Source organism: Doryrhamphus excisus, linkage group LG22 (assembly GCF_037039965.1).
Source record: "Doryrhamphus excisus strain RoL-2023G ecotype Guam linkage group LG22, RoL_Dexc_Guam_v1.1, whole genome shotgun sequence".
NCBI lineage: Eukaryota > Metazoa > Chordata > Actinopteri > Syngnathiformes > Syngnathidae > Doryrhamphus > Doryrhamphus excisus.
In genome coordinates, this window is record NC_136378.1 from 10,039,969 (window position 1) to 10,181,346 (window position 141,378).

General features: G+C 40.6%; 12 protein-coding genes and 2 long non-coding RNA genes across 26 annotated transcripts in view; 7 read left to right on the top strand and 7 right to left on the bottom strand.

The window, feature by feature from the left end:
* Positions 1-23,930: 23,930 nt before the first annotated feature.
* Positions 23,931-34,615, top strand: sncb (synuclein, beta). Its single transcript, XM_058062912.2, has 6 exons — positions 23,931-24,078; positions 24,873-25,006; positions 29,173-29,202; positions 29,366-29,451; positions 31,778-31,864; positions 34,467-34,615. The coding sequence occupies exons 2-6, from the start codon at positions 24,886-24,888 to the stop codon at positions 34,494-34,496; spliced, it is 354 nt and encodes a 117-aa protein (XP_057918895.1). The 5' UTR covers positions 23,931-24,078; positions 24,873-24,885; the 3' UTR covers positions 34,497-34,615.
* Positions 34,616-35,486: 871 nt separating this feature from the next.
* Positions 35,487-37,500, top strand: adirf (adipogenesis regulatory factor). The gene is made up of 3 exons (XM_078788190.1): positions 35,487-35,643; positions 35,724-35,786; positions 37,190-37,500. The coding sequence occupies exons 1-3, from the start codon at positions 35,565-35,567 to the stop codon at positions 37,291-37,293; spliced, it is 246 nt and encodes an 81-aa protein (XP_078644316.1). The 5' UTR covers positions 35,487-35,564; the 3' UTR covers positions 37,294-37,500.
* A 146-nt stretch (positions 37,501-37,646) lies between these two features.
* On the top strand, positions 37,647-44,538 carry gprin1 (G protein regulated inducer of neurite outgrowth 1). Of its 3 annotated transcripts, XM_058062903.2 has the most exons (3): positions 37,647-38,527; positions 39,637-41,082; positions 43,200-44,538. In XM_058062903.2, the coding sequence occupies exons 2-3, from the start codon at positions 39,667-39,669 to the stop codon at positions 43,254-43,256; spliced, it is 1,473 nt and encodes a 490-aa protein (XP_057918886.2). In that variant the 5' UTR covers positions 37,647-38,527; positions 39,637-39,666; the 3' UTR covers positions 43,257-44,538. The 3 variants fall into 3 exon arrangements, with proteins under 3 accessions (XP_057918886.2, XP_057918884.2, XP_057918885.2); XM_058062901.2 differs by having other exon boundaries at positions 39,637-44,538; XM_058062902.2 differs by having other exon boundaries at positions 39,660-44,538.
* A 153-nt stretch (positions 44,539-44,691) lies between these two features.
* cdhr2 (cadherin related family member 2) lies at positions 44,692-57,790 on the bottom strand. 4 transcript variants are annotated; one of them, XM_058062898.2, is made up of 32 exons: positions 57,626-57,790; positions 56,306-56,386; positions 54,728-54,784; positions 54,585-54,644; positions 54,378-54,517; positions 54,231-54,281; positions 54,067-54,156; positions 53,412-53,501; positions 53,173-53,295; positions 52,929-53,075; positions 52,750-52,825; positions 52,566-52,675; positions 52,211-52,432; positions 51,976-52,125; positions 51,653-51,817; positions 51,512-51,573; positions 51,194-51,437; positions 50,844-51,083; positions 50,690-50,759; positions 50,035-50,616; positions 49,883-49,954; positions 48,996-49,045; positions 48,774-48,925; positions 48,590-48,686; positions 48,430-48,518; positions 46,986-47,057; positions 46,703-46,838; positions 46,382-46,503; positions 46,180-46,293; positions 46,016-46,099; positions 45,161-45,224; positions 44,692-45,081 (listed from the first exon to the last, which is right to left on the bottom strand). In XM_058062898.2, exons 3-32 carry the CDS (start codon positions 54,780-54,782, stop codon positions 44,932-44,934), a joined length of 3,879 nt encoding a protein of 1,292 aa, XP_057918881.2. In that variant the 5' UTR covers positions 54,783-54,784; positions 56,306-56,386; positions 57,626-57,790; the 3' UTR covers positions 44,692-44,931. The 4 variants fall into 4 exon arrangements, with proteins under 4 accessions (XP_057918881.2, XP_078644315.1, XP_057918878.2 ...); XM_078788189.1 differs by lacking the exon at positions 57,626-57,790 and having other exon boundaries at positions 44,692-45,078; positions 56,306-56,536; XM_058062895.2 differs by lacking the exon at positions 57,626-57,790 and having other exon boundaries at positions 56,306-56,536.
* A 1,412-nt stretch (positions 57,791-59,202) lies between these two features.
* rnf44 (ring finger protein 44) lies at positions 59,203-69,569 on the top strand. 3 transcript variants are annotated; one of them, XM_058062906.2, is made up of 12 exons: positions 59,203-59,310; positions 59,385-59,514; positions 63,891-64,083; positions 64,174-64,396; positions 64,520-64,687; positions 65,210-65,383; positions 65,487-65,648; positions 65,769-65,884; positions 66,016-66,103; positions 66,548-66,669; positions 68,075-68,174; positions 68,248-69,569. In XM_058062906.2, the coding sequence occupies exons 3-12, from the start codon at positions 63,977-63,979 to the stop codon at positions 68,308-68,310; spliced, it is 1,323 nt and encodes a 440-aa protein (XP_057918889.2). In that variant the 5' UTR covers positions 59,203-59,310; positions 59,385-59,514; positions 63,891-63,976; the 3' UTR covers positions 68,311-69,569. The 3 variants fall into 3 exon arrangements, with proteins under 3 accessions (XP_057918889.2, XP_057918888.2, XP_057918890.2); XM_058062905.2 differs by lacking the exons at positions 59,203-59,310; positions 59,385-59,514 and adding an exon at positions 60,676-61,067; XM_058062907.2 differs by lacking the exons at positions 59,203-59,310; positions 59,385-59,514 and adding an exon at positions 60,677-61,067 and having other exon boundaries at positions 64,520-64,639.
* Positions 69,570-71,432: 1,863 nt separating this feature from the next.
* Positions 71,433-75,946, bottom strand: faf2 (Fas associated factor family member 2). The gene is made up of 11 exons (XM_058062904.2): positions 75,782-75,946; positions 74,957-75,025; positions 74,728-74,862; positions 74,544-74,620; positions 74,339-74,477; positions 73,890-73,975; positions 73,683-73,774; positions 73,245-73,422; positions 72,925-73,096; positions 72,701-72,844; positions 71,433-72,405 (listed from the first exon to the last, which is right to left on the bottom strand). Exons 1-11 carry the CDS (start codon positions 75,842-75,844, stop codon positions 72,223-72,225), a joined length of 1,338 nt encoding a protein of 445 aa, XP_057918887.1. The 5' UTR covers positions 75,845-75,946; the 3' UTR covers positions 71,433-72,222.
* Positions 75,947-76,152: 206 nt separating this feature from the next.
* On the bottom strand, positions 76,153-77,482 carry pin4 (protein (peptidylprolyl cis/trans isomerase) NIMA-interacting, 4 (parvulin)). Its single transcript, XM_058062911.2, has 4 exons — positions 77,328-77,482; positions 77,073-77,140; positions 76,870-76,989; positions 76,153-76,539 (listed from the first exon to the last, which is right to left on the bottom strand). The coding sequence occupies exons 1-4, from the start codon at positions 77,365-77,367 to the stop codon at positions 76,381-76,383; spliced, it is 387 nt and encodes a 128-aa protein (XP_057918894.2). The 5' UTR covers positions 77,368-77,482; the 3' UTR covers positions 76,153-76,380.
* Positions 77,483-77,789: 307 nt separating this feature from the next.
* Positions 77,790-78,941, top strand: nek12 (NIMA-related kinase 12). Its single transcript, XM_058063948.2, has one exon. The coding sequence runs from the start codon at positions 77,868-77,870 to the stop codon at positions 78,939-78,941; it is 1,074 nt and encodes a 357-aa protein (XP_057919931.2). The 5' UTR covers positions 77,790-77,867.
* A 6,442-nt stretch (positions 78,942-85,383) lies between these two features.
* On the top strand, positions 85,384-86,976 carry LOC144894651 (uncharacterized). Its single transcript, XR_013625307.1, has 3 exons — positions 85,384-85,548; positions 85,624-85,755; positions 86,878-86,976. It is a non-coding gene; the product is annotated as an uncharacterized LOC144894651 (long non-coding RNA).
* A 2,910-nt stretch (positions 86,977-89,886) lies between these two features.
* Positions 89,887-96,363, top strand: LOC131110144 (D(1) dopamine receptor-like). Its single transcript, XM_058062910.2, has 2 exons — positions 89,887-90,239; positions 91,481-96,363. Exon 2 carries the CDS (start codon positions 91,781-91,783, stop codon positions 92,888-92,890), a length of 1,110 nt encoding a protein of 369 aa, XP_057918893.2. The 5' UTR covers positions 89,887-90,239; positions 91,481-91,780; the 3' UTR covers positions 92,891-96,363.
* An 8,715-nt stretch (positions 96,364-105,078) lies between these two features.
* LOC131110663 (uncharacterized) lies at positions 105,079-106,809 on the bottom strand. Of its 2 annotated transcripts, none has more exons than XR_013625279.1 (3): positions 106,556-106,809; positions 105,664-105,749; positions 105,079-105,406 (listed from the first exon to the last, which is right to left on the bottom strand). It is a non-coding gene; the product is annotated as an uncharacterized LOC131110663 (long non-coding RNA). The 2 variants fall into 2 exon arrangements; XR_013625278.1 differs by having other exon boundaries at positions 106,542-106,809.
* Positions 106,810-106,931: 122 nt separating this feature from the next.
* LOC131110398 (sialic acid-binding Ig-like lectin 16) lies at positions 106,932-111,897 on the bottom strand. Of its 2 annotated transcripts, none has more exons than XM_058063479.2 (10): positions 111,822-111,897; positions 110,898-110,946; positions 110,448-110,795; positions 110,160-110,375; positions 109,550-109,828; positions 109,194-109,445; positions 108,936-109,014; positions 107,739-107,769; positions 107,254-107,534; positions 106,932-107,180 (listed from the first exon to the last, which is right to left on the bottom strand). In XM_058063479.2, exons 1-10 carry the CDS (start codon positions 111,843-111,845, stop codon positions 107,123-107,125), a joined length of 1,617 nt encoding a protein of 538 aa, XP_057919462.2. In that variant the 5' UTR covers positions 111,846-111,897; the 3' UTR covers positions 106,932-107,122. The 2 variants fall into 2 exon arrangements, with proteins under 2 accessions (XP_057919462.2, XP_057919463.2); XM_058063480.2 differs by lacking the exon at positions 111,822-111,897 and adding an exon at positions 111,016-111,176.
* A 373-nt stretch (positions 111,898-112,270) lies between these two features.
* Positions 112,271-120,689, bottom strand: LOC131110557 (cytoplasmic polyadenylation element-binding protein 4-like). Of its 4 annotated transcripts, none has more exons than XM_058063777.2 (12): positions 120,544-120,689; positions 118,621-119,734; positions 118,441-118,539; positions 117,796-117,886; positions 117,269-117,319; positions 117,067-117,090; positions 116,719-116,895; positions 116,284-116,373; positions 116,094-116,212; positions 115,576-115,690; positions 115,327-115,508; positions 112,271-115,197 (listed from the first exon to the last, which is right to left on the bottom strand). In XM_058063777.2, the coding sequence occupies exons 2-12, from the start codon at positions 119,677-119,679 to the stop codon at positions 114,970-114,972; spliced, it is 2,235 nt and encodes a 744-aa protein (XP_057919760.2). In that variant the 5' UTR covers positions 119,680-119,734; positions 120,544-120,689; the 3' UTR covers positions 112,271-114,969. The 4 variants fall into 4 exon arrangements, with proteins under 4 accessions (XP_057919760.2, XP_057919758.2, XP_057919759.2 ...); XM_058063775.2 differs by having other exon boundaries at positions 117,796-117,889; XM_058063776.2 differs by lacking the exon at positions 120,544-120,689 and adding an exon at positions 120,040-120,488 and having other exon boundaries at positions 117,796-117,889.
* Positions 120,690-124,946: 4,257 nt separating this feature from the next.
* stc2a (stanniocalcin 2a) overlaps positions 124,947-141,378 on the bottom strand; it is a 28,600-nt gene continuing 12,168 nt past the window's right edge. Inside the window, exons 5-10 of the mRNA XM_078788207.1 lie at positions 132,210-132,326; positions 131,529-131,645; positions 128,309-128,799; positions 126,972-127,114; positions 126,331-126,542; positions 124,947-126,189 (exon numbers count right to left, since the gene is read on the bottom strand). Of these exons, the coding sequence (XP_078644333.1) occupies positions 125,841-126,189; positions 126,331-126,542; positions 126,972-127,114; positions 128,309-128,447 (843 nt within the window). The 5' untranslated portion in view covers positions 128,448-128,799; positions 131,529-131,645; positions 132,210-132,326 and the 3' untranslated portion in view covers positions 124,947-125,840. The remainder of the gene's footprint in view (positions 126,190-126,330; positions 126,543-126,971; positions 127,115-128,308; positions 128,800-131,528; positions 131,646-132,209; positions 132,327-141,378) is intronic.

Consider the following 141,378-nt stretch of genomic DNA (forward strand, 5'->3'; position numbering starts at 1 on the left):
GGGTGTGGAAGTGGTACAGTTTTTGTGCTTCTTACTTTGTCCTTCTTCCCCACTCGTTTGAAGTACTCTATTGAAGTATCTGTAGTTGACTATGGACTATTATTTGGAAATTATTACAACTATTATTGAAAAACAATTTATATGTAGTATTCTGGCTGCTGGGCGTCAGTAATATTACAAGTTAAAAGATTATATTATTGATCATCTTCACGTCGCATATAGTTAACCATGGCATGTTTGATGACATATTTTCCTCCCATTGGGTGTGGAAGTGGTACAGTTTTTGTGCTTCTTACTTTGTCCTTCTTCCCCACTTGTTTGAAGTACTCTATTGAAGTATTTGTAGTTGACTATGGACTATTATTTGGAAATTATTACAACTATTATTGAAAAACAATTTATATGTAGTATTCTGGCTGCTGGGCGTCAGTAATATTACAAGTTAAAAGATTATATTATCGATTATCTTCACATCGCATATAGTTAACCATGGCATTTTTGACGACATAGTTTTCCTCCCATTGTGTGTGGAAGTGGTACAGTTTTTGTGCTTCTTACTTTGTCCTTCTTCCCCACTCGTTTGAAGTACTCTATTGAAGTATTTGTAGTTGACTATGGACTATTATTTGGAAATTATTACAACTATTATTGAAAAACAATTTATATGTAGTATTCTGGCTGCTGGGCGTCAGTAATATTACAAGTTAAAAGATTATATTATCGATTATCTTCACATCGCATATAGTTAACCATGGCATTTTTGACGACATAGTTTTCCTCCCATTGTGTGTGGAAGTGGTATAGTTTTTGTGCTTCTTACTTCGTCCTTCTTCCCCACTCCATTTTAAATATTTTTTTGAAGGGGACCTATTATACCTTTTCCACTTTTCTGACCTATAAGTGTAGTTAGTCTTTTGAAGAACGCTAAAAACGCTAGATGACAACGTTTGATTCCATGGTGGGTGTGTCCAAGGGGGGCGGTCGGGTCGCAATATGGTTGTTGGTGTTATTGTAGCCCAGCATGGCTGGTGAACAACCAGCCAAAAAAAATAGGTCATCTGCTCCTCTGGTGGCCAAACAGCTCGTTAGTGGGCCACCCCGAGACAAAAATCGGGGAGTTAATGTTAAAAGCAGATGACAGGTGATCCCTTTTTAGCGGGTCCTCCAGAATTCTGACATCTTTGTCCTCAAATGTGTCTTCATTTTGACATACAATTGAACTACTGACTCGGGGCCCGAAGGAACTGCCCTCCTATATGTTGAGCCGTACGTCGGTGTAGAGGTCGTTTCGTTTATTGCTCTCCTCGCTACACTGTAACTTCACTGTATAAGCAACATTGATGAGGTTCTTGGAATTTTGACCTTGGCGTGAACCAGCCTTGGTGTTGTTGTTTGGAGAAAATCCGCACCATATTCCATATTCCTGTTCTATCCTCAGGCTCGGGTGTAGCGGCCCTTTTCTGCAAGTCTTGTGTACAAAAGGTGAAACATCTTCAACACCGAGAGTCCAGTTGCCTCAATGCAACCTTTGCGGATTGCTCTTTTATAACAGCTAATTTGTTTTGTGCAAGTGTACTTAATGCTGTGATTCATTCATGTTTGTTTACACAACTCAAGGGATACTTGGTATACACATTCACTGGTAATAACACACACACACACACAGCAGTGACTGTGATTTACCACACAGGTCTCCACACACGCCCCACTAATTTAACACACTCACACTGAGAGGCTGTTGCAGAAACAAATTGTCCTGTAAACATAGCGAGAGGACAGCAAGGGCAGTCAGGCATGCGTCGCATTCTCTCATTGCAAGGTGGGAAAAGTATTAGCATTAGATATGACATATTCCCAGTAGGAATATGTGGTGTTGTGGGGAATGAAAAGTTCATTTTTTTTTTTTTTTTGTGACAGGTAGCAGGAGTACTCTGACAGGTGGCACAGTGACGATGGAGCGTCGCTGACAAATTTTGTTCAGGCGAAGACGTATCATGTCAAAATCGTCAGGACTTGACACTTCACTGTCATTTAGCGACCGTGTGGGAGTGAAGACCAGTCGGGCACACTGCAGTCCAAGGTGTGAGCTCTGATTGGTTGCCACATGCACTAAAAAGCATAAATTAATAACCAACCGCCATTGACGACATTATTCCAGACATCAAGCGCAGTTCCTGGCGGGGGAAAACAAATGCGTTTCATGCTGATGCACAGTCATGGCAGCTCTGACGTTATTTTTAAAAATGATCAGCTCTTCCCTTGTAAATGGCATGAGCTCCTGGCACCTCCAGAATAGGAGACATCTTATCTAGCACTCGCCTCTTATCATCCAGCCTCAGTGGAAACTATTGCTAGGCGGTAGGTTGTCATATGACACACAGCGCTGTGACAAGCCGCAGCGTGGCACAGTTTGCCACACCACTGGCGGCTTCTAAGTGATAATACATAACACAACAGTACTGCGGGCTCTTAGATAGTGGCCGAGGGGAAATATGAACCCTCTGGTGATGCGTATCTGCCTTATTAAACAGCTGACCTTGACCATTGGGGAAAACTGGATTAGCACGATTTTTTCCAACAAAAAGGCGGCGGTATGTTATTCTGTGGAAATGAAGAGCCTCTTCCTTTTTTATGCTCTTTTTTTTTTTTCTCACTCGCTCTCTCTCTTGTTTTTACTGGCAGTGTTCATTGTCCTATTAAACAATAGGAAGGGCTGATGCAACAGTCTGTGGCCAAGTGTCTCCTGAGCACAATGTAAACACACACAGCACCCAAACAAACACTCAGCTTCCTCACGCATGACGTGTCAATAATAACATGAATAAAGCCTTTACTACTTATACAATTTCATGCAAGATGAAAAATCGCTTTTGTGTGAGCAGTTTTAACACCTTTCTGATAAAAAAAAATGAGTTTTAAGCGAACACAGGCTGTAACCTTGACTGTGACCTTTTTTTTTTTTCTTTAAATCCATTTTGAACAGCAGTAATTGTGGAATGAGAACTAATAGTCTCAAAGGATGAAGGCCAGTTCTTGACTAAATGAATCGAAAAGGTATTTACATCGCTGAATTGACTGCAGGACATTGAATTGACCTTACATTAAAGGGTCACTTCACTCATTTCTCTTCTCCCACGTGAAGCATTAGCGCCCGCTCGTCTCCCCTTTTTCCTTCCTCAGACTGTCTCTCTCTCTCTTGCTTCTTGTTCCTGTGCATGAGTCTTTCACCGTCAGACGTCATCTCAAAGACCAGATCACTATGGCAACAATTAGTCACATCATCATCGCCCACACTTGCATTTGATGGCTGTTTTTACTTGGGAAGGTTTGTCTAGAAGCCCCGTACCTCGCTGGCACGCAGCCAAAGCTGCCGCCATGACGAAGGAGCAATGTTGCCATCTGTTGGAGTTGTGCGTCTGCGGCTGCACAACCACAATGAAAAGCATCCAGTGTTGCTGCGATGACGAATGATGGCCGACCATGCGTCATTTAAGACCTTCACACCGCAGCCGCATGCACATACGTACATCCCTGTGCAAAAAAAGATAAACTTATTTCCCTTCAAAAAGTGGCAAACATACAGACTTTGACAGCCTGTCAAATATAATTTTGGCTCATTGTCATTTTGTGTATCTCCTTATGAAAAGACTTCTCATGCTTTAAAAGCCCGTCTTATGTGAGAGATAATCTATCGGCAGAGGTTTGGGCTCATTGTTACCATTATAACCCCGGCTCTCGCTCTGCTCCCTGGAGGCAATAATTACATTTCTTCCACATCTTTTTTTTTCACTTCCTATCGTTAAGTGATGAAATATTTTATAGTCAGTAATAATGTTCCTTGCGCTGGGCAGATCATTGCTCTTTTGACTTATTCTGCTGGCTTTAATCTTTGCCAGGGAAAGAGTGCTGTGTTTACCTACATTATCGGGAGTATTCCATGGACGCTGCTTCGGAAGATTTTACTCAACACGATGATGATGATGATTTTCCAAGTGAATTAGTCCAGACTCAAAGTTAATAAACACTTTTTTTCGTATGATACCTGCTAATATAGATATAGCTTGAAATATTACACATCCATGTTGCTGAATTGGGCGGCATGGCGGACTAGTGGTTAGCATGCAGACCTCACAGCTAGGAGACCAGGGTTCAATTCCACCCTCGGCCATCTCTGTGTGGAGTTTGCATGTTCTCCCCGTGCATGCGTGGGTTTTCTCCGGGTACTTCGGTTTCCTCCCACATTCCAAAATTGCCGACTCCAAATTGTCCATACTAGGTATGAATGTGAGTGTGAATGGTTGTTTGTCTATATGTGCCCGCCTCTCGCCTGAAGACAGCTGGGATAGGCTCCAGCACCCCCTGTGACCCTTGTGAGGAAAAGCGGTAGAAAATGAATGAATGTTACTGAATTTGATCTTAAATAATATAAGGATCTAAAGATGGCCATTTGACTAAGGATGACTTAACAATAACAATAACTAAATGAGGTCATATCTTTTGTACACATTTCATACTCTCTTAGTATTATTTCTATGAGCCATGTCAAATTAATTGTGATTAATTAATTAGTCTTAGTTAATATGTTGATTTTTAATTGCATTTTTTTTTAAATTTCTGTAAGAACGCCCCGATGGCGCATATTTTCAAAGTATTTGAAGATTTGTGAATAAGTAAAATTCACCCCGTGTGGTCGAAACTAAAAGTCGCAGGCAGCACTTGAGACAAATACAGCGGAATGTATAGCAAACGGCGAGATTGCACATGGCATACAAAGAAATAATTCTCTGCAGTGGCAAACAGGAACATTCGACATTTATACCTTGAAAGGAAGGTATGATGATTACTGTCTTGGTGCATCTGAACATAAAGATAAGCTTTTATATTGTCACTAAGCACGTTGGGACTATTGTGGAATTTCCATTACAGTTCTGAAAAAGGGCTGAATTGAGTCTTTATAATAATTGCAGTTTTCACAACTCTTTATATGCACTGCAGTCGCTTGACACCATCTGTGCACTTGCTTCAAATCAATAAGCTGTGACTATGTGCCCAGCGCTAAGATAAACTACTGCACAGTCATACTATTGTAGTCCTAAGGATGGATTTATTTTTTGCATTTACACATTTATCCAGATAAACACTTTGATACATTTTCCAGTGAGTAATTATTTACTTATTTTTCCTCTCATTTCCAGGAGCTTTCAATGCATGTAGTATAAACCTCCTGTATAGATTAGGGGTGTGAATCTCAGCACTGAGATCCATTCGATACACATCTCGATGCACTGCCAGTGATACCATACTTTAACGATACATGGAATTTTCTCGTGATACGATACGGCGCACCCTCCCTCTTCACGATACGATGCAATAATTATTTAGTTCAAATCAATGCAATCCGATATGATATGGTGCAATTTCTTGCGATATGATGCAATTCACCATGATGCAAATAAGCAAAGGGGAAAAAATGGGGGTGGTAGACTTGTCCGTGTTGTGGTGTCCCCTTCTTATGGGGGTCTGCATGTTTGTAGTGCGAGGTTAACGCGGCATTCTTTGCAAATGACGGATAATTTGTCGAGCTTTCTGCTGTTCTTTGAGAATGAATGTTGAATGTTGCGGGGTCGGGGGGGGGGGGGGGGGTGTTAAATATAGAAACTTCCTCACTGCTGCTTATGTGTGAACGTCCATGCTGTTTTATTAGTAGTTGTATGTGCCTCACGGCTTCTGTCCGTATTCAATACAAAACGCGAAATAATGATGGTGCATTCACTGCACCTGGGGAACAGCATACGGGGTGAAGTTGAACATTAATAAAACGGCGCTTGCATCGGATTTTACGGATACCGACAAACGCATTGCGATGAATCTCGATTTCACCCGTCAATTGCATCCATACACGCTGAATGAGTCCATGCACTCGCATCGCTCATCGATGTATCAATTAATATCGATTAATATCGATTATTTTCCACATGCATGTTTATTACTCTTTTAATGTATGTGCTCCTTAATGTACACATGCATTCCATAGCTTTTTACAGCTTCCTCAGCTACAGTATGTTTGGGTTGATAACGTAGCGAGCAGCGTGCCGTAGGGTAAACACCCCGTTTAAACACCCTGTTTAAAAAATGCCTTAGATTTCCATATTTGAATCTATACAAATGAATGTGTGTACTTCCTTTACTTGTATTATTTATTCATTGAGAACATGCATGCATATAAGTACACACATGTATGCATGCATTGCTTTTTTTCATCTTTGGAGGACTCGGATCCAGAACCCTAAGCCATAAAGAGGACCTTAAACTTGCACTCTATTTGACCTTCCCCATATAGAAGATAGGAAACATTTTCTTCCTACCAACTGATAAAAATTGTTTACGACTTGTCTTTCAATTACTGCTCTATTTTCCATGCGCGGTAAAAAGGCCACCCCCCTTCCCCCTTCAATCACATTTATGGCAGTTACCACTGCAGAGATGTGTTGATGTTGAGCACTAAATGAATACAGACCCCCCCCCCCCCGGTACAAACCTGGAATTTGTTTATCAGAAAGAGGTATATGCAAATTAGCACTCAATAATACTCTCTCGGTACTGCCCATTTTTTGATGTATTTGACTAATTGTTCAAGGCACACAGAATATTGTGTTCTAGGGCAAAAGAAAGGTTAGACTCGCATCTTTCATTAGAAAAAAAGAACATAGGTAAGTTTCAACAAAATATCAATTCTCAACAAGAAAAGGAGAAAAGCAGCTATTTGTGAAAAGATACATTTCAAGCACTCATTTTGACAAATGGTTGTTTTAAAGGGGAATTTTCCAGACCTATAAATGTAGTTAGAAAGTAGTATGCTTAATGTTAAACAATGCCAATGTTTCATATAATGAGGTTTGCACATTTGGAAGTGAGCCCTGAAAGAAGTTTGGGATGGCTCAAAACGCTTGGTTTCAAAAGGCGTGGTCAAACTGTCCCTTTGTGATGTCACAAAAGGGCAGACTTATTCATATATAAACTCCCTGCCCTCCCCAAAGCTCTGCTTCCCTCACCTTCCCCCAAGCGCTGCTCTGCTGTTTATTTTCTAGCGTTGCTTCGAAAGGGAACGCCACATTTGTTTACAATTCCTAAAGACGCCATGAGCCACGATGCATCTGGACTAGCCGACAAAATTGCTGAACTCCTACGCTTTTCCAATGTTACTTGCTTGTGTGGAAGAGTCAGAAGGTCCAAACAGGAAGTAACAGTTTATCAGTGTCCTAACTGTTTTTATCAGTTATTATTATCAACTCATATACCATTTATCAACTTCTATAAAATTAGCGTCACAAACCGGAACTCTTTCAATGCAGAGTGGCGTGGAGTGTGCCTGGAGGCGGGCCTTGGGTGGAATACATTAAAACAGAAAATTTTCGCTGGAACCAAGAAATCCAAAGAAATACAGCTGAATAGGTGCAGATTCTGGAAGAACTAGAACGCTTTCTGTGGGAGTTATTGTGTGTAGCTGCTCTATAGGAGTCAACAAATCAATACAAAGGGCTGGAAAATGAGCATAAAGGCAAATGTATTTACACCATGAACTATTATCATTTTGCAAGCCTAACCAACCAGGACGAAGTGGGGGGTAAGTCACTGCTGATGGGGATGTCATACAACTTCATGTAAAAAAAATCCAAACTATCCCTTTAATATGGCATATCCCTTTATCTTCAGTGACTCAACACACCAGCCACCATTCACTTTAACAGAACTGAACCTTTTCCCGAACATTTCAATGTGGTACGAGACGTCCTCAAGACCACATTGATCCTCCCATCCACATTAACCAGTTAATTAATTAATCATTAATTAGTGCAGGAGATGCTGTGCATTATGATGAAGCCTGTTTAAAATATCCATGTTCCTCACTCAGAGGTCAGCTGTCAAGCCTACGGAACATGTAAACTATTGGAATGAGTCCGAAGTATCGATAAGAACACGGCATGAGTTTTTGGAAGGGAGGAGACAAGGAAGTAGTCAGCCATTGAATTGAGCTGCTCCGGGGGTGGGGGGGCAGCACCTGTGGATCCCCATTGACTTTCATGTATGTGCCAGGAAGGTCACAAGCAAGGCGTTTAGAGCAATCTCCACAAGTTGTTGGACTGGGCCTTGATAATCTCCAAGGTTTTTAATGGATCTCAGATGTGTTTACCAAGTGAGTGCACCTTACAAAGTCATTTGGCAATTGTTTTAACCTCTAACGCAATAATAGAACTGGAATTGGCTTTTTGATCAATGACATCAGTGGTTAGGTTGATATATTCAATAAGCACGACAACCTTGAGCCTCATAGGATCACCGTGTGTGTGTTGATGTGTGTAAATGTACCTACAGTATGTGAATTACACAGAGACCTGGGTGGTCTCTATATATTTCATTCTCAGACTCTATGCAGCGCAACGCCACAGTCTTTAAAGTTCTGTTAACCCTTGTATTATGTTACGGGTCAATTTGACCCGTTTCAGTTTTTGTGTTGACCAAAGTACTGGTTATCCTTTCTGTTTCTTCATGAAATTTTGTGACTTGTCCTCATCTGGGGTCATTAACACAAAAACTGAAACGGGTCAAATTGACCCGTAACATAGTAATACAAGGTTAACTAGCATGATTTTAACCTTGCTAGTTAACCTTGTATTATGTTACGGGTCAATTTGACCCGTTTCAGTTTTTGTGTTTCAGTTTTTCATGATTTTAACCTTGCTAGTTAACCTTGTATTATGTTACGGGTCAATTTGACCCGTTTCAGTTTTTGTGTTAATGACCTTAGATTAACACAAAAACTGAAACGGGTCTAATTGTGTTAATGACCCTAGATTAACACAAAAACTGAAACGGGTCAAATTGACCCGTAACATAATACAAGGTTAACTAGCATGATTTTAACCTTGCTAGTTAACCTTGTATTATGTTACGGGTCAATTAGACCCGTTTCAGTTTTTGTGTTTACCTCATGCTAGTTAACCTTGTATTATGTTACGGGTCAATTTGACCCATTTCAGTTTTTGTGTTAATGACCTTAGATTAACACAAAAACTGAAACGGGTCTAATTGTGTTAATGACCCTAGATTAACACAAAAACTGAAACGGGTCTAATTGACCCGTAACATAATACAAGGTTAACCAGCATGATTTTAACCTTGCTAGTTAACCTTGTATTATGTTACGGGTCAATTAGACCCGTTTCAGTTTTTGTGTTAACCTCATGCTAGTTAACCTTGTATTATGTTACGAGTCAATTTGACCCGTTTCAGTTTTTGTGTTAATGACCCTAGATGAGGAAAAGTCACAAAATTTCATGAAGAAAAAGAAAGGATAACCAGTACTTTGGTCAACACAAAGACTGAAACGGGTCAAATTGACCCGTAACATAATACAAGGGTTAAGTGCATATACAAAAAACACATACGGGATGGGTAATACTGTTATTTAGTTGATTAATTATTCATTAAAAATACATGGAATTACTGGTAACAGTTAATTAAGTAGTACTAGTAGATAGACTGCTGTCCATCATGGACAACCCCACCCATCCACTCCATCGGACAATAGATGGGCAGCGGAGCTAATTCTCTAGCAGACTCCTGCAGTTCCGTTCACACAGTGAACGCTTCACGACTTCATTCACTCCACATGCCATCCAGCGCTACGATACCGATACGATAAAAGATAATTGCATAAAGTGTACATTTACTTCGATTGACCTTTGTAAATATTGTTTTATATTCTTTGTATTTATCTGTTTTTGTCTAATATATTTTATTCATATTGCATAGCACTTTATTTAAGAGTGTGTCTTTTTTTTTTCTTCAGTCGAGCTACTGTAAGCAAGCGATTTCCCCGGTGGATCAATAAAGTCTAAGTCCAAGTATTAAAGCATTTCAGTGAAAATGAAGCTCACTTCTTGGCAGAGGCACTCTTGACTGAATCTCAACCAACGAGTAATTGAGACGCAAATAAAAATATCTACGTTTGATACATGGCTCACTCCTACTTCAAACCCTCCTGCTTGCTTGACATTAACGTTCTCCTCCGATGCCAAATCAAGGTCTGCAATAAAAGTCACTTTTAAAGAATTCCCCCCGTTCTCGCTCACACACGTTAATTAAACACATTGTAAATTATAAAACATTCATATTCAATATTCATTGATGAAAATGTGGAATCGGAGTCACGGTGTAGAACACTTGTGTCTCATGGCAACTGTGGTGCGTTCAATGAAACAAAGTGCGAAATCTCAACGCTTAACAAAAACATTGAAGCATAAAGATATGAACATGTTTTTTCAACAGTGGTAATGTATACTTTGCATTTGAAATTTAATGTGAATTAATGACAAGCCGCAGCCCAAATTGCAGAAAATGTTTAACTTAAATATCTTATATTAAATGAGAAGACTTTGCCGTTTGAATTTGAGGTTGTACAAAATAACACGGTGTTCCAGCACATTTCAGGGACGGTACATTTTTATATTTATTTGAACAAAAAGTGTCTGTAAAGCTTTTCTATACCGCTCCCACTAACGTTTGGTCTCTACTTGCTAGCTCAGCAGACAGATAACAGGTTCTCAATTAAGGCTCCAGCTGAGTTCCATTTCACAGCCTTTACTTTGAAGCACTATAAAACTGAACATGCAGAAGTAAAGCGTGCCAATAATGTCTTACAAAATCATTTCCCTTTAACATTCAATATAAACATAATACATTAAAAAAAGTGGTAGCTTGATGCTAATTTACACTGGAAATCTCATATACGCACTAATGATTAGCATGACAACATGGCAACTAATTAGACAATTAAATGTACATTCCAATTAAATGAATGATGATCCATAGCAGGCACAATAGTATTGGATTTTAAATAACATCTCATGAAACTGTAGAACTGTTTTTCAAACTTACAGTATATAACTATATAATATAATATGCTAATTGGCGACTCCAAATTGTCCATAGGTATGAATGTGAGTGTGAATGGTTGTTTGTCTATATGTGCCCTGTCATTGGCTGGCGACCTAGCATGTTTTTGGAATGTGGGAGGAAACCCACACATGCACGGGGAGAACATGCAAACCCCACACAGAGATGGCCGAGGGTGGAATTGAACTCAGGTCTCCCAGCTGTGAGGCCTGCGCGCTAACCACTCAACCGCCGTGCAACAATATTAACTAAAATGTTCCTTTTATGAAGAGGGAATCCTACATCAGGGAAATTCACTTATCACTGATAAATGAGGGATTACTGTACACCAGGGGTCTCAAACACGCGGTCCGTGGGCCAAATGTGGCCCGCAGGACACTAGTTTGAGACCCCCGCCTTGATATGAAAGTTTAATGTTAGTTTGATATGGATGCTGTATGGTATCATGTACCCAGAAAAAAATTATCACGTTTGATTAATGTTCATGTTAAAGGTTAAATAACTGTTAATAGTTATCCTCCCTATCCGTGTGGAAGTGGTAAGTTTTTCATATGGATGCTGTATGGTATCATGTACCCAGAAAAAATTATCACGTTTGATTAATGTTCATGTTAAAGGTTAAATAACTGTTAATAGTTATCCTCCCTATCCGTGTGGAAGTGGTAAGTTTTTGGCTATTTAAGTTTAAAGGAAATAACTTGAAGGCTACCGTTTAGGTCGCTAGCTCTCTATTTTGCGAGTTAGCATGTGTCTCAAGACCCTGCAGTTGCGCAATATGTTGTAAATAAAGAGTATAAATGGGACTATAGTCGTGTTTTGTCATGTCTACAGGGCTCTAATAATGCTTTGTTCATTTTAATCTGAAAAAAATAATTTGTCTACCCACCAACTATATGTAGTTTCTTAAGTTTTTATTATTTGCCGTTTTATTATTATTATATTTACTTATTACTGATTGATTGATTTTCTTTATTCTTGATTTGTTTATTTATTTATCATCTTATTTTGTGTAGAAAAATAAGATATTTGAGAACAGTGGAATATTTTATCGGAGCTTTTCTTGTAGAAAATCGGAACCATAGCAAAGTTTATTAATTTTTCCGTTTTTTGTTGTTTTTTTTGGAAAACCTGATGCGACCCAGTCTCACCCAGACCCTAGCTCCAGTGGCCCCCAGGTAAATTGAGTTTGAGACCCCTGCTGTACATGTGATTTTATGTTTGATACATCATTAGATAAGATGACTCAGTGTTGTTGTGGCTGATGTGTTTGGTCCATGAGATGGATGAAGGCTTACAGTTGGTTGTTATAGTCAAGATTAAAAAAAGTACTTCAGTAGCGTACACGGTGAGGAGCAGGGCGTACTGTACTGTTTTGTCATGTGTAAGAATTTTCAGTGAGGCCTGGCACAGGCAGCAGTGACTTTAGAGGAGGAAAGGGACCCTGGTCTCTCTGAGGGCTCTAATGTTTCCCCCGGTCTACTCTAAGGCATTAATGGTTGAATGGATGGAATTGGACATGCCTGAAGACTTAACCAGCCTCTAGATTTGCTGCCAGCAAATCTCAACAGCCAGCATCTTAAGCTCAAATAAGCGCTGCGGTCACTGCCCCTTCAATAATTTGAATAACTCCCAAGTGTAAAGTCTCTCTTTTGTTTGTAGAGTGATTTTTATTGCATAGCTTTGCAGCTGGCCAAGACCCAGGTAAAGTAGAGGAGACGAGAAAGAGAGAGAGATGACTCAGTATGAGCCCGCCATTGATACAACTCACATTTGTAAAATGCCATTTTACTACAAAGCTTATTGGAGCATCGGAGCAGTAATAGTTACTGATGTTTATGGCTGACGCTGACTCCAGAGAGCAGGGGCGGAGGAATGAGCACAACAGTTTCATGCGTCTTTGAACAAGTGTTATGACTTGTTATACCGTACTGTAGCTCCCATGCAGCAGTGGAAGACTAGATGACTTTTTACACCAAATTTGTCTCTTTTCTATCTTAATTTCTCTGCAACAATATCCATTTTCCTGGCCTCTTCGTCACTTCCATGTAGAAATGTTGCAAGCTGGAGTCCCTAAAGTTTCTCACACACACACATTCACAGGCGCACAATGAGAACATGATGAGGGGACCTGGCATAGAGATGCCTCAAAGGCCTCGCCACAAAAGCCTGTAGAAATTGAGAAGATAAAAGCACAAACTCATTAGCTTACCAGGTTTCCAATCACATCTTTTTTTTTTCATTCACTGGCTGTCTCAGTCTGCAGGGCTCTTATGTGATGGGAGAATTTTTGTGCAACTTCAAAGGATACTTTTTTTTTTTTTTCCATCAGAGCTGGGAGCTGATATATTTGATCAGAACGTAGGTGACAAGTCTTCTCTGGTCTGTGATGAACATGGCACCTCCATCACCTATACATGAAACCACATCCTCATGTTCCGTTTTGGTATAGCACAAAAAATGCAGCATTGTTATGTATGGACACTTTTTTTTTTTTTCTCACGTGACAAACTTCCTGTCCACACATTTTTTCTTCAAGAGTGTGAATCCATTTGCACCCATCCAATATAATAGAGCTAAAAGCCAGCGAATTTCCCAAAAGGCACACAATTCAGGGCAGAAACAATAATTGACTTTGTGTCCAGAGCACAGAGTGGCAAATGGAGATGCAGATGAATCAAGCGGCTTCATCTCATTTGAGGTTCCACTTAGTACATAACAGAATGGGTCGGTGTATCTATAATAATTAGGTACATCTACACTTCACCGCAATGCAAGATGCCAGTATTTTATAATGTAATGCCTCTATAGGGGACCTATTGTGCCTTTTTCTACTTTTATGACCTATAAATGTACTTAGAATGTTGTATTCTCGTGTTAAACTATGCCAATGTTTCATATAACAAGGTTTGTGTATTTGGAAGTGAGCCCTGAAACAAACGCTCGGTTTCAGAGAGTTTTTTCTAACACTGGCTCACTGTGATGTCACAGTTTCTGTACATTCCTACAGGCTGTAGGTTTGATGTTCATCAAAGATTTATTTTGTTAACACTCATAGATATGCCAAATTGTTACCAACCACTGTTGGAAGCTGGTAGTAGTAGTCGTAGTAGTAAAATGTTCCTCCAGTACTTGTGTGGGTTTACTCCTGGTACTCCGGTTTCCTCCCACAGAAAACAAAACATGCATTCGAATCTAGGTTAACTCAGTGCTTGTCAATTATTTTCTATTACACCGCCCCAGGAAGAAGTAAATATAAAATAACTATGCATAGTTTCATGTATAAAATTGTACACCTCAGCATAACAATGTATTGTTATTATCATGAAAGAAAGCAGAAAAAAATATAAATCAACTTACTGCCAATAATAACTTTATTAAGATGTTTTTTCTTAGTAACAGAAGAGATTTAAAGTGCGTCATTTTGCATGAAATGTAAAAAAAAAAAAAAAAATTTTAAAACCTGTAAATCCTTTTTTGGACCGAGTAATTCTGCTCATGATATCCGCTTCTTTTTTTTTTTTTTTTTTTTTTTTTTTTTGATGATGTCCGCTTCTAATATATCCAACATCATCACTCACACACACAAAAAACGATTTATCTAATTCATTCATTCATTTTCTACCTCTTAGGTTGCGGGGGTGCTGGAGCCTATCCCAGCTGTCTTGGGGCGAGAGGGCGGGGTACACCCTGGACTGATCGCCAGCCAGCCAATCACAGGGCACATATAGACAAACAACCATTCACACTCACATTCATACCTATGGACAATTTGGAGTCGCTAATTAACCTAGCATGTTTTTGGAATGTGGGAGGAAACCGGAGAAACCCACGCATGCATGGGGACTTGAACTCGGGTCTCCTAGCTGTGAGGCCTGCGCGCTAACCACTCACCCATCTAATTCAACAATCCCAATACCACCTTAGTAAAAACAAGCCTTTGTATCGGATGAAATGAGATTCTGCAGGTGTTTTCCGATGTTTATAAACGACTGCAGTTTTTAAGACTCAAACTATTTTACGTGTTTGACTCCCACAAGAAATTCACAAGTCGCTGCTGATTGTGATGCAAATTAAACACAATTTCAACTTCCCACATGCACATTTTCTCCCCTGCTTGTTGGCATTCTGTGAAACCAATTGTTTATCTCTTCTATTGCTGTTTTTTTTTTTTTTTTTTTTTTCTCAATGCGTGGATTCACTGTTTTGAGTGACTGGATTCTGGACATACATACAGTACATACATACATGCCAGTCAGTGTGCCCCACATTGAATCACCCCCCCTGGGTACGCCATATGGGTGATGTTGGAAGATATATTGCTGTCATTTAGATTGAGTCTTTTGGATAGGGGGGAAAAATGTGCTGCCTGGTGCAATAATGATAAAGGGAAGATATGAGCCTATTATCCCATTAAGGATCAGGATGTGCAGCCTTCATTTCCACACACCTTGTCCTCCTGCACCATTTCCTCCCCTTGTTGAAGAGGCGCTCCTCTGCGATGCTGTACTACCATCTGGTGGGGAAGCCATGGGCAGACTCGCTTATGGCAAATGTTCAATTTCCCATCTCTCTCTCTCTCTTTCTCTCTCTCCCTGACTCTCCCCAGACTGATTTATCTGTCTGTCACTGATGACATTGTATAACTGCTGGGTTTAAATTAGCAACAGCCTGATAAAACACCATAAATGAATCAAATCTCCTTGGGCTTAAAGTCTTTTAATTAGTTGACCAAATATATTGGAGTGCAGCAGCAGTTACAAAAGCTCCATTAATATGCCTGCAAGTTGACAGATACCTGAGACGGCTCCTATTTATGATCTTTTTTGGACTGTGCTTAAGTCCGCGGCAGCTGTTTGACTCCTCCGAAAGACAGTACAACACATTATGTAATGCAATTAGGCTTCAGTATTAATAGCAAGCAATTGTGGCGGCAAGCAGCCAGATGGGATGTCTTTATGTAACTGCCAAAAATTGACAAATCAAAGGAACATGCTCAACCTTTTCCTTGCAAGGAGCGCATTCCCAGACACACAAAATAACATAACTTATGGTTGTGTTTGTGTTTGTGCCTTGAGACAGCTTAACAAATTGCTGTGACATAATTGTAATGTTTGCTTCCCGTATGTCACGTTGTTAATCTGTATAGCTTGGCTTCCATTGGGCTGCCCCGTGTGGAAGTCAGTCATTGGGGAAAGTGCTCTCACACGCAGATTCATTGAATTACGTGTGCATGCATAAAGAAGATGGAGAATAGCTTTAAGCGCTGTGTGTGTACTATTTGCATAATTCTCTTCATCGGGGTTCATCCTTTATTATGCCCAAAGGATATTTCCATCTACACACTATAGACAAGCGCATGATATAACAGATATGGTGGATTACTAAAACAAATATGTTAACAACATATGTCACATAAATTAAACTGCCATTATCAAAAAGCGTGGGAGTGTTAAAAGACACTGCTGCATCCCTAAGGAGAAATGTATGTGCGTGAAGCGCAATTGTTGATATAGTCTCTCAATGACTTGATTGTTTTGGATGTGGCAGTCTGCTCATGTCAACCTACACACACACACGCACACACACACACACACAAACACACACACACAGCTGAGGACCCTTGCTGTGATGACAGCCGCATCCTCTTCATGTGCAATTTCACCTCCTCTAAGGCTGTGAAGGAGTATCATATACAAGTAAATACTTCAATCTGTGGCACAGGTAGTGTACATCCAATGTCTATAGCAGGGGTCTCAAACACGCGGCCCGTGGGCTAAATGTGGCCCGCAGGACACTAGTTCGAGGCCCCCGCCTTGATATGAAAGTTTAATGTTAGTGCGGCCCGCGCAAGTTTGATATGGATGCTGTATGGTATCATGTACCCAGAAGAAATTATTACGTTTGATTAATGTTCATGTTAAAGGTTAAATAACTGTTAATAGTTATCCTCCCTATCCGTGTGGAAGTGGTAAGTTTTTGATATGGATGCTGTATGGTATCATGTACCCAGAAGAAATTATTACATTTGATTAATGTTCATGTTAAAGGTTAAATAACTGTTAATAGTTATCCTCCCTATCCGTGTGGAAGTGGTAAGTTTTTGATATGGATGCTGTATGGTATCATGTACCCAGAAGAAATTATTACATTTGATTAATGTTCATGTTAAAGGTTAAATAACTGTTAATAGTTATCCTCCCTATCCGTGTGGAAGTGGTAAGTTTTTGATATGGATGCTGTATGGTATCATGTACCCAGAAAAAATTATTACATTTGATTAATGTTCATGTTTAAGGTTAAATAACTGTTAATAGTTATCCTCCTTATCCGTGTGGAAGTGGTAATTTTTTGGCTATTTAAGTTTAAAGGAAATACCTTGAAGGCTACTGTTTAGGTGGCTAGCTCTCTAGTTTGCGAGTTAGCATGTGTCTCAAGACCCTGCAGTTGCGCAATATGTTGTAAATAAAAAGAGTATAAATGTGACTATAGTCGTGTTTTGTCATGTCTACAGGGCTCTAATAATGCTTTGTTCATTTGAATCGGAAAAAATAATTTGTCTACCCACCAACTATATGTGGTTTCGTAAGTTTTTATTATTTGCCGTTTTATTGTTATTATTATAATTATTTATTTATTACTGATTGATTGATTTTCTTTATTCTTGATTTGTTTATTTATTTTTCATCTTATTTTGTGTAGAGAAATAAAAAGTAAGATATTTGAAAACAGTGGAATGTTTTATCAGAGCTTTTATTGTAGAAAATTGGAACAAAAGTAACATTTTTTTAATTTTTTTGTTTTTAATAAATGCGTTTTTTGGGTTTTTTTGGAAAACCTGATGCGGCCCAGTCTCACCCAGACCCGAGCTCCATTGGCCCCCAAGTAAATTGACTTTGAGACCCCTGGTCTATAGTAGTATGTAGCATTGGTTAGTGAGTGAGGTGAATGGTAATGGCCTTTTGACAGAAGATACAGTCTCTGCTGCCATCTATAGGAAGTGAATCTTCATGAGGAAGATGCTCATGAAGAGCATATTTTCTGTATAAGATCCAAGCTATAAATGTAGTAAATATTCCTCCAATAAAAGAAGCTGGATCTCCACACCATCCAGTTCGTATGCACACGTCATCAACGTCAGCAGTCCAATCTGCTGTAAATCAAAGCGGCAGCCCGGCCTGAGCCCCATGTCAAGGTTTTATAACTCAGATAGATTGGGATTATATAATGACGGCAGTGACTGCCTGACTCCACTCAATGAGTCTGTAAAAGGGAAGCATCCCGCGGGAACACAGGTCATAAAAGCACCATGGCAGATAAAGGCCAATTCACTGGAGGTGGCAAGAAAAGGGCCGCCCACTGAGGCTGGGAAATCAGACTGTGCTAGCAAATTGAAGTGCACTCAGAACATTTTATTTCCATGCCGCATTCCTAGTTACGGCCAAACTCTCAGATGGGACACGCCTGAAAACCAAGATGGTTGCCTTCAGAAAAAACCTGTTTGTGTCAAAAACTGTTTTTGTTGGTGAAATATTTTTTTTTCTAAATTGCTTCCATATTGCTGGGTTTCAAGCATGTGACAAAGGGGCAGATTGGGGGGGCAAGCATAAGCACAAACATACAGTATGTGCAATATTGTGGAGATTAATGTGAATAATGGTGCATGTCATTGGAATTATTTACTCCAATTATGTGAATTTAGAGGAGTGGTTCCCAAAATTATTACAGTCACGTACCCCTTCAGAGATTTGACCTAAAGCTATCTTTGACATAAGCACTGATATATAGATAAGTTGTCATCCTACATATCTTTTATTCCACTTTGATGGTGGAATATTTCCCTTTGAGTCCATTTAATTTGAATTGTATCTGTCATCTGTCAAAAGTTATGTTTAACATTGATATCAGTTATAAGAAGACAAGTTTGTCTTACTTTACTTTTGTAAATATCACCTACTTTGGGGTTGTGGTTGCTGTTATTTACAAGTATCCTTGAACGCAGCGCCAAGTTGTGTCCCACTAATATAAATAAAATCTTCAAGATGAAAAACTCTTACTGCACAAAGTAATCTTTCAAACTGACTTATTTGCACACAGAGCACGGAACAACTTGCCGAGTTGTCTCCTTCCTGTTGTGGTCTCTTTGCACTGCGAGGCATTCAGGCGCTAATTGTTTTTCATTTTTATTCAGGCACCCATAAAATAGGCCAGTGAAAGCTTATCATCAGCATCAAATGGGAAGATTTTTCACTCAATGAAAGTGACAGTATTAGTAAACACTGAGCGTTTTTTTGGGTGTTTCCTGATTTTTTTTCCCCTATTATGATGGATTACCTTAGTTTCCCCAAAATACATAAAGTATTTAAATTGTTTCCATATGCAAAAACGGCAAATGTATGCTGCATTTTTACTCTGATTTTTCTTGACTGGTAGTTACAAATACTTTCCGTCTTTTTTTGAGTGCCTTGCCAAAAAACATTGATATTAACAGAAGTGGCTGTAGGCAACCACCTCATGTACTTTTTTTTTATTTAGCATCCACCAGCTTTAAATATCTCTGCATACACCTTAAAATGTTGAATGGGCTAACTCCCTTTTATATACTGCTAAACTGTATATTTTTGCATCGTTTTTGTGGAGTCATTCCCTTAGTGTGTGATTTTGATTTACTTTACAGTTCTCCCCAGTTTTGAGTGACCATATTTGGTTCACACTTGACCCGAGAATCAAATGACACTCAACTCAAGTGCCTTGTAATTTCAATACATCTAAACCTTTGCATGTTTCCGTGACTTTCTAATAAAAAACAGGATAGGTCAGACAGGACATGAATAAAACGTCCTGGAAAAACAGCAGGCGATCACCCTAGTCTAGGTATTCAATCAGCCAGAGTGGCGGTTCATAAATATATAGTATACTAGACCAAGCAGTGGCCATAATGGTTTTTTTTTTCAATTATAGTTTAACAGTGGGCAGCAAGGCATGTGCTTACCTGCCATACATCCAGCTGTTTCTGGGTCTGTGTGGGTTTATTTTGGTACTCTGGTTTTCTCACACGTGTACTTCAGGTCAATTGGAAACTCTCATACTGTAGTCCACTGGTTTGAATGTTTGAATGCGTGTGCATGGCTGTTTCTATGCATCGCTTGCCTGAAGTCAGTCAGGATAGGCTGATGTGATTGACGTGAAATTTATATATACTGTGTTATATACTGTGTTGGTGCAAAAATAAGCATAAAAAGATTGTCTTGTATTGTTATATTGGGTTGAGAGGTGCAGTCTGGGGTGTACCCCGTCTCTTCCCCGGAGTCAGCTGGGATAGGCTCCAGCATATGAACCACACAACCCTAATGAGGATAGGAAATAGCATTGAAAATGTATTGATAGGTTTAGTCATGCGAATCTATCAACTATCATTGTGTTTGTGATTCTACTGAAAGAACCAACACAATGAAAGATTGTTGGACCTTGAGTAAAGGCGATCTATTGTATTTCACAATCTGGCAATTTCTCCAGAGATAGAACACAATCGTGGGTATGATGAAATGACACACATAAATCAGTTACGTAAACGTGGCTTACCACCGCTTTCATGGTAAAGAGAGGGCGTTCAAACCGTGAAATTCAGATCCCTTTTTGCCTGGAGCATACCATTCCCTTGCCGTAGTTGTCTATTCCTAGAGAACTTGAACTCTCGGGGCAGTAATGTGCTCGTTAACACTTAAAACAACTGTATAACAACGTATGTGCGGTGAGCTGTGGAGCATATTATCTGTCAAAGTTCATTTCTATAGAGCAGATAAAATTCCATTTTCCTGCTGTTTGATTTCACATGTAGCACATTTCCGGATGGGTGCCATTTTCATCAAAAGTGTTGTGCAAGTTAATGTAGTGTACCGAAGGGATCTTTGTTAAATGGACCAGAAAATCTGAAGGTGGCCTCAACGACCGGACCCTTATTAGGAGCAAACGGCAATCTCTTGTGATTCAAAGACAGCAAACATGCTGAGAAAAGCTCTTAGAAGGCATACTTCATTAAATAGACTTTTATCGAGTAGAGACAATCAGGATCGAGTGTGATGTTGCATGAAACTTCTCAAAGCTGCAGAAACTTGCCAACAAACCCAGAGACGAGTTCAGCGCAGAACTGCTGCTACTTCACATCAAAAGGAGCCCGTTGAGGTGGCTCGGGCATTTAGTCTGGAGGCCTCTTGAACGCCTCCCTAGCGAGGTGTTGATGACTTATTAAATAAGTAAGTCATCTTTTTCTGAAATGGTGCATTCATGTGCATCACCTAACTCCTCGGATACAAGTTGCCGCTGCATTCAGGGACAAATGGCTGTAAATCACAGCAAACACACCTACACGTGATATTTACAAAACCAACCACCTGCTGCTCATACAACAATAAGGCGATGTTACAAAATGTTCAACCATTGAATTATCTTCAATATATCAAGTTCATGAAAATAATAAAGTTTGTTTTTTTAAGTGTGCAGGAGCAGGGGGAATATGGCTTCAAGTCAAACGTCTGAAAATGACTGTAATAAGTTTGGGCACCACTGATTTATGCTATTGTGGCGCCCCCTATCGGTTGTGCTTTGAAGTACAATACGCTTGCATACTGTACATGTAATAGCCTACAGTATTTTTTTCACTAAATGCACCAAAGCAGGGGTGTTCAAAGTGTGAGGGCCATTTGTTAAAATGAAATTAATACATTGTTAATGAGATATACAGTGTTGTTATATATTGCATAGTTTGCTTGGTCACCTATCACACTAAAATAATATGTATTTTATGCACCAAATGTATCAAAATGCCCCCCTGCCTCCTTCATATTTCCGGTAGGTGACTTTTTGTGGGAGAAATTTCAAGTCAGTCTGGCTTTTTACTATTTTACTATTGTACATATTTTACTTTGTGTAAACTGAATCTTGTGATCGTCATAATTTCACTTTTTAAATTGAACTACTGAAATAAATTATTTTTTTTAATACAATGGGGTCATTTGAAAGGCTGCCATTATTACAAATAACCGCAAGGGGGCAGACTCTGCTCAAAGTTGCTGCAGACATGCAAATGAATATGAATTACTTTCGTAACCTGAAAAGCCAAATGAGTTAACTCCATGTAAATGATGGAGTTAAAATACATCGATGACTCACAGTGTCTTTCTTATTTGCCCCACATTGAAGCCATTTTAGTGGTACTATTGATCGTGAATGTATATCAGCACCATGGATAGAGACACGAGTGTAGCACCAAGGACAGCGCAGGGGGAGGTGTTGGTGAATAATGTACGTGCAGAATGAATAAATACGGCCTCATATTCGTTATGTCTTACATTTTACATGTAGTCTACACAAAATGGGGGCCCTGTCATGTTTTTTTTTTTGCATCATGAGAAGTGAGGACAGTTCAAGGAGAGCTAGCTTGCTAGCTAGCTAGCTGGGATTTCCTACCACTGGAGGGGAAAATGACGTCAGAGAGAAGCATGCCTGGTGGGGCTGTGATCAAATATCGAGTATCTGCTTACCACAGACTTAGAAGGCTTGAGTGGATTTTAGTCCTTAAAAGCCTCCCAAGTGTTCCTGAAGGTCACACACAGGCTGTGACACCACTGAGCTCCCGTCATATATTGTTTTCAACAAAACATACACTTTGATGTCAAATAATTTTAATCATTGCTGCTTTTGTTTTACATATATGAATGATCATAGGGCAAATGTAGCATTTATGCTAATTATACAAACTAACCCCGCCCCCTCAGTTCATACAGGAAATGGACTCCCCATAGAAGTCAATGCAGATGCTGCAAACTGGAGCAAAATTATTCATTATATTGTTTATTAAATTTAAACATAATAATGATAATACAAGTGCAGTAAATATATTCATACTTGCTCACACACCTTCACATAAAAAGCAGAATAGTGTAGGTATAAACATAAGTAGAACCGGAATGGGACCTTCCATACACAACATTCACGGTGATTTATTGTGATTTATGGTGATTTATTATTTACTATGAATAAGAATGTGATTCATTAGCATACATCGTGATCTTAGCAGGTTTCAAGACATTATTCTGGCAGTACCAGCTGACATGTGGTGATCAATATAGTGGAGGAGGCTGGTGATGGGGGTGGGAGGACGGGGGAAGGAGGAGGAGGAGAAGGGGAGGGGTGGGCGATACTGCAAATTATGATATCGATATTGATACCAATACGGACCCTGTGAAATTTGGGGTAAAAAACAAAAACAAATTTGCCCTAAATTTGTAATACATGGTAAAATGTACACAACTGTTTCTTTAAAGTGTTCAAATGTTTACATGCGTAAACATGTTTACATTGTCCTGAGGTCATTGAATGCACCAGATTTTGCAGCGAGGCAAAACAAGCCAATACAGGATGTCCTTTTGTTATTACGCAAGCTTTTTTTTTTTTTGCATTTACATTTACATTGTCCTGAGGTCATTGAATGCACCAGACTTTGCAGAAAGGCAAAACAAGCCAATACAGGATGTCCTTTTGTTATTACTCAAGCTTTTTTTTTACCATTGACTGGTGGCCCAAGGTGAGTGTGAATGGTTGTTTGTCTATATGTGCCCTGTGATTGGCTGGCCACCAGTCCAGGGTGTACCCCGCCTCTCGCCCGAAGACAGCTGGGATAGGCTCCAGCATCCCCCACGACCCTCGTGAGGAAAAGCGGTAGAAAATGAATGAATGGTGGCCCAAGTTATAAGGGAGGAATAAAATAAGCTCTGCTTCTTCCTGCTCCTTTTCAGGCATGTTAAATTGCACTGTTGCTTTTGAGGTTCATGAATGTAACTTGATAAACATGTCTGGAAAAAAAAGAAAACATACCATAAAACAATTTATGTGATGTTTTTACGATAGTATTGATCCAGAGGGATAACGCCACTGGTATCGATTGTATCGATGTTGGTATCGACTCACCCCTAGTGAAGGGGGCGGTCCCTGTTGGTGGAGATGATCGTGAGTAAGGCCCACTATAGTGATCATTAGAAGATATATCGCTGCCCTTAAAAGACGGTGGTTGGAATCAACCGTGCGGCACAATCACGAAGGAGACAAGTCGAGGCTATTTGTAAATAGGTAAGAACATATATATAATTTTAAATGATCGATGTTTTTTTGTAAATGTTTTTTATTAGTATTTCTTAGCTTGTCCGGCTGTCACCATTTGAAGCTTCTAAGTCTGCAAGGTGAAGCAAAAGCAAATAAATTCGAAATACGACGACTTCATCTAGATTCGAATGCTTTTCGTTGCTAATTAAAAATGCTATCAGTTGCGGGTGAGAATCGCTCGACGGCATCATGATCGTCTTCGTCTGCAGCATCGCACGACGCAAATTTGCACGTTTCATATCGGAAGTGAATGTGTGCAAACGGAATGAGATGGCGTCCCCCGTGTGTGTTTTAACACCGTAACGTGTGTACATATGGCATCGTTCCCATCCCCCAGCAGTAAACGGCACCTCTATGAATATTCCGTGCGGCCCCCATTAAACAGGCCCTGCTTGAATGGAGGCATCTCCCTACTACTGAGAGTAGCATTTCAAGTCAGCAATAATTAATGACCTCCTGCGCAATTAACTATTTCATTAAATCTTTGTCATCTTTTGCATATTTAATACACGCATAAGGAAAGGGCCTTGAATGCAAGAGTGAACAGTGCGTTTATTCCTTAGTCTTATATGGCCGGACTGCAGTTGGCGGTATCCACCGCAGGGGGCGTTGTTGCTCCCATTTCCTCATCCATCTTTATTGATAGTGTGTATTTCTTTTATATCAAACACTCCAGTCAGGATTGTTTTAATGACATCCTTATTGGCAGGAGCCATTCCTTGTGCTGACATTGTGAAGTGCATTTCCTGTCTTATCCACAGTTTCTCCGCCAACATGGATGTGTTGATGAAGGGTTTGTCCAAAGCCAAGGAGGGCGTGGCTGTGGCCGCAGAAAAAACCAAGGAAGGAGTTGCAGTTGCAGCCGAGAAGACTAAAGAAGGAGTTATGTTTGTAGGTAAGTCATAAAAAATCATACTGTGTGACCTACATCTGTGGACCATAACTTGGGAGTTATAGAAACACAATATCTGTTATTTTCATATCATTGTGTGAATTATTCATTCACCCACATAAGTGATCAATGCCTGTGTTTTTTACTTACGCAGACGGTGCACTAGGTCATTAATTATTGAGGCTGTTTTAACAACCAGCTACTAAAATAGCATCGATATCAGTAGTTGTAAGATGTAGTGCACTGTAGGGAGGAGTAATCCAAGATGATGCCATGCTCCAAATGTCCTTATGGCCTCTCGCTTGACTTGACAGAGCTACAAGCAAGGAGATGGTGTGGGGGGTTGGGGCAGCGGCAGCGCTTGCCACATGTCTGTGCGCTGGATGGGATGGCAGGCAAACCAGCGAGCGTGCAAAATGAATGTATATGTCACGTTTTCCAGCATAAGACCATAACCGGAGAGCTTTATACGGGGGTGGAGTAATGGCCGAGTCTGGGGTTAGCGTGTAAACACCCTCAGGCTACAATGGAGCCGCACAGCTGAGGAGTCTTTTACAGTTTTGTGTCATTCTCATACCATTGCAAATATCATGTACCTCGGGGGTGTCCAAACTTTTTCCACACACTGAAAAATGCAAAAATGTTCAGCCTTTTTGTTCTATTTTCCAGATTTTTGTCATATTTTCTTTTAAATTGTATTTCTACATATTGTCGTGGGCTGCAAATGGCCCACAGGTTGCACTTTGGACACCGATATACTGATTTTACTGTACCTGTATGCAACTTTGAAAGCATTCTTCATATATGATAAAAAACAGCTCTTGCATGGTATGAATAATATGGTATGGTTTTTAAAGTCAGATTACGTTGATGTCTGTAATTATTGTCTTCATCCGGTATCCTCAGAGCACCGAGTGGATAAAAACTGTACGGTTCAGATTCTCTTACAAGACTTGTATCTTCTGGTCTGAGCAGGCTTCATCAGCTCATGTTGATTGACAGCTCAAATCTTGGATGAGAGGCAAAACATCCTCTAAGACTACCTGAATAGTCCTTGCTCTGAGATTACGATGATGTTTAGCATCCTGAGCTAAGCCATTATATCAACGGGGCAGGCTCGTGTCAGGACCCAAATGGATCACTGACTGCCAGAATATTATACTGTAAGTTATTGTATTGATATTTAAAGGAAAACTGCATTTTGGGTGGGAATTTTCATCCACAACCTTTATGTGAGACATGAACACATATCTTTTCTGTGCATTATAAAGATATAAAAACAGCTAAAAAAAAGAGGCAGGTAATAGGAAACACCAACTGCACCCACAAAGCCGACTATTTAAACACTTGATATGAAAGTTTATAAATCAAAATATAAGAATTCCACATTTTCTGTGGAATTCATTTTACAGTTAGTTTATATGCCAACTACACATGCACCTTTATGACAAATACAGTATTTAATTTTTGCATTGGTTGTACATTTTGTTAAAGGCTGATTTTACAGAAGACGTCCACGTCTAATTTACTTAATTGTCTATGAGACATGAAAAAAAAGTCCACAAAATGAAAAAGAAATATGTTTAGAACTAAAATGACCCTTTTGGACGGGGGAGGGACCAGCTGGCACAACATGTGCTTTCATGGCGGTCTCCAAAAGTATCCCAATAATACCAGAAAGGTCTTTTGAAAAAGAGTATTTAGAGGCGTGTCCGTACAGAGTACACACTGTGCGTACAGTAGATGCTTATTTTGATGTCCGTATAGTGCAATTAAGGTTGCATTGTGTGTTCCATGTGTATTAAGTTCTTTATTAGTATTGTTTACACTATGAGTGAGTTGGGTGTTTGGGTTAGTAACATCCTGTTCCTTCGTGCAGTGTATTATTTGCATATTTGCATAGCTAGTAGCTACAGTTGCAATAAGAGTTGCAATACATACTATTTGTGGAGGGAAATACTGCTATAACAGGGCCAGCCATATTGTACTGAGCAACCTAGACAGAAGCGTGTACCACGCAGCAAATTGACGGTTCGACATTTGAGTTTTTGTGTGACTTTAGAGCAATGTTTTGGTCGGTTTGCAAATTATGCAATGTTAAATTTCCCTGTGTTATGTCAGTGGGTTTTTCCCATCAGGAGCCCCAAAATGGCGTGTTGTACTCCACTTTGTCATGATATGGTGACAGTTGTTTCAGGTGCATTGTCAGACGGATCTGCGGTGAGGTCTTAGCTGAAATCTAATTACTGTTTGCCTGTCAATCACGAGCGGTAAACATACCAGGCTGCAGTCAAAACACACGCAAGCTCATTTTCACATCCTCTATGCTCGTCTCTCTGCTTGTGTTTCGGCCGCGGTGCACAAAATGGATCAGCATATCCACAGCACGTCTGTGTGTCTGTGTGCCGCCCCAGAAAGCTACGTGCGATTTACTTGAAGGCCCTTCTTGGAGGAGGGGTGACGGTGAGCTGAGAGGTCTGGGGACCATCCTGTGACAGCCCCTGCTGCTGCTGCCAGAAACGGCATATTTACTTGTTTTACAGTATATTGATATTTGGGACAGGATTCAGCTACTATTATTGTCGGTATAATGATTCGAATTTAATAATGCTATCAGAAGTAATATTTCAGCACATTTAGTGCTTATCCCGAGAGGTGTATTTATTATTTTTTCACCTCATTTTGGTTAATGAGGCACTGGTAAATGAATACCTAAGACAGCACATTAAGGGACCCAAATCGAAAAAACACACCAGGACTTAGCTGTGAGGCAGAGAAAGGTCTTATATTTTTTTGTGATAGAAATAATTTGTGGTTCTTTCTGCGCACTCCCCTGGTGTGTTGTTTTCACATGGTTGCATTTCCTAGATGTAACTTTGCTCCAAGGCTGGCTTTTGTAAAAAAAAAAAAAAAAAGCTTCGCAGTTTGGCCTCTACTCTGGATTTTAAAGGTCCTCAGGGACCAATAGTGCATGTGGATGCTACCCATTTGAGGGCCCTGTGTGATCAGCGTAGTCGTAGTTTGGCCAAATAGCAGGATGGAGCAAAGTGCAGATGGATGAGAGCTGCCAAAAGGTCAGACAATTGAACAATGCTGTGGTTGTATTGTAAAGCAGTCTAATAAGTCTCTTAAATAGATTGCTCCCTGGTGCCTCGGGATATGCGGCTAGTTTTGGTGGAGATCTTTAAATAACTTTGACAAAAATAAGAATTGAGCTCATTCTTAGGACAGTTATATCAAGATGCATCTGTACAACCTCACGTGTAAAAAAGCTTTTAACAGCCAATTTAGGAACTTAGTTAGAAACTACCTTTGTGTGTAAGTGTATGTTTTATCTTATTTCTATGATTATGCTGACTATATTGAAAAATATATATTCATTTGTGACAGTCAGGTCTGGAAGCCATTAACAGCGATAAACAAGGGATTTAATACAAAATACAACAAAGCCAACATACTCAATGTGGGAGTAGCAGGTACTGGCTGAGCTTTGTCTTCGGTTGGCTAAAGGTACCATGAAAACGTACTATTATGAAGCAAAAAAAAAAAAAAACACAAATATGACAACAACAGGGCATACTAAGAGAAAGATGTTCCTACTATTAAATATCCAAATAGAAGAAGAAGTCACATGGAAACAGGAGTTCAGAACATTCAGAAACATTCTCATCCCATTGAAAATATGTCAAAATGAATTGGGCTGCAAAAAAAAAAAAAATATATATATATATACATATATAATAGCCTAATGGGCTGCCAAGTGATGAAAAAATGCAATCAAATTAATCAGTTTTCAAATTAATTAATCACCATTTGCACCTATGTGTGAAATATGTCAAGTTTTCCTGTATTTCCTGAACAAAAAAGATAAATGACCGGACTGGATTATATATATATTTGTGTATCAACAGCTCCAAAATTGAAATTTTGCTAAAAGATACCACACATGTATGAAATATAAACAATGCCAATCTCTTTATTATTAGCATAGCATTTGAATCACATGTGTTTTTCTTTGTCTTTCAGTTTATTTACACCAAATATGCACGCATAATAAAGATGTTTCGGAGTGTTAGTTCAACCCCCTCATACCCTTCCACGCCCCCCCATGGTGCATTTGTAGTCTATATGTGTCCTAACCTTGTTTTTTATGTTTATTATTACCTCAGGTAACAAGGCCAAAGACAGTGTGGGTACTGGTGAGTTTTCCCCTTTGTTTAAATGTTGCCATATTCCAGTCCAATTGCTATAAGTCTGCAAAGAAGACTCATGGCTGCCCTGATATGAAGTATGCATGCCCATATCTGAAACATGAACATTTAACATTTTTTCATACTACAGTGCCTGTTTTTGTGTGTGTAGTGGCTGAGAAGACAACTGGAGCGATGGGGAACATTGCTGCTGCCACTGGCCTGCTGAAGAAGGATGACTTCCCGTCTGACATGAACGTAGGTGGTCTTATTGTGATAAATACACTCCAGACGCATCTTAGCTCACACGGTCGATATTTGATATGATAACGTTAATGAACATACAGTAATTGTCCCAGCGTTTATTTACCTTAGACCAGAAAGAGGACGAGCCGATAGTTGGAGAGGTCAACATTTGAAAACTCATTATACTGTGTATAACACCTTTGTGTTTAACATAATAATTTGGAGTACATGAGAAAGTGGAACGAATGTAACTCCTATTGACCACATGATTATTTGTTTCATTTGTATTGTATATTGCACAACATAGCATTATTTCATACTGTGGAGTTTATTGTTGTTCAAACAACAGTATGAGAAGCGTAACACGTATTGGATTCCACACTGACAGCATTAATGGTGGACAAAGATGACGAATGCTCATCGTTCATGATGATCGGGAGGATGCCTACAGCCGCATTTATTAGTTATACACACTTGCATTTCAATATTTTCATGCTGTATATTCTACACCTTTGGAGTATGTTTATGTCAAAGAGTCGAGTGAAATCTGGAGTATTTTTAAAAATATTATTTACTTTAGTGTTTACCACATTTTAACACTAAATTTGATAAATACACTGAATGTCTTTTGGAATTGTTTTATTTTTAAAATAAGACCATTTTGAACATAGCCTTATTCATAGAAAATAGTTAATAAAATAGTAATAGATGCACAATTCTATGGGAAATGACATAATAACCTTTACATTGAACGCTTTGAATAGGGACGCATTTTACTTAAGTCATCAACCCATAATTCAAGTCAAGTCATTGATGTCAAATTCCAAGTCTAGTTTCAAGTCTTTGGCGTTATTGTCAAAGTCGTCGAAATTGTGACTCGACTCCACACCTCTGGTTATACGTGACCTTAAATCTCATCCACGCATGGACTGGATTGTTGACGTGAGTGACCTCGCCGTGAATGACCTCGCCATTCATGCATTGATGTTGTTTATCTCTGGTAGGCCGTACGTGAACCAGAGAGAGGTCCTCGACCTTTTCTAAGCTTTCATCCTCACAGTCGGACCCCCTCCGCTGCTTTCACTAAGCTAGTAAATCTAACACTTTGTTGGATTGGCTTGTCTAAAGGGATCAATACGACTGCTTACAGTATTTCGACATCCTGGCAAAAGCGTAAAACATTTCAGTGGCCAGAACATGGTGTATACATGCACAGCGAGGGTTATTTAGCTATTAAAATAACCCAAATATATTATATTAAATATATTATAAACAGCTATGGTTGCACCTTGATGCAGTGCTACACCAATGCAAAAAAAACCAACATTCTTCATATAAAGATTGTTTGTGATGTAAGCTTCCCCTCAGGTCGTCTTTTCGGTGGGCTCACTTCGCTTGCAGCAATAACACCGCCATGATTGAGCACTTAGGATTATGGTCTGTTCTCTGACCTAATTGACTTGATTAGTGGGTTTAAAAATAAGAGTTGTGACCCACTCAGCTTTGTATTCAGGTCTCATAGTTGCCCGAGCAGCGATGAGCAAACTGCTGACAAAGGAAAGAGTCGCCGCTAATGTAATAACCCGACACGTCAACATGAGGTTATTGCAGGTAACTGCAAATGTTTTTCTGGCACTAAATCCTGTTAAAACCCCCCCACGGTGGAAGAGTGGTTAGCATGTTGGCCACACAGTCAGTAGATCGGGAAGACCTGGGTTCAATTCCAGTGCAATTAACATGCATACATCATGTTTGACCTTCAGCCCACAGTGTAGTTTCAGAAATACAAACAAATATTGAGCAGACCTGAACAAAGAAAGGAATATTTTGAATATTAAGTTGAGCTTCAAAGCCCCCGGCAGACCAAATTTATTTGTATCTACTGCCACTGTGAGTTGAATTATCACCGGAGTAAGTTACTAGACTGAAGAATATCGAGACTGTCTTTTGGTTGTCATTAATGCAGTAGTACCTTAGCATATGAGTGTTCCAACTAATGAGTGTTTTTTATTGAGCCGTGTCTCGGCTGCAAGCTAAAATATGGACTATGAGCTGCTTGTTACCGGCAGGCATAGCCAACGAAGATACGTAACTAGCTGTTTGGAAGGCTTGCGAGTATGTGGGTGCAGAGCTGTAAGTGAGCGAGCAGGGAATTTATTTGCATTATTATTATTTATTATATATTAAACATGATATCTCCGCAATGGAAACAAAGCATGTATTCACAAAATGTCTTCAAGGTTACAACGTTGACCGTATGAGTGTACATGTATCTGGCTACTGTGTCCATGTGTTGCATATTAGCCCGCCTTCATGTGTGTTCTGTCTCGCTCTGCAGCCTGAGGAGTACGGGCAGGAGGCCATGGAGGGCCAGTCAGAGGGAATGCTGGAGCCAGAAGGAGAGACATATGATGACACCCAGCAGGTGATCAGCTTGCAGCAGACACACACATTAAAACGTGAAAGGGTATTATGATTAGTTTATGCGTGCTTTTTCAGCCAAAAGTTCATTTACGGTAGATGAGAGGCATCAGTATTCACCGGCTCGACGCCAGTTTTAACAGATCAGTCCAAAACAATCGCTCTATCCACCGTTCCGCCTTCTTATAAATATCATAATACTCACTTTTCATAGACAATGTCAGAGATATTGACTTGTCTGTGATTTTAAAACCTCCTTTAATACAGGAAAGGGAAAAATGACCCCGTATGAGTCACTATATTAATGCAAACAACAGCTAGTTAGATTGATGCTGCTCTGATTAGAATTGCGCAATAGAAAGGATTAAAGCAGCACAATTGTGAAGCAAGTGTGACACAAATGGTTATTTTTAGAAATGACCGGTTCAGGGGAGAGAGACACCCATCCAGAACAAATTGCTATGAAAACCTTAAAATAGCTCATAAAAATGATCTTTTCGACAACATTTTGACTCATAAGTGCGTTGATTTCAAGAAATATTTAGATTTCTATTTCTAAGTTTGATTTTTTTATTCCCGTTTTCTGTACTGATGATTAAAATGTTCACATTAAATCAGATTTTTTTATATTACAATGTCTTTTTATTCCCTCCCATCATGACAATATTGCATTAATCAGTTCCAACAGAATCTTCATGTCCACATTTCTGCCAGGCAACATCTCGTTCCAGCCATGTCCTCTTCCTCTCACTCCTACTCCTGCATCTTTTTCCCCTCCCCCATCACATTCTACGCCACCATTGCACACACTCCCGCTCTGAATGGGTGTGGTGATGACGCTGACAGCCTCTATGCATTGTGGGTAATGTCAGGATCTCCCTGCATTGCTGTAATATGGAGCATGTGCGCTGCTGCGGGGGTAGAGCGTGTGCATCGATGTATCGCATGGGTGTAGCGATGGAAAATGCGGGTGTTCAAGTTTAGTGGCGACAAAGAGTACGACACGTCGATAGAGGATGGAAATCTGTGGCGATAACACGAGGAGGCGTGTGCACAGATGAGGATAAGGATGCTGGGGATGAGCTCACGACTTGTCCTTGAGGCTCTTGTATTGCCTTGTGCTGCCCTCTGCAGGCTGTGCAGGGACCAGCAACCTAATGCGGTGACGTCATTACAGTACATGGGCAGCCAATATACAGTACTACAGTTAATACATGCTTTCTACAAATATGAAACATGCATCATATTGAGAGCTGTTCCACCTTATTTACCAACATAAGGAGCCATACTATTACAAGACTACATGAATTATAGTCTTCCAGGATGAATAAAGTATTCTAAATTGTATATGATTGATAGGATGTTGTATTGCAATGCGAAAATGTCAGAGAAATAATGGCACTTTTCAATAGACTACATATATTATCTACATTATTAGCTTTTATCCTTACTGTAAAAGTTTTTTTCTTGAGTATTCATGAAAGCAAACCTTTTAGTATATTTGTGTTTTAGGAAAAACACATCAGCTTTGACTTTTTTCTGTTTGGTTCTTATTCATTTGGTTCATCTAGGGCAGGGGGTGGGCAAATATTTTGACTCATGGGCCGCATTGAGTTAACAAAATTGTCCGGGGGACCAAAACATATATTTAACACACACACATAATATTTTATGCTCATAATTTTCCTTGAATTATTTGTCTAATTTATCTGTGTTATACTATCAACTGTATGTTCTTGTGTCCCTTTTTTCAGGAGCACTTTAAACATCAGACCACATCAAACTATATCATTTAATTTTTTTTTTTTTTTACTAAATAAGACATCCGACTTGCAAGTCATGTTCCCAGTTTGTATATTAAAAGTTGAAATACTTAGAAAGCAACTGGCGGGCCGGATTCAAACACTTGGTGGGCCACATGTGGCCCCCGGGCCGTAGTTTGCCCACGCATAACCAATCACCTGTTTAATCTAAACTGCAAGCTTTAGATTAATCGACTCGGAAATTAATCATGAATTACTTACAGCACTACATGAGAGCATTTATGTATGTCTAGTGGATCTATTTTCATGGCGCGGCGCAGGGTGGCGCACCCTTTGCATGGGGTGCATCTGTGCTGCTGTTATTGAAGGAAGTAGCGTAAGCTCGATGTGACATTAATAAGCCTAGGGAAGAAGTTTTGGTAATGTTTGGAATTATCAAAATATGGCAAGATAACATAAGTATTACATTTTACCAATCAATGTTATCAATGTACTTGTTCTTGCATGTAAATCAAACGATAAAACGCTGTTGGAGGGCTTCGTGGTCGAAATAGATGTGTCCCAATGATGTGCATTGTTAGCTAGCCCATATTGATGCACAGAAAATGGAAATAAATATGCATAGCTGACAATTTTCAGAAAGTTAAGACCACATCTGTCCCAAATGGGGACATTTTCTATACCGCTTGTCCTCATGAGCGTTACGGTTTGGGCGCACACCCTGGACTGGTGAATATGAATCCATCAAAAGCAACGTAAACAGAAAAACCTGGTGCATAAAAGTAGTTGCATGATTTTCCACCAACAACACGTCTCTTCATGTTATTTTTGTTCACTTTACAGGAGAGCCAAGACTACGAACCAGAAGCATAAAATCATCAGTGCGAGCCGCCATTCAACCAGCAGCACAATAATATTTCTAATAATAAAAAGGACAAACGCTATTCCAATTATTCTCCTGTTGCAAAAAAAAAAACCTAAAAAAAAAACAATTCCAGCTGAAAAAATGTTCTTCCTTCCAGACAAATCTTTTATGATTATATATTGTAAATGTTATTAATGTAATGTGTTGGGTGTCGGTATTTATTGAGCCGTAGGACCGTCCTCGCTGTCTCATTTCCTTGACTCCCTCCCAATGAAATGAGACCAGAAGAAGGGCTTGTGAATGTGTACTTTGTGTGTATCTGTATTTAGAAACGTGCAATAGATGTTCATCAACTTCCAATGAGACATTGGGAGCTGAAAAAAGTTACAAGTCCAAGTTGCAAGCAGATATTAATACAATGATATCCTCTTTTAAGTGTCGACAATGCCTGTTTGTGGGTTGTTTTTTTTTCTATTTGCATTTTCTTTTTGGAAATGTTTTTTGAAGTAAGAGTTTTGTTTTTATTTTTTATCTTTCTAGTTGCTTGTGAAATCACTCCAGTAAATCTGTTGGACATGGACAGTATACATGTTTTTGTGTGGGCGTGTTTGTGTGTACTGACGATTTTAACAGCATAAAATCAATATATTACGTCTTGAAATCATAATGGTTGTCATATCAAAAATGTGCTTTAAATTACAGGACTTGTCAATAAAACGGTTTATGTGTTTAAGCCAGACATGCAAATCCTCTGTAAATAAAAAGTGAAAAAAGAAAGGATTTGTGTTTATTTGTGTAACTAATTCATTTATGAAACCAGTGTCATGTGATTGTCTCTTTTTTTTTTTTTTTTTTTTTGTCAGAGGGGTCAGGATGTTTAGAATCTGCCGAGTCGGCAAAGGCACTTGGCATGACTGCCAGGATGCCAGTCTGATCGGGCCTCTTTCAGGTGGTTTTGTTTGGGTTAATCCGGCTGGAACGTGCAGGCTCACCAGTGTCAGGCTCAGACCGAGGGTATTAAACAGTGGTGCCGGCTACCCTCCGATTAGACCCATGCAGGGACAGACAGAGGAGCCATGGCCTCGTTGAAGAAGTCCTTTGAGGGCCTCAAAGGCAGCGGCCACTCTGCAGTAAAAGGGGTCACAGACACTGCAGGTATATAAATATATATCTATATTCTAAGGAAACACTGACCTCTGGCTTCCCTAATAGTGATGTGACTGATCTATTTTCAGTGCAGGCAGCTCAAGAGGCTGTGCAGCAGGTGGCAGACTCCTCCAAAGAAACAGCTAACGCAGGTACCAAGCACACCTACACACATGCACACACAATGTAATAGTAGTTCATAATGTCATTTAACTGCATTGTTAGACTATATGGTATCTTATTTAGTTATACGAGAGAAGCAAAATATTACAAACATGCTAGGTTAATTGGCAACTCCAAATTGTCCATAGGTATGAATGTGAGTGTGAATGGTTGTTTGTCTATATGTGCCCTGTGATTGGCTGGCGACCAGTCTCCATCACGCCCGCGACCCTCGTGAGGATAAAGTAGTAATTCCAATCCAATACAAACAGTACAGGACTGCAGTAGTTATTCTGCACTCCAGCACACACTAACTGAAATGTCCAGGTTCGATGCCATGCATTTGAACCCACATGCTACATCCAGTCAAATTACCGTTAAAGAAATAGTTCAGACTTTTTGACATGACGACATCCCTGTAAGCAGTGTAGTGTATCAATGGTGCCTTACCCCTCATCACCAACCTCCAATTGGTCCCGTGAGCCCACTTCTGATTTTTGTGATGAGGAATGTAGTTCTGTTTAGTTGCGTTCCCATCATAACACTGCACCGGTCCATTCTTGTGTACGTGAAGATGATCTTCTTCCACTGTGGAACACATACTATAGTTAAACAAGATGACAGAAGATGGCCAATTTTTATAATGCAAATGTATTAGTCTTTGAACGCATCGTGTGTTGAGAAGCCAAACTATTTACTTTCGTGGCATAACCTGTAACTTGCCACATTTGTGTGTCATTTACATCCAGATTATACTCATACCATATTATACATTTCCTTTGAATATGTCCAGGTTGAATAAAAGTGGCTTGTATGATTCATTCAAGTTTAACCTTTAGAAAGAAAACAGTTATTAAAAACATATAATGAAAATGAGTCACGCTTAAATGAAGCAGAAATGAATGATGGATGCTAATGAGGTCAGGAAGAATTCACTGAGACCTGAAAGGTGTTTATTCTATTCAGTGTCTTCTCTTTTTCCTAACATTATTAGTATTAAAAGACTATTCAAAAAACAGCTTCAAACAATGACATAATTTTTGAACTCAAAAGTTTTAACTGAATATTTATCTGCTGAAACCCAAACATATATTCTATTCTCACACACAAAACAATTATAATTGAAAATGAGCAAAAGAAAGTTTCACATAATTTTTACTTTTATTGGCCCCATGGCGGGTTATTTAGCAGTCACATGTAATCAAAAATGCACAGACAGTGAGTCAGCAATGCGTAGGGTGGCCACTCGATCCCACTGAATAACACAGTGCAGGGCTAGTTTGTTACATTCAATATTTTACGATAACGCTAACATATCTAATATTTGAAGTGCTAATTGAGTCCTCTTCATCTTTTATGAATGATTTCCTTTTTCTGTCTGACTTTGGTGCAGTTGCTCAAGAGGCCAGCAAACAGAGTCAAGCAGCCATAGGAAAAGCTGCCGACAAGGCCACCGACGCCATTAAGGAGTTTGGACAGAAACTGGACACAAAATGATCCCTTCATTCTTCTTGCTGATCCCGGATCATCATGCATCAGCAGCAGCAGGTTTTAGTTAAGTCAACATGCTGCTATGGGATCTGTAACAGTTGTAACATTCCAAAAAAAAATACCTTTCCCCCCACCGCTCTCACTTCATTCTGCATGTTTTCTAACCAATGTGTGACTATTTTGGGAAATAAAAATCGAAAGCAGCGCCCCCCCCCCCCCGCTCTTTATGTTTGTACAAAGGCTATGGAGAGCCCTCAGTGATGAAACATTACAAACACTTGCTGATAAGACGGCCTTTGGCAGGCTGACTGGAGTGTGTTGATTTCACCGTACACCTTGGCCCTCTTCAACACACCTCCTTCCATCACACTACATGGTTGCTAGGCAACAGAACTCTGTGGGGGTTAGCCATTGGCGGAGGCCTTTGAATTAGTGGTGAGAATACTTGTGTCAGCACACGGTGTTCCGGCCATGCCGCAGTCTACTACTGCTGTCCATCAGGACCTGGAAGACCCTCAAATAACATACATCAACATCTAGACCAAGTGAGCATATTTAGTTCTTCTAAATGGGAGAGTTTGGAGGGAGCATGAAAGGCATTGTGGTGCACAAGTGTTTCTGTGTGGGTGGCTTCCTTCAGCCTCCTTCAGGCTCTGTGCTCCTTTTCTGTGCAACACAACACATTCACCAATACCATATATTTTACTTCAAATTTATTTATCGTCCTTTTGAGATTCTTTGAGATGTTTGCATGCACACATTAATTCAGTGTTAATGAGATGTCTTCATGTTCTGCATTCCTCAACATCCCCTGTGATGGTTTTATCTCCACTTTAAGCATCTTTCAGTATTTCAAATATTAACATTGTTTCCCCCCCTCAAGACAGCTGCACTCGTGTCACTATCGTGGGTTAATTAGTACATTGTAAAGATGATCAGATGAGCGCTGAACATAGATTTTTGCCCTCACATTGCCACTCACTATCAGAGCCCAAGCGTGGTTTCCAGGGAAACTGGAAATGTGAAGCTTTTCAACAGGCACAGCAGCCACGGTTTTAAAGAGCGACGATTGCCTCAGACAGATTCTTCTAGAGACAACCCTGGAACCAGCACAGCAGTCAAGAGCAGGGAAAGAACGCCACACATTTCAGGGTCCATCAATATCAACTTTGGACCATGTTTGACCTGAATATGACAAAAGGACTTGCCGGGACTTCATCAGTCTGATTAGAGCGCTCAGGTACGTCTCCTGCTGTTTGTTTTATTGTGTTGTGCTTTTTTTGTTATTATTTTGGCATTAGAATGTAATAGACTTCATTCTGGTGTATGCACTTAATACTTTTAAACTATTTGCATATCAGGGTAATCATATAAGACAATGCCATGTGGTGGATAATCAAGCAAACAGTCTAGTATACACCAGAACCTTCACAGTAAACACTATTTATCTAGTGACTGTTCCAATTTAAATACACCTGTTCTTGTCACGATGTGGGACTCAGCCTCCGTGGAAACTAAACAGCTTGTTTAGCTTTAGCTTCCTTTGTTGTTCCTTTCCGTCCTCTCACTCTTTACTCGTTTCACACACCTTTGGCTCGTTGTCATTTGTTTGTTTGGTTTGGCCAGTTGCCGTTGCCAGTTGCTGCGACCTGCATTTTGGTCCTGTTCTCTGCATCCTGGGGTCCCACATGAGCAACCGTGACAGGCTCAAACCTCCACTGTTATAAAAGCTTTATATTCTATGTGCAATGTTTTAATTTTTTCCACTTTTCTGACCTATAAATGTCATTAGAATGCTGTATTATCGTGTTAAACGATGCCAAAGTTTCAGATAATGAGATTTGCATATTTGGAAGTGAGCCCTGAAAGAAGTTTGGGATGGCTCAAAACGCTTGGTTTCAAAAGGCGCGGTAAAACAGCCCCTTTGTGATGTCACAGAGGGCTGGACTTCCTTATATGGTTCATCGTCAGGAAGCAGTTTGAGCGTGTGACCAATCACGGTGGAGTGGGCTGTGGGTGGAATAAATAAAACAGACCATTTTGGCAGGAAGTGCAAATCAAAGGAAATACAGCTGGAATAGGTGCAGAAGTTTTCTGTGCAGGTTATTGTGTGTAGCTGCTCTATAGGAGTCCGCAACTCAATACAAAGGGTCGAAAAATGAGCATAGTAGATCCAACTATTTTAACCATTCCACATGTTAGCAATAATATAAGTATAATAAATCTAAAATTAAAAAAACTATATTCACTCTATTAATTGTTAGTATTGTTTTTTTGTTGTTCTTCTTATCATGATTACATTTTTGCTTCAAACAATGTTGATGAATGTTGATGTCTTTATCCTCATAGGAATATCTTCTACTTTCAATCAGGGACAAAATGGGAAGTCTGAAGAACGAGACGCAAGGTTTTGACAAAGAGGACGGAGAGCGTTCAAATGGCGACTCTATCCTTGAGGAACCAGTCGTGAGCACCAATCAAGAATCATCAAGTGAAGGGGGCGGGCAGACAGAACTGATCCATAATGAAAGCCATGCTGATGATGAAAGCTTGGAGGAAACAAAAGATCAAGCTCAGTCCGGGAGGCATGGTGACCGGACCGATGCTGTACCCGTGAATCCTGAGAGGCTCCTCAACTGTGCAAATGATACAAACATGTCCGAGGATAAAGTCTTGTCTCCTTTGCCATCAACTGTGGACCCCTCTGATCCGAATTCCCCGGCACCTTTTGGGCAGCACCATATGCGCACGCAGGTCAGCTTGGAGGTGGTCCAATGTCACTCAACAGCCACCAGCCCCATGACCCCACCTGAGGGGGGCCATTCCTTCATCTTCCCAAGCTCCTTGACGAAATCCAGCACAGTGGGATGTTCTGATAGTAAAGATGCTGAACTTCAGGTGGGTCAGCAAGTGGAGTTCTGCTCAGTGGCCACATCTCCTATGACTCCAAAGACGCCCTCGATCACAGCGTTCCCAGTACTTACTGGGAGTTCAAAGACAACAAGAAGTTCAGCAGAAGCTACCCGTGATAAAATCACTTCTCCGGAAAGCTCCACTAGTTCTGCTGCTGAGCCACGCTTGGAAGATAATAACAAGCGGTGTAAGCAACAACAGATGGGAAGTATGGACCAAGACATTACAATCCTGGTGACCCACTATGACAACACTCAAGGCAAAGAGCAGCAGGAGTCAGCCTGTTCCCCTGTAGAGCCAGACATGGTCAAGATTGAGAAAAGTCAAGAAGATGACAAGGTCTCCATAGGTCCTGATGACACAAACATAAAATGTCCACATAACAAAATCCAAGAAGGAGACCAAACACATTCAAAGCCAAACATCAAACTTAACCAACTGGAGGAGAAGGATGTCTCAAAGCCTCCTCCTGTCCCTGAATCTCCAGCGCCTGTCGGCTGCCACAATATTCGCACCCAAGTGAGTCTGGAAGTGGTGCAGTGTCACTCAGTGGCCACCAGCCCGATGACCCCTCCTGAGGGGGATCACGCCTTCCACTTCCCAAGTTCTAGCATAAGAAAAGACGCAGAGATGCAAGTGGGTCAACAAGTGGAGTTTCGCTCTGTCGCTACGGCACCAATGACGCCAAGAACGCCCACCGTCACAACTTTTCCTGAGATCAGAAAAGAGGCTAGCATCGGGGAGAACATCGCGGAAGAGGAGGAGGAAGAAAAGCAAGAACAACTTGAGGAAAAAGAAGAAGAAGCAGCTGAGGAGAAATTGGCGGACGACACTGAGGAGGACCACGACTGCAAGGAGAAGAGCGAGGAGGTGGTGCAGGAGGTGAGCTGGGACGAGAAGGGCATGACGTGGGAGGTGTACGGGGCTGTGGTGGAAGTGGCCGTTCTGGGCTCAGCCATCCAGAAACACCTGGAGAAACAGGTGAAGAAGCAGAAGCCCTCGTTGCCTCCCCCTCCGCCGCTCAACCCCTCGGCCATACCTCTGACCCCCGAGGCCACCCAGGGGGGCGGAAGCCGTGCGGCCAAGAGGGGAGAGCAAGATGAGAAGGTGGGCCGGAACAGAAGAAACCCTTTTCGGCATCTGATGGAGAACATGCAACAGCCGCATTGTTGCTCTCGAGCGCACACCACAGAGTGACGTATGATGAGCCATGTCACACAGAAAAGGACTACATGATGCCTAAGTGTCACAAGGCGCTAACTCGCCCTGTGACACTTGATTTTTGGGGGCTGGCTTTGTCCTGTGTCACTCACAAACCCTTAAGTTAAACTTACCATACATCGTGTTTTAGCCCTTTTTTGCTCTGCAGAATTTCCCCCAAAAACACAATCTGTTCCGTGATTCCGGTTGACTTCCGAGTCTATTTTCAAAACAATTTGACTAACATAAGGGGGGGGGGGGGTACTGTCGCTGTCATGAAACCGAAGTGAACCAAACATAAAGTAAAACTACTCAAACTCTTTGATTGTGTTTGCAGAAAAGGTTGTGAAAAATGACCAGGTCCTCATAAGCTTTGCAGTTGCTTCGTCAGTATTTTTACTTTGTTTTAATTTAGTTTATTCGCATTTAACAAGGACATTGTGCAAGCATATTAATCTTTACAAAAAGACGACATGCTGTACACCAGATTTAGCCACAGCTACTTTCCATCTTCATCTGCAGTCCCCGGGCAGGTCGTTTACAAATATAAAATCAATAAAATGCAATCAATGAAACACACTCAACATTCATACAGCATATCCAACAGTATATCATTCATAGCCATTCACAACAATATCAAATGAAAACTACAAACAGGAACTAATGAAGGAAATACATTTAGAGAGTTCGGGTTAGCTTAGTTCGGTCCTCATTAACTACTGTAATTTAGCATACTTACGTATGTTGACTGCTGAGTTCCCAGTAATATTTTCTTTTTAAGTCATTCATACTCAAAATTGATAGGTTGTGAAATAGAAAAAAAATACCACAGTATTTGTTTGCTAGCTTGGCTGGTCAGTTCCTTGCTAGTTGCTAGCCAAAATGTTAGCATCTGCTTTGCAATACTAATATGTGTAAGTAATGTATATTTAATAACTCATTAAGATATTGTACTTCAAGACATATGTGCATATGTCACAATAAGTTCCATAACCGAAAAAGTGACGTTAAAGAAATTAGTTATAGTTAGTAATTAGTTATAGTTTCGCTATTGATGCAATATGACTCAAGGAAGTGAGACAGTACAAAAAAAGAGTAATGGAATTACATATGTATTTCTCCTTAATTAATGTAATTAGTCACCATGAAAAGTAATTACTGTGTTTTTTTTTAAAAGGAACTGGTAATTATTGAGAGATGTATGATGAGATTGGAGTTACAAACACTTTTCCCTTGAACATAATGTACACTTCACGTGTATATTCTTGCCTTTTATACTACGTGTGTGATGTGGAAGCAACGCTAGTACTACCATCCTGAAAATGACTCTTTTAACTTGAAAGACCTCAACACCGAGTCCCCTGAATTGACATTTGAAAACAAGTCAAATCGCTGCAGTACCTTAACTTGCCAGTGGAAAAAACTTTATCCTTCCATTCGGATGCTTTTAACTTCTTACTTTATGCTTTTTCCCTACTTAGTGTCAAACTTAGCAACTCTTAGAATTAAATTGCAAGTTATTGTTAAATCCGCGTAGCCTGCACAAGCGATGTGCAAAGTGATGTAAACAAAGCTACCAGTATTGTACGTCTATGTACGGAAAATTAATGTCAGACTGGTTGTCCCGTATAGCAATCATGTGACAAACGTCAACGTGAGAATGGATGATAGGCTGATGTCAAACTTTTTTTTTAACCCACATTACTTATTGATTGTCATTGTTAGCTATTCTCCTTTTAATGCCCGCCTTCCTACCGTGATCTTTCAATTGTCACTTTTATCTGCTTTTTTTGTTGAAGCACTTCAGACATGAGCATGAAACCATGGCAACAAGTTCCCTGTCTCCTGGTTGCTAACAAGCTGCATGGATGGAGGTGGATCAGAGAGTCACGGCCCTGAGGTCGATGAGTAAAATCAAGAGGTCATGTCGTGAGGGATATGAAATACAAATGGATGTAAATGTCAGTGCAGGCTTTTGTACGTGGTCTGGTATTCTGCTTTTCAATTTGGCACCATTTTCTGACTTGTTTTGTGGAAAAGTAACGCACAAAATCACAAAATCATGAAATGATGACTTCAGCTATGTGAATGTTTTCTGTTATTCTCACAGCAGTTTTTGGTTGTAATAAAGTGAATCCTAAATGTAGTTTAGTTTTCAGAATTGTTGTGCAATTGTTGGTGTGCAGACAATTAGAATCACATTTACCTTGAATAATTTATTGCACTTTTATACATTCATTTCGGTGTGACCAAATCTTTTCTGTGCTACTTGTAAAAGAACTCACGGAACACGAAGATGCAAAAAGACAGACATACAATCTCATGTCATCCAACGAGGCAATGCAATACACTGTTCTCTTTATGTTTAAGGCCAGCATCACCGAAATTGTGTGCATTGTGAGTTGCTATTCTACATACCACAGTTCATTTCAAAGAGAAACAGTTTTCAAATGATTGCTTTCTCACATACGGACAAAAAAATAAAGCAATTGCAGTGTGCACAAACCATTTGTTTTCACCTTCTTTTTATCCTGTTGATTAAGCGACAGCAAATACAGTTTTGCAGGTACTGTGACATCTCACTATCACAGTTGTACTGCAGCCAGATGATATTTGTTTTGGAGATGCAGGGAAAGGATGAAACCAAACATGGATGAAAGAAATGCTACACAATATGTTAATAAGCTAAACACGGGAGCAGAGCCAGCTGGCCCATTAGGCAACTTCAATAACATATTAAAAATATTATTAATTCTTAAAATGGAAACACTCTCACTGATTCACATTTAAAGCCAATTTCACATTCCCATTTTTTTGTTGTTTTGTATATAGTTGTGTATACAATAGGTATTTTGCGTAGTTATTTTTTTGTAAAACATTGGTGCATAAAGTATAACTGTAGCTTGTAGTAGTAGATTTGTATTGTGTGCAAATTGTGTGGTTTAGATTGTTTGATGTTGAATGTTGTATTGATTTTTTATTACTATCATTATTATTATTATTATTTATTCACTTATTTACAGGATTTTTTATTTTGTGGAAAGGTATTCATTTATATTGTAGTTCAGATTTCTTTATTTGGAATTTGTTAACCTTGTAAATTGGGTGACACATTAAAAGAAAAAGGTGAAAACAATGCAGGATATTCTATTTATTCTATTTATTCAATTTATTCTATATTCTATTCTCCCAATTACTTCCAGAAGTATTTGGACAATGATGTTTATATGATGCACCAACATCATGGCTTGGAAATAAAACAGTCAACGGCATAAAATTAAACCACTGAAATCACACCTTGATTGTTTTATTTCAACGGCATTCGCAAAACCATAAAAAAAAACAGTGAGAGAACCATTATTTAACAAAAACATTTAAATAAATGCATTTTGGCACAGTGACATTTAGTGCTGTTTTTCCTCTAAATGAATACTAACACGAGTTAGTATCAAGTTAAGATTGTCAATTTGGTTATGTGATTGCAGAGAGGTCACATGTGTCCGAGCCCTCTGGTCAACGTCTATCATGATATCATAGGTCTGTGGTGTTGAATGCAGGGTTGCTGATACCCACTCGATGATCGTCCGAGCCTTTCTTTTGGCTCCGGTGAGCCAGAGCAGCACCCAGAGGCTCAATGTACTCTGGTGGGCCATTGTCTTCCTCTTCACCCTGGACCATCTGCTGATGAGAAGCATTTCTTATTAGATCAGTAGGATGCTACACAAGAAAAAGGAAGGGAGCTTGCAAAGTGTAGATGTACCATAACAGGTTTTGTGTCCTTGTCAGATGTGTTCATGTAGTCGCTATAGTCCAGGGAGTCAAGGCTTGGAGAAAGACAGCAGAAAATGATCACAAATACACACTTGTACTGTATCATCAGTCATCTGAAGCTCTAATAGATTATACACAGCTTTTGCACCCTCTAATACAGGGTGGGTGAATATTTTGACTCATGGGCCGAATTGTGTTTTTATTATTGTGTCAATAATGTTTCATTGTGGTGCACAACTTATAAAAGGCAAAGTGCAAAGTGCAGATTTCCATGCAACGTCATGATCTATGTAGGAAAACAACCACAAGAAATGATAATCATTTCATCTTTATTTGAGATTCTCATGTGATGCCACAAAAATTACATGATATCATTATGGCAGTCTTTTCATTTTACATGGGGCAAGTTTGGGCAAGTAGTTCTCACCTTAAGGATTCCCCATGGGCAAGTCATTTTTGTTGTTAATGTAGAACCCTGCTATGTCATTTAATTTTACAGTTTTGTTGTTTTTTTTTAACTAAATAAGACATCCGTCATGTTGCTAGTTTGTATGTTAAAAGTTGAAATACTTGGGGCCGGATTCAAACGCTTGGTGAGCCGCATGTGGCCCCCGGGCCGTAGTTTGCCCACCCTTGCTGTATTATGTTGACTTGTTCCCGGCTCCACCTCTCTAAGTATTTAAGTCGCCTCCCTGGGAAGGTGTTCTGGGCATGCCCAGCCAGGAGGAGAGACACGCTCTCCTACAGCGCCAAAATAGAGCGCCACATAGAGGTGTGCCTTGTGCATTACATAAATATGATATGTATAAATATGATTGGTGTCTCGGTGGAAGGTGCTGTTTACCTGACTTTATCAACATCTGAACTTTCTTCATCTATGTCCAGGACCATGGTTGTGTCGATGTTGAGGTTGAGCACAGGGTTTGCCCTGCAGGTGAAAAATGACGACATTGAGTTAAGAATAAGGCTTATATGTCAAGATAGAATTATTGATTGACATCTACTGACCCCTCCATGGTGTACTTGTTGGTCCCGGGCACCACAGGGCCGCTTTTGAGGTTGTCAGATGCCACCATGGTTGCAGAATTCATGGCTTTTGCTGCCTTGAGCTTCCTTCTGTAACTGGAGTGTGAAACAAGCCGATTAATATAATGGCCTGCTTTGAGAAGACACACCAACGGTCTACACTGGAACCTTTCAAAGTCCTTACTTCCTGCGAGTGCAAACCAGTGACGTGATGAGAACAATCAGAACAATGATGAGACCTGTAACGATGCCGATCAAGGGGTACATGAATGGGTCAGACTTTGGAGGCTCCACTGAGGAACCAGCCTGGAAAAAAGCGGAAAAAATTATCCCATTAAATTAAGATGGAATTGTATAGTCCAGAGTCAGTTGGGATAGGCTCCAGCTCATGGATAGATGGAAAGTTTTTCCCTGAAAACAGGACTTGTTTTGGAGCAAAACAGAGACAACAGATAAACAATAAATTAGCCGGAAAAACATCTCATAAAATAAAATCCATACTTACAATGTACATGAGGCCTAACTGCTCCAATGCAAGAGCGTGCTGGGGAATGGAAATCATCACTTGCACTTCATCTGACATTATAGCCGTCCCATTGGGATAAACAAAATATGCCACCATGACACTGCCGACTGCAGCCCTGTGAGTGTATTACAAGACATTTTTTTCAGTATGATTTAATAACATTATACCCTCAACATCTTTAAAGGAGCACTTGCACCCCCTACAGCATAAAATTGGTTTTGAACTTTAATGAGCTGTTCATTAAAAAAAAAAAAAAACTCACCTGGATTCTTCTGAAGTGTCCTCACGGATTTCAACAACTTCAACGATAGCTTTGGTGGCAGAAGTAAGTGCCCTGGAGAAATGAGAAGACTTAGCCACATCAGAATAGCTAAAAACATTCAAATGCTATTACAATGATAAATGTCAATCAAAACAAACAAAAACTATTTGTTTATATGCATGAAAAGTGGATCCCCCTCACTTTCAGAATTCAGCATTCATGTCGGCAATATGGTAGATATTTGGTCGACATTTTAGAAATAGTAATTTTTTTCACAAACACAAACACATCATTGCACTTTGTTTCGCAGCCTTTGAATGCAACATATTGTGTGCAGGGATGCAAAAGTTTGACTACAGAAGCATGAGCCTCTATTTTTCATCATTTATCATCCTCATTCATTAGCAGTGAGTATGTTTTCTATACTTTAAACCAGGGGTCTCAAACACGTGGCCCGCGGGCCAAATGTGGCCCGCTGAACACTAGTTTGAGGCCCCCGCCTGGATATGAAAGTTTAATGTTAGTGCGGCCCGCGCAAATTTGATAAGATGCTGTATGGTATCATGTACCCAGAAAAAATTATTACGTTTGATTAATGTTCATGTTAAAGGTTAAATAACTGTTAATAGTTATCCTCCCTATCTGTGTGGAAGTGGTACGTTTTTGGCTATTTAAGTTTAAAGGAAATAACTTGAAGGCTACCGTTTAGGTCGCTAGCTCTCTAGTTTGCGAGTTAGCATGTGTCTCAAGACCCTGCAGTTGCGCAATATGTTGTAAATAAAAAAAAGTATAAATGTGACTATAGTCGTGTTTTGTCATGTCTACAGGGCTCTAATAATGCTTTGTTCATTTTAATCTGAAAAAAATAATTTGTCTACCCACCAACTATTTGTGGTTTCTTAAGTTTTTATTATTTGCCGTTTTATTATTATTATTATTATATTTATTTATTACTGATTTATTTTCTTTATTCTTGATTTGTTTATTTATTTTTCATCTTATTTTGTGCAGAAAAATAAAAATTAAGATATTTGAGAACAGTGGAATGTTTTATCGGAGCTTTTATTGTAGAAAATCGGAACCAAAGCACTGAAAAAGTTTGTATATTTTTCTGTTTTTAATAAATGCATTTTTTTTTTTTTTGGAAAACCTGATGCGACCCAGCCTTGCCCAGACCCTAGCTCCAGTGGCCCCCAGGTAAATTGAGTTTGAGACCCCTGCTTTAAACAAATTTAAGAAGTGTGTGATGCTTAGTTAGGCCTTAAATCTGGATTATGTCACCTATGAACAATGGCAGTTGTTGTAATATAATCTAATAATTACAACAGTTGCTTTTTGTTGATCCAAAATTGGAGGAGAACGTCAACATCTAGCCAGCAGGAGGGCTCGAAGGAGGTGGAGAACGAGACTTGTGTCAAAAATTCACATTTTTATGTCCACATACCTGATGATGGCAGGTTCATTTTGTTCCACTTCCGCTTTAGTTTTTCTAAATTGAAGTTCAACTTTATACGATTGATCAACAGTGAAAATCTGCAATATCAAAATAAGATATTTTGCCAAGGTTTAGTACATATTTTCCTGTCGCATGCTTCCATTCTCACCTCCAGTGTAGTGGTGGTGGCGAGGCCGCCGGTGTCAGTTGCGGACACTGTTACTAAATATTTCCCTTTCACTTTCTCATCAAGACCCCCGGTGGTTCTGTATCCAGGAGGTAAATACACACGTTTGTGAGAAGATCCAAACACGCTCAGTATAAAGTGAGACACGGAGAAAAGATATTCTCACTGAATGATGCCAATGTATTCATCCTTTTGCTGTGTGGTGACTGCCTCAAACAGAAGCTTGGTGACACTTGTATGATTGTTGATGTCTTCAAATTTCACTTCAGCTACTTTAAACTCGATCTGCGCGTTGATTCCGGTATCACGATCTCTTGCCTGTTAAAGAAGGAAAAGCAGAATGTCCTCATACTGTCATTGTGCTCATTTGAATTTCCTTTATACTCACAGTGACACCCCCAACTGACGTCCCCTTGTTTGCACTCTCTGACACCACAACTGAAGAAGGAAGAAGGACAATCTTGATTTATTTTCTATAAATAGATTCAACTTCCAGTTTTTGTTGGTGACAGGAAGTAGGTGCGAGTGTTATTATGTGCAACTGTGAACACATGCTGTGAACTTGGGATGAGCGAGTACGCCACTATCTGTATCTGTATTTGTTCACCCATCTAAATTATGGATGGGTGGAGCATTACCCCAAAGTGGGCGTGGTTTAAGTCTGAAATTGGTAAGGATTGATCAGAAGTAGCCATGTTTATTGTTTATTATACAGCTACTGAGTATGTGTGTAAGTGATCTGTGAGACTTTATTATTTAATTATTTTTGTAATAATCTGTTTGAAGATGCAAACAAGGAAATATTCTGTCCTTGTTCACTGTATTTTTGTTTTAATCAAAAGCATCGCATTCAGTACTACAAAATGGTACCGCTTTGTTGTACTCACAACAACCTTGTCAACCAAAACAATGTAACAGTCTGACTCACTGTGTCATCTTATGATGAACACTTAACTCATCATACAGCAACTTAACACTCAAAAAGTGTACCTGACAAATATACATACATGTAGCAATATGAGTTTCAAATGAAAAAAACATTTTTTTTTAAGTTTTCCATAATGCATTGTGTCTACGCAACGTCAGCCTCCCTTTGGGTTCCTCTGGCTTCCTCTGGTGGACAATTAAATATACACCGGTGTGCTTATACACCCATATTTCTCTATCCGGAAAATGTAAGGAATCCGAAGCTACATTTTGATGTCGATTTGCAAAACACACTAACCAAGGTTCCATTGTATTACTATATTTGCTTCATAACATGCAATATCTCACCAAATACGGAATCCGAGAAGATGAATTGCGGTGCATTGTCATTGATGTCTTCAATGTTGATCACCACTTTTCCTGAAATATGTCAAAGAAAGTCACAAGGAAGGATGATTTGGACTTGCTGGCATTTGTGATCTTAATGTTTGTCAGCAAACCTGTACTGTTGTTGTCCCCCTTCTCAGTATACTCATCGATCACCTGAACCTCCATCTGCGCCTGGTCGCAGAGCTCATAATCCAGCGTATGTTCAGGGTTGACCGTGACTTCCCCTGTCTTTTGCTCCAGCATGAACCATTCACAAGGTGACAGAGAGCCATTGCATCTGCATTTCAGGGAATCCATCTTGTAGATCAGAGAGTGGTTTCCGTCTTTATCATTTGCTGTAACTGTCCCAACAGCCTCATCAAGAGTGCTGTTTTCCTTTACTGAAAAAGTCATAGATTGCTCAAACTCGGGTGTTTCATCATTCACATCCAACACGTCCACCTCCACCATCACCACTGCTTTTTTCTGCTCCAGATCTGTGGCTTCTACACGTAGCATGTAATTTATTTGAGCGCTCTCATAGTCCAGCTCAACGTCTGGGTCCACGATGATGTTTCCAATGTAACCTTGGTCTTCTGAAGAGGTGCGAATGATAAACCTGCCAAAAGTCCCGTCAACGATTCGGTAGGATATGCGATTGAAGTCTGTTGTTTGATCCAAATCTTCAGCGAGCACCGATCCCACAGATGCTCCTGATTGCAGGAAATTACACTCCATTAAGAACTTTCCATCAAGAACACTCAAAATTTAAAAAGTCATGCTCACCTTTTTCCCCTTCTTTGACACTGAACTTGTATGAGGCGTTTTTAAATTCTGGTGCATTATCATTGACATCCTGGAATGTATAAAAATCAACCATTAATGTTCATAAGGACTTACAACATCGACACCAACAAAGCTCAACCTGGTGCAGACGTACCTCCACATTGATGATCACATTGACTGTGGTGGACAGTGGAGGTATTCCCTTGTCCGTGGCAGTAACAGTGAGCTCAATTCTCCCCTTCAAAGCTGCATCCAAAGCCTCGCGGTCCAGTTCAACTCGATTTCTCAGTACACCAGTATCAGGGTCCATTATGAAGTAGTCGCTGTAATTGCTCGTCGTTATTGTATACATGATTTCACTGTTTACTGTGTCTGACTCATCGGCATCAGTCGCCTGTGCAAAGTGGAGGAAAACTTTTTTTTTTAACCCATACATCGTTCTCTGCTGGGGCATTGCCCCACTTGCTCCAAGGCAAAAGTGCAAAAGATCTTGAAGTTGTTTACCTCTATTTGAAGTGTAAGCTCTGCTCCCTCTTCTACAAACTCCTGATAATATTCTCTGTTGATGACCGGATGTTGGTCATTGATGTCCGTCAAAACGAACTCCAGATACGCGGTGCCCACGTTGCCACCTGAGTCTTTGGCCTGCAAAGTGGCCGAGTACAAAGATCTGACTTCACGATCTAACAGCGTCTCATTTTTCACATAAAGCTCCCCCGTATGTGGATTCACATCAAAATATGTCCGTCTGAAACACACAAAAATAGAATAATGGGTAAAAAAAAAAAATGTGACTGAAGCGCGGTTGATATGGAGACGTACATGCTTTCCGGAAGAAGCATGTAGGTGATGTTGCCTTGGTCCATTGTATCAAGGTCAGTTGCCTGGAAACAAGCGTGCTCTTTTTAGTACATTGCTATGTTACTCAAGGGTTCCGATTGAGTTGCAGCTCAAATGACTTACAGTGATCGTATCCACTGGAGTTCCAGCAGGAGAGTGTTCGGGTACCTTCAAGTCTAAGTATGTACCCTTTGGGAATATTGGGCTGTTGTCATTGGTGTCTGTAATCATGACAGTAACTGTGGCAGTGGACACAAAGCTACTTTGTTCTGGATCGCTGGCGATCACCTGCGTTGTGACAAAGTAAACGCTATGTACTGCTTCAAATATGACTCAATTTGTGTACTCACAACACAATTAAACTTAAGTCTTAACTTCAGTCAGAATAAAAGTACATTGTTCACTTCAAACTGCAAAATCTTAAGTCGTTTCTTTACTAGTCTTACCTGTACAACCATTTGCTGTTTATCTTCGTAATCCAGTTTCTGAGGTTGTTTGACCACAAGTTGAACAACGCTATCCGACATAGTAAACTGGGGTTCAACAGAAAATACGTCCTTGTCTTCTCCCGCCAATGTTAGTTCAATGCTTTTAGTCTGTTACAGGACATAGTTGGTTTTTATTTGACCATAAACAAAATTCTGTGTGACAAATACTGTACAGTAGATTGTTTGTTTTTACCTTATCCAGGTCCTTGACCATCATGTTTATGGGCACACTCGCCAGTAGATGTTCGGCTATGTCCCCTGTGAAGTGACTAGCTTTGGTACAGGTGTTCTCCTCTCCTGAGCCTTCACACTTGTAAAACTCTGGCTTGTTATCATTGACGTCAGTGATGCCGATCTGTACTTTTGCTGTGGTGCTGGCGAATACTCCAAGAATGTTTGGCTGTGACTCAGTGGCCTGAAGTCCCAAAGCATGGCAAAAAGTTATATAACACACAGACAATTTAATATGACTGTGTATATTGACATATTAAGATTCTAAAATAGGCTGCAGTATATTTTCATAACTTTAAAGCACAAACAATATATACCTTGATCGTCATGGTAACAGCATCACCAATAGCTTCTCTGTCAATTGTTGACATTACATGTATAATGCCGCTGTCGCTCGAGATTTTAAAGAGACCATCTGCAGTGGAGTCTGCCAATCATGAAGGGGAAATACACATAAGGCCATTGATTGACAGCGAAGAGTAAAGATGTTAGTAATGTTACCTTCAATGCTGTAGATGATCCTGTCATTGATGTCTATGTCTGGGTCAATGGCTGTCGCTGTAAAGACAGATGTGTCCTATCAAAGAAAACACATTTCATCATTTCAGTTCTTGAATGCAATACAAGAGAAAAAAATAATAATTTTTTTCATTGCTAAATGCTGATGAGAAGGAACTCACCACCGGCGAATTCTCCTCTACGTTTGTGATGTAGGGGAGGCCCAGAAATGTGGGGTTGAGATCAGGGACATCCTCGACGTTAATGAAGTAAAAAGCAATGTTGGATAAATATTTAACATCACTGTGGAAACATTTTCCCCCTCCATCCTGGAATGGACAATTAATTTAACAAGACATTACGTATATATACACCCCTCACCAAAAGGTTTGATCAGCTGATGAACAGCCTATTTCACGTACTCACCGTTGCATTGATCTTCAGTCGATAGTAAGAACTCAGTCCGGTGTAATTTAGGGCCCCTTTCAATTGGACTTCACCAGTTGTGGGAACAATATTAAACAGGCTCGATCCATGACTTGGAGTAACCTGGAAAACAGCATTCAGGGTGAAAATAAGTATTGATCATGTCAATTCATTTTTTGTGTTTGATACCGATTTTCCCCTATAAGGTAAATGTACCAAGATTTGCAGAGTATACTCACATCATCAATGGTGTATCTAACTTGACCGGCATATGAAATGTCATCATCTGTGGCCTGTACTTTAAATAGAGAAGTACCTGTTGGGGTATTCTGAGAAATGGATGAAAAAAATTCAATGATTAATAATTATAAAATGTCAAATTAATCCATTGATTGTGACTAATTAATTACAGTCATGTACTTATTAATCTGGAATCTTTTTTATCTGTTGGGCTTCTGTGATAGAGTAGGTGGGGATGGAAAACAAAGGTAAATCACACCCTGAAGTGGACATTGACTGGCTGTCATAGTGTTTGGTAAGCTCCCACTCTATAGTTGGGAGGGCAAGGTGAGGAGCGGTGAAAATGAAAGAGCATGTGAGAGTTCAAGGTCAAGTGAATGGGAAAGTTCTTTGTAAGAAGGAGTTTTGTTGTTCCATTTTAGCCTTCCACATCAACGCAAAACACATAACCACATGTACAGCCACAAATGATGTTAGCAGTGAAAACATTAGCAATTTAGGAAGCCAGACTCTTTACCAGACAAACTCAAGGAGAGCATCCTGCGTACGAGCAAGTCTATCTATCTTAGAGACCCCAGGAATGCACCGACACACACTAAGTGCTCATTTCTGTTATTCACAATGTAGTCAGCCAATAAAAGATGTCAAACATACCTCTGGTACTTTAAAGTCATTACTAGACTCCACAAAGTTGGGTCTATTGTCATTGGCGTCCATTAAAAGTACATTTATTTCTCCTGGTGTCTGAAACACAGTGTACAATATACTCCGTGAATATGATCAAATAAAAAAAATAACAATATTTTAAATTTACTTACATCATTGGGGCCATCTGAAACCCAAACTCCAAGTGGCAATAAATCGCTAACCTGGAGAAAAGAGATTAATTGCATTGCAAAAACTTATATATAATTATTATATTGTAATAAATGACATGAAACCAGATGTGATTGTTATTGTCATACTTCTCGGTCAAGCTTCCTTGCAACGAATACATCTCCTGTATTACGGTCAACAGTGAAGTATATGGCATTGTCCCCATCAAGCGAATATGTCAGTGGATCATTCTCCTTATCTGTTGCTTCAATTTTGAACGCAAAGGAATCTGTGGAGATGTTGCCGTTAGAAATGCATAATAGCAATAATGATGATGATGTTAATGAAACACGTACCTACAGGCGTGTCTTCGCACACTTTAGCAAGCACAGTGCTGATTGTGGGACTGTTGTTTGCTGAAAAATACACAGTTATAACGTACAAGTTATAGTATGTGTTGCATTGCTATGATAAATAACTTGCTAACACCGGTACACACCACGAGTTAGGCTGATGAGACACAACAGCAGGAAGCCTCTAGGGATCCACTCCATAACTGCAAAATACAATCAAAGTAAACTTCTTGAAATACGAGTTCGGATTCGGATAAATCCTCTTCCGTCCATCTACTGTACCATTAATCCTGCCAGTCAATATCATATGTTTCCACCACCATTTTGTATTCATTGTATGAGAGTCAAGTATGTTCGGTGAGACTCACAATCACCAGACATGATCGCCGGAACAGCACGTTTTAATGATCTTACAACAGGCGCAATAATGCCTAATAAAAACACAGTCTATTGTTAAGACCATAACCCACGCCAAGCTGAAACTCAACTCTGAACCCAACACTTCCTGTCCGTCACTCTGCTACTGTATGGAATACATTTCTAGCAAGACACAAAATCATAAATGTCTACTATATTGGGTAAAAGGCGTGTAAAGGTGACTATAGGGGTGTTAGTTCATATCTAGAGGTCTCTAATAAATAATTAAACAGGTTTTCTCTGCTAAGCTATGAAAACACATATGAAAAATAAGCAATATAACTTTGCAGAAATTCACTTAGCACCGAACAAGTGACCACTATAGACAAAGGATTCCATTCCAGTGGCATCAAAAGCCCTGATGAGCTGTAAATGTAATTCTCACTGCTTATTCTTTATGGTATGTTTATTCAAACAGCAATATGAAAAAAGCCTAAGCTTGGTGAGAAAGCGACCAATGTCGCCGTTATAAACATAAGGACAATTCTGAGAAAGGTAAATCCTCCATGAATCCAATCATTATTTCTCTAACCCCAATATTTTGAGCTAAAAAATGGACAAAGGGCGTGTTAAGCTATCACAACCTATGCGTCATAGCTGGGTGGGGTTGAGCTGAGATGTGATAATACGATAAATATCGGACTCAGTTATGATGTCATAAGGATAACATTCAAAAGTAGATCGGATAACCAATATTTTTTTTTAACGCGCCAACAAGGCAAGATTATCAGTACTGTACTGGTGAGCACATCAAGCACTCCTTTTTCCTGCCTGTGACGTTAACAGCCTGTCATAACTTGTAGATAAACATTCAGTTTCAGAGGAAGACATTTTGCATGCTGGTTGCACCAAACGTGACGCAAACGTTCTGCGAAGAGAAAAAAAAAACATTGTGCTTCGACACTGTAAACCTTGCCATCCACCTGAAACACCAGCATCACCATGATGCCTGGGAACTAGGGTTTGTTCGTATTGTCGTGGCGTTTGACAAGTGCAAAAATAGTTTGCCTGAGACGACATGAAACTGTGATGATGCTGCTTTTGTTGATGAGTAAACCCTTTGGAGCCACCGTTTGTATTTCTGAACCGCTGCTATTTTTTATGTTTTGTCAACAGTAGAGATGCCAGTACTGTCAAGTATTTGATACTTTTCTCATCAGAGTCGATATGTGGTATCCATCGAATAGTTCCTGACCTGGTGATGTTCAGTTATCAGTTCATGTCTGAGCTAAAAGTAAGAATTCCGAGGCTTTAATCTTATTCCCTGTGCCGCGCATATAAATCCGGAATACTGAAGTGAGACTTACCTGGCGACGCACGCAGAAGGCTTTTCTCCCTCCGATGATCTGAGGGGACCTTTGGCTCTTGTTACTTCAAGTGATAACAGTCTAACGGTTGTAAATATAAATGATTAACAATGCAATGACGTGTCAGCAAACCTCCTCCATGAGCACAGCGGCAATAAAGACACTCCGAAATATTTGACTAAACATAGAAGCGAAGCTCATCAACTTCTTTCACGCTGTGGGTTGGGAATCGTGAGAGTCGGACATTGTGAGCAGGGCTACATGGCACCGGTCCATACTGGGTCACTAGCATACATTGCGGTGTCGAGACAAAAGACGTACAATGGCCAAACCCAGTGGGAGCTTGGTCTTTTTTTACGGTGTTTTTCATCAGAAGCATTCTGCAGAAGCACTTGTCCGTGATAATGAGTTCTTCCCACTGAGGCACTTCTCCTCCCCCCTAATTAAAGAGTTTCACACAAATGATCTCTGCTCATTTATTTTTGTTTCAAGCAAAATCAGTGCTAAAGTGAGTTTCATGGCTGGTAGGAGCTGATACCTTTGAATTGGGTTAAAACGATAACAAGCAAAGAATAATATTGAAAAACATATGTGCTCTTACCTTTTATTTGTATATGAAATACAAAAGTTGTGATACTTTGTTGTAAAAGTCTCATCACCCTTTGGTGAGCTTGGATATACTGTATAATCCTCTATCTTGGCAATCCAATTCATTCATTCGGCAGGCTATAAAAATATATTTAATGCATTTGACTTGCTGCTCTCCCAAAAATGCAGGCCTTACCTTTCTGTGGAAGGACGGCAGTGACAAGCACAATCCAGCTCAAGCATGTCTCCTCCCCTTCAGGATGAGTAGAGTAGTGCAGTAGCTTTGTGTATGATATGGTATGATAAGACATTATGTAGCCAGTCATAGTGTACAATACATGTTTTGGCTAAGAAATATTTATAATATCTTTAATAATACATTTTATAATATCTGTAATAATACATTTTACTGCCTTTTTATCCTTTCTTGTGTCATTAAATCACATTAACTCGGAACTTTGGCTTTAACTGTACATAAAATTGGTTTCATTAGAATAGAATATGTAATATCAGAGTGTAAATAACAGACAATGTTTATTTACTTTGTAGCCAAGTTCCTTCATTTGCACAGTAGGAGGCTTTGTGTAAAATCAAACATCTGATGTTGTCATGTGCACACTATAAAAATAGAATACACTGACAATGATGAACAAGAGAATAAGTATGCCTTTAAAAGACAGGAATTCCTGTATTATCCTTGTCTTATCCAATAGACTTTGGTTTATAACTTACTGTGTTGAACATGCTGCCACTCCTGATCAAGCAATGGAAAGATGTTATATCAAATGGGCGTGAAGGTAGTAAAACACTGCTGAAAAAACAAGTCTTTTATAAGTGATCGGATTCGCAAAAATACATGATAATACATGATACTTGATAATAAAATAAATATATGACGCCACATGTAGGAGATTGGGAAAACTTGGGTTTGATTCTCCGCTCTGCATCTCTCTGTGTGGAGTTTGCATGTTTGTGCCCGTCTCCCTATGACTCTCGCCCAAAGACAGCTGGGATAGGCTCCAGCATACATGACCCTAGTCAGAATGGACGTAAGCCTGTGTTTCAATTCCCATCAACAACACTGACAGATGCCTTCGAATATATGGTAGAAATAGTCATCTCAATATATAAAATCCTCATCAGGTTAAAGGTACTAGGTACTTCTTGTCAAAGACATCAAAGAACTGAACACATTCAAAATTACATCATCTTGACAACAAGGAAAATTAAAAACACAACTCACAAAGAATAATGCAATCTCTGATGGAACAAAGTCCTTATTATAGTAGGGTCTCTTTCCGCTTGGATGTGACTGGTGTGAAACAGCGCCACCGTGAGGGCTTTTCTAATAAAGCAACCCAGCAATTTCAGCTTACTTGTCTTCATAGTGAGGAGCAGTGGCTCCCTCTGCTTGACTGCAAGGCACAGACAGGTCAGAGTCATTTCAGTATTTATCATTTCTTTTTAGAGATATTGCAGTGGTCCACTGTTCCTGAGGAAATTTTACATTTTCAGTGCAAAATATTAGTGTTTTACTGAGACTGGACTGTATCAAAGTTGTCCTGGGTTATATCAACACAGGATTCTTCATATTATTTGGCAATATAGTGATTAACATTCTATCTAGCCATCTCTGTGTTTTTCACAGAATAACTAATGAAGTTTTAATGGAGCTCAATGTTGTTTATACATGACCACTTTTAACTTCAAACCACATCAAATAACTAAATTGAATTTGATAGGTATTTTTTTATGGCTAAGACACCCGGAATGATATGCCTTTATTCGTCCCTCAGTGGGGAACATACATGAATAAAAAAATACAATATGAAATATCAACATGGACTATTGAAAAGTATGTGAACATCCCTCCTTTTGTCCTTCCCAGACAGTGTAAGGTAGGTTAAAGTTGTGCGTCACATCCTGTATATGTTGTATATATATATGAATATGTATATGTCTTGTGTTTGTGAGGTATGCATCACTGTGTGCAAAAAGCTACTTAAACCATAAAACGTTGGTTTTAGGTTGACTCTGACTACTTAATCGCCATGTTGCCAGGTTGTATTTTAAAAGGTCATATCAAACACTACGGAAGCCTCTGGCGGGCCGGATGTGGCACCTGGGGCCGTAGTTTGCCCACCCCTGCTGTATCCTGTTCAGTAACCAAAATAGAAAAAATACCTATTTCAACATAAAATCCTTGAAGTTTAATTCCAACAAAGGATGGTATTGGTAAAATGATTACGTCATAAATAATAATAATTCAAAGTAATTATTGATAAGGCGTAGAGTCCTCCATTCTTGACACTTGAAGGAAGTGCACAGACAAGACAAGCGTGGGTTGGATTACGCTTTTTTCCCAAAGCAGAAAATGGCGTGTGCAGAATTAAAGTGGGGCGTCGCAAAGACATAAAGTAATACCGATATGCAGATAGAACGACTTTTTACGTGCGGTGTTGCATGTTTTTGTTTTAATGTTTTTTAACAGCAGTGTGGTGAAATCCATGGAACGTTCCACGCAGGAACATCTGGCCACAGGATGCCGCGCTTTGCCAGACGAGATGTGAACATTACGAGGGGAAATATCAGCGATCGGATGTTTGCACAGTAACAATCAGGTAATTTTAATACATTCACTTTTTTGGTTGAGAGTGTTCGAAAGGCTGTCGGTGGCAGACGTGTTATTATGGCTGCCTGTCAGTGGGCTCTGCCTCCTTACTGCCCCTCCTTGTTTTGCTGCCACTGCGTGCGATGTTGTAATGTTTACATTTAGCAAAACACCCTTTTCTCCCCCAACTTGTCATTTTTCATGTGTGCAGGCGTTAAGAAGACCGGGGTAGGCTCCAAAGCATAGCAGAGACAATGCTTATGTATTGAAAATGGGCCTAATAGCAATGTAAATAAGGCCTAGCCATGTTTAGTAACATGCTATTAGTTCAACGTCGTGGACAATCCGCGTTGCATTAGCTGCTATATAAAAAGCACTCCTGAATCATTGCATTTAATGTAATGGAGGGCATTTACTGCCATGATCGTGCAAGTGCAATATTACATAACATTATAGTCAGGCACTCGCAGGACACCTTGGCTGCACAGAAAACCACTAGTTAACTGTCATAATCATCCACAACAAAACGGTTGTTAGAGATTATTTGACTTTATAATGCTGTTGTGGGGAATCCAGCAACAATGCATCGTGTTTTGTAGTCAGAGTGCACATCAAAAGGACACTTATTGCGTTATCCTATGTCATGGATCTTTTGTTACAAGTAACCAACACTCAAACACAACGCTAACGTTTGTGTTGCTATGTCGCAGTCATGGCTGTCTGGACGAGGGGTGGGTGGATCGAGACAAATATCGATAATGTCGATACCAATTGGAGTATTAGTATCGTGTTGATACTAACTCGGGGAGATTTGTGTTTTTCTGTTGTCTTGTTTAATTTCCATAAATTAATCTGAAGTTGTTGTTGTTGTGTTCATATTGATTTTTTTATCTTCAGTTACAGTATGCTAAAACGTTTACGTTAATGGGGACCGGAAGTCAGCTCTGTTGCCTGTATATTATGTCATTAGTGGTTGACTCTGTTCAGAGTTAGCTGCAAGTCTCTAAAATATTAATATAAAACACATGTATTTATTAAACACGTAAAATAAGCAGATATGCAAAAATATTAATCTTGGCGATACTGCCCTTGTATGTATTTGGTATCAGCGCGATACCAACATTAGCAGTATCCCTCACTCTTAGTCTGGACGTCTGCTGTCTGTTTTTGCCGCTCTCTGGTTGGTCAATCCACGACGGGGGCGTGTCCTGCCATAACAATGCTGTTTAAGGAACATGCACGCGGCATTAAGCACTTTGTTTAGTTTGTGATAAAAGAGACGGTTTAGTTTCTTTGAATGCTTTGAAGATAATTCGTTAGTACGTTAGCAGCCAAGGAGGGCGTCTCAGTCTCTGTGCAATAACGTTGTTAGCAGTTGAGCGTTAGCAACATCGTCGGGTGGACTTCTTGGCAAATATCCGTCGGAAGAAGCACGTCGAGGAACATTGTTGTATCTTTGGAGTGGTTTGAAGGTGGCCACATTGGAGGTGTAACTTAATGGGACACAACGTTTTGGAAACTGGAACGCCTCCCGTCTCCCCTCACGGCAAAGAAGCTACAAAAGTAAGATCTGAAGCTTGCTTGTTAGCTAACTTGTATTATGAGTCTAATAATGCCATGCTGCTGCATACGAGTACTCGTTTCTTTGGTGTATTTTAGCACAAGCAAAAGAGTCGAGTTTACAAGCTTGCTTACTCTCTCCTTGGTGGGAGCTGATGGACAAAGCATTAGCATAGCTTAGCTAACTTAGCTAGCATATCTCCTTCACCAGGGGACGTCGACTTGTTCCTGGCAATAAGGCGATCTCACGTGCCATCACGGCCATGTTACTAAATGTGTCGGTCGTGTGTGCAGAGCTTCGTGTGATGCGCTAAAAAAGCAGCGAAACCGTAAATTTGTGTCCTTAATGTCTGGAGGCGAGCGCCACAGCAGCTTTTGTTGTTGCTTTGTCTTAAGAGCACATGGCTTTCCGTGTTTTTGTTCAGCCATGTAACAGCGACCCCTATTTCTGCCCCAGCTATACCGCATTGCATGCATCTACCTCATAACTCCATTTTTGCCTCGCTTTGATCACCCTTGATTTTTTTATTATATGGTATTTATTTAAAAAAAATAGTATGTGTATATTTGTGTATTTTTGTACCAGAAATCGTTGTATGCTGTGATCGTCCAGTAGCATGTTTAATTTGACTACGGTAGCAGACAATAATGTGCTTAAAGAACCAACACTTTGGGTTCACACAGTCGGTCTTGGTCTGCTTGAAACGGATTGGAGTCCGTTTGGTTTTGCTAGCACCGTTTATTTAGACACGTGTGAACATAGTCCAGGATCAAACAGTCAGGCGGATTCTAATAGTCCCGAATGAGGCAAGTGTCAACACTGAATACGATGTCACCAAATGCAATCGTAACAAACGACGCATAGCAAAGCTGACTCAAAATCCAGTGTTTCCCATACGTTCATAAATAAATATAACGTCACCTATTAAGTGGAAGTGTCATTTCTGCTTCTGGTTTTGTTTGTACAATTCTCAGAAATGTCATTTCAGAAATATTTCAATGCATTTAATGGCTTATGTGAGATATTTTGATATACTCAGCATCAGACTGCTAACTGAATTAGCAATAATGGCTAACTTGCACCTAATGATTTTAGACTGTGTTGACACTTATTGTATGTTAATATATTTGCTGCCATTGTTTATAAGATACAGACATTGATTTTACTTGACAGAACAATAACAATAGCTTGTAGGCGTGTATTTCAGATTCTAATGCGCCGTGTGTACACTTCAAAGTCCACAATTCAAGTAAACTGAATCAAAGTGTTAGCATAACCTTTGTCTTTCTAGTATTTTGTTTTGAGATGGAAAATATTGAATGGGGCCTGTTGTTGCCAGTTGTACAACCTCAGAATACAACAAAATGCTCAGTGGAAATAGACTGATGTAAATCTGTCACGTTACATGGTATTTATTTGATCCCCTTGTGTGTTTTTTGAAGCCTAAAATGCATTAGTCTAGTCTTGATCTTTCATAAATATACCTCAAATTGTGTCGCAGCAGTAAGTCCTCCATTTATTGGTCTGTGCATTTCACACAGATCCCAGAAATTTACAAATTTAAAATGTGAATTTCTCTTGGAGATGCATAAAGTATCAATCAGAAGCATGACATTGTCATGTCACAGATAATGTGAATGACAACATCCGTATCAGTGTTTGACAAGCGAGTCTCCGGGGTTAAACTTGATCTTTCGGTCATGTCATATTTTAATATATGTAGTGAAGCCTGCCTTTTATACAAAGCTGTCCTTTGTGAGGTGATTTACACACAAGGTGGGCTCATTGAGCTAGTCCAAGGTGGTATCATGTCCAAGAAGTAGGTTTGTCTTTCTAGGGATGCATTACTTGTATGAATAATGAGCCACCTCATGATTCTGTTTGGCGATCCAAGCAGATACATACCGCTATGATTTCAAATAATGAATTGTGCTTTGTAATTTCTGGATCTGAGAATGTTCTGAATCACCCATGACTCGTACTATTGCAACATGCCTAGAACCCTGTGTGCAGTGTACTGTCTTGTCTAGTGTCCCTCTCTTTCCTTCACAGTGCGGTGGCAAACATTCAAAGGGTGAAAGATTGCTTCAAAACTGATGCACGTTTCAAAGATACACTACACAGCCAACAGACGCCTTGTCAGACGCATGCACAGTAGCGCTAGGTGGCAGAAGTCGACACCTTCGTTCTCACCAACGTTCTCTGCTGTACCATGTTTATTCCCCAACATTTGTTGTGTTTAAGTTACAGATCAGTTTGGCACAACTTATGTACATCTAAGCAGAAGCTGTGTTCAACACATAGTAAAAACACTATTGGTCAATGCTCTACACGCACTGGTATTGTGGAAGTGCTACAACAACACTCTGTTCTTCTTTTTGCACAGAATGAAACTTGCTAGTGCAACAGCCTTGCGTCATTTTGTTGTTTACTGTTGAGGTGCACATCAGTAGCTGAAAAGTGCTTCACTTAGCCCGACGCTACACCACGGCAGCTTTAATTGTATTTTCCATTTTAACTGCAACATTGCACGTTTGGATGCATACTGTGTTCATGTAATGGAACTACAATGCCTGTGAATGTGTTTATAACGCTTGTAGATTTTTCATACTGGGCTCTCGGATTCTCCCATCAGATTTAGGTGGAATGACCTAAATCTCACCGGTGCATTTTTTTACTCCCATTGAAAATATAATCGACGTGGGTGTGCCTTATTGAACTGAAGAATGGTTTTTACTTTCTTCCCCAACACAATTTGTTATGCCCAATTTCTGTGTGTTTTTGAAGTGCAGCCCTTAATTTGCCCATTGTTGTGTTTTTTTCAGGGTTAAGACAATCAAAGGCAACATTCAAGTGCCTGCACTGAGCAATTTCCTTTCCCAGAGCGTGACTCGTCTGCACGACGTCACCAATGCGACCATGGGAAGTAGCAGTAAATAGGCTGCCCGCAACAGCCCCCTTGAACCCGAGGAGGTTCCTTGGAGAGCCCTGTCACGTCCCTGTGCATCTCAGGAGAAGGTACAAGCACTCCCTGTTAAATTTTGGGTGTGCTCACACTGATCGTCATCATCTGATATCTTATGTATGTTTTACCCCCTCGTTTCTCAGCCCACCAGTGAGACGCCAGTGGGGGAGACGAGACAGACCTGTGCTGCACACCTCCCTTGTCCACGATGAGAATCTGCATCATCTGCTCTTCTCCCAACATCACCAACAGGTTCCTATAGATGAGTCCAGACAATTCAGCCACACCAGCACACCGCCACGCATGCTTCACCCTGCTGCCCACATGCCTCAACAGAACCCCATCATGGTGGATCTACAAGAGCAGGTAGCAATATTCCATCATATAGTGACGGGCACACTTTATTTGCTCAATGGTACCATACATTGTGTCAAGATGATACATATGTCCGATACATATCATTTCTATCCACTTGTGTTTTAACCCCAGATGCACCAGGGATCCGTTCCAATATCATACACTATTACAACGGTGACAACCCACGGGTTTCCCATCCACACTGGCCAGCACTTACCAGGGTGCAACGCTCAGCAGCTCCCAGCATGCTCGGTAATGTTCAGCGGACAGCTCTCTCTGCTCTGCTGCCTTCCTCCTCCTGTGAGTTTGAAAGGGAAGAGCCCAAATGTCAGTGGCTTTTATGTAGCACCCAATAGCAGCCATGCCGTCTTGTCTCTGTGCGGGATCTACTGATATGCTTAAGTGTGTGTCTGTGTTGATGATATGACAAGTGGCATGAATTTGTTGTTGGTGTAAACAACTCCACTTCAGCACTGTTTGATTTTGCTGGGAACATGGTGCTGTGGCAACAATGTCAGTGCTGTGGTTTTCTGTAATTTGTCATATTTGTTGATTACATGCTTTTAACCTGGTTGGGCGATGTGGCAAACATTTAAAGTCCATTGAAATTCCAGTTTCAATGCATGTGTTGTATTGAGCAGAGTAATGCTGCCATAGCAACGATTACAGATTAACATAAAACATTTGTCCCATCGCCCAACCCCACCCAAAACATATCTTAACTATGCATATTTGGTCAATATGGAAGTTTCCTCAGTTTTGAGTACAAAAATGAACGCTGCATAAAAATATACCCTTTCTTCTGCTCTTGTCTCCTCTCAGCTCATCCAGGCATGTACCATGCAGCACATGCCAATGTCCTATCAAGCCTTCCCACCCTTGATCTCCAGCGAACATTTTGTATTGCACCCAACCCCATCTGTACCCCCCCACCAGCCGCCGCACCTTACTCCTCTGAGCCAGTTTGTCCCTTTACAACCTCAGCACCCACGCATGGTGAGTCTGCGAACCAACGTGAATCATTGGCGCAACACGTGGTCACGGTTGTTTCCATCACAGCTAATAAAACCATTGTTTATGCATTTGCCCCCCCCCCTAGCCTCTACAGAGGGTAGAGAATGAAGTTGACCTAAGAGGGGACCACCACCCATTAGGAACCTTCTCCTACCCTCCCTCGCATCATCCACCAGCGCTGCCTCCTTCTCTGCCCATACAGTATCTTCCTCAAGAGCCTCTGCATCAGGAACTTCCCTTCGGAGTGGTAGGGCTGACGTTTATGCTACTATCTATCCAGTCTAGCAGTATAGAACCTCAGTTGAGGCTTCCATACTTGATAATTGCGGTACTCCTGTTTCTAACTATTAAATATCCAATTTACCAGCCATATCCCCACATGCTGCCCCGGCGAGCGAATGGACAGAGGTACCGGTTACAGCAGCCTCTCCCTCCTCCCCCACCGCCTCCATCCTACTACCCAGGCTTCCTCCCTTACTTCCTGTAAGTGAGCAGTCTTTACACCTGCAAAATAGCAATAGCTTTAGTCACTAGTGCGTTGTTTAGATAGATTTGTTGTTTGCAAATGCCTTATGCGGATTGGGCGTCACCGTGCTTACTCTGTCCCCATTCAGCTCAATGCTTCCTGTGCCTCCAACTGCTGTGGGCCCAGCCATCAGTCTTGATCTTGATGTGGATGATGTGGAGATGGAGAACTATGAGGTTGGTTGATAAGTCAGCTTCCGTAGATGATGTCATTGTCCAATTTGCATAATTAGCCATGAGGCTGAGTGGAGGCTTTCATAAACTCCCAACTCAGCATTTGTTTGTGGACGGATCAAACCTTTCTAGTTTGTGTCTTAAGAAATGTGTGACATGTCCTAGGATCCTAAGTGTGTGAATATATTTAATACTGTATCTTATTATATTGTAGTATTGAGGTAAGTTGTTGCTAGAGTACCTAGCATGCCTTGCAGGTACTTGGTAAATCACATAAAGTTATGTGTTAGTCTCATTCTAATGTGTTTGTGAGCAAGGGCAGACTAGTTGCATCAAATCTAAAAAAAACCCAACATAATGCCAAATCTATATATATATATCTAAATCATAAATCAAACCTTAATAAGTCTCCAATGGGAAGTAAATCCGGTGTCTGTTCTTTTGCAGGCTTTGCTGAACTTGGCCGAGAGGCTGGGTGAAGCAAAACCACGTGGACTCACCAAGGCCGACATCGAGCAGCTTCCATCCTACAGGTTCAGCTCAGAGAATCATCTATCGGAGCAAACGCTGTAAGCCTCCTTTACTTTTTTTTTTATACCGGGCTCACTTTACATCAAGGTACACAAAAATACACTACGTACCTGGGGGAATGATGTGGAACTAATGAGTAGTTACTGAGGATCTCAGGACTAAGGCACATTGTTTTTAGAGTATGTATTTACCCAGGAACTAATGAGTATTTGAACTAAGGCACAACATTTAGAGTAGTTACTGAGGAACTAATGAGTAGAGTATTTGAAGTAAGGCACAACATTTAGAGTAGTGACTGAGGAACTAATGACTAAGGCTCAATGTTTTTAGAGTACGTATTTACCAAGGAACTAACGAGTAGTTGAACTAAGGCACAGCATTTAGAGTAGTTACTGAGGAACTAATGAGGATCTAATGACTAAGGCACAATGTTTTTAGAGTGCATATTTACTGAGGAACTAATGAGTATTTGAAGTAAGGCACAACATTTAGAGTAGTTACTGAGGAGCTGAGTAGAGTATTTGAACTAAGGCATAACATGTAGAGTAGTTACTGAGGAACTAATGAGGATCTAATGACTAAGGCTCAATGTTTTTAGAGTACGTATTTACCAAGGAACTAATGAGTAGTTGAACTAAGGCACAACATTTAGAGTGGTTACTGAGGAACTACTGACTAAGGCACAATGTTTTTAGAGTGCATATTTATTGAGGAACTAATGAGTATTTGAAGTAAGGCACAACATTTAGAGTGGTTACTGAGGAACTAATGAGTAGAGTATTTGAACTAAGGTATAACATTTAGAGTAGTTACTGATGACCTAATGAGGATCTAATGACTAAGGCTCAATGTTTTTCGAGTACGTATTTACAGAGGAACTAATGAGTAGAGTATTTGAACTAAGGCACAACATTTAGAGTAGTTACTGAGGAACTAATGAGGATCTAATGACTAAGGCACATTGTTTTTAGAGTACGTATTTACCAAGGAACTAATGAGTAGAGTATTTGAACTAAGGCACAACATTTAGAGTAGTTGCTGACAAACTAATGAGTAGAGTATTTGAACTAAGGCATAACATTTAGAGTAGTTACTGAGGAACTAATGAGTAGAGTATTTGAACTAAGGCATAACATTTAGAGTGGTTACTGAGGCACTAATGAGTAGAGTATTTGAACTAAGGCATAACATTTAGAGTAGTTACTGATGCACTAATGAGGATCTAATGACGGAGGCACAATGTTTTGAGTCCATATTTACAGAGGGACTAATCAGTAGACTATTTGAACTAAGACACAACATTTAGAGTAGTTACTGAGGAACTAATGACTAAGGCACATTGTTTTTTAAGAGTACATATTTACAGTGGAACTACAAGTCCTAAAAAATGTACATCTCCCATTCATAGTATTTATGTACTTTGTGTTTTCTGTGCGTCCTCAGGTGTGTTGTGTGCTTTAGTGACTTTGAGTGTAGGCAGCTACTTCGGGTTTTACCCTGCAACCATGAATTCCACGCCAAGTGTGTGGACAAATGGTTAAAGGTAAGATAAAGCTAGAGCCAACTCCACGGCGTCGTCCCCATCCTCTAACGTCGCCTCTGTGTTTGACCTCCAGACCAATCGCACTTGTCCCATTTGCCGAGCCGACGCGTCGGACGTGCACCGGGAGGCGGAGTGAGCGCTGCGGCCGTGCACTGAACTAAAACCTAACCCCCGAGTTAGTCCTGAAGCTGTAGACGCCCGCCACTTGCCCTGCATCCTCCAGTAACTACAGCTAACAACCCACTCCCTAAATGATAAGCACTCCGGGATCCTCCCCTAGAGCCTAGAACTTGGTTTCTTCTCTGCCCTCCCGCCATCCTTCCTCCTCCTTCTCCTTGTTGCAGATTCCAAAGAGTTGTTCCATCCACGTATTATCTGCTGCTTTTGTTTACAGGGTCTGCCATTTGTTCAGTGGTGGTGTTCATGAGGAAACACATTGAACAAAGACTATTAGGGACACCATAGATGCATGTTTGTATCCTGCAATACTCATTTCCTCACTTTTAGCCTCCCGTGTTCAACCTGAGCTTGTAGACTAGGGGGAGAGATCCTCCTCGGGTGTGTGGGGGGGAAAAAAAAAAGATGTGACGACATCATTTCAAGGTCATTCATCTAGCATATCTGCACAAGTGCTTTCATCTACCCTGTCCTGTTCAGAGCCAATGTATTGTGTAACCACTGGATGCAGGGCGGCATGTTCGGATTTGCATGAACTGTCGATTCCGACTAGCAATATTTCAACCAAGCATTACCACCAAAACGATCAAATTTAAGAGAGTGGAGAAAAAAAAAATGCAAACGGCTTGCTTCGCTAGAAAGAGGACTGGGAGTCCTGACGGGCAAGGTGTGTGCAGACAGCAATACGTGCAGTGGCGAGCTTTTCAATGGACTTTTTTTATCTTCCTGTTTGAGGAAGACGTGGCTGCGTGTTTTTTTTTTTTGTTTGTTTGTGAGCCAAATCCAATATATAGATATACTTTTCAAGAGTTTAGATCGCCTTCTTATGACCTTGACAAGCACAAACCTATTATTACTAATGATGAAAAATACTGTGTCACCATTTTGGAAAATAAAAGTTTATTTATTGCTTTTTAATCTTAAATCTAAAAAACAAGAGTTGAAGGAAAGCGTTTGCAGCACTAACAATGTTTGGTATGTGTTTATACTCTGGTATTGTGGTCAGGTCATCCGCTTAATGGTGGTGTTTAAAAAAAAAACGACAAAAAAAGGAAAAAAGCAAGTGTTATGTATAAGTTTCGTGTGAATGCTTTTAGATATGAAGACAGAAGAATGTTGTAGAAGTCATGGTTGCACTGCGTCGCATGCCGGCCGTCTGCAGCCCAAAGTGACCCGCACGGGGTTCAAACGACGGAATGTGTTCGGTAGTGTGGAAAACACTGTTGGACTTCGATTTTTTTCCTGCTTGTGTTCACACTTAAAATAAAAAGGAACTGCTCCCAGTAAGCACTAACAAGGCCGTTGTAAGCGTTGCTTTTCCATGTAAAGGGAATCTTGCCTTTTTCTTTACTTCAGTGTCTTAAGTGAATGTGAGTCTTTGACATATGTGTGCCACCTTTTTAAAAAGACAAAAAAAGAAGCCATTTAATGAGTTCTACCCACAGCTTTCAGAGTTAATCTATGTGTACATATCTATCCGCAGGCTATATTGTACGTTTAAAAAAAATAAATAAAATCACTCAGGGCCACTCGGTGTATAAAAACAGGACAAGAGGAGTCTGTCAATGCCATGAAAAGGAAATATTTGAATCTGTCGGTTTTTCTTCTGGCCACAAACAAGTTTCATGTAATTCTAGTACATCAGCGGCATGTTTAAAAAAAAACACACACAAAAGAGGCAGTGTACACTGCGGGTCATTTACAAAGTTTGACGTTATTTGCTGTGGTCCACTTCTCAATGTGCACACTTTCGTAATTCACCCCAGAAGGTGTTTGCATGACTGTTCAAAACAGGATGAAAATAATCTTTGGGTTGGGGGGGGGCTATTTAACGGTGCACAATATGCATGTTCTTATTTGGCTTCTGGAGGGTTGAAACTTTTAACGCTCAGCTGATAACTGCCATGCACTGTACTGCACATATTTCTAATACAACTGAATGACTACAAGATTTTATTGCGCTAACTTCATTTTATAGAATTTCCAACAAAAAAAAAAGAGGTCTTGAGTCCATAAGTTCTTACATATGCTGTGTTACTGTTCTTGCCCTAATGACTGAAAACAACCTGCTCTGAGACTACTGTAGTTTGATCAAAAAGCCATAGTGACAAGGTGCTAGATGTTCTGCTTTTAGGTATGAATGCAATAGTTTGTCATGGATCTCATGTATTCTTAAAGCATGTTATACTAATACCCCAGTGGAAGTCATTATAATTCTAATAAGTGTTGTCATACTTAATCCAGTGTAATACTATACCTGCCTCACAGGCACTTGCTCTCTCTCCGTGTATCAATATCTTCAAATGTATTGTTCACATATACTTCATGTTAATATTAGCGCTTATTTTTGCGGTGAGTAACTATTTAATTGACCCTACTAATTGAAAAGAAGCTCCCACTATAAAGACAACAGAAAATAGAGTCTTGTAGTCTTTCGCTTAAGTTTCTTCAATAATCTCACTTTTTAAAAAAAAATATGTTCCAATAAGCAGCTAAAGATTTTTGGATTTGTGATTGATTGCTTTGTAGATGCCATTTATGGTTTACCAATGATTCTATTTTTTTTTGCTGTGGTGGATTGAGGCTTATTGTTGTTACCCTCCCTGGCCGCTAGAGGTCCCCATCTGATCTCTTTGCCCGGCAGCCCACCCACCAACCGAGCCAAGCCACGTGTTCTGTGTTAGGCAGATCTTTTTGATTTGGTACTTGCACATTTACAGTTACCTCATTTTTCCATGTTTGTATTGCTGGGGGGTGGGTGGGAGAAAACAACTAATATATATATATATATATGCATATATATATTACATAAAGGAAATGGTTATTTTAATTTTCATTCCATTGGAATCATTGTTTGTAGCATTTAACATTAACTAGTGTATTATATGCATCTGTATACTGTTTGAAATTTTTAAGATTTGTACTTTTTTTAAATGAAAGTTGCTAGTTATGCTTTACCAAGTAGTGCAATCATATTTTTTTTCTTTGTCGCTGATTGGAAAGGGTTGTTCACTAATAAATGTGTTATGTATACCAATATCGACTTATTTTTGCAGCTCATTCTACAAGTAATAAGTCCCATGTGTACATTGTTTTTAATTTATAGTAGGGAAATGACATCTTTACAAGAGTTCATTTTGATGTTACAAGCAAAACGTGTTTGACTGCAGAGACTCGTCAAAAGCTGTGGCGTCTTTCGTGAAACTTGAACGTCAAGTCACATGCATCTGGTCATTATGACAGACGTAACTGGATGGGGAAAAAAATAGGGCTATTTCATGTATATGAACACCTAACCTATCTACTTTACATGTCATGGCTTGTTTTAAAACAGGGTTCCCATATTTCCTTAAAAGTCCAAAGCAGGCTCTGCCTGATGAGACAATGGATGAAAACGTCAACTTAAGGCATGATGGGGACCAAACAAGTGAACATTACGATACAAAAACAATGCCAAACAAAAAAGTCCTTGTAGATATTGGCTCATCTTGGTCATGCTTGTTGTTTAGCAAAGAGGCTACGCTACTTTGGGTATATGGAGTGGAGATAGTGGAATAGTCAGCCTCTGCAGCAGCTACTCGTGGGGAAAAAGACAAGCTGGATGACACAGCTGACAGGAGACAAACGTTGGCCTTCATGGATAAAAAGAGTTCAAGGAAGAACTTGAAGAAATATTTATTTTGATAAAATTCAAGACTTTCCAGGCTATTGGGAACCCTGTAAACGGTGAACAATGACTTGTTTACATATTCCATCTTTTCCTCCATGATCCCATAGTGGCCATAACAAAAAAACGGACAAGGGAAGGGAGGGCGTGTGGAGCATGGTTGGGGAATTGGAGAATCCCACATGGAAGCGGCGTGAGGTCTTTTCAATCGTCTGTAAGATCCTGAACAAAAAGGACCTCGGAGCGGCTGAGTCCGGCTTCTTTCAGCGTGGGAGGGTTGGGTTGATCTTCAGTTGGAATGCAGGGCAACACTCGGCGAGGGAAGTTGGTGACTATTTGAAACTTCTCTGGGCTTTCTTTCAACGAGAACAGGAAGTCGTATATTACCTGTTGAAGACAAATCGCAAATCAAATGATCACAGTTTGACAGCAAACGGTTATAGCAGCTTACTTTATCCATGCATTCAATACTTGGCATTGTATCGCTTGTATTTGTTTCCATGTAGCTGGCAGGCATAGAAACCTTAAATGTGTGCTGCTTTTAAGACTCTGCATTGAGTGAGTCAGTGACCTTGCCGTTAAATTCACGTATTCTTTTATCAGTGCTGGTTGGTTTCATGTGACTGGATGAAACATTAAGTACGCCATTGTAGGTGCAGTCAGCTAGCAGTGTGGGACACACCGTAAGAGACTGCCCGAAGAGAAATCGTCTTTCCACACGTGTGTCATTGGGCAGCTTGAACACTATTTTGACACTCTCCGGATCATCTGCCAGCGGCTCTGGGGGGAGACATTCCGACTTCCTCTCCTTCTCCTCCTCAAGAGTCTGGAGTCGCAAAATAAAACATTGTCGTCATGACGCCACTCAAGCGGTCAAAATGGATTTTCCGCAAAAGCGAAACTCACTCGTCGCCTCCTCTCCTCTGCAAGGGCGCTCTGCCGGACCTTCTCCTCTTCTTGCCGCCGTTGCTCCTCCTCCTCCCTCTTCTTTCGGTCCTTCTCCTGGTCGGCACGGAGGGAGGCCAAGTATGCCTCATCCTGTTGTTGTCTTAGCACTTGAGTCTGACTCCTCTCCTCCCTGAAACCAAAGCAGCAGCAGTGCAGTCAATAAGCGACAGTCTTCAGGAAGTCATCGCTGGAAACAATGTGGAGCTTGAACATTGGCTAAAATGGAAATCACGTGGAAATCGCAGTGGTATGCTGCGTTATGTCCTCATTACTGGTACCTTTCCATTCGCTCAGACATCAGATATGTTTGGTTGGCTTCCATGATGAAGTTGAGCTGATTGATGAAGTCCTCAGGCTGAAGGAGACCCTCCAGCCTGCCAACGACTGTCATCTTGCGGTCCTTCAGCATTATCATGGCCAAGAACGGGTAGGTGTTCTCCCGCAATGCTTGGGACACTAAATGTGGAAGAAAAAAATACTATTTGAGTCAGACTGTCAATTATGGCCTCTAACTGGTGCTTATACGGTCTTTTCCCACAGTACTTCAATCTAAAGTATTTGTGCAAGTAGCTTTGCAAAATGTAGCAAAAAAGACCGTTATAACAACCTTTGTTTTTCAGGAATTCACTATTTGACTGATAATACACTACATTGTATATTACAATGACAGATGGCTGTAATGGGATGTGGAGTGAAATAGGACGCAATCTGTTTACCTCTGTAGCCCTCGGGTTTGTTTGTTGAGCATGCCCAGAACAGCATTCGGGTATTGAGGAAGGTTATCACTTCTTCTGTACATAGCGTGGAGCTACAGACATTGACACAAGTGCAGCACATATCAAATATCTTAACCGGGACACTACATTTGAGATATTTCATACACGCTAGCAAGCATCGATATTGGAAACTTTGCAAAAACGTACCGGCAAAACTCATCAGTGTCTTGATGATCGTCTCCATGAAGGTACACTAAAAGGTAGCGGAGCTCCCGTTTGGCATCATTTAGTGCCTGCAAACATGTGAACCCGACACTGGAAAGTTGCATTTCAAACTGAGATATGTTTTACTTTTTCTTACTAGAAATAAATAACAAAAATAGAAAAAATAACAGCTATGTCAGCAGAGGTATAAAGTGAATTAATTTTTTAGTGTAGCCCAAGTGGACGATAACTTATATAAGATTGGTCACGTTAGACAGATAGGGTGGACTTTCTTTTAATACGATTTCTAATAAGACAGGAGAACCTTTCTCGGAATATTCTGTACTCCTGTTCCAATCAGTTCATTGCGATTACGTCCCATCCCAGATTAGTGACGATTCCCACTGATCTCCATCACAAAAATTATCCTTGATGATGACCTCTGAACTCACCTGGCCGTATGTTCCCTGGTAAAAAACAGGATGTGAGTGACCATACTTCTCCGCAAAACTATGAATGAAGGACACAACATCTCCAACAGGATCTGTAACACGACCACGCGGGTCCGGCCTGATGAATCGCAGGGCAAACCTGCAAGAAAACAGTGCTATTCTTCCACAAGCTCCAAATGTGCATATCTTATGTTCTTTGTCTTACCTGAATATGTCCAGAAGTGTGTAATATGTAAATCTGAAAGGTAGCATTATCAAGTAATAACTCCATCCCAGCAAGCCCTGAAATACACAACCACCATTCAAATTCCATGCATTTATTGGAGCCAAATAGGAAAACTTGTTAGGACATAAGCACATGCGTATTATATCCTCTTCAGCAGACCTACCCTGGGCTGCGGCCTGGAGACAATATAACTATATACTCTGTGGTCTGCTGTGTTGACCTGTAATGGTCTGGATGGTGGAGGGTTGAACACACTGGGCACTCCTTCCTGCTCATTGAGTCTGTCTTGTACTGCAGCCTGAACACAATATAAAAAATAGATAATTACACATGACTGTTTTCCATGGTTTCGCTATTGGATCATATTGGACTGTGTGGTGTACTGGCCTTACCTCAATGTTCCAGTTATGCTGTTCTAATGTGCGACGACATTGGTCCATAGATTCCAAGCCAGTCAGGTCCTGTCAGATACAAAAAAATAAAACAACATTTGGTTCAAGCTAGTTAGCCTTACACAGACTGCTGTACAGAATTATTACTACTAAGGTAAAACGAAACATACAATCAAGCTATTAGATACATATATATCTTCCAGTATTAGTACTTGGACATAACAAAACCGTGTAAGCATCCAGAAGGAATACACAGGCTAGCCTAGTAGCTCCCCAATGACCAAGCTACTAGCTTATAAGTGTGCATGAAGGAAACCGCAATATGGCACATTTGAGACGGTGCTTTCAGGCAGGATGTTGAATATATTGCATTATTATTACACAAATTAGCCCAAAATGGCTTCAAAGACATCTGTCAAAACTTTAGTGACAGCTCAGTCGGTGTGCTAAGCTGATAGAAGGTGCTGAGAGTCAGTAATGTATTGACAGCTATACTCAGGATCATTTTTTTATAGAAAATGTAGTAAATATGACCATTTGGTAGGAGCGAGGCATTATTTGTGTGATTCCGATTATCTCAAAACTGGCTACATCCTATTCAAAACCATTCAACGACTGCTAACTTGTAAGATGTTGAAGCTAATGCTAGCTAGCGTTCTAACGTTAGCTCTGAAGTTGTCGAGTATCGTTATCGAAGTTGCCTGTGTAAAAAGCCTTAAAACACTGACAGTTCTGCCGAATGATGGCAATTCGCGACAAGCAATGACACCTCATCACATGGTACATCAAACTAACACGTGTTGACCGTGTTTTGAACCGTTTTACCTGAAATTGTAGGAGTTTTTCGGTCTGCGCCTGAGATAATTCTGGCTCATCTGGCGCCGCCATCTTAGCTCGCCAATCACCTAGCAAGGCGCAGCAACGTCAAGCGTGTGTTGGCGATACTGGAGGCGAGAATACGGGCTTGGTAGGCTACTGCCACCTAGCATCGTGGAAGTGCCACTACCCACGCCGCCTCACTGGAATCGCCCCATCCACGCACATTTTTGTCAAGGCAGGATGTTAAATATACGATGTCATTAGATTAGTAAAGGCGCATCTGTTGTGGCTAGTGAAAGTGGCCTAAAAATCACTACATTTGGGATCCATAAAAAAAGAATAACCACATAAATACCCTGAAAGTTAGTTCCTTCATTGGTGAATTATAATTTTTTTACCATCTTTAATTAACTGTGTAACTGATAAATTTCATTTGTTTGTTTAAAAAAAAGAGAACTACCATAGTACAGTAGTGTACAATGACTGGTGACAAGACACAGTAAAAGTATCATTTCATTTTTCTCAATTTACCAACATTGCATCAAGGAGGTAAGACTTGAAAGCACAATGTAGAATTGAATGTCCTCAGTTCATGTTGCTCCTGGCTACTTTTTCCCCTCCACCATAATGATGTGGTATCCAAATTTGGTCTTGACGGGAGGGTCTGTGTAAACAGGCTTGTCCATGGATGAAACAGACAAGGCAAAAGCAGCATCCTGGAAAGGTCCAACCATGGATCCTCGAGTCATCCAACCCAGATCACCCTGTTCAAAACATTTTCATGAATTCAATCCTCAGTCACCCAAACACAATGTATACATTGTCGTCTGCTAGTCAGGGACTGCCAACATACAACCTCATGTTTATGACATGCTTTACAATATTGTAATAAAATACATATTTTCCAGACTATAAAATAGTGACAAATGATTTGACCCATAAAATGTCACCTCTCCCCAGACTGACCCAATAAGCCATCTAACAGGTTTGAACACTTTTCATAATTTTTCTCAAGTTGCTGCATCTCTCCTCACCCTCAACAGGAGTGAATCCTTTAGGATGACTCGTATTAAACATGCACAAAGTGTTCTTACTCCTTGTCTTGCTTTGTCTTCGCTGTATTGTGAAGCCACTTCGCTGAAACGAACTCCCGACTTCAGTTTCTCCATTGCCTCCATGCATTTTCCATGTTTTTCACAGAGGATGTGACGGACCTTGGTTACAATGTAGATAAAGCACACTAGCACATTATTTTATATATAGTATTAAATGGCAACTAAGGAGAGGGTGTATCTACCTTGACAGCAGTGCCCCCTTTAGGTGTCTTATCTTTCTTCTCGGCATCTGCACTTCCTGAAGCAGCTCCTAAGCACACCGCCCAGTAAAGCAACAATAATAAATGACAACATTATTAAGAATTCAAAGCCCTGGTGCACCAGAGATGCATACAACAGAACAAGCTTTGCTATGCTAACGTCGCAAGCTAACAGTAAATTCTTCATTGATGGCTGAAGAACAACATTCAAGAGTGAACGACTACGTGAGTACGAACCTTTAGCAGTTTTGCCACCACTTTTGCCCTTCGGTGGCATTTTAAAGAAGCACACCGTATTTTAAATAACAGTGGAAAAGATAAACAACACTAGCATAAACTCGAGTTTGTGTTGCGGCGAACATGCGCAGTAGGCATTTTCTTCTTCTATAGTGTAGTATAGTCAATTGTAGCTCACTATGGTCTATATCGCCATCTAGTGTACAAAAATGTTGCTGACATACTAAAACAAGTGCAGAATATTTGAATTTAAACCAGTCAAACCCTGAGAAAATATCAAATCCAAATTGTAATGATTAATGCTTTAGCATATATCTTTTTAAAACTGCATATAAAGTACATATTTTGTAATGACCCATAAATAAATACATACATAAATACATACATATCAATATCAAATTTACCCATAAGCGTGAATAGCAAGCTGTTAAAAACCCATAACCATTTTTAAAACAAAAAACAAAGAATCCTCCTCACATTTCACAGCGTCCGGTCTCCATAGCAACCACAACACAAAGACTTTCACGGCACAGCAGCCTTATGTCGAAGAGGTGGATCCCTCTGACTATTGAGACAATGGAGAAGTACGACAAGGTGTTGCGTTTGGGCAGAGGAGCGACAGGAGAAGTCTTCCTGATGAGACACACTGAGGCCAAGAGTTTGCATGCGGTGAAAAGGATCAAACTGGAGAGCAAACGCACACAAAGGGCGATCCTCCAAGAGGCGGAGATCATCAGGAAGCTGCATCAGCCTCACATTGTGAACTGCAGTGATGCTTTGGTGAGCGCTGATGACGGCTATATTTACATTGTGATGGACTACTGTGATGGCGGCACGTTAGATGACAAAGTCAAAGAAAGGAAACCAAGCGATTACTTCCCAGAGGGCGTGGTCATGGGCTGGTTTGTGCAGGTGGCTCAGGCTGTCAATTATATCCACAATGCTAAAATACTTCACAGAGACATCAAAACATCAAACGTGTTGCTAACAAAAGAAGGCATGGTGAAGTTAGGAGACTTCGGGGTATCCAAAGTCTTGACGAGCACAGCCGACATGGCTTCCACTTGTGTTGGAACTCCGTGTTACCTCAGCCCAGAACTGTGCCAGGATGTCCCGTACAGCTCCAAGTGTGACATCTGGGCTCTGGGCTGCCTGCTGTATGAGCTCTGTGCTCTAAGACCTCCTTTTGCAGCATCCAATCTCCTCAGTCTTTTTTACAAGATCACCAAAGGAGAGTATGACCCTTTGCCTAAAATGTACTCTCAAAATGTCACCTCTTTAATGCACGGAATGTTGTGCATTGAACCTGCAAACAGGCCAAGTGCTGCCTGCATCGTTGACAGCTCCTTTGTGCAACATCATTTACAGCACCGTGAAGATACAGAACACTTTTCTCCCGAAGAGGACATCAGCTCACATGCTCCCTGTGGACACAGTTTGAGTCATATTGAAGAAGGGGATAGTTGCTTCTACCCTGACGACTTTGACGAGGAGGAATGTTTATCTTCTTTTGAGGAACCGAGTCAACACTCTGACATATCATCAAGGAGCCGCTCTGCTGAGCCTCTCGGTAATGTTGAGGTGACCTCAGACGGGGCCTTTTTTAGTCATTAGTCGTCCATAATCTTTGGACTTGAGTGACAAAGGTTTTATTCAATGCTTTTACTGTAATTGTTAAGAACATTAAGCAACATTTGATGATGATTTATGCACGTGTATTAAGACTAAAGCAGTAATACGTATGTACTTCATATCAATAATAGTTGTTTGGGAAAGCATAGCATAGTTTAATGTTTTCCTAATGGTAAATCCCTGCATCCCTTTGTCGGATGCAGTGTTTCCCATTCATTTAATTTGTCCCAAATAGGACTGTGCAGCGTCTTAACCCCCCCTCCTACGCACCTTTTGGTTTTACTTTATCTAAGAAGTTTCGAGAAAGAACTCAAAACTCTCAACTGAAACAAAACAGTCCACCTACATTTTTGCACTTTCAAAAGTGTCCCTGAACAAAAAAAATATATTTTACGAAATGTATTATATTTCTCCTACTGACTAATCAGCAAAAAGTACAACCTTGCTACAGCTGCATAAGAAATATGATGAATCAAATGGAAGTGAATGCAAACTTAACCACAAGTTCCTCAGAATGGTTTTGTCATGTCATTTCAACAAGCCTTTCCATTTCTGGGGTTGTAATAAGAAGTCAAATGCAATCATTTAGATATCAGAGACGATATAGTATGAGTTTGAATCCTTAGTTGGGATTAAAGCACATCAATTATATTCTAATCCACTTTATATGCGTGGCCATGTGGATGTTAAAAAGTTACAATAACACTTTGTTGGGAGGCATAGACCTAAATGCTGCACGGGTGACACTAGTGCACTCTTGAGAACATTTTAAAAATACAATTAAACAAGAAAACAACCCAAAAATTTAAAAAAAAAGTAATTTTACAAGAACAGAGTACAAGTATGAAAGTAATAATATTAATATAAAAAGATGTAACATTATGATGTAACACTATCTGCAATCATTTCCACAATTTTTTGTAAATTTAAGTTCAGAAAAGTTGCTATATTACAAGAATAAAGTCCCAATGTTATGGAATGGGCCTTGATTGTCACATATCTTCTTCTTCTTCTTTATCTTTTGGCTTTTCCTCTCAGGGGTCACCACAGCAAATCAATCTCCTCCATCCAACCCTGTCTTCTGCATCTGTCTATCTCACACCAACTACCCTCATGTCCTCCTTCACTACATCCATAAACCTCCTCTTTGGTCTTCCTCTTTATCTCCTACCTGGCAACATCCTTCGACCAATATATTCACTATCTCTCCTCTGGACATGTCCCAACCATCTCAGTCTGGCTTCTCTGACTTTATCTCCAAGGCCTCTAACATGTAATATCCCTCTGATCCTATCCATCCCGGTCACTCCCTATGTAAACCTCAGCATCCTCATCTCTGCTACCTCCTTTTAAATAAATACAAATTATAAATAAATCAGAAAGGTGGGAAGTGAACAAATGTAACAAATGTTACTGATTGTAAAATCAGTACCAGATGGACGAGTAAGATTTAATAAGCTTTGCTTCTTCCTACTCCTTTTGGACATGTGGAACTGCGAACTGATTATGTGATGCATTCAATTGTAATCTGATGCATGTTCAAATGAAGTAAAACCATTAGAGAAAAAAAGGCTACTCCAATCTATGCTTTTGTTCGGGAGCATGAAAAAATAAGAAGACAGTTGGAAGGAAAACGTTTGGACAAGAAAACAAACCTAATCAGATTCTTTGTCTCTTCCAGTGTTTCCACAGCGTTCCCAAGGTGTTGCAGATCATGCCGAGTACCCGGATGACTTTGAGGAAGAAGAGAAGGATGAAAGTGCAGATGTAATAGATGGACAAGATGATTCCCTGGATGAGTTTCAGCTCTGTGATGCTGGAGGGATGGTCGTCACACTGAAAGCCTTGAAGGAAAACACATAAAAACATACCTTTGAATAAACTTTCTAATAACAGTTTAAAAACATACATTTGAATAAACTTTCTAATAACAGTTCAAAGTTCTTCACTTTATTACTCAAAGGGCATTCAAGGTCAAGGAAAATGATTCGAAACACTTGATGGCGCCAAAGGAATTTTTCTATGCACGTGTGCAGCTGCTCAAAGGCATTAAAAGTCAACCGGTCTGGGGATTTATTTGACATAGTTACGACAAGATATCCATTTTGTAAGTGATGAGAGGTCATTTATGTCTGCGTGGCTGTCGTCCAAGCAAGAAACCTCCTGCCCGAATGATTGATTCCTTTCCACATACTGCTACCAAATGAAGAGGTGAGATGAGGCTAGGCTATAGACCAGGGGTCTCAAACTCACGGCCCGCGGGCCAAATGCTAGTTTGAGGCCCCCACCTTGTTACCAAAGTTTAATGTTAAAATGACAGGACACACCGGACACAATTAACATGATTTTGCCCCGCCCATACTGTTACCCTACCCTGTTACCCCGCCCTGTTTTGCTTTGGATTAGCAATGAAGCTAAAGGCTTATAACGCTGGGTACAAATAAATGCAGGAAATGATTTGGAATAAAACGGAAAATACACGTCAAGATAAAGCATCTCATCAAACATGTTGTTAAAGTTACGACGCTGCTCCCGGATGGAACTGAGTATGATGCTAACTTGCTAATTGGGTCAAATGATTAAGTTTCATTAATGTTCATGTTAAAGGTTAAATAACTGTTAATACTGTACATTTCAATCTGAAAAAAATAATTTCTCTACCAACTGTATGTGGTTTCTTACGTTTTTCTTATTTGCTGTTTTATTATTATTTTACTTATTTATTACTGATTGATTGATTTATTGTCTTTATTCTTAATTTATTTATTTTTTTTATCTTATTTTGTGTATAGAAAATAAAAATTAAGATATTTGAGAACAGTGGAATGTTTTATGAGATATTTTGGTGTGGAAAACCGGAACCAAAGTACTGAAAAAGTGTAGGTTATAGCAGAAGCAAAAGCATTGAAGATAGATTTTATTGATTTTTTTTCCAGTTTTTAATAAATGCGTTTTGTTTTTTTTGAAAACCTGATGCGGCCTGGCTTCTGTGGCCCCCAGGTAAATTGAGTTTAAGACCCCTGCTATAGACTGTCTCATTGGGGAAAGAAAAGTCATGTGTAAGAGTAAAGTTAATGCATAGGATTTGTGGAGTACATACACGTACGTAATATACACACATACACAAATAAGAATGGAGGCAAACTGTAAAAAGTTTTAGTCTAGCTACAAATGGAAAACCACCGCAAGCTGCATAATTTTGTCCCCAGCATCTTTACAGCTTTAATAGTTCATCAGTTTTGGTCAGAGCTGTCGGGAAGCTGGATCTCATCTGACGGATGGACATATCAATCATACTCATATTCAGTGTCCAGTTAAACTATGCATAACTTTGGACTGGAGTGGGAAACCCACACAAACATGTGCCAGCCTCAAGACGAATAAACATTGTAACGGAAATGTAAGATTCTTGGTTTTTACCACCTCTCAGTAGTTTCAGATTCACCCACTTTGATCATGCTTGGAAAGCAACAGTCTTAGTTTCCCACTGTGGGAGAACAAATGCATTTTCACCTTTACCATTATGAGCATCCACCCAGTAGTAGTGATGATAATGATAAAAATGTCTCGGCATATGAGACTGGAATGGTGACCTCTGTGACCTCTAGACTGAGGCAACCTTGTAAGCATGACTGGTCTATGGAAGTTTTTACATTGAACACATTTGTGAATAATTAGATATGAATCGATACATGAATAAATGATCAGGAATTACACATTTACATGTATTTTCAAGAGTTGAATGAGGTTAAATGCATATTGTTTTGAAACGTTTTACTTTAGTGACCCCAGCAACTAACTAGTAAAAAAAAGTATGTTCAAGTCCAACAAAGTGGAGGGTAAGTCACAGTTGATGCACTACGCTGCTGATGGGGATATCATACAACTTCAGGGCAAAAACTCATAAACTCAAAACACCTCAATTGGCTCCTTCACCTCGAGAGGAGCCAGTTGAGGTGTCCCGGGCATCCACTCATGGATGTCAATTAAGTTCCAGCTAATACACCATGTGTTGCAATACAAGAATAAAGGTGTGGCAACAATCATAAAAGTATACCTATTACTATTAGATGTCATGTGACAAAAGTAAAATGTGTAAGTATATGTTTTCTCATTGCAGTACTACACTACCGTAGTTATCCTTGGTACTCCATCAGGAATCACATTCATTAGTAAATACATTTTGGTGTGGATAACTGTGATAAATGACTAAAATGAGGCTACATCCTGTAAAGATCACCTTCCTGAGATGAGACTCTCGAAGTGACACCTCATCCACTGATGGTGTCAAGATAAGGACACCACAGCAACTGCCATGACGATACATGCAAATGCATCCCCCGCATCACACACTGAAGTAACAGCTCCATGGAGGGGGGGGAAAGAAAGATTTGTGTTTGAATTTTTAACTTTAATAGGTTATTGACATGAGAAAGGTATTTGTTACTTTTCGTTATTGTTGTGTAGCTAGGTATGAAAAACTAGCCGACTCTGGTCTGTAAAAAAGAACGCTACAGTAATGGTAATGGTAATGGTAATGGTAATGGTAATGGTAATGGTAATGCTTTTATTTCATTTGAACATGCATCAGATTACAATTGAATGCATCCCATAATCAGTTCACAGTTCCACATGTCCAAAAGGAGTAGGAAGAAGCAAAGCTTATTAAATCCTACCCCTCCATCTGGTACTATCAGTAACTGTTACATTTGTTCACTTCCTGCTTTCCTAATATAATAATTATTTTTTAACTTTATTTTATGATTTTTTAAATAAATTTTAATTTTTTATTCATTTCTTTTGCCACGTACCGAAGTACGAGGCGATATGACCATACAATGACATAATGGGTACTCCCCCACCAACATTTACTGAGTGTGTTTTAAATATTAACTAGAAAGTCTCACCGCTCTATTTCACCAGCTGAGACTGGACAAAGTAGACTTTCACAGAAACTATGAGGTCAGAGTGCTTAGAACCCGTCACTCTTCAAGAACAAGATTCTGTCATGGGGTAAAAGATGCGCCATTGATATCTGAATATGTTGCATGACTCACACCAACACTAAGACTGTACAACATAGAAGCGTTGAATATGCTCCACCGGCTTGTGTAATAACTTGATGCTGCGTGATGACATCATATAGACCTTGGGTTTTCAAAGTGGGATGCTTAATTGCCAAAAATTAAAAACACTAGAGCCAAATACTGAGAGTTACACAGTGCGCTTGAACGCCTGACATAACACAAAGTGTGCGCTATAGGAACAAATAAGTATGTTTGATGATGATTAATCATTAAGAGATTTTCATTTATATTATCTGCTAAACGAGAGTTGTTAATTTGTTTATTGACTGGATGGCACTGAATAGCACATATACAGGTGGGGGGGGTGCAGTCCACGGTGTACCCCACCTCTCGCTCAAAGACAGCTGGGATAGGCTCCAGCATACCCCCGCTACCATAGTGAGAATAAGCGGTATATCGAGCGAGAGGCGGGGTACACCCCGGACTGGTGGCCAGCCAATCACAGGGCACATATTGATAAACAATTATTCCCACTCACATTCATACCTATGGACAATTTGGAATCGCCAATTAACCTAGCATGTTTTTGGAATGTGGGAGGAAACCGGAGTCCCAGGAGATTACCCACATATGCACGGGAAGAACATGCAGAGCTGGCCGAGCTGAACTCGAGTACGGGACTGTGAAACATTTGGGAAGCAATTTCAGTGTCTACCGGTCTACTGGTTCATCAATATTATTCAACACTAATCAATACTATTGTTCTGTGCTTTTTCTATGAGACAATGAAGAATCATGAAGGTATTTTTAGATATGTGAGAATGCGGTTGAACAAGAATCGGTGCTGGGCTGTTGAGCAATGTTAAATTTTGACAATGGTTTTTTTGCATTTTGAGTAGGCGATGACATCAGTGGCTTCCTTTGTGAATACAATAAAATGAGCCGATGCCGATCACATTAGCGGTCACAACAAGGCGGATCTGCTTAGGTAGAGTCAGATAGAGACACACACAGAGAGAGAGAGAAGACTGAAGTAGAGTATGATGAAGTGCATGTTTGTGCTTGTTGTCCTGCTGCATTGCTGCTACAGTGCAGGCAACAACGTTAACTTGAATAGAGAGATGATAGAAAGACTGGACAAACTCAACAAACTCTACCGAGCCAAACAACTCAATATCACATCTGTAAGTAAGAATGTGTTCTTTGTTTTGGAGATTACAATGACGACAAAGGCATTATGATAAGCACTGATATCACACTTTATTGCATTATTTCACCACGCGCAACAAACGGACCGCAAGGACCGTTACCCAGGTTTCACAACTAAAAGCAACTACTGTAATTATATTACAGCAGTGCATCATCCAGTTTAATCATTAATCAACATGACTGGACATAAACCGCACAGTCGCTTAGTTCCCTGCCAGCCATGCTGTCTTTCATACACAGAATACATTCCTCTAATCCAGTTTTGATTCATATTAATACATTTATCTCAACTCTTTATTTTCCACCAGCCAGACACGGTGAAGAGGCCGACCACGGCCATGCTCAATAATGCGGTAAGCACTGCGGTCAACGCACTTTTACTTGATGCCTAACCTTGACTAACTAGCCATGTTTACTCTCCATCACAGGACGCCTGCGTTAATGTCTTCACCCGGGAGCTGAGGCGTCTACTCAACGCCACCGAGGTACACACAGGGAGCGGAAACATCCTCAGAGAGCTCAAAGCTAACCTACTTCTTCTGAGGCCGTCTATGCAACAGGTGAGTCAGCAGAAACAGACACAGAAACGTCATAGACAGCCACTTCCTGCAGGTCCTGAATGTGTTTATTCAGGATTCTCAGAGAAATTAAAGGACATCACGAAAAGTGTTGGTGTGAACTTTTTCCAATTATGGAAAAATTTTCCACATACAGGAAAACTGAAGGCTATGGATGACCACTTTGATACTTTTTGTGCATTAAAAGATGCTAAAGGCAATCCAACGTAGGGCAATATAGTGGATATTAGTAATTCAGCATTCAAAAATGTGCTGAAAATAGTTTTTTTCTGTAAAAAAACAACTTCTGGATGAATATAATGACGCCAAGGCCACCAAGTGGTTTGCATATTGGCGACACAGTCAGGAGATCAGGAACATCTGGGTTCGATTCTCTGCATCTCTGTGTGGAGTTTGCATGTTCTCCCCGTGCATATGTGGGTTTTCTCCGGGTACTCCGGTTTCCTCCCACATTCCAAAAACATGCTAGGTTAATTAGCGACTCCAAATTGTCCACTCATGAATGAGAGTGTGAATGGTTGCTTGTCTATATGTGCCCTGTGATTGGCTGGCCACCAGTCCAGGGTGTACCCCGCCTCTCGTGTGAAGACAGCTGGGTTAGGCTCCAGCATACCCCCACAACCCTAACAAGGATAAGCGGCATAGAAAATGATCCATGGTTTTCTGTTATCCATGGTTTTCTTGATAATAACCAAAAATCACTTAAGTTTTTGCATCTGGTATGACACAGAATTTGTTTTTACTTTTATCAGCTATTTCTGTTATTATATTTGTCCAATGAGTGAACAATGGCAATAAAAGAGAGAAGGGGAGGGTTCTGGATATGAATCTAATCTAATAATAAAAAACAGTCACTTTGCAAATGTTGATCTGGAGAACGTCAGCATCAAGCGCTATACAAATAAAATGTATTATTATTATTATTATTATTATTATTATTATAACTGACAAAGCAAATTAGTATAGTATCTAATAATGGATGCTATTTTTAGAATATACCAACACAGCAGTTATGACACCCATGCTGTGAACAATCACAAAGAAGCAATTAGAATTAATAAGCGTGTGATGCAGAATAACAATATGCGTCTTCTGTTCTTCCAGGATGAGCGTCAATGCAAAATGGAGCAAAACAGACGAAGCCTGACGCCATATAGACCCTTCTCGACTTTCCTCAAGAAACTTAACGCCAAAAAAAGATGAAAAGAAAAAAGAAGCGACGTTCGTACTTCCAATGCAGCTGTAGCTGTCATTGATGAGATCTTCATATACCTTTATTGAAAAGGGATTCAAACATATTGTATTCTAATGTGTATTACACATACCGGATGTATTAGGTCTTGTTTTTATTTATTTGACAATGTATTTATTATTACTAAACAGTTTTTTATTTCAATTAATTTCAAGAAAAATATATTTTTCAATGTTTTATTTATGAATATTTTTAAATGATATTTTAATGGCATAAAGATGGCCTAAAATGCCGCACAATAGAAGGACAAGACATGCATGACTCTTTTCTATGCCAAGCATCTGGAAAGTAGGCTCCATGCTGAAAATCTATGCAAGCACAAGGGGGCTCACACGCACACAAACAGCAGCACAAAGTGACTTTTTACGGCCATAATAAAAATAAATGACTCTCACCTTTCTTAGTGTGTGTTCTGCTTGTCTCTCATCTCTGGTCAAACTCAGGAGTCATGTCAGAACATGACAGCATGCTACTTTAAACTTACTTTCAATTGTTTTTACACTTTCAAGAGAGTTAAACGGCCTCACTGAGTCGTGAAAATGTTGAGAATTTCATAATTGCAAATGCAAACTCATGCCGCCATGAGAATATCATATCTTGTGAGTAAATTCTGAGCATGACTGATTTCGTCATATATGCGCTGTCAAGAAACAGTCGACTTTATGAATCTACGTGAAACCACACGGTCTTCACAATGAATATACAACCAACATTTTTTCGTGACTAAGTATTTCCCTTGTCAAGGGTGTTAGTGGTGATATGATCACAATCATAACACGTGTCCAAAATCTTGCACATACACGCGCGAGATGTGCTTCACTGGCAAACAAGGCAGATAAAGCAAGAAGTATATCAACAAAAGGATTGCATTACAGTGTGAGATGATGTCACTTGATAGGGCGGGTAGACTGCGAGTCACAGAAGGAGGGTCGATAGCGAGCTCATATACTATACATTGCAATAGTGTGGGCCTATAGTGATGTGGGCACAGGAAACAAGAATCTAGCTACATTTTCACTCAAGAGCGTCAAAATGTAGACTGAATATACCAAGTCATTTGTGTAGGATAGAATCAGTATCGGATCAACACAAGCACTTTGGTTGTCAGCTGGGATAGGCACCAGCATAACCCTGCAACCCTATAGAGAAGATAAGCGGTATGGGAAATGGATGGATGGACATGATTAATGGGGTGCTTCATTGCCTGGATTTGATTATTGGAGGTTATGAGTTATAACCCTCCCCATAAATGATATCCCTGGAGCAATAGTGACACAAGCTGAATTGGTGAGGACTTAGTTTAGTTCAAGCTCATGACAAAGCAGAAAGTATAGAAATTAAGAAGTGGCAACAAACGACTCCCGTGGGGAAACATATAAATATGCACCAAAATTCCTTTTGGATTCAAGTAGGAACATCTTCAACGAGCAAAAAGTCCAGCTTTTGTGGATTACAGAGACCTGAATGCCTCGTGAGTATTTACACTGGTTTAAGGCCAGTTGTGCATGAAAAAATGCTCCCCTTTTACTATATTTTCTATGTCAGATTACCATGTAATAATTCCCATGTCAAAAAGATTTCCTTGTCAAGTAGAGATATAAAGAAAAACAGTGAATTGGGCTCTTGAGCAAACATATCTGGTAGGTTTACATTCATTTACATTACATTACATTTGTGTAGGTTTATGTTTAATACTAGCATGAGTCCTCAATCAAAACAAATCATCTGAGCTACTTTGACATTCCCAGATTCCCTCCACATCTGAGAGCCAATCAAACCGCGGGACTAAACTAGTATTTGTTCTGGATGAGAATGCCTCAAAGTGTAAAGATTACTGTATTTATCCGCTTCTTCTCTCCTTTTTAATTGTGACTACTGGACTTAGTCCCTCCCCTTCCGCTACTATTGATAAGTAGTACTATGTGGTAACAAGCAGTGGGCTAGCATCAGTGCCGGTTCTGGTTTCAATAACTCCCTGGGGCCGACCACCCCCTGGAGGGATCCCTCGGCAATCTACCTATTGTCTCCCCACCACTCAGCCCCCATGGCATGTTGACTTACACACAAAAATATAGATGAACAAAATAAAATCTTACTATTGATAGGCACTGTATATTTGCATGTGGATTACTATAACCCCCCACACCCACCCCACCCCATGAAAGCTCTGTATTAATGGCCGGTTTTTACAACTGTGTTGCACAAATGATGCAAATATAAAAACTGACCCAAGTACGCTCATTCACAGAGTATGCAAATGATGTATTTTGTATGATACGAATTAGCAATTAAAGGAAAACAGAGTACTGCAAATACATAAAAAATGTACTGTAAACCTTGTTCTAATTTTAGTCCCTTATTTGCATCACTCCTCAGCCCCGTGCCCTATCTTTTAATGTGGATGCTAGAGAGGGAAAAGGCTAAAAGCTGTCTCTTCTGCTTCTGTTCCCGGCTTACATGGATGTAAGGCGACAGCTGGTATGTCACGATTGTTCCTGAATTCCATTATGCTCTGCATGCAACATGCCAGCATGAAGTGAATAAAACAAGTGGCCACTGTAGCGATGCTGACAGATACTGCAGGGGTTTTATTGTTTTACAAGCACAATGCAAGCTTTATATGTTTGGGCCTGAAGGTGACATTGTGAATATTTTATTGGTAGGTGATGAGAGGTGATGAAACTTTTTGGGTCCAATGTCTTCAAAAGGCATAAAAATTTCATTCATGAAAAATGTGTCTCTGGTGGGATTTATTCTTTTTGTGCTTTTACTCTTTTTGTCCGCTAGATGGCGACAGTGAACCACACAGCCCCTCTTTGAATGGGCTCCTGGTAGTTTTACAACCTGGATATTCATTTTATTTCACCGCACATCAGTGCAAATGTAACAAAATTATTCTAAAGTACCGCGTATGTTTTTTTTTTAATCGAGTAGTTATTTAATCTGAACATTTTGCATTTACATAAGCGGTCGGCCAATCACAGCAAGTCATCTCAACGTTTGACAAGCAGGTGGACGCAAGCTTTTAATATGACGTTTTTGAACTGAATGGCAAAGAGCGCATGTCTTTATTTTGACTAGCATGAAAGCTAAATGGGACACGGACCGCAGAGTGAAGAAGAAAGAGTGTGAAAGAGCGCACATGTCAACTGCGCTTGTCCGCAGAGGCGCACTGAAGCAGCAGGAGAGCAGAGCATTCTCCACACGACGTAGGGTATGTTATTATTTACATGTTTATATTCACTCACTACAGCCAGGACTCTCTGGGGGGGGGGGGGGGGGGCATGGATGTGTTTGCACCGTAACCGGAAGATGCATTGTTTTGGAGATAACTGCGCTCTTTGGCACAATATTTGGAGTGAATGAAGGTACGTGTGACTCCTAATTTCTACCTCATATGTACTGATGGGGCAAATTCCGGCTAGAAGAGTATGGGGGGGTTCATCCATTCAGGTGTAAATGTATATAGTAAGAACCCCAAAAGGACACTTCATTAGGTACACCATCGCAATCAGTACAACAGAGATGACTCCACAACAAAAATAACGCTCAGTTAGTTATTATTGTGGAACAAATGTTCTGTATCATACTGTCAGAGATGTATGCAATATTTTGAAGTATGGTAACAAAAATATTACAAACGGCTCTGAATGATGCAGTGCAATTAATTGTCAATAACAATCATGATACAAAAAAAAGTTTGAAATGAATAACAAAATTAAAGAAAAAAGTACTAATTCGTCATACAACTATAAGGTATACTATCAAAATGTAAAGAAATATTTTAAGAAACTGTAAAAAAAAAAAGTTTAGGGCTGCACGGTGAAAAAGTGGTTAGCGCACAGGCCACACAGCTATGAGACCCGAGTTTGAATCCACCCTCGACCATCTCTGTGTGGAGTTTGTATGTTCTTCCCGTGCATGAGTAGGGTTTTTTTTGGTGACTCCAAATTGTCCATAGGTATGAATGTGAGTGTGAATGGTTGTTTGTCTATATGTGCCATGTGATTGGCTGGCCACCAGCTGGGGTAGGCTCCAGCATACTCCTTAGTGAGAACATGCGGCATAGAGGATGGATGGATGCAGTGAAGTTTGCCCACCCCTGAATTATGCGCATTCATAGCTCCCACATGCTGGCTTTTTTTTGGTGTGTGGGGGGGGGTGTTCTCTATTTAGAAGAGGCAGAAACGGGAAAGGCATGAGTTCTCATGCCTCAAATAAGGATTGTGAATGATGGGAAAAAATTCCCCAAAAGTGCATTTTTCCTTTAAGATTTGCCATTTTGACTGAAATGACCAAATATTAAATAAAACAAAAACATTTAAATAATCCAAAATAATTTATACCCCTCTGACGATATATGATATATGAAGGCAGCATTTCAGTGTAATTTCATAAAAAGTTGTTTAAAAAAAATCAACCTACATACTTTTCAACAATGTTGTACGTCCACAGGCTCGCTGATGACCTCACGGAGAAGACACCTGATCTCTAAAAGAGCACAGGTTTGATTACACCAAGGAATTGAATTACCTTCACCCGTTTCGGCGCTGCAGTACAAACTATGTCAAATCTGATCTGCCAAGTCAAAAGGCCACTGACGGCCCCACGGGGGCTCTGCTTGAAAAAACACCTCTTTCATCATCTGCCAGGAGATAACATGATTGTGGAGCACAAAAGCCTGGAGAGATCTTAACAGTGTGGATATGATGTAGTGCTCCAACATGACTTGAATGAACGCTCACAGAATCAGGGATGGAAGTCATGAACTTTACAACTGTCATCGACAGCAACTTTTCGGACGAGGCTTCCTCCAGTCGCGTCCTGACCGGTTGTTTCCTCTCACTGCTCATCCTCACAACCTTATTGGGGAACACGCTGGTGTGTGCGGCCGTCACCAGGTTCCGCCATCTGCGCACTAAAGTGACCAACTTTTTTGTCATCTCACTGGCCGTGTCAGACCTCCTGGTGGCCATCTTGGTCATGCCGTGGAAGGCGGTGACCGAGATTGCCGGTTTCTGGCCCTTTGGCTCCTTCTGCGACACCTGGGTGGCCTTCGACATCATGTGCTCCACAGCTTCTATTCTCAATCTTTGCGTAATTAGCCTGGACCGCTACTGGGCCATCTCCAGCCCTTTTCGCTACGAGCGCAAGATGACGCCCAAAGTGGCATACGTGATGATCAGCGTGGCGTGGATGCTGTCTGTCCTCATTTCCTTCATTCCGGTGCAGCTCAAGTGGCACAAGGCTCAAACGACATCTTTCACCTCGCTCTCTTCCCCCTCCTCAGCCTCTTACAGATCAAATGTCACGTCAGAGAATTGCGACTCCAGCCTGAACAGGACCTACGCCATCTCCACCTCTCTCATTAGCTTTTACATCCCCGTGGCTATTATGTTGGTCACCTACACCCAGATCTACCGCATTGCCCAAAAGCAAATCAGAAGGATCTCAGCTTTGGAGAGAGCGGCCGAGAGCGCCAAGAACAGACACAACAGCATGGGCGGAGGTTCCAGCATCGCTGAATCGGAGAGCTCTTTTAAAATGACCTTCAAGAGGGAGACCAAGGTGCTGAAGACCCTGTCGGTGATCATGGGCGTGTTTGTGTGCTGCTGGTTGCCATTCTTTGTGCTCAACTGCATGGTGCCCTTCTGCGAAGAGTCCAGCGGAAGCGAGGCTTTCCCGTGCATCAGCCCCACCACCTTCGATGTGTTTGTGTGGTTTGGTTGGGCTAATTCCTCCCTCAACCCCATCATATATGCCTTCAATGCAGATTTTCGCAAAGCATTTTCCATCCTGCTGGGCTGCCACAAACAATATCCAGGAGGCCACAACATCGAGACAGTCAGTCTAAACAAAAAATGACTCATAACTCCCTCACAGCACTGACTCATCCGCAGAGGGGTCCAAGCATCCCCCCTGTTAAGGCCGGTCTGATTGCCTTCAAACAGGGATGCTGCTCTGTGTGTGTTAGAGTGACTGAAGGATGAGCTGGCCCCACATGCACCCTCGTTGCACTGGGCAAGTGCCCCACTCCAGGCAGACTGTCAGAGTGAGCACGCTCACTTCATGTCTTTTGATGAGCGAGCGAGCAAGAGAGAGAGAGAGAGAGAGAGAGAGGAGGGGATTTGGGGATTGAGATTAAGACTGTTGTGCCAGGCAGTGCAACAGTACTGAAATGCACTGCAAAAGATAATCCCACGACTGGGCAGCATGCACGTCCTAATGTTGCCAGACGCTGCTCTCTTCAGTACCATCCCACACATGCCAGCCAGATATGATAGATTAAGAAACTATGTCAGCAACCGGCTTCTGCAGTGGAAACTATGTCCACCAAAGAGATCCACACATCAATTACTATTTAGCCAACTCATTTAATAATGTTGATTTTATTAGAAGGCTTTTGCAACCTGTGAACCTGTGATCTGAAATTATTACTCCGGGCTCACACTGAATCCGTCGCGGCTCTGGTCCAAAGTGGCAAAGTGCCACTCACACTGACTCCAACAGGCACAGCAGCGAGCATCCGCTCTAGTTTGCGGAAAGCATGACAACTAGCCTTGTAAGGAAGTTCTTGTAAACAATAGCCCACTTTGCCTGCACATTCACTAACGAAATGATGGAACTAGATGTAGGGTTACATGTACTGTTTGTGGATTTAGGCATACAAACCATTTAGCACATTTTTCTGATGGTGTCTACTACAAAAAATGATCTGTTAAAAAGGTGTACTAATAATAACAATAAAGTTTTTTTTTTTTTTAGAAAATGAGATACTCTGCGACCAAGTGGTTAGCACACAGGCCTCACAGCTAGGAAACCCAAGTTCAATTCCACCCTCGGCCATCTCTGTGTGGAGGTTGCATGTTCTCCCCGTGTATGCGTGGGTTTTCTCCGGGTACTCCGGTTTCCTCCCACATTCCAAAAACATGCTAGGTTAATTGGCGACTCCAAATTATCCATAGGTATGAATGTGAGTGTGAATGGTTGTTTGTCTATATGTGCCCTGTGATTGGCTGGTCCACGGTGTACCCCGCCTCTCGCCCGAAGACAGCTGGGATAGGGTCCAGCAACCCCGCGACCCTCGTAAGCGGTAGAAGATGACTGAATGTATTGGTATGTTAATTATATGATATGAGAGTGCTCCAGCGCCCGTAGTGTCCGGAAAAAATGATTTTTTCCGTTGTGCCGTACGGCCGATGCAGCCGGAGCTGCACCGCAAGGAGCTGGTGTGAGTCTACAAAATGGATTTCAATCTTGCGGGATGCTTCCGCAACAGAGCCGTGACGGATTCAGATTGAGCCCGGGCTGATGGCGCATGTACAGGCATGGATTTAGTGGCACAATTCCAGAATTTGAACTATTAAATATGGTGCAAATGCCTGCATATAGGTCATAAGAATATGCAAAGGTTCAGTTGAGGCAACTGACTTTTCTTGCTGGTTGAATACTTTTCAACTCCATTTCAAAAGTATTTTTCAGTTAACAACGGTTCAGTGTGGAGTCTCCCTATTTATGTCTCTGGTGGGTGTGTCCACTGGGGCTGGTCCCAATAGGATTGTTGTTGTGGTTATCACATTCCGCTTCCTGTTTCTATCCTCAAGTCACGTCGAACCTTTTATAGCACATTTAAAACAACCCAGGCTGACCAAAGTGCTGCACAAGCCGTATAAAACAATAACACACAAAGAAAATATATGCAGATATGACACAAAATCGTCAATTTACGTCAAACTGGAAAGGCCCTCTCACAACAGAGGACGAAGTTTGCGCCATTATCTATCATCAACAATGTCCTGACATCTCTCCCCCAATGATTGTCTCATTCCATGGGAAGTGTGTTTACTAACAAGCTGACCTATTGTTACTGATGATCATTCACAACAACAACAACCCTACTGTGACAACAAGCCTCCCCCCTAGAGTTCACACCCACCAGTGACAAAAATAGGGAGACTCCAACTTCAAATGATGAACTTAAGAAGCCTTTGGGATTAAAGGTAAAAAGTCCAGTTGCCTCAATTCAACCTCTGCAGATGCTCAGAAGTGCAAAGACAAGACAAAAACAAGGAAAACTGATTGCAGTGGAGTAATGCTGCAGTTACTCGGATTTAACCACCCTGACCCCTGGTCAGTCCTGACCAACAAAACTGTATGTAATGTTTAATATTGCTTTTATTTATTAATTACTGTTTAGTTTTGTATTGCCACTGCAACATTTCCATTGTTGGGTTTACATAAGCTTTGCGCTTGTGCACATGGTTTGATGTGGATCACTAAATTGAAATTGGACACTGAGGGCAGGTTGTGTGTTCTTTTAAAAAAGTAACTAACTCTCAACTCAAATTTGAATAATTCTAAGTTTAACTTCATAATTTCTGCTGCTATGGTTGAAGTGTTTTTATGGACAAGTGTCTCATGTTGCTGTGTGTTTTAGGAAAAAAGCACAAGACTAAAAGACAACCTTTGCTTGACTTAGTGTCTTTTTTTTTTGTTTGATGTGTGTTTGTTTCGGGTCCAATACAGATGTATATTTTGTTTTAAATTGCTCACAGTGAACAATTAAACACTTCTGAATTGCAACACAGTCTTATGCTATCACTCAAAGCCTCCACAATATGTCACATATATAATTACTTTAACAATGAAGACGCAAAATTCGAACCAAATTCAATGTGTTGAGGGACGACTCTAAACTATATCACTTTAATGACATGTAATATATCAACTTACTGATTATGTTGATTGTAATGTTCAATATACAGAGTCTCCAAATCGCCAAACGTGCACATTTTGAGGATTTGGGAAGAAACTGTAGTGCCTGGTGAAAATAAATCTTACTCGACCATTAGTGTGATTGAGCTGTGTAGCTAGTGTTGTGTCCTATGAGTGCATGTGGAGATTACGGATCAGCACTTCCTGGCAGCATCTTTAAATACAACAATACCGATAATCGTAATGGTATTCTACTCTCATCTTGTCTAGATGCGTCCTCTTTACATTGCACGTAATGTTATATTAATGAGACCATAGCACTTTCAACTAAAGTGGTAACGCCTCATTGAACATCTTAATTACATTTTGTTCCTTTGCTTGTGCCGGTGATCCGCTAGAACCTCGACACATCCAGCGGTGGCACATTTCAGTGCAAAGGGCAAAATCGAACAGGACCGACTGTGTCTCACATCTAAAATTTCCCTCTCAAATGACTCTGGTGCTCGTGTGTCACTTCCGTCTGGTGATGTAGTGCCATCATTAGCAAACTGACAGGCTCAAGCTGGAAGAGCAAAAAGCCTGGAACAAAAAAAAGGTGAACAGCCATTATGGAGCACTTTGGTGCCTACAACTGGCTTTGTTTCCTTTCATTCATTACAGAAGTTTTTCATGCTTAAAGGACTGACAAAAGATGAGTTATGACTTTTATGTGCCTCAGTAACTTTAGGACTTAGGATGCACTTGTCACAAAAAAACTTTGTGTCCTAATATATTCAGGTATCAAGGTCGCTGAAGTGTGAAGGGAAAACATGACAAGCAAGTGACATGAAACGTGCATTCCTTCCCCAAATCTGCCACAGCAAGTCTGATCGTCTTGGCCTGATAAATTCGTCCAAAGTTCATTGTTGATTTGTTGTCAGCTTTTGCTATGCTAATCCTAGTCGGAGGTAGGCAATTTAAATTCATGGGTGGCAACAGAGTAGTGTTAGCGTCTATATATATACATTTTCTATACCGCTTATCCTCATTAGGGTCGCACAATTATATGCTGGAGCCTATCCCAGCTGACTTCAGTGAGAGGTGGGGTACACCCTGGACTGGTCGCCATCCAATCATTCATTCATTCATTTTCTACCGCTTTTTCCTCACGAGGGTCGCGGGGGTGCTGGAGCCTATCCCAGCTGTCTTCGGGCGAGAGGCGGGGTACACCCTGGACGGTCGCCAGCCAATCACAGGGCACATATAGACAAACAACCATTCACACTCACATTCATACCTATGGACAATTTGGAGTCGCCAATTAACCTAGCATGTTTTTGGAATGTGGGAGGAAACCTGAGTACCCGGAGAAAACCCACGCATGCACTGGGAGAACATGCAAACTTCACACAGAGATGGCAGAGGGTGGAATCGAACCCTAGTCCTCCTAGCTGTGAGGTCTGCGCGCTAACCACTCGTCCACCGTGCCGCCCGCCATCCAATCACAAGGCACATATTGACAAACAGATTTTTTCATTTAATTATGTATGTCATCTTACCGTATTGGAGTTCTTTTTAGACATATAACTGGCGTTAGAGTCGCGGGATATGTTGGTGCATATCATAATGTAATTACGATAAGTTATGAATAATCATAAATCATTAGAATAAAAGCACAGCGAGTCTTCATCCATGGAGTTGGTATGATTGCACATGCTCACAGCACCCTAGACTGTCCTTGCCTTTGTAAAACCTCCCCAAGAGCATCGCCAGAAGGGAATGACAATTAATCTGAGTGATATCATGCCAAGCGATAGCTGAGGTGTTGACAAGGCAGCGCTTTCACCTGCTCCGGAGCCTGACCCAGAATCCTTACAACGTCACCGACACAGAGATTCCCTCATCCGTTTGCTATTGGTTCATTGTTTATTTTCCTCTCCCAGGGGAGCACAGAGCTTCTCAAAGCGACGCTGTCGTTTTGGCTTGGCCCGTTGAAGAAGTGATGCTAGACACGGTGACTTCACATGATGCTAACGACCCGCCCTGGGGAAATGATTTACTGAGACAGGGCGAGAGAACGGAAGGAGCAAGGAGAGAGAAACGAACGTCTTATGTAAGAATCAAACAATGCCATCTTTGAGAAGAAAAAAGTGAGAGGATGCTCTTTAAATATAACGTAACCCAAGCATCAGCAAGGTCGGCCTGCTGTCACATCTATCTTGACGTGTCAACTGTTGTCACTTGCTCCCTACTAATAGACAGGCACAGCTGGCCATGCGAGCGGCTTGCTAATGTACTTAATGATTTCCTTATCACTCTCACACTGCAGGCGCATCCTCGGGGGAATTGAATGCAATCAAACTATTTACAATATCTGTATGACTGCCAATAAAATATGTATTATTCACAACTGGCAGATCATAATTGAACTGGAGTCTAATCCATTTTTAATACCTATAATTGAGTGGAGTGAAGCAAAGTGCGTCAGACATGAATACACTTAATAGGAAAAATACATCCGGGTAACCATAGGGAATTGTGATCACACATACAACCCTTCAAAATAAAACGTGTTTTGAACTTTAGTGTTTGTCCTTATCAAGTAGCGAGCAACTCTTGCTAGCTTAGTCTTCACTTTGCCGATGACACCACTTTCTTCCTCTACCACCCTTACTCTGTTTACTGTTTGCGCTGCAGCCCACTGGCAGTGCCGTGTCGCCATTCGTCACTCTGGCTCCAGTGGAGAGGACAGTGCCTGTGACCCCACCACTGGGAAAGGAGCTGGGAACGAGGGCAAAAAAGGGACCAGAGTGGAAAATGACGACAGAAAAGGGAGATGACGAAAGGGGGATGCTTCATTCTGGAATAAGGTGCTGATGAAACTAAAATGGATTTCATTGGACATAACATGGGGCGATATGCATGCATGTTGTATTTTCCTGGTACAGATAAATGAATAGATATCTGTTTCTCTAGTATTTCAAATCAGGAGGAAGGCAGGGGGCCATGAAAACATTAAAACAATATTGGCCAAATTTTGAAAGTATTTGTGTTCCTTGGATATTTCTTTAAAATAAAGTATAATCAGCATGAATAGCAACGGGAACCGTAGGAAGGCTTGATGACTCAGGATAACAACCTTGACCTTTTTATTTATTCCCATATGAAAGTGCAAACTCCTGGAGTGTGTCGCCTTTCATTAAATCAGCATTCACGTGTGCACTGTTTGTGCTGAACCTTTTAAGCCCATGATTACACTAACAACATGATGGAACTAGATGTAGGGTTACATGTACTGATTTAGGAATACAAATCATTTAGTACATTTTTCTGATGGTGTCTACCACAAAAAATGATCTGTTAAAAAGGTGTACTAATAATGACAATAAAGGGTTTTTTGTTGAGAAAATGAGGTACTCTGCGACCAAGTGGTAGCACACAGGCCTCACAGCTAGGAAACCCAAGTTCAATTCCACCCTCGGTCATCTCTGTGAGGAGTTTGCATGTTCTCCCCGGGTTTTCTCCGGGTACTCCGGTTTCCTCCCACATTCCAAAAACATGCTAGGTTAATTGGCGAGTGTGAGTGTGAATGGTTGTTTGTCAATATGTGCCCTGTGATTGGCTGGCGACCGGACCCTCGTGAGGATAAGCGGTAGAAAATGAATGAATGAAAATGTGATACTAAATGGAGAAAAAAACGACTGTTGCATTTTTTCCACCAAAGAAAAGGAAAGTCATCATCATGGAAGTGAAAATGAACTTTATAAAAGTCAACCAAAAGCTTAATGAATACTAGCAGGGTTGTGGGTTCCATGTGCTGTTACGAGGAGATCTGGGAGGAGACGAGAAAATTATCCTGGGACAATAGTTCAAGAAAGTAGGACAACCACTGGTATAGCAAGGAGTTGTCTTTGTTTTACTGTGAATCCAATTATTATATTTCTTTATTACTGTATTTTCTATGTCCTAAAGTGTGAGGGTTTTCCTGCACTACTGTTTATCTTGTAGAACGGCTTTGTTTGTGTAAAGTTCTGGACTTTCCTGTACTATGACTACTTTTTCTTTTCTTAACAGTCAGACGTATTTTAGAGGCTGCGCTGCGTTTATGTAAAAAGTGGAACAAGAGACATGTGAGAAGCTGAACAAACATCCCCAGCAGAGAGATGAGGGAAGGAGAAACACATTGCAGGCAGGTTATAAAAATATAAGAAAAACAACTCAATTTAATTATTTTTCATGAAGCCCAGAAGATGCAGAAACTCAACTTTGTTAGGTTTAGAAATATGGTTTCTGGTTTAGTTTAATTTGGTGATGGTGTAGTAGTTCCTGCGTGTTGATTATCAAATGTAAAATATAAAGACATACACTCAACTTTTCATTATTTTTTTATATTAAAAGTAGCAACGTTGTAACCTCTTGGTATAGGTCTCTGTAGTTGATTCAGAAAACAACCTTGTTTTTATTAAGGGCATGTTTTTTTCTTGGAAGCCTGTGTACTTTGTATTCATTGGCTCAGCCCAGCACCATCATCATATCTCCAGGTTGCTTTCCAGCTCTGTCATGCATGAAATTGTGAACTGTAGCGTCAGTACTCTGGTGTGCTGACAAAGAGGATCTTATTATTGTGAAAAACTACTAAAAAGGTAAATAATGCGTGCTGTGCAATGAACAAAGGGCTATATTATCCCTAAAGAGGAATCAGAGACTATTTGGGTGACGTTGCAGCCAAATGATATTTGAGGCCGTGAATCACTGCAGGTATACGGATGAGCAGAGGGAAAGACATGATAAGAGAAGATGTTCCGGATAACACAAGGAGAGGGAGACAGCAGCGTCCCCAGATGGGCCAGGAATAGAAACACCTCAAACATTCATTGTTACAGGAGGATGGTGCTGAAGGCGGGCATTTGTGCCGCTTTTTTCACTTCCATAGGAGGGTCAAAGAAAGTCAACATTATTTGGTCTATTTTTGGGAGAATATACATCAAAAGAGTATAAGAAGGCACTTTTAACCCTCTGAAAGTTTGGTTGGGCCCGCACAAGGAGATAGACATAGGGCAAGATGATGATGATGAATGTGTGGTAGGTTACACCCACCTTCCGAACCAGAAGTGTTGTTTAAGCAACTTCAAAATATGCGATTATGCAACAAATTATAATTATATTGTATTGTTAATAATTATATGTTTGCAATCTTGTCTTTAAACAAGCAACAGGCCTTGTCACATGATATTGTGTCCAACATGTGTATATGAGTAAATATTTCACGATGTTTGTTTCCTCTTATGTGCTTAGACTGGCACCTGTCGTGTGGTCTCTACAGGGCTGCTGCTAATGCTAAAACACAACAAGAGCAAAAAAAAAAACAGCCAGCAACCATCTGTCCTCTGCACTCATCCAGCAACAACATGACAGGAAACGGAACAGTAAACTAACCCGTGTAGCTGCTGCGAGCCATCTTGAGGGCACGCTGTGCAATGTAATACGATTCTCCGCCTGTTGCCTCACCACACAGAAATCAAAGGTCGAGGTCGATGAGAGAAAAGTGTCCCCAGGCCTGCTCATCATCATCATTGCTAGACTGGTGGATGCTTGAACCTTTCACGCACAGGACAAACCTGTTATGTTGCATTTTTAAACAGTGAGAGGATGCATGGAGATCATAACATGAGGTTCAACTTACATTTATTATGTTAAATGCTATTGTTCGTGCTATATTTTTAGAAAGTTACAATGCTAGACGTCACTCACCACCAGGCAGTTGGTAACACAGTCATTGCTTCTTTCTCCGCTTTTGTTCTATAAAAAAAAATACACACAAACATGTTTCTGTGGGTTGCTGGGTGACAAGTGACAGTACGATAAATTCATAAATATACATGGCTTTTGAAAGCAATTCAATTCTATGCTGAGCCAGAAATCGACCCATTGGCAAATGTTGGATTTCATGCCAGTTTTGGGTCAAGCTGGGCCACCCGCTGCGGGCGCACAATCTTTCACACCCCACCTGATGAAAAGTGATATGTGGTAGATGTCTGAAAATGGGTCCCAAAATAGCATTCATTGACAGAGGGCGCTATTGAGAAGGAGTCACCAAAATGCAGGCCGGGAGCCATTTGCAGCCATTGGCTTGTTTTTTATTGGCCCACGACACACTGAAAAGATAAAGTTAAACTAAAGAAAACGAAAAATAGAACAAACAAAAAAGCAAACAAATAATTTAACAAAAAACAACGCTTGAATGTAACAGAATTTATGCTTTCATTTATCACAGCAGGTCTTCCAGGTCCTGAAACAGCCAACACAGCCCCCAGACCATCACACTACCACCACCATATTTCACTGTTGGTATGTTCTTTTTCTGAAATGCGCCATTACTTTAACCTAGGATGTAAAAAGTTAAACTTTTGTGTCCTAGGGGGAAAAACTACATGGAGCATTCTTGAATTACATCCTGAATGTCCATATCGGTCTTGAAGTGCTAGTGGGCACTCACCACCACCTCCAAACATCCCACATCCTCCAAAAGGTCCTGAGTCACTTTATCACATTTTCAAAAGGATCCAATGTAGACATTTCAGCTGGAGCAAAAACTAATTTTAATATCTACGCAGAGTGTATTGCAGTTAAGGCTGACAAATATTAGCACATCAGTCTCCCCTTATAACCTTTTTACATAAACATTTAAAGGGGTGGGGGATAAGGAGAGGAGGGAGGAGCGGAAGTGGAGATGAATGCAATGTTAATCCTCTTTAATTGTCCCATCTGGAAGTCTGCTCCTCTGCTTAGCCCACCTCCTGTTTATCAATAATCAATTCATGACCAAAGAGTGCGTCGTCGAATTTGTGTGTTTCACCAAAACATTAATGTCTGCCGGCACGATTATGTGAAATGTGCATAGAAAATAAAATAATGCGGTATCCAGAATTCTGGTCTCCTTGGTAGTATTTTCTTACAGTGACAGCCTCGAGAGGGGAGGCGGTGAAAAACAAAGAATGGGGCAGAAAGGGGAAAAAAAAGTGTTAGATGTTTCAAACCATGGAAGAAATCAATGTTTTTTATTTCCCTGATGTTTTCTTTTCCTTGTTGGGTGCCTGATTTTCCAGTAGAGAAAAAAACAACAACCTACAGCCGGAACACCAGTGGAAACTTTTTAGACAACCTCAAAGCAACAACATTTAAGCATGTCCTTATGTTTAAATGGGTCATGTCTGGCCAAACGGGGCTCGAGGTCTTTTCTTTCAAACCATTTGAAAGAAGTCAACAAAGGAAGGAAACTGCTCGAGGTGGCATTTGGGAGATGTGTCTGTCTCTCTCTCTGTGTGTGTATGAGCATGTGTGTTCAACACACAAGGATCAAGTTCCCCCCAGTGACAACTCTAGACACTTAATTAAAGCAAAAGTACTGTATGTAACTGAACCTTAACACTTAAAAATCATCTGAAAGGCACACTGGCTTGCCATAAGGAAAATAGGTGTCCAAAATGCCACCGTCTGTCATAATCTGGTGGTGGAGGCGGGGTACACCCTGGACTGGTCGCCAGCCAATCACAGGGCACATATAGACAAACAACCATTCACACTCACATTCATACCTATGGACAATTTGGAGTCGCCAATTAACCTAGCATGTTTTTGGAATGTGGGAGGAAACCAGAGTCCCTCAGAGAACATGCAAACTCCACACAGAGATGGCCGAGGGTGGAATTGAACTCGGGTCTCCTGCATGCTAACCACTTGTCCACTGTGCAGCCAATACGTACGGTACATAAAATAAAATGTAAAAAACTATATGAAGAAAAGTCAGCGGACAGCCATGAGAGTAGACTGTGTTTTCACGCTACGTCCTACAAAGGTTGAAAGTAAACTGACCAATGAGGCACAGAGGATGGATTGTCTGGAGCAGCAACACCTGTTCTAAGCTTTGAAGAACAGATAAAAGCATGCTCTTGCTCCATCACCTTTCTTTTCATCGTGCCTCAGAATACAGGCCCGCTCTCCAGAAGTGACTGTCCGATTTGTTTTCCTATTGTGATATGAAGCGTGTAGGCTACTTGTCTCAGCTTCAGTGTGCAGAGATGCTGAAATGCTCCCTTTGAATCTCACTTTTGCTTAATTGGCTGGAACAGGACAGGCAAGGATAGCACAAACATTTGCTTTAAATGCAACAGGACTGCTTTGTTTCACAAAAAAAAAAAGATCACATGCATCATGGAATGAGCGCCTGATACAAGCAAACAAAGAAGCTGTGTGCTTATTAAAGAACATCACATACAAGAGCAAGAGCACAGCCGTACAGCACACTACACTACCATCTTTTATTCACTGGGACACTCATGACGAATTAAACACACGTTATCTAAGTGCCTGTAAGTAAGTCAGCATGTAAAGCTCCATCTAGGATGATACGTTTGCTGTGGTGTTCTGAAAAGTATTTGACTTGCATAGAATGAATGCATTAACGTCTGATCAGTCAGTACTCAAGTCCTTGCTTGAAATTAGGGGGAGAGATTGATGGGAGGCTGCGACATCTAGTGGAACTATTACGAATTGCATGAATTTCCCTGGGCTCCTTTTTTAAAAACGTTTTAAAATTTGACCCCCTTCACAGTGCCTATAGATATCATGGTGGCCTCACAGCCCAGAGGTCGAGGGTTTGAATCTTACACTCTGTGTGGCATTTACATGTTATCTCTGAAGATATAGGCGATATGATTTATTCTTGATTTGTTTATTTTTTCTTATTTTGTGTAAAAAAATTAAGATATTTGAGAACAGTGGAATGTTTTATTAGAGCTTTTCTATTGGAAAACCGGAACCAAAGCACTGAAAAAGTGGAGGGTATAGCAAAAGTAAAAGCATTGAAGACACTTTTTTTTATTCTGTTTTTAATAAATTTGTTTTTTTTTTAAAAACTTGGTGTGAAGTGCCAATTATGTTTTTGCTGTGTACTGATATCAGTAATGAGAGACTTCCTCCTGGGTCTGTCTCTCACTGGGGGACCAAATGAATGCTGCTTTCCCATACTGGACTTTCGGTCAAATAGAAAAAACAACAGAAAAGGAAAGAAGGAAATAACTTTGTAGTTAGAGCCTAACAAAATCATGCTGAAAGATGAGTGCTAATTCTACTATTTCTACATGCAGACACAAATAGAGTTTCTCAAGCAAGAACCAAATAAGAGGTTTATTCTTTATCTCGCTGTATTGTTCATGTTTCATGTAATGTGCCCATGTGGTTTCCACTGACTGCCGCTACATTGAAAAGCATTACTGTATATGACATTTTCAGTATGTCATAAAATTCAGTACACATTTCTGCATATATTTTATGTCAAAACCATTGTTAACAAAACACGATGTTAAACGGTATTAACTGGGTGCAATTAGCCAATTCCAAAACATACAGAGATCCAACTCCCTTTCTGTAAGTGAAAAATGCTAAAGTCCATACAGTACTCACAGTAGAAACAAAACCAAAGCAAATGTATAGCCAAAGACTATTTAAATAAGTACAACAAAAACAATAAACACGTTTCCCATCAAATGAAACTCTTAACAGTGAGCTAACTGTGAATGGAAATCTGATGCTGCATCAGGCGGTCTCTTTGAGGGAGGCCAGACGCTCCCTGATGAGTTTGTTTTCCTCCGCCATCTTAGAGATGGTCCTGAGAACAGAAAGTCTTGCCTGTCCAAGAAAAAATAACACTAAGAAGTGCTGCATATTCATAAATAATGATCCTGGAGACTGATTCTGTGATTGTTACCGCTAATGAATCATTGTGATGAAGCAACACAGTACATCAATGACAACATAGATGGCATTGAGATCATTGATTAACCACATGCTGTGTCTGTATCTGTATTTAATGTCATATAACGTCTCAGAGCTTTAAAAGACGCAGGTCAACAATACAGTTTTATGCTCTCTGAAGAGGGACTTACCTTCTCTTTCTCATTGGAGACTTTGCTTTGTTGTCTTTTGGAGAAAAAGAAAGGGTCTTCAACAGGGTCACAAACCATTTCAGGAACTGCCAAAAGAAAAGTTTAATGTTATTTTGGGACACACAGAATAATATGATGTACTTGATTGAAACAACTGAGTTGAGTTGTGCTGCAGCTGAAGTACAAAGTCAGTAACCCTTATTAATATTATAGTGATGATTATTACTATTATTATTATTATGTTACGTCATTATTGTACAAATTGTGATATAAATGGTAAACGACATTAGCAATCAAGTCTGGTGCGTGTTATTAATGACACCTAGTGGCCAGTGTCTTGAATTGCCGGAATATTTATTTCAGTATTTCAGTTCATTTAGCACATGTTTATGCTTGAAAATTAAATAAGACACAGAGGTATTCAAAATGAGACACAGTCTGTGTTTAGCTACAGTTCAATAATACTACAAAAAAGGTGCAAGTGCGTTTGAGATAAGATTAAATTGTGTGGAACCAGTTGACAACATTGTCAACGATGAAATCTTTTCCAATAAAGTTAAAAACAGAAGAAACCATTGAAAACAACATATTTTGTGTGTTTGATAAGACATGTTTGCAGTGTCAAAATATAGTTTGAATGCAGAAAGACACTAAACCAGAGTGCTTCACAATTTTATAGAACATATTGTTGCAAAACATGGCTAGCCTTCAGTTCGCTGGCTATGCTAGCTCGTGTACGTAGATACACAAGCTAGCACTCTTTTCTTGCTATCCAAATATGAAATATGTTTATATTGGCTTTACCTTTTGGCAGGGTGAACATGCACATATTAGGTTCCTTTCTGCTCATATCATTGGCCACAGACGGTTTGACTAACTTTGGGAATTTTACTTTTAGTAGCCCGGACATTTTGTCACTTCTCGTCTTCTTTTTCACGGACACGTCATTGCCGTATTTACTCTGTTCCTCTTGTGCTCCATGTCTTTGAATTGAAACATTTTTTTGGCACAGCACTGCTAAATTCACTTTCTTATTCGACATCATGACGCTATGAATATTGTTCCAGCAGTAAAAAGTAGAAATGGTAATTTCCTCTTTTCTTTTCCAGCAGGTGGCGGAAGCAAGCTCATTGGTGACGTCACCAAAACCAGACACTCACTAGATATGACTAATATTTTTTTAAGCAGCATTTCTCAATGTTAACAGTGTTTATTTGTATTTATTATGAGCGAACAAGAGAAACTGCACAGTCAAAAATTGTGTGGTTTGGGATTTATTGTACAGTATAGTATTATTGATGCAAAAAAAACATTCTTGGGAATTCTTACAGAAATACTGCATAAGTAAATATTCTATTTTCGAGTCATTAATGCACAGGATCACAAAATGAGTCTCACAAACACTTAAATATCATGTGAAGAAAGTCACATAATGCTGCTGCTGCTAAAACTGTATCATTCATCTGGAATTAGCCACAACGGAATATATTGTTGTGTCATTCTCCCCCATTTTGAACCTGTGGATGAAATCAGAAAAATTAATATTAATCCAACAGCACTAACTAATTACTGTTTTTATAGCAAACTGACCTGGATTCTCGAGGGTTTTTGGCTTGGATGGTGACTGTAGAGTAAGTAACCTCATCATGTTTATCAATAGAATTGGAGAAGCGGCCATTACGTGCTTGTTGTGAGCGATGGCGCCGTGTTTTCACATGCCCATACTGGTGCATGACATTAGCATGTTGTTGCTTGGAGTATCTGCGTGGTGGAGGTTGAGGAGACGGTGTTGATATGTTGACGTTGGCATAAATACTGTTGGACTGATCTTCAGCATCTGCATGTCTGACATATTGGGAATGTAACGGCACCTGATTGAGGGGTAAAGAGTAGTGAGGTGTTAGCTGATGTGCCACAAACATTTCAAATTTCAGTTTTTTATGATAATGATGTTGGCGTGCGAGTAACGACGTCAAGTCGGTTGCGAGCTCAGTATGCCTGCGGTCTGTAATTGTTTCCAAGTTTCGCCTTCTTGTGATTTTTCTTGAGTTGATGGATGGAAGAAGGATACTCACCCTTTTTTCATGCTCACGTCTGTGTTTGGTCCTAGCATGGAGATAAATGAATAAGACAATATGAGACAATGAGACATTTTTATATAAAGTATGCACGTTCTCACATGTTTTTTTATTACTGTATACATATATATATGACCACAAAATATATTAAACATGATGGCCACACTATTTGAGTGGAGATCGAGCTGCTTGGTAAACAAACTACGGTTTTGTTCTGTTTTAAATTAAGCAGAATTATATTATTTTTTTCTGTTAATTTTATCTTTATCTAAAAAATGAATGACTGACGTGTTACTCCAAAACATGTAATAAATTAAAGTCAGGTTTGCATCAAATACTACACAAATGGTTTCACACAAACAAAAGCAAAAAAAAAAACAAAACCCAAAACTGCTGTCTAACAGTGGTCTTTTTTATTATTATTTTTTTTTTTGTGTGTGTGTATCCTGTCCATCCATTGGGGCAGATAGTATTATTGATCTACATGCCCTGACATGCTAAATAGATTTGCTCTGCCAGTAAAGGTGTGAGCCACACCTTCCCTGTACTATGAAATTTAATTTACCGTTATTTTATGTTTTTGTTATGCAAATTTGGAGCGGCTGGACTAACAGTGGTCTTGGCCAATAGCACTCATCATAAATAAGTACAGTACAGTTAACCCATATGATCAGTATTGGTATCGGAGCATCCCAAACATTCTGTAAGCTTGTCACTTGTCACTTGCAACACAATATTTTGCAACACTTGAAAAATTCCTCACTGGGGAAGTCCAAAAATACCAACATTTGTCAGTAATAACGTTAAGACCAGTTGAAATATTGAAAAAATTGATATTTTGTACAGTTAGATTTTAAGGAGGTTCTAATTGGAGCGTCAACATGCAAAAAGAAGAAATGAGAGGGAGAGTATTTTTTGAGGTGAATGGCGCAGATACTCATTACTGTGTTATTTTTTTCAACATTTTATTTCTGTCTTAGGGGGATTTTATGTTTCATTGTACTATTGTCTTAAACTTGTGATCAAATGATAAACCGCCTACTTCCGTTTAATGTTTTTTTGCAATAAAATCCTGACTCACTCTCATTTCTTCATTTTGAAGTGCTACTTACAACAGTTGAAATTGTAAATTCCTGCAACTGGTCTTATCATTTTGATCAGGAGTGTATAATGCAGAGTCATACTCCCACCTACCACAGCAAAAGAAGAGCTATGACAAGGGTCCCCAAAAGACACACTCCAAATCCAGCAAGTATCAGTAGGGCCTGATGACCTGTGGAGATGCATAACAGAACACTTTGGCTAGATCATTTACATTTGGTTTGTCCCCTGGTATCTCTTCTATGCTCTGACATCGTGCAGGGAAACCACAAATCAACCAAAAAGAATAATTCCCTCTGTAGGCTCTGAATAATATTACGCCATTAATTTGTATCATTAACAGGAACTAACCAGAGTTATTTTCCTCCATTGCCAGCAGCACTTTTGTCGAGTTGGTGACCCCAAGAAGGTTCTTGACCTGGCAGAGGTAGATTCCAGTGTGGGATCCGTTCGTGGAGGGAAGAGACAGTACCTGTCCTGAGCCCACTTGGAGCAGGGAGCTGGGGCTGCTCCACTTATACCAGATGAAGCTGCGGTTTGCAGGGTTGGCTGCGCTGCTGCATGCTATGTTGACACTGCTACCCCCGGCAACACTTGGCAGATCTGGTGGAAACATTTCTTAGACTATATGAAAATCTCATTTACACTGCTTTGCCATTATTTTATGGACTGGCATGAGAAAACAAGTAGACCTTTGGGATACGTACACTGCACATCTAGGTTCACCTCAGGAGAGTTAACATATGTGTTGCCCCTCCTGCTGATATTATTGGAGGCCTGGCAGTGGTACAGTCCACTATGGCTGGGCTGAGGAAAAGAGATGGTGTAGCTCGGTCCAGAACTTATTAACTGTTTGTCCTTAAACAAGCTGTATCCACACTGTGGCACAGGTGGGTTGGCATCACTGCTGCAGCTGAGAGTCACTGCACTTCCGTTGAGGACGTGTCCTGCAGGCTTCATTGAGAACACAACATTGTTTGGAGCATCTGATTGGAAAAAGAAATCAGATTAGCCAATCACATAAAGGCAGATTAATGTTCAGACATCTGGTATTTTTTTGTTAGCACGCGTGACACCAATAGTATCAATACCAAGGGTAGTATCAGGATCAGAATGCATTTTGTGCTGTGCTGCTGCTTCTCTATGGAAGAACGGCAGTGACAAGCACCTTTTAGCTCATGCACTACTGACTCAGTCAGGATGCAACAGTTCTTAAAGGGTCTCTTCAATGACATTTCTATGTATTTTACTGTCTTCGCTTGCCTTTCCTGACTGCATGCCGCAAGATATCATAGTCACAGTATTAGCAGTACTTACATTGAACATTCAAAGCAACGGAGGCTGACTTCCGTCCAAGGACAGTGCAATGGTAGTTCCCAGAATTATTTTTTCTCGCCCAGAAGACCGGATTTGGTACCAGTTTCCCATCTCGGTACCACACTGTCTGGAGCTGTGTGGCACAACCCGTCTCACAGGACAGGGTGACCCGTTGGCCTTCAGTCACTGTGCTTGGCTCCAAAACAGCCGTCAATTCTGTTTTTTGATTCAAAACATTTGAATTAAAAGATATTCCATCACAAATAGCAGTCATATGTGTGTTTTTACCTTTCACTGATAAATAAAGTGGACGTTTGCTGGTCCAGCTGCTGAATGTGGTCACAAAACGAAAGAAGTAATATCCTTCATCGGAACGTTTTAAGTTATTGATCTTCAAACTGCAGTCTCCCCGGTAGGTGCCCACATATTCAAAGTGAACTTGGCTTGACGCCGATGTTGGCAAACTTGGCAGGGAATACAGGACCCACTGACCAGACCTCCGCTGACCTTTGAACCAGGCAGCTGAAGTGACAATATGACCAAAAGGGTAGTCATACTTGCACCCAATACGCAGTGTGGTCCCTTCCAAAGCACACTGATCCTTGAACATGACGCCCCAGTCTCCGCTCCATGCATCTTTGATCACAGAAAACGTGATTGTCAGCGTTAATAAACATTATTCAAGGCAATGTCAGGGTATTACAAGTCCAATTTAGAAGGTGTTTCCTTGCTCCTCACTTGAAATAAATAGCAAAACAATCCACCTCTCGTTCATCGTTGAAGCAACCTGAAACATGCCGAGACAGACAAGTTTATTAGGACATGATGGGAATGAATGTAAAGACACATTACTCACCCACAGCATGCATTAGAATGGGACATTTACTAGTGGGTGGAAAAAGCAGAAGTGGGAAAGTGGGTCCTCCCCGTTTCCGTTCCCTCAGTGTTACTGCAATCTGTTCATTTTTGTAGACATACAACACAGTGCATCACCTCATATTTGCAATTCAGCTTTTATGATTACATTATAACGCACGCGGACCACTTAAAATAAATATAAAATATAATACTGTCCCGGTATTTCCTTGGTATCGGATCAACTTGAAAATGTGATGTAGTGCCCTCCTCTACTATGTAGCACCCACACAAAATGCACACATTTCAAAGTGTTAAACACCCCCGTAAACTACAATGTAACTTTAACAAACTTCGTTTTTATACTTTGTTCGGCAGCTCTGATTGATTATTTGACTGGCCCAGTTTGCTAAGCAGTAGCATTATCTTAGCATCAGCTATGCTTCGCATGTTAGCTTGAACTCAATTCGCTTATGTTAGCATCAGCTACGCTTCCCATGTTAGCTTTAACTCAATTAGCCACCATCAGACTTATTACGTTAACTCTGACTGATTTCATTTATCTGTCTGGTTTCGTGTTTTGGTTCGTCAGCTTCTGTGGAAGCCGGTGGGTGGATGAACCCAACTTGATAGTTTCTGTGCCAGTTGTTTAGCATCTTATTCGACTTTGTGAATTAGTCAGCCTACAACGTGTTGTTTCCTAGCCTCAGCAGCTGTGTTAGCATATGCTAGGCTATGTAATTCATTAACGTAACATCAGTCTGACAGGATAAAACAGATTGATGTGTAACAAATATGATATCATACCTGTGTTGTTGGCTCGTGGTGCATTCAATAAAACTGGGAAATTGTAAAAAATCCCACCTCGGGCTAGGGAGACATTAGCGCGCTCTAATTAGTTTTATTTATGGGTTTTACCTAACAATACAACGGAAATTAATGTTTTGATATATCTGTGTATCCTCTCTGCATGACGTTATTTGATAAAAATGTTAAAAACTAAATAAATACCGGTGCAGATCACCTTTTATACTATTAGGTATGATTTGTTTGGCTGATTTTTGTTTATACTGTAGCATTCAAGGACCATCAAAGTGCTAAACCTCATCACTTTACATATCAATATGCGTCAATGATAATGTAAAGTATCCATTCTCTTTTTGGAAAACACAAATATGGTTGCACTAGTATATCCAGTTGTGAAAGTGGCGGATATCCAGTATTATGCCACAGTAGTGAAATCAGCATGCAGTTCCTTCTTCCTCACAGCTGTTTTATTCGTTCAACATCTCACATTACAAATACTTCAATGTATGCATACAGTTACAAACAAGGTTGGCAGCAAATGAATATGACGTTAGATCTTTTGTTTTTACTTCACTTCTACAAACCAGCTATAAAAACTGATGTCTGTATTGTAGCATAAAATAATCAGGAGGAAAAATATAAAAATTAGAACTTACGTATAAATGTGAAATTACTTAATAAAAATCCAAATGATATCTGGTAAAAAAAAAAAGTCAATAAATATAACCTTCCCAGCATACAATTAAAAACTATTGAAATCTTGCAATCAAGTAATACTAAGAGACATATTCAATATTCTTTTTCATCTGAAAATGCAGAGCACAAAACAGCAATTAGAAAAACTAGACACATCAACAAGTTAAACACATCACCCCAAAAATATAACAAAAATCTGATCCAAATCATAGTTATACATTTCAATTGAAAATATAGCAAATGCTAAAGTACATTATCAACCTTGTATATACAATGTTTTCAATCACAGTTACATGGTAGTAGCAAAATAAGTAAGCACAAAACTAAATGTTTAAAAATAAATTCATGTATAAATTAGTTGGTTTTTTTTAACTTGCAGACATCAGCATGAAAAAAAAAAGGAGAACACAACCGTGACTGCATGATTTATGAATTCAATGACTTTTACTGCGAAGACTTGTCTCTGGAAAGAATAAGTATTGCACATAATGGCTCACAGTTAACTTGCAACATTAAATCACATTCAGGTTATGTCCCAAAGCATGCCACATCACAAAAGGGGGTCAAGTGATCAAGTCTTCTCACCTATGTCCTAGCGAGTGTCCTCTACATTACAAAAGTGTTGTCATGGTGTAGATTGCATAAACATGATGTCTGTGTCATGTCAAGAGAGGCTACAAGAGAGGTGATCTCCAAGGAGACAATGAAAAGTAAGGAGATCTAGTGCGTTACATCATTAGGTCCTGCATCAACACTAGCCATGTTATTTCTGTAGTACATAATTATGCATGCCAAGAAGACTTAGACTTAGAAGAAGTAGAACTTACAGGCAGTTCCAGAAAGAGGATCTAAATATTCAAAAGAGCTGATATCCACTCAGGTGATAGGAAGGATGATTACATGTTGACCAAAGCCAAAACATTTATTCTACTCAACTACACCTAAGAGTGAAATACCAGAATATATATATATATATAATTTTTTTTTTCCAAGACTATCAAAATCTTTTAGAAAGGGTCTTGCGCCATGCCTTAGGATCCTGTAATTATGTTGAATGGGCAGAGGAGAATCATATGTACGACTGGCTAATGCTAGCCTATTTTTTTTTGAAGCTCCAGAATCACACCAATAGACCAGACAATTTTCAGATTTACCAGCACTTAAATATATAAAAGCTAATTGAAAATTATATTAATATCATTCATTTTCTCTCTTTTTTTAAATTAAGTTTACCATAAATGCAGATATCTTAGTAACAAAGGTACAAAATTATTTTTCACCAAGTGAAAAAAATGAGGTATTGCAAAAGGAGTTCTCCCATCTGTGAAAAATGTGCCTAAAATGACTATTGAAAAAAATATTTAGAAAAGTAGTGCATAATAAATGTATATATGTCCATGACAAAATAATCAGCTATAAAACACTGTACAAAAATCAGCAGGCCATGTATAAAATAATATCTTTATCTCTGTGACAGCAAATTCTAGCTACGACCATATCCAACCACAACACTTGTGATAGAAGCTCCAAACCAAGTAGAGCGTGCAGTGGTACACCATGAGGACAGCTCAGGGAGAATGGACTGTGCATTCCCATTAGTTTGTACTACATTAGCATGTTAGCTTCCAGTGCTAATATCCCTGACAATATAAAGCGAGCAAATACTACTGCCAATACCTGAGCCCGGAGGGGCTGGGCCTTAATGAGCTGAAATTCCTGACTCGTCCTTGTGCCACCAGAGGACACCACCGTATCCCGACGACAACCCCCAGATTGACATCTGCTCTTGGTGATGCGTTTTAGGCCAATCTTTGGTTTGCCCTTTCTGGTTACAAAGCGTCTATTTTTAAACCAAGACCTAAAACCATTGCAAGCGGTTCAAACACAGCTTTGCCAGACTTGAGGAGAGACTGATGTGTGATGTTGGCCAGTTCCCAAACACTGAGCTGCTTGAAACAAAATCAACTCGCCATCTAAAACGACATTCCTCTTCTGTTCAAACCCAACCGATTAGCACTCAAACTTTGGTAAATGGTAGTTGTTCTCGAAACTTGCAAGCAAAAAGAAAACGCACCCTCTTCAATGCAGCTTCCGCAGTCAGTATACTGATTTAGGTATTGTGAACCTCAATTCAAATTTGTTACCCTTGACAACAAATGTAAGCAGCTTTGCCAGCTAACACCAAACAAAATGACAGTCAAGTAAGAAAACATCGAAATCCAAATATAATGCATTCATATGTTCATGCACACTTTAAGTCAAAACAGAAATGGGATTTCATACTCTTCTTAACAGTTACTATGTTGAGAGGGCCCAATTTAAAAAAAATATATAAATTAAGTTCTTTTTTTTTTTTTAACTTAAAAGAAAAGTGCATTTATATTCATATCATAGTCACCCCCATATCTCCTTCCCTCCATCCCGCCCCATTCCTAGGTTTTATCCCTTGCCTTTAGTTCCAGCGGAAGGAGATGTGCCGTGGTCGGTCGCCACCTTCCTTCACCAGGGGCTTGTGGAACTCACGGCCGGCGCGGGAATGGATGGCCGCCCAGCAGTATTCGCAGTAGTACTGCAGACAGGTCACGTTGGCGCAGAAGAAAGGCGCAAACTTCCCCCCGCAGCGGGTTCCCTGGCACTCGTCACACAGCTGGTCGTCCAGTACGTATGGCTTCACTTCCACCTGGCAGACACAAAGGGTAGGACACGTGGTGAAACTAAGGACGATACAACTGGAGTCATGCACAGGACTGCAGCGTGTCATGGAACTGAACAGGATACACTCGTTGAAGATACGAACAGGGAAACTCACCCGTTTATCAATCTCCCCATGCTGCAGTTGAACAAATCGGGCACTGATGGCTGCAATATAGCTTTGCTGATTAGAGAAAGCCACTCGCCCCGCTCCCTTTGGATATTTCAGTTCAGGGTCTGTGTCGATACCAGCGTAACACACTCCGCCATAGAGACGGTCCATGATCATGGCCAGCTCCGCTGGAATGACATCGCGTACAGGTTAAATTGGTGTTATTGCACTTGGTGGTCACAACAACAGATGTACCTGCACGTAGGGGACGAGGGACACCTCCTACAAAGATGGTCTTCCTGGGATCCAGAGGCTGGGAGCCGTCCATGACAAAATCACTGTCATTTAGGTTCCAGGGTCGAATTTGGACCTGGTAAACAATATCAGACATATAGATTTAGGAATGTGATAGAGTAACTTTTAAAGCAAGAAAAACCTTTTCAATAAAGTGGTTTGTTAATCAGTCTTTACACAACAGTTGACCTGTCACATACAAGTCTGCTGTGGGACGAACTGTGAACTTAGGCATGACTGTGTGTGTTTGTGTGTGTGTGAGAGAGAGAGAGAAAAAGAGAGCAATGTGACTAAGATTTAAACACAAGTTAACCTGCTGTTTAAAAATAAAAACAAGGTGCTATATTACATTGAAGTGTATAGACTGCTGTTCAGCTTATGTCTTATGCTTGGAACATTTGATCAGCCACCAAGAATCGGAATTCTAAGTATTAATAGTGGGCTACCATGCAATGGAAAAAAGGGCTAAACACACTCACAGGCTTGTCTTTAATGGTGGGGCTGGAGACACACAGGTACAGCTTGCCGTCCTCTTGAATACAGGCATCAATCAGAGCCTGAACAGAGCTCTCATCTTGAAAGAGCAGGAAGGCGTACCCTGGAAAGGTAGGATTGAAATGAGCACCACAGTGCTGCTGAGTCTAAATACAAAAGTGTGTTAGATCTCACCTTTTGGAGGGAAGTAAGATTTGCTTTCTGCCTTATGAGGCCAGTCTACAAACAAGTGACCAAAACGACGAAAACTGGCAGTGATTTCATCTGTAACAAAACACACATTAGGATATATATATATATATATGAGTGGATATTTATTAAGTCCCACATCCAAATCCACATAGAAGTTGGTGGATAATTGTTGATTAATTGTAATTTAGAAAGGTTTTACGTTACTAGCCATAGATGCAACACTATGGCATCATTCCACAGGGGGAAGTACGTACAGTACAGTACGTACGTTAATTCCTGCAATTTTGGCTCTGTGGGCCAGGTCTAAAAACACCCTCGTTTATAATGGTTAATTGGTTCCAGACTCAACTGCTTTAAGTGAATTTTCACTTTCGGATTTAATACATATACTTTACAAATTCACAGCAATGTCTGTACCTTCGTCAATGTCTGGGGGAAGCCCTCCAACAAACACTTTGCGAGAATAACGCTCTATGCGTTCTCCGTTGAGGTGGGGGAAACAGTGTGCTGAGCCAAGCCCACCAAGGCCCTGGTCTGTGGTCTCATCCTCTCCGAAAGAGCGTTCATCCTCCATGGGGAACAGCGAGGAATGACCTGGCCAGAAAAGAACACTCTACTACATCAGGTATGCATCTCCTTCATGAACCTCTATCCTTGAACAAGACCGAAGAAAGAATTCAATGTTTTCCATGTGTGATTGTTACGTTGTTTTATACAAAATGAAATAATACTGAACCATTTTAAAAACACAAAGACAAGAATTACCTCGTCTTCTGCCATAACTTCTCGCTGCATGTAAAACAAAACAACAACAACCTTGAAACTGCCTCAGAGGTAAAATGGTGGTCACTCAGCATCAGAGAAGGTAACTAACATCAGACTAGGAATTTCTTGCATTATGTCTCAGGTCTTTTACATTCCCGTTGGTGTTCGACACTGTGTCTTTTTCTGCATGTAATTGACATACCATTCATAGGCAGAGGCCCGTCTCCACCCTGGTGAGAGAAGTTGAAGCGTCCTAGAGTGAATGACAAAACAGGAAAGCCTTTACACCACAACTTCATGAACTGGAACTGGTATGACCTCATTTTTGCCATAGATTAATAGCAGCCCAATTTGGTAAAAAAAAATAATTTTCAAAAGGGTTATTGGTGTTTACATGGCTGCGCGCAACCCGGGTTACTGCTAATATACCAGTTATGATAGATATTTGACTGCATGTAAACGTAGACACTTTGCTTTTTCAAGTTATTCAGGTGTTCCTTTCTGAAGGTACACAGTATAAAAATGTCCAATTTTTGTTAAGCGTCTGTATTAACCAGCCAGCAGTGACTAGAAAATAGCATGACAAAATCCTCTGTAAAATATTTATACATTGTCATCTGCCGTGTACTACATACAATGAAAAGTATCTTCTGACGGTGAAATAAGGCTGTATTTATTTACAGCCAGTAGCGGGATCTTCTCCGCACTATTGTTTGTGTGGGAACTAACCTTTCAAGGAATCCTGTTCAGCCCTCATAATGTCAATCAGGGAGTTCTCCAGAGAGTGCATGTTAAAACCATCAAAGGAGCGGGTTCTCTCCTGCTAAAAAGAGAGCAAGAAAACAATTAGCCTCCACGCAGCTTCGCATCTCCATCTGAGGCAGCGACAGCAGGCCTGACACAGTTAGCCATCATGTGAGTAGAAAGCTGGGCCTACGCATTGACTGCATACATACATAATGACAGCAAAGGAGATGCAGTGCTACAAAAGAGGGGCAAATGCATCTACGTCACTATGAATAAATGCCCTGACACAAAACAAAATGCAGGGCATTTAAAATGGAGCCACACAACATGCTGACTGTGCAGGGAGAAAGCTTGAAAGCGCACAGAGCATCAGTATGCGCAGAGACACAGAATGAGGGCAGTAGCAAGGGCCAGGGTGGACAAGATTACTATCCTGTAACCTAAGGATCTACACATGACCCCGTCACGTATCCCGTTTTGCTCAATGGTGCATTTGTTGCACTGAATACAGCTGAGTGCATTCAATAAGATTAGCATTGTACAATGTTCTCTCTGGGGATCACAAATACACAAAAAAACTGAATGAAACTACAACGTCAATGAATGAAACTGCAGTAACGCCCTCACCTGGAAAGGGTACACGCTATCACTGCGGCTCACTGCGTCCTCCACCCAGCCCTTGTGATTGAAGCCAGAGCTATTTCGGGGAAACTTCTGTGAAGGAACCTGTGGATCCATAACGAGTTGTATCTTCTCATTTAAATTAAGCATACACAAAAATGAATGTTTAGGTGAAATGTCTCTCACCTGATTGTTGGGGAAGGACTTCTTCAGCGGAGAGATGGAGTTAAGGCCTGTCATTCCTCCACCTACCCCACGTCGGTACTCCCTAACACCGTGTGTGCCCCCCCAGCCTCCATATCCCCCAGGGCTCCAGGTGGTCGATGTAGGCGTGGAGGGGCTCTGGTAGCTTCCCCAGGGTGAAGGGTGTTTGCTCTGGGCAGGTGTGAGGTGGGGCAGTTGGGGGAAGGCTCCTGTGCGATGAGCGTGCGGAGGGAAGGAGGGCTGAGGCGGGTGAGGGCTAGCTGGGGAGCGCCGGTGCTGCGGTGGCACCCCCTGGCTGTGAGGGTGATAGGGCTGGGGGTGAGGGGTGGGAGGGTGGTGCTGTGTGACCGGTCCGATCTGAGGAGTGAAATTTCCTCCGGCGCCAAAGCCAGGCCCGGTGTGGTGAGAAAAGCTTTGGAACAGCAAAGGTGGTGCATTGCCGTTCGAGCCAGCAGGACCAAAAAAGCCCCCAACGTCATCACCAACCACTGGAGAATGGGTGGATGGAACAGCAGGGGACCAGTTGTTGAAGCTCGTCAGCGAGGAGGAGGTGGACTGTGTGCACCCTGTACCCATCCCCAGGGTGTCCTGGTAGTCAAACCCACTAAGCACTGGAGACTCCATCCTTAGCTTCTCCTTGCCTCCACTGCTCTCCAAAGAACCTTTCTCCAATAAGCCGTCTTCAGGAAGAGCTCCCTCGAGCTCCCCCAAGGTTGTGCCGGCCTCCTGCTGGCCCGGAGAGAGGGCCTGAGGCTGGGCCTGGACCTGAGACTTCTCCTGCATGTCCTGGAGGTCTAAAGCCTTCGACTTGTCCGACTCCAGGATCTCATCTTGCATGTTACTGTGTTGGGCTACAGCAGGGAACAGCCAAGCACTGCCCCCATTGGTGGAGCAGGTGTTGTTTACAAAGGAGGGGGGGCTGGGGGGGTTGGAGGGGTGGTGTGGGTGCTGGGGTTGGAGGTGAGGAGGGATCCTTACAGGGAAAGCAGACTTGTTGCCACTGCTGTTCTTCACCAGAACTCCAAACCCGTAGTCCCCCATTTAGGACACCCAGTAAATCTTCACTTGACCTTTGGCTTTCACCGACTTCTTTATGCTGAAATAAAGAGATAGGAAGAAGTAGAACGGGTGACATGTCTAATTGGAGTGACAAGTTAAAATATAGCAGTGGATTACTCGTGTAGATTGCACCATGTCTGGGTTATACCACAAAAAATAAATCATTATCTCGCCAGGCTAAGCAAACAGGGAAAACACCCAAGTGAACCAGCATAAGCTAGCAGCCTGCTTTGACGTCTGCAAAGGTCGTTGCGCAGCTAGCAGCAAGCTAACATCGACTCCACCACCTTTCATGTGTCCTTTTCATCATAGAGGCAAGCCAGTCAGTCTATTTTAAAGTACCTCCGAGCGGTCTTGTGCATTTGCCTAGTTGGGGAAACAGCATGGACCCCTATCGAGTATTCTTCCTTTTCTAAGCAATGACCCGCTCACACGTAGCCATTTAAATACAGGAAAATGCTGATGACGTCTCCACGTCTGTTCTGAATGTAGGGTACTTCCCTTCCCGGAGCCGCTAAGCTAGCATAAGGGACGTTGTCACGTTAGCATATTTGCAAAGCAGCTGGTAAGCATTGAGCGCTTTCGGTGGATAACAGTGCCCAACGAAAAGAAAGCAATATTCACGACACCATTATAAAGGAAAATCCGGTGGAAATTTCCAGGGGATGACAAGTTGGAAAAGGAGCTTGGCTCTTTAAACGACCTCGTCTGTTTCGTGCCCTGTATGTTCAATGTCACACCGCCTAGCCATCAAATTTTCACCTCGAAACAACGCAACCCAATCCAGCCCGCGGTTCTGAAAGCACTGACAATCATAGCTCATCGATAGCATGTCGGCCTAACTACCTTCAGTTCAGCGTCATGACCTTATCGTTTTGATGTCGCCATATTTCAGCGTTTTTCCCTTTTCTGCATTTCCCAGACGGCCGGTGTAAATGGTTTCTCCTCTTTCATCTAGATGACAGCTGAGCCAGTCGGCGGACACTTCCGACTATAAGCCCCGCCCTAACAGTCAGAAAGAGCCAATGTGTGTCAGGATTTCCCTTGTAGTCCCGCCCAGTCATGTCTCCATCTTCCATTTGATTGGATATAAATTGTGTAGCCAAGCCTAAAGTACGCCTTTATTCAATGAATGGCACATGCTCTCCTCCCAAATAAGGATGCATTGAAATGAATGGGAGGAGTTGATGGAGAACTATATTAATGAGTTATAAAATCAATATTTAAGAAAAGGTGCTTCTGGAAGGAGATCATATCCAAATTAGGCAAAACAACACCATGGAGCCATTTAGTCAAAATGCAGTTGAAATGATTTGATTAAACAAATGTGATACCTCCACCCCCAACCAGCAGCCTGATAGGAGTGTGTTGCATCACATGAAAGACCAGTCGGGGTTATCCAATGTGCGGCGTGGGGGCCATTTGTGGACCATGGCTTGTTTTTTGTTGACCGGTGGTGTATTCTGTAAATAAAAGTAATTATTAATTAAACATATTGTTGCCCATAGGTATGAATGTGAGTGTGGTGTGATGGTTGTTTGTCTATTTGTGCCCTGTGATTGGCGGGCGACCAGTCCAGGGTGTACCCTACTTCACTCACGAAAAATCTGGGATAGGCTCCAGCACCCCCACAACCTTTGTGAGGATAAGCGATAGAAAACGAATGAATGAATGAACATATTGTTAGATATTAGACACATTTGCTTTGCTGTGTCACTTATAACACAATGTTTAGATGTGGATGTTCTATTGCGATAGCATATACTGAGCAACATGACTTGCAGTACTCTTTATTGTTCAGCTGGACTACCCAGCATACCTTGTGGGCATTTGGATATAACATTTTAAGGAAATATATTATTTATGTAGTATGTTACATGAAATTACATAGTATTTATATACTTCTTTGCATACTTTGACCTACATTGGTTGGCTTTAATAAACACTAAAGCCCCTGCCATTCTTTCACTTTCACTTTTCAATTTCAGTTTAAACTTTTGTTATCACTTTTGCAGCTGATGTAAAAGGACTGTCTTCAGTAGAGCTCCTGGTCTATGCATTATTGAAGTGGAGTAGGATTACTTGTGTTAAACCAGTTCAACCCAAACATGCTTTTTTGATCAGCTCTGGTATAGTAGTGTATTCAAATCCGCCACACTGATCTGGCATAAAACATCCAAATAATATTTTGTATTGGTATATGTACAGGTATAATTGCTAAAAATTCCTAGATTCATCCCTCATTTTACTCTCTGTCCTGTGGTAGTAACACTCACCACCCAACCCACTCCCATGTGCTGCAGGGCCTGTTGGGGTGGTTTAACAACAGTTTGCCTTGAGTGTCTGGTTTCCCTTAACAGTAACAGGCTGATGGTCCTGGTGTTCCTGGTTTGAAATGCTTCCTGCTTCCTGTAACAAATAACACACACACAGTATCTTATAACCAGTAAAACAATTCAATAAATAAACTTCATATCAAGGTTGTGTATATAAGATGCTAAATATAAGACACAGGGCAAGCATTTATTACAGAATGTTCTTTAAATGATTCATCCATGAAACCTGGGCACCGAGTCATTTATTTATTAGTTCCCACAGAGATGGTCACCAAGCGGCTGAATTGGATCAGGTTTCTCGCTTAACAGGACAGTTTTCTGCTGCTCTGCCTCACCTCGAGCCATCTCAATATTGATAGAGCTCAGTTGCCATACCAACCACGGGAGTGCGGCATATTCAGGCCCGCATGCTGTGTGACTAAGAGGTCATCTTTACTAATATCATGATGACTCAACATGCTTCAAGCTAAACATCAGCCTTAGTCAGTATGTTATCATTATATGATTATTAAATGTAATTAAAACAAGCAATTCTTTTTTTATTTGTTGTGGGAAGGCACCCACTTTGAAAGCGAAAGTAAGTCATCAATCAAAGCATTAGAGGCCGTTTGGTTGCAGAGGGAGAGGAGGAAAGGTAAGATAACACTGCTGTCAAGTGGTCAACGGATGCGGAAACGCACATCTTGGTTTTGAAATCCATACACAGGCCTGACATTTCAATTATATTGTATTCAACTTTATTAATGGCGGCTAATTGGTTCCAGACCTGGCCGTGATAAGTGAATTTCTGCAAAGTAGGATTGTAGTTAGCGCATAGAAAACCTGCTTACAGCCTAATGAATATGACCTTTAACATCATTAAAGCCCTTTAGACATGAAATAACATCCCTATAGTTGCCTTTACACCCATATTACCCAATATAGTAGACATAATAACATAAAATAATCAATTTAAGATATAAATAAGACTTATGCTCGTGTGTGTTGCTATAAATATGTAGTGGTGCTAAGACAGCAGAGTGGCGGGCGGACAGGAAGTGACATTGCCAAAAGTGTACTGCATAGTATATCAAATTAACTCAATAAAATAATTTGTTTCTGTCCAAAAAAACTAAACAAAAACATCCAAACATCTTTGCATGTACTCTAATTTGTACGACTGAGCGTCATTTAAAGTTTAATGCAATGTGATTTTTACATTTTCAGCTATGTAAGACAAATGGGACACTACAGATTTAAAATAAAACAAGCAAATTCATTGAAGGTGTAGCACCAAACTCTCAGCTCTCCTGTCTCTCATTTCTATTCCAGTGGCCTGATTTTTTTCTACATGGGGAACATGATGCTGCGTTGCTCAGACACTGTGTACAAGTGAGTTGCTTAGCAATAAGCTGCAACAGCAACCCTAAAGCAACCATCACTGTTTGCCATGAAGGTAGACTCCGTCTTCAATGCGATTACAGCAACCTCATGATTGAACTTTCACAGGCAAATTTATGTCATATTAACATTTATAATGTTTTTTTATGACAGACATATTTAAATAAAAGTCAAAAATATTCACAACTTTCAAAAAGTATACACAGTACACAGTATACCACTCCAAATTCCTCCTGCCATTTTGACGCCCTACACAGAAAAATCAAAGAAATGTCCCCACCCAGTGGGCATTTGGTGTCATTACATCCACATCCATGCCAATTTGGCCTTGGCACAGACATGGTGCAAGTGTTTTATGTTATGTTGTCTTATCCAGTCCCTGTCGATGTTTAGAAAAGAAACCCAGCTTTAGTATGCCAGGTTCCCCCACCGTATACAGTATGTGAGCTCAGATGCTCTACATGACCTCAAACTTTGTTGCATGTTTGTTCACTATCAAATCACAGCTCTTAGTAAATGATCCGTGACATAATGTAGTCTCTCATAAAAACTGACACGGTGAGCTCAACCCCCCGAGCTGATGATGTCAATGTTTGGACCTTTAAATAGGCAGGATATTTCCAGTGCCTGAATCTTTAAACACGTAGGTGGCGTAGGTGTCTTTTAACCTATGTGTACACCTGAGACGGTCAACGCTTTCTGCTGACCTGTTTCGAGTCGCCACTGAAACATTTCTACCATTATATTCTACAAAAAAAGCATGCATATATTGCCACAAAATTACAGGATGTACTGTAGAAAATAAAGTTACCAATACTTTAATGATTAGTCCAAAAATACTAATTGGATAATATACTTAAATGGAGGAAAACATGGTGATGTAGCACTTGATACTACAAGAAACACAGTTTATTGTCTGAAAAGAAAGGCCACTACATAGTTACAAAGAAAGTCACATTACACATATACAGTACATTTTCAATAAAATATAGCTTATGTCTTATGCTGGGATGTCACTGGAATCCCAACCTCCACACACACACAAAAAGATAAGTCTTTAAATGACTTGCAGGGACAAGTTAAACATTGGATGGAACAGAAATGTGTGTTGATTGATTGGATTTTGCTCACTTATTAGTGCTTCACTTCCACTTCCACTTCCACCACGACAGGATTAAACTGGCCTTAAAAGGTCAAATGTGTCAATGACCTTAGGGAAGAATTAAAAAAAAAAAAAAAGGCTTCTTCCTACACAGGCCAGCTTGGTGTTGCAAGCTCTTGGCCGTTGCCCAGAGGAATTCTCTAGTGGCCTCTGTAAATATAACATTTAGAATAACAGTACGCCATGTGTGGACTTAACCCAGTTCCTGGGTCCTTGCTGCATCGCCTGCAGCTCAAACAGGCGCCATAACAAGCCTTCCTGTGACCTGGTGAGGGGGCTACGTTCAAAAAAGGTGCGATGAAGGCTCCGTGTCAACAATCCAGCCCCCTTGAAGGTGCAATGACATCCAGAACACGGCGGTCGATATGAAATGAAATGAGTTTAAGGGTTGGCAGGTCATACGGTTTCAGCAGTCCATCAGAAGCTGACAAAAGTGCAATAGCGTAATTGTTTGTGGCTCATAAAAACAGAACATTCATTGATTCTTTGCATATAACATGTTTAGGACCCTTTGAGTGTGTGACAAGATGACCGGGATAACCGGGAAAACGGGAACACTGTTCTATTTCTGCATTTACATTAAAATCTTTAGCTTAGCCTCCAATATTAACCCTCCATCAGTTAGCAGTTTGAGTGACCTCTGTTGGCATCGTGGCTATTATGCACTACGGTTATTCATATGTGCCAGAATTGGACTTCAGACCTGTACAATTTTGTATTTCACTATCAAGTATCTATACATTACAATACACATTCCCACTTAGGGAACAACAAACGGTGTATGTTACATATCTACAGAACATGTGATAGGTGCAATGCTGTGAGGACAACAACAGCACGTAATATACTATTTCAAACATATTATAGCTATTGTATATTTCCGCTATATTTATACATGTTCATATAAATATAGATTGTTTTTTTTTACTATGTACATTTTGATATTTCAACATTGCATTAAGAATAAAATAAATAATACAAATACAGTCAAATCAAAACAGTAAGTATGACTAGAGAAATGCTATATTAGAGTCAAAATACACTTAATCCAAATAAATTGTGATAACAATCATTAAAAAAAAAAGAAAAAAAAGTGGCCTACAGTCAGGTGTGACTATACATGCTATGCCACATTTACCCTGCAAGTTTACTATGTGGGACTGCTGGAATGACTGGAAAACGTGTGCATGTGAAAATGTCCATTCGTCTACAAGTGTGCTATTCAAATGGTGTCGGGGTTATCAGTGTTGTAATCGCCTGCATTTTCACCTCCGGATGTCAGCCGCCTCGGGATCTTCCTGCTCAGCCACCACTCCGGCATCCGGACCCTGGCGTCGCAGTCCCTGGTTGCGACCGCGAAGGTGGCCGTGGAATGCCGCCTTCCCGCCCTTGTCCCCGTTTCGCAGGGGGCGAGGGTGCTCCGGCTGAGGGGGTAAGGGGCGGCGGTGTTCGACGGCCGAACCGGACGGCGACGGGGTCAATGAGGAGCAGAGGCTGAGGCTGTCGCACAGAGCTCCCCAGTTCTGCTCGCACTGGAGTCGGACGCTACGGGTTAATGCCTCCTTCACTTCTTCTCCGCAGCCCAGCAGAATATTCACCAGCTCCACATAAGGACTGGGCAGAGGAGACAATAAATTAGATGGTGTTTGCACAAATAAAGGTCAAATACTTTGACTAAACAAGGAATAATGGTAAAAAAAAAAAAAAAAAAAATCAAAGGCCATTTGTCATTGTAAAAAAATAGTGTTTACCTACCCTTTAGGGAAGAGATCTTGGAAATGGATCATCTCCACCATCACTCCCACATTCTCCTTAGCGGCTGAGCATAGGTTATGCTTGATATAACACTCTCTCTGCAGCTGGAACACCATCTCCTTTATGGACACACACTTCCGACTGATGCAGCTGAACTTATGACGAAGCCCATGGGCCATACATTTCAGAGCATCTTTGATGAAGGACTTCCCCTGTGTATGGACATACAGTCATATTGGTGAACACCATTGTAATTATGATATTTAAAGCTATGGAGCATTTGACACATGACACATTTTTCAACTATGAGGACACATAAAAACATTTAAGGCAGGTGATTTTTTTCTTACAAAAGGTCAGTTTAGTGTCCAAATATGATAGATAGTTAAAAATAGCTGTATTTACATGTTAGATGGACTTTTGGCAAGGCAGCTCGACCCTCAGGCCAAAGTTTATACACATCCACCTAAGTGCATATTTACAAAAGCTCGACTTTTTTTTTTTTTTTTGGTGGTATGCAACAACGGAAATAAACAAATCTGTTCACGGAGGAGAGTCTGAGGCAGCAAGTCAGCCAAAAGGAATGTTGCCCCCTGGTTATACAATTTTTTTTTTTTTTTTTGCAAACAGTCCAGTAATACCTGAGAGTCAAATTTGCCAGCATTATGCAGGAACGTCATGCAGATCTCCTGGAGCCCTCGTATCTCGCAGGAATTGTTCTCAAAGCACTCGAACACGCCGCAGCCGACGTCTCCTGCACTCACCAGACAGTGCTGAATCTCGGCTGGAAAAGAGAGAAGATGAGGAAGCGGTGGAACCATGAACTGCATGAAGGTGGAATTATACTTTTGCAGCATTGAAATATCTCCCGGTTTGTTGGCGTCACACTTGTTGCTGCACAGAACACGAGGATGGTGCATTGCAGATGCAGCCTTGACTTTGGGAGTCCAGAGTGCAATTATTACTATTAGCTGGTTGTCGACATGTACAATACAATACAAACATATACTACTGGCTGTCACATTACTGTGTACAGTAGTTATGAATGAATGGCAGGAGCGAACCACTGATATAGATGGGAGTCATCGATTTCATTTTTTGGCATTTTTCATCACACCTGTTGGACCTGAGTAAAATGTCAGCATGGACGATGGACGTGATTTTTTTTAACCTCTTCATGTGCAAAAAGCAACCCTTGCATTTGTGTAGTTTGTAGGCCTTAGTTGAACTTAAGTGCGCAGGAAAAGTGAGCCGCTGTCAGCAGTGCTTGTTTTGGCATCGTAAGAATGTGCTTGGATCGTACGAGCTTGGCCGCAGCGTGCATTGAGTTACACGCTGCTGTTATTAAACCTGCCTCTGAGTTTGTCCGTTTTATGCATGAAGATTAGATTCGAATATTCGGATTAGGAACAGAAGGAGCACATTTCAGTAGGATAACAGCAACATAACCTAACTTGAATGAATAAAGATTTAATTGACTGGAAAAAGAGACAGATTTTTAACTAAATTAACTTGGATTTTTTTTTTTTTTTTTTTTTACAGAAATCAAACAGAAAGTGACACCATGCTAGCTTTGTGGTATATGTGGAACAGCTTATTATTAGTGTTATTAGTATCAACATTTCAACTTTTTTCACCGCATTGCACCTTTTTGCGCCATTTTATCAATTTTTGCTCAGTTTTATTTCTGAAAAAAAAAAAAAAAAAAGCAGCCTGAAATGGCATAGCCCCCGAGCCACACTTTGGTCACCCCTGCCATACTATTAATAGTTTACTAACATATTGGATTCCTGTCCAAGACTATTTACAAGATATCGCCTTTCTGTGCAAGTCGTGTGCTTGGATTAGTTTTAACCAAGTAGGCTGACGTGACTTCTGCATACATGCATGCATGCACCCCCCCCCCACGGTACACACGTGTCACACTGGCCCCCCACGCAGATCCATGCTTGTGCACCGCCAGTCATATGTTGCTTACCTGTGTTCTGTAAGGAGAGACGTCCTTTATGGATGACGGGCTTCTCCGGTGGAGTGTCGTAAATGTCGATATTATCCGAGCCCATGACTTGCTCCAATACCGACAGAAGCAGCAGCGCCACGGCCACTTTCAGCAACATCGCGTCTGCGGAGACTGTGCCCCGCCAGTGGGCGTGCGTACGTGCGGATGCGTGTGAGGATTCACCTTGGAGCGGGGAACCGCGCGGCTGCGGCCCGGTGGAGAACTAACTGCATGCGGCGCTGTGGATGCTGCCTATATTGCTCTGAGTCCCGGGTGTCAATTTGGATGAAGGAGTTAAGCAGGTGTTGTCGCTCGGCGTCTCTCAGCCAATCGGAGACGAAGACGAGGCTTTGTGGGCGTGGTTAGGGAAACTTACCCATTTTGACATAAAACTGTGGCGCTATAAAAGAAATATTCACAAGTAAGTTGGCAGGAGGGGGCTCTTGGATGGTCGAGTGGGGTTTGGAACACTGTGCAAAAATAAATAAAACATAACCTTATTTGACTTGATAAGCATGTTGTGTTTAATGCAGTCAATGCAATGCATTTTAGCAACAGTATAGATATAAAACATACTTTTTAGGTCTTCAAAGTGAAGCCAGGGGGCCATATTCAGCTAGCAGCTTGTTTGATGTTATTTAAAAAATAAAATAACTGTTACTATTATTAACCATTACAATAATTTGCTTTGTGACTTACACCACAAAGCCGAGATGTTGATGTTTTGTTCATATTGGGTTGCATTTAGCATCTTTCCTATAGAAAATAATAAAAATGTCAATATAAAAATTGTCATAAATGTCAGTTCTAACTGAATAAAATAGCACATGCATGTACACAGAAGCAGTCTCAGAGATTTTTGTCATTGGGAGCTTATGATGGGCTAAACACACAATAATAGCTAACTTTAGTAGCTAAACTTTGCCAAATCGCTATCATGAACTGGCAACATATATAACTATTTCATATATACGGGAGGTGGAGGAACCCCTTTAAGCAAGCTTGGGTAGAGCTCTTTAAATAACATATTTCAAAGATATTAAAATGACAAATCAACATATGAAGATGAAATGTTAACAGAGTAAAGATGATGCTTGGAAAAGGTTGTTTTTGAGGATGACATATGGAAAAACTGTCAGTGCACTGAGGGTGCAGGAGTATTCCAAATGTTTCCAGTGACCATGGAAACAGTGTTTCCAGGTCGAGGTGATGTATGACATAAGCCCGTATGTTCCTGTGTAGGGCCCTATAATTTCCACGGAATCGTGGATGGAATTAGCCAGTAAAAACGGAATCTACTGTTCAATCTCATGGAATCGACACATTGTGAATGAAATGTTGTAATCGTGAGGAGAAGGAACATTTGTGTGGGGACATTATGAACTAAGTCGTGAACTAAACATGTTGAGGTGGCAAACTTACATACAGCAATGGCCAGTTTAGCAGAGCATGCTGGTGGGCTATGTGTGTGACACTGAGTTGTGTTTTAGGTAATGTAACGTAATGTATTTTAGGATGTTCGGTGACTTTGTGCATGAAATAAGGACGAAAGCCACGGCTGCATGAAGCACCCGGCTTTGTTTGTGGAGGATTTTGTAGCAATGAAGTGTCATGTTTTTCCACTAACACACAAAAAACACAATTTATGTTGACAAAACAAGTGTAAAAAAGTAAAAACATCAATTTTTCAAAATTCATTCACTTTCTACTGCTTATCCTCACGAGGGTCGCAGGGGTGCTGGAGCCTATCCCAGCTGTCAACCATTCACACTCACATTTGGAGTCACCAATTAACCTAGCATGTTTTTGGAATGTGGAGGAAACCGGAGTCCCCGGAGAAAACACGCAAACTCCACACAGAGATGCCCGAGGGTGGAATTGAGCTCGAGTCTCCTAGCTGTGAGGCCTGCATGCTAACCACTCATCTGCAGCCTTTTTAAAATAATTAAAATGGGAAAAAATGAATTTATGAAGAAAATAAAATAGATGCAATGCCAACATGCTCCTCTAGGGGGACCCCACAAATTAAAACACCAACTGTGTGTATTATTTTCTTTACGAAATGCACAATGCTAATTTTTTTTTGCAAGAATAGCCTAGTTTTCTGCAAAAAAAAACAGGCTATATTTAGAAATCTTATGGTTGGAAGTGGACTGCTTATGTGCAATAACTCTAAATACAGATAATTATTATCTTTGGCCTGCCATACATATAATTTTAACTTAGGTTTTAGACTGTGGAATTAATTGTTCACAACTTACTGCAGTATTTCATCCAGGAGTTTGTGCCTTCAGAATCTAAGCCTTTCAATTAAATTGTCATTATTACATTATTACAGTATCTGGTATTGATTCAGTAACATTGTTGTGATGTGATGATGGTGTTTTTTTAAATATTTTTTAAAACAACATCACTTAATTATCTTCAGTAAAAATAATGTTCCAGTCTACGCGCCACAGATTGACTTACGGACGATGGGAACAGAGTGGAAAGTGCAATGCAGAAATATTTTATGTCTGCTGGATTAGAGTAACTCGCATCAGAGGGCGTAACGCACCATGGCACACGTCTGCGGAGGGCTTACATGTTTCCACGAGACCTTCGACCACAAACTGGAATCTCCTGCTCAACGGTTAAAAGCCAGCCTCACTGTGAACACACCCGCCATTGACCCAATCAGGGCGCTGCATTGGGACCACAGGCCACTAATAATGTGAGTCACCTCTGCCTGATGATGCATTCACAATCCATGGGGGAAAAAAAAATGTGGTCAAACCAAAACTCATGTGATGGATATACTTAAGTATTCTAGTCATTTCGAGACATCCTTTAAAGCTCCCCAGGGAAGTTTGATATTTATGTTCTGTTATTTGGAACATTCTACAACAAAAGTTCTATCGATTTCCATTATGAAAGGTGATGGTTATCATATGTATGCTCGCAATTATCAATAATATCATGATGTCAAGTGTAGAACCTTGGAGACCACATTTATTTGTTATGTCTTATGTGTCAACAACACACTTGCGGCCTTCACGATAAAAACAGTCTCAGAAAGGCAGCTTCCAACAACATCAAATTATTCATTCATTTATTCTGCCCTTCCAGATCTCCTGACTGTGTGGCCAACTTGCTAACCACTTGTCCACCATGCAGGCCACAACATCAAATGAAAAGTACAAAATGAGTACAGACTCACCATTGGGACGAGCTTGGAGTTTGTTTTCCAGAGGGAACATTATCACATTGATGTTTGATGCGGGTGGGAATCAGCAAACATCATCAAAGCTCACTGTTGTGCTTTCACATATAACATCTGGAAACAATGGTACAAACAAGGTGGTTTGAGAAGACTGTTGCCATTTATTGTTTAAGTAATGTGTCAAAATGTATCTGAGATTATCTGAAAATGAGAGGATAATGTGAACATTTACTTTTCAAGGGAACTACAGTTCCCATAATGCTTAGAATGTAGGAATTTGGTCCAAAATAGACGGTACCATCATATGTTTTGACAGCAACAGTGTTTTGATCTGACAAATCTTAAGTAACTTTGATCAAATTATGGAATTATTACAGTTTGGACTGCCACAACAGTCACATGACGCGAGCTAGTGACGCTGGGAACACCGAGTACAGGTAGGATTGTTTACAGTGTACATAAAGCACTTAATGTACGGTTCCAGTCCATATAACATGTAAAGCATTATTATTCACAGTAGCGATGCCGTAGCTCACAGTCTTATAGACGTCTGGCTGCAAGATAGCTTGTCTCATCACGGGATGCCTTGACACGCTTATTATTGGTACTAGGTTTGGTTGGATTGGTATTATCATCCTCAAAAACCATTTTACTTTTAAGAACTTTCAATCCACCCACCGAGACAAAGAGACTGGATGGCTGACATTCATTTTCCATCCATCTTCTGTGTGATATCCTGTTCAACGTGAATATTAACGTCTTCTTAGGAGGCTGTTAAGGGGTCATCAGCATCCCCTGTCAAAAAACACCCCCCACATGAGTTCATTGTGTTGCAAATAACAACTAAAGGAGGACTCTCGGGACAACAGGAGTCAGGTGTCACTGACAACGACATCTTGTGGTAAGGGTGAGTTTTGCTGCCCTTTAACTAAAGCAGCATCATCCCGCATTCGGCAGCAGTGATGCGGTGTTAGAGTCTTGACAGCAGAGTAGAACCACAGTTATGGTGATCCTTGTCAACGGAGAACCGTTAAACTTATCTTCAGGAAAGATCATAAATTGTCGAATGCAAATTTGAGAGATTTGTGGCATGTCATGATCACCAACATCCAACAGAACTATTAATAGGTTTACTCTATTATTTTGCCCATATTGTGTCTGAGGATAGCCTGACTGGGCCTCTGATGTGATTTGTTAGTTGTTGTTGTTGGGAGTATTAATGCTGCGTATGTGTGTCAGAAGATAATAGCATTGCTTTCAAAGCAGAGCCTTTGTTGAGTCACTCAAGAGTTATTGTCACAGCTTTCCACAAAAACCACAGTTACACCCACACGCTGCCTGTAAAGTACTGTAAGAAGTCTGTAAACTGGTAATATTAATTGCATTCACAAAAGCCCCCCCCCCCACTCATTCCCTTCTTATATACAAGAACACCCCAGCCTGGCCTCTCTGTTGTGGTTTCACTGGTTGATCACATGCCAGAACCCCAGGGGTTCCAGCACAGAACATGCCTGCGCTCTGGGTATTAGACTACAACAAACTGTTTCAATGAATGTTAGTGCTGCCACGGCAAAGTTTTACTCCGTTTTCTGTGGCATCCTCAAAGGAAAACATGATAGCAAGAATTCCCCGAGCTACATCAGTTCACTACGGTTGTACGCCTACTTAGTTCACTTGATCAACCAAGCACTTTTCCCTCTTGAAGACATCGTTACCTGATGGTGAGGATGAACACCAGGATGAACACCAGCCCTCATCTTGCATGTGCTAATGTGTCCGCTGTGCATTTCCATTACAGCAGGGTTCCATGCATGAAGGTGCATCTTGATGATGCTATTTACTTGAGATGTTTCATCACCATATTAGAATGAGAGCATGAGAGAAGCAGGTGAAGTGTTGCTACCGTATTTTGACTTCCTTTGACTGCAGCGCAAACGCCATCGTTAACTCCATCGTGGAGTCGCTAATTAACCTAGCATGTTTTTTGGAATGTGGGAGGAAACCGGAGTACCCGGAGAAAACCCACGCATGCACGGGGAGAACATGCAAACTCCACACAGAGATGGCCGAGGGTGGGGAAAGACAAAATAAGTAGCCAAAAAGTTACCACTTCCACACAATATAAGAGGAGAACTCATTCATTCATTCATTTTCTACCACTTATCCTCACGAGGGTCACTAGGGTGCTGGAGCCTATCCTAGCTGTCTTCTACACCCTGGACTGGTCGCCAGCCAATCACAGGGCACATATAGACAAACAACCATTCACACTCACATTCATACTTATAGTGGACATAATAACTGTAAATAAGTCATTTACGACATAAATAACATGTTGCTATAAATGTGTTCCATAGAGGAGCAAAGTGAGTGGCGGACAGGAAGGGGTGTTGGGGGTTCAGACGTTGATTTTTAAGCTTGTGACAGAAGCCTGTGTTTTTATTAGGTATTATTGTCCCTGCTGTAAGATAATTGTGTGTCTTATTGAACATTACAGTCACATTCTTTTATTATATTTTGCAAAACAAAAACAAAATATAAACAAAATTGATTGTACAGTGTATTCATTTCATTTGCTTGCATTCTTGCAAAGTGCCTTTAAACTTTCAGCAAAAAACTTCTCAATGTGTCAAATACTACCTCATTGTGGTAATGTTCTATCTTCATTGTCTCTGAATGCCTTATATTTGTATTTTAGATCATTTAGCCATTTTATACTTGAGAATCCTTCAGTTAGGCAAAAAAAAAAAAAACAGAACACCTGCTTAAATATCCGTGTTTTTGACTAATAGGCCAATGGAGACAGAGACAGGGTTCTCTCTCGTTGGCTGGTTTTATTTAGTAGCCATGCTGTCTTGTTTATATGACTTTATGTCCTAATAAACCTCTGACTTAATGATACATGTTACACCATTTATATTCTAGATACGTTGCTTAAGCAAGCACTTACAGCATCCCACAAATAGGTTAACTGTCCAGATTCCAAGGTTGTGGACCATTAAAAAACCCCGGAAGTTTCCTTAGCTTCAGCCTCCTACATAGCTTGTTTCGGCTGGTGTTTACCAGCCCATCTCTGCAAGTCTGAAACTTTACCCAAGAAATATGCATTTAAACCATGGGAACTGGGGCCCGCCTTTAGTAGTACCTTTTAAGTTCCTGGAACTTTTAGGTGAGGTTTGCAGACCGGACCGTATCAGATTGTATGACTAATTTGAACCGTGCAAATACAAAACACAAACTTTAGTTCCAAGAACTTTAGTTACCAGGAACTAAATGTTCGTGGACATTTGGTGGAAAAGGGGGCTTCTGTGAAGTGTGAAAGCGTTACATCCCAGGACCTCACTTAACTTGTCTAAAACAATGTGCTATTATAGCCTTTGCTTTGTGCGGGTCATATCGCGCTGGCAAACTGCAAAGTGTTCAGTCTCATTACTGTGCATATAAGCCCACAGGCCCCGCTAGCACAAAGGAGTGATTGAGTGACAAGAGCACAGAGAAGGACCATAGAGGGACCTCACCTTCGCCTCGATGAGGAGGTGATGTCATCGCGACTAGAGACACAGGGGTCGACCTCTCTGATAGGTGGGCACGGTGGGACAAATGAGAGTTGCTTGTAGACAAAGGCCCCATTTAATGAGACCGAAACATGAGGCCAAAACTTTACTCTGTGGGTGGCACATAGTGTCATAGCTACTGAAAGACCGGTGAGCAATGAATCATCTGATTCAAGAAATGGGCAAAGGGCTTATTATGTAAGGTCATTTCAGATAACACCATTGAGGCGCAGGGGCCTGGCTTACACTCCCGTTTAATCACATAAGCCCTCAAATTTTCCCCCGATCCCATAACATTGCAGCCAGAGATACTATATTTATCATGATGGTCAAGTCCAACAATTGTGCAATATAATATGACACACTTACTCCTCATTAGAGTTGAAGGGCCCTTTGTGGCAGCCTGACAATCATTAAAACCTCTCCATTGGCTTGGCTTGTTTACTCTCTGGTAATTACCAGGTGATTGTGCGGCCCGTGACCCACATTCAGAGTCATGTCAGCCAAGACATGGGGGATAATAATGACAATATTCACGGACGTGCATGTAGAGAACGAGCGTTAGTGCATAGACATTTGTTCCTGCATCATTAGACTGTGTTAGAAGACAAGCTGGCTCACAGTATTCTTGCAGTGGAACAATAAGACCCCATAAGAACCCAAATGCGGGCAATGGAGAGTGCTCGATGGCGGTTTGGGACTGCCCCATCACTACATTGATGCATTCATGTACTAACTATAAATAATAAAGAGATGCAATTGGAAAGCAGCGTATGTATACAGTATATACCCTGGCATTTGTGTTGATGGAAAACTTTTATAGCCGTACAATAATTATCTTATATAATTACGTTTCCAAATAATGGAGTCTTTCATTGCTAATTTGAGAAGAACATATGCTTGTCAAGCAGGAGACCATCTTCTGGCCATGATATAAATAAAGCACATTATATATTTAGAATAGCTGTGGTTAATTAGTCAACTCATGCATTAGTGGTTGGGTCGCGATCAAACCAACAATTCACAGATGCTTGTGAACCGCAAGGCCATGATGTTTCAATTGTGGGGTGTTTTGGCATATTTGTTGTTTACAATGTGTGTTACAAAGTCAGGGGTAATTGATCGCTGTGATGTGCCTGTTGGAACATGTCGGGTTTTTCCGTAAGGCCAGTGGAGAGGAGCGGGGGCTGGGGCGCTGCAGAAAAAGAAAAGCCTCCTCGGACCACTCAGCTCCACAGCACCCCATCCTCTGCATGAACATGTGCGTGCACGTACAACCACATGTGCACATTCCAATTACTCATCTCGCAGCATCAACACAGATGGAAAGTGACAGGAAAATGGAGGGAAGATAGGATCTACAGCATGTGAGACGCGAGAGGAAGTCAAAAACGTTACCGTAATTTCCGGACGATAGAGCGCACCGGTATGGAACCCACATCCACTAAATTTACAGAGAAATTCTACACACCTGTCTATTCGTCGCAGGTGTCCACGTGACACATGAGATATTTAGTACACAAAAAAATGTTACACGGAAAGATTTTGAATAAATCATACTTTTTTTTCCCAAACAGTGTGTGTAATATGGCTAGCTGGTAGCTAACTATAAATGTCATTCATCATCACAATTGAACATTATTTTTCCTTTGTCACACATGTTGTCAGTCTCCGTCAGTCTCTTGCTCTCCCATATACAAACTAAAATGATAGATGAATATACAAGAATTCTTTGAATATCAGTATTACCATACAGGTAATCCTCGGTTTACAACCTTCCATGTTACATTTCATAATTACATCAATAATTATTGGTTTATTCCAAAGCTACCGATCTGTTTCGAGTATTTCTCCAAGCTTCATGAGGCTTCACCTGCCCACCTCTAAAAATCAGAAAAAGGAAAAAGGTCCACTAATATTGTCCTTTCGTAACCATAATAGGATAAAACATAAAGATTTTTGAATGCTAATGAATGCTACAGGGGTCATGGAGTCTCTGCGCTGTTACAAGGAGATATAAGAGAATATAAGAGATTATCCATCCAGGCTAGCCTGGGACAAAATTTTAAGAGGGTAGAAACTAAATGTCCCTCACGTGTCTCTTAGGAGGTAGGCTGAATCCCAATTCTACCCGTTAACCCTTGACCTTCATCTTCCGTCGTATCACTGCACGTCCGCTGTTTGTGTGTTTACAAGATTGTGTTTACAATGTACAAGTCTGATTGTGTTATACAACTTCATGTCAAAAAAAATCCAGACTATCCCGTTAATTTAGGTATAATTTAATATACTGACTAAAACTCGACTTGCATCATAGTCTAAGAAAGGGAACTAATTCGTAACCCAACCTTGTATTAGTTCATGGCTGATATCAGAATGTATTTCCATATTACATTTTTATTTCCACTTTCAAATCATCCAATTAAACCCCCAGCATTAAATATTTGAATAAAATGACTACTTACTGAGTTTCTTTGGCCCTATCTCCATAAATCCATGTTCAGACGAGTGTCGGGAACCCACACAGCCACAAGTGGAAAAGCTTGTCATTGTTTTTAGGAGTTACTTTCAATGGCTGTCAAATTAGCCGTAAGCAACAGAAGCTAACAGAGCTAAATAGATGCCGTCAGTGGGAACATTCCCTCCTTTTCCAGTTCTGCTACTGTTCTAAACTGTACTTTGTATATAAAACGCCACTGCGTGATAATAACAGGCATATTTAGTTCACTGTTGAATTTCAACTGTTGCATTTGTGTGCGGTTTGCTGAGTGGGAGAAAGCAAAACTTTGTTGACATTTGGCTGCATCAGGTTGCAATCGTCATCATTATTTCATATTTTCATTATTTCATTCGATATTGCATTATAATGATGATATCAGACATCACTATTTTTGTTTTACTTGTCTTTAAAATGCAACAGAAAAATGTTGTAATCACATAAATGCTGCAAACTCTGATGCTGCAATGCAATGTCAGGCTACCAGGGTAGTCAGATCTATGCTACGCTAACATGTTGATTAGCTGTGTTTGGGGGTTATAGCGCCACCTGTTGCTTTGGCAAATGTATGCACAAAACCAAACGTCATTTACGGAACCAACCCAAAACCAGCCACTGCCCGTGTGGGTGAATTACTGTTTCATATTGCTAAAATGATGCAACTTTTGCATTTGTTAATTTATGCTTCTTCTTTTTTTTTTTTTTTGGACTGCAATTAAAAAATACCCATAGTTCTTTCCTTTCACATTGTGGTTAAAATGGGCCAGGAGACCGTAAAAACACTAGCCGCCAAGACTTTGGTAATATCTCAGACCATGTAGTTGTTCCTTATTGGGCTAGACTATGAAATCTGAACACTTGATTCACTTGCGGTTTTTCTCCTTTTGATTGACACAAACCATTTGAATGAATTGGGGTTTTAGTCAATCATTCAACACAATTTGCTGATTTAATCTGTCTGTGTTTTTGGTGTCTGGCAGCTTATGCTGGTGAGATTTTCTTAGCATTACACTTTAAATAGCTGCTACTTGACTGTGGAATCACGCATCATGTGATCATACTGGTTCACAAATCATCATGTGACCACAAGCTATAACGCCGTTATTAACCATGGCTGTGTTAAAGAGGAAAATATCTCAATTTCCTTAAAAAATGCAGGGATGGTTAAATGTTTTGACAGACACAAGCCATCCAGTGTTAACCTAAGGATGCAAACTCAGGACATTTTGAAGATGGATTTATGAGTATGAGAGCTCCGTCAACAGGACTGGTGACCAACATCCTCCCATAAGCTGTCTTAGTAAATCACTTTCGTCACATGACTTATGTTCATGTTGTATTTGTAATCAAACAGTGTAGTGTAGCATCAGTGAATACTGGGACATAATTATACTACGCATGCAGGTTTCTTTATTTTTAGTACCGAGCCTTCACCAGACCACTCCGAGGAGCCCCTTGGATAAAAGGACTCTTTATTACAGACGACATACAGGTCTCCTTCATAAGGTCTGCATGGGAGTTTTGTAAGATCTAACAAAAGCGTTGGGTATAATGAGGCCCGACAGGAGACGGGATGATCACAGTGGAACTCCAAGTCAGTCATTTCCAGGTACTGGAGATCTGCCCACTTAGGAAGCAACAGGGATGGGAATCCACAAAGGCGACTGGACTATTTGTTGGAGATGTTTCATAATCTTAATCCGAATGGCTTCTTCTGTTGTAAATTTTAACTGTGGTGCGACCTGGTTAGTTTGATTTGTCAACCTAGAAAAGGTTAAATCTGGAAAACCTGGAAAAGTTAAATCAGGCTCTGAATTATTAGCTTCGTGAGACCAAATGGCTGACTGAGACATTTCTGAGAAGATCACTGCAGAGAGATGAAGATTAGTTTTCATGACGGTGGGCGCCACTCATCTTCATGGTTGCAAATTCCAGCCCCCAATCTGATGATTACACTGTGTTGGTCGTTTCCAGTATTCATAATCATACCTGTGGGTTGGATGGGGGCTGACTGCTAGTGAACTGAAGATGAGTGCTTATGGTGAGAAGAAGCAGCCCTCTGGGCTCCACGCCATCCTAGTGGAGCCTGTCACGGTGGGTTGTAGTATGAGTTAATCCAGGAAGCATCACAGGATTTGGGTTATTAATGTAAACCCATACGGCTGAGGCTGAGTTAGCCCAGGGTTCAGCAACCCAAGGCTGCGGAGCCGCATGTGGCTCTTCAGCCACTTTGTTGTGGCTCCCTTTGCAATGCGAAGTATTTTTTTTAAAGACCCGAACGAGGAAAATACGCATCTTTGTAATGAGTTTTGAAAAAAATCGGACTTTCTGTGAGACCCTGTACTCGATCAACTCTGCCATGAAGTACTTTGATACCCAAAAATTCCCTACAAATCCGGAAGTCAATCAAAATTTTTAGAGAATCGCAATTCGCTGCACATTTCTTTGGGCGAGAGGCGGGGTACGCCCCGGACTGGTCGCCAGCCAATCACAGGGCACATATAGACAAACAACCATTCACACTCACATTCATACCTATGGATAATTTGGAGTCGCTAATTAACCTAGCATGTTTTTGGAATGTGGGAGGAAACCGGAGTACCCGGAGAAAACCCACGCATGCACGGGGAGAACATGCAAACTCTACACAGAGATGACCGAGGTTGGAATTGAACCCTGGTCTCTTAGCTGTGAGGTCTGCGATCTAACCACATGACCGCCGTGCAGCCCTGTTAAAACTTTTTTTTTTCTTAAAAAAGATTTAAACTTTGGAAAGTTTATAAGATATTTTTATCTAGATAGATGTTTTAAAATTATGTTTCAGTCTATTTTTCTTTACTGAGCGAGGGGGTGGAATGGCTCTTTTGATAGTAAAGGTTGCCGACCCCTGAGTTAGTCATTTTGTACTTTGTTTATTTGTGTCGGCCATGTTACATCACAGTTGTCCTGAAAGGAGTAGGAAGAAGCACATCTTATTTAATCCTACCTCAATGTCTCAGCAATCCTGTTTTATAGAGTAGATATAATAAACATAAATTTTGAATATTTATGACTTTGTTCCATCAGACTACATTATTTTCAAGTACTTTTCAGGTATTATACCTCCTAATTCAGGGTACATCAGAGACATGATCAGCTCCTGAACTGGTTGAATGTACGCTGTTGAACGCCGTTAGAGGGACTTGTCCCGAGGAGCTGAGGATGAAGCAGAGTGGTAATTATTGTATGTGGTAATTATTGTGTTTCACGACTGCCATCTGTCATTTCTCGCCTTCTAGATATTTACTGGACCTGCATTCCTCTTGCTGCCGAGGTGGATGGGATGCACTTTTCACTGCATGTGTTTGTGTTCTAAATACATACAGGCGATATATAAAGTCAACTAGTTTCTATGCCCGGGGCTTTATTCCATCTATTCTAAATATCTCGTCAACTTTGATGTATTTACATTTTTCAGCAATGTAGATAGCGATTGAACATACAAATAACTCCGAATTTAAGTGTGTGTGTGTAGAGTCCAAACATTCTCCCACATAGTCTCTCCATAATGATGCATTAGGTGCACATGTACATATTTACAGTAAGCCTGACATGTTGCATGCATATATGGCTGACATGAGTGCTCTGTGCCTGGTATGGATAAGTACGTGAATACACAGCTGCAATTTGTTTAAGGGATTATTACAATCCAGTCCAACACAAAAAAAGACATTCCTAATATCACGGTAACGTAGCGTAGCAATGCAGAGGAGCTCCCTCGTCAAAACCTTCCATTTAGCGCTTGTAATTAATTAGG

Excerpts from the sequence above, each read along its gene's own strand:
- sncb (XM_058062912.2), top strand. The coding sequence starts at position 24,886 with ATGGATGTGTTGATGAAGGGTTTGTCCAAAGCCAAGGAGGGCGTGGCT. Across the intron at positions 29,452-31,777 it reads ACTTCCCGTCTGACATGAAC|CCTGAGGAGTACGGGCAGGA; the intron begins GTAGGTGGTCTT and ends CTCGCTCTGCAG. Across the intron at positions 31,865-34,466 it reads CATATGATGACACCCAGCAG|GAGAGCCAAGACTACGAACC; the intron begins GTGATCAGCTTG and ends TTCACTTTACAG.
- adirf (XM_078788190.1), top strand. The coding sequence starts at position 35,565 with ATGGCCTCGTTGAAGAAGTCCTTTGAGGGCCTCAAAGGCAGCGGCCAC. Across the intron at positions 35,644-35,723 it reads AGGGGTCACAGACACTGCAG|TGCAGGCAGCTCAAGAGGCT; the intron begins GTATATAAATAT and ends ATCTATTTTCAG. Across the intron at positions 35,787-37,189 it reads CAAAGAAACAGCTAACGCAG|TTGCTCAAGAGGCCAGCAAA; the intron begins GTACCAAGCACA and ends ACTTTGGTGCAG.
- gprin1 (XM_058062901.2), top strand. The coding sequence starts at position 39,667 with ATGGGAAGTCTGAAGAACGAGACGCAAGGTTTTGACAAAGAGGACGGA.
- cdhr2 (XM_058062898.2), bottom strand. The coding sequence starts at position 54,782 with ATGGAGTGGATCCCTAGAGGCTTCCTGCTGTTGTGTCTCATCAGCCTA. Across the intron at positions 54,282-54,377 it reads CAAGGAAGCTTGACCGAGAA|GTTAGCGATTTATTGCCACT; the intron begins GTATGACAATAA and ends TCTTTTCTCCAG. Across the intron at positions 53,296-53,411 it reads TTAGATACACCATTGATGAT|GTTACTCCAAGTCATGGATC; the intron begins GTGAGTATACTC and ends GCTGTTTTCCAG.
- rnf44 (XM_058062906.2), top strand. The coding sequence starts at position 63,977 with ATGCGACCATGGGAAGTAGCAGTAAATAGGCTGCCCGCAACAGCCCCC. Across the intron at positions 64,084-64,173 it reads CCTGTGCATCTCAGGAGAAG|CCCACCAGTGAGACGCCAGT; the intron begins GTACAAGCACTC and ends CTCGTTTCTCAG. Across the intron at positions 68,175-68,247 it reads GTGTGGACAAATGGTTAAAG|ACCAATCGCACTTGTCCCAT; the intron begins GTAAGATAAAGC and ends TTTGACCTCCAG.
- faf2 (XM_058062904.2), bottom strand. The coding sequence starts at position 75,844 with ATGGCGGCGCCAGATGAGCCAGAATTATCTCAGGCGCAGACCGAAAAA. Across the intron at positions 75,026-75,781 it reads AAAAACTCCTACAATTTCAG|GACCTGACTGGCTTGGAATC; the intron begins GTAAAACGGTTC and ends TGTATCTGACAG. Across the intron at positions 72,845-72,924 it reads CAGAGGAGAGGAGGCGACGA|ACTCTTGAGGAGGAGAAGGA; the intron begins GTGAGTTTCGCT and ends TTGCGACTCCAG.
- pin4 (XM_058062911.2), bottom strand. The coding sequence starts at position 77,367 with ATGCCACCGAAGGGCAAAAGTGGTGGCAAAACTGCTAAAG. Across the intron at positions 76,990-77,072 it reads AAGGGGGCACTGCTGTCAAG|GTCCGTCACATCCTCTGTGA; the intron begins GTAGATACACCC and ends ATTGTAACCAAG. Across the intron at positions 76,540-76,869 it reads AAGACAAAGCAAGACAAGGA|GGTGATCTGGGTTGGATGAC; the intron begins GTAAGAACACTT and ends TGTTTTGAACAG.
- nek12 (XM_058063948.2), top strand. The coding sequence starts at position 77,868 with ATGTCGAAGAGGTGGATCCCTCTGACTATTGAGACAATGGAGAAGTAC.
- LOC131110144 (XM_058062910.2), top strand. The coding sequence starts at position 91,781 with ATGGAAGTCATGAACTTTACAACTGTCATCGACAGCAACTTTTCGGAC.
- LOC131110398 (XM_058063479.2), bottom strand. The coding sequence starts at position 111,845 with ATGCACCACGAGCCAACAACACAG. Across the intron at positions 109,829-110,159 it reads CGTTGCTTTGAATGTTCAAT|ATGCTCCAAACAATGTTGTG; the intron begins GTAAGTACTGCT and ends TTTTCCAATCAG. Across the intron at positions 109,446-109,549 it reads GGTGAACCTAGATGTGCAGT|ATCTGCCAAGTGTTGCCGGG; the intron begins GTACGTATCCCA and ends TGTTTCCACCAG.
- LOC131110557 (XM_058063775.2), bottom strand. The coding sequence starts at position 119,679 with ATGGGGGACTACGGGTTTGGAGTTCTGGTGAAGAACAGCAGTGGCAAC. Across the intron at positions 117,890-118,440 it reads ATAGCGTGTACCCTTTCCAG|CAGGAGAGAACCCGCTCCTT; the intron begins GTGAGGGCGTTA and ends CTCTCTTTTTAG. Across the intron at positions 115,509-115,575 it reads CCCTCGTCCCCTACGTGCAG|CGGAGCTGGCCATGATCATG; the intron begins GTACATCTGTTG and ends ATGTCATTCCAG.